The 142583-nt window shown below is 44.8% G+C and overlaps 2 protein-coding genes across 2 annotated transcripts; both read right to left on the reverse strand.

Annotated features, from left to right (window-relative positions):
• Nucleotides 1-5996: 5996 nt before the first annotated feature.
• LOC146036047 (cytochrome P450 2C23-like) lies at nt 5997-57112 on the reverse strand. The gene is made up of 9 exons (XM_083159817.1): nt 56879-57112; nt 55540-55702; nt 53605-53754; nt 29426-29586; nt 17588-17764; nt 17118-17259; nt 12487-12674; nt 8536-8677; nt 5997-6383 (listed from the first exon to the last, which is right to left on the reverse strand). Exons 1-9 carry the CDS (start codon nt 57056-57058, stop codon nt 6202-6204), a joined length of 1485 nt encoding a protein of 494 aa, XP_083015943.1. The 5' UTR covers nt 57059-57112; the 3' UTR covers nt 5997-6201.
• Nucleotides 57113-60316: 3204 nt separating this feature from the next.
• On the reverse strand, nt 60317-95270 carry LOC146036045 (cytochrome P450 2C20-like). The gene is made up of 9 exons (XM_083159815.1): nt 95018-95270; nt 92350-92512; nt 83410-83559; nt 75986-76146; nt 73334-73510; nt 72857-72998; nt 63603-63790; nt 61618-61759; nt 60317-60700 (listed from the first exon to the last, which is right to left on the reverse strand). The coding sequence occupies exons 1-9, from the start codon at nt 95195-95197 to the stop codon at nt 60519-60521; spliced, it is 1485 nt and encodes a 494-aa protein (XP_083015941.1). The 5' UTR covers nt 95198-95270; the 3' UTR covers nt 60317-60518.
• Nucleotides 95271-142583: the final 47313 nt, after the last annotated feature.

Consider the following 142583-nt stretch of genomic DNA (forward strand, 5'->3'; position numbering starts at 1 on the left):
ACCCGAAGGTCAAGGTTTTAAGTTTATCCATGCTTGACCACAGGTGACATAATTAGCACCTCAATCTATTTGATTTAACCACTGATCCATGGATATACCTAAATCCTGCTCCGGTGGGGTGCCTTGAGGACCACTTTTGAGATCCCTTTTAGAGGTAGACTATGTTTTGAAGAACATGGGAAAATTGTCTGCAAAATGGGCCCATTAAAGATACAACACAAGATCAGAGATTGATTAACTCTCTAGCATTCTATGAAAATGGTAGTGTCAAGGGAGTGAAAGGGGAAAATTCTGGTTATAGTACAGTAAGGGAACTGACAGGAGCAGGTACAGTAAGTGACTAAATTTGAGGACAGAATGAGAGGACAAAATAAGGAATGATGTCCAGGCAGCAAAAGTGATGGGCTGTGCTGTTGACATTGAGGGTGAGATGGAGTGTGGTGGAGACGCACAAAGAAGAAATAAATTCTTGGACATATTAGTTGAAAAATTAGTATATTCAAGAGACTGCAGAGAGGCAGTTTGAAATGTGTGTGAGGAGAGCAGGAAAGAGGACTTAAAGGGGTCATAGAGTGGGAAAACCCTTGGTCGGAGAGGTCAAGGGACTGAGAGGAAAAAGAAGAAGAGGTGGATGTTGATTTAGAAAGAGAGGAGAGAGGAGATAATTTGGATGGCAGTCTGGTAGAGAGGTGGGATCTAGAGAATTTATTTTAACAACCAAGACATAAGGGAATGTAGAGGATGGAAAAATGCCAGATCCGAAAATTGAATAGGTGGGTCAAGCTGTAGGTAGTATTAGGGAAGAGAGCAGAGAATGTGTGAGGGAATAAGATTGTGTGGGCATATACTGTAAATGGTCAAGAGTCATAGAGTGAATGTCCTCCTCAGCAGTAGGAACAAAGAGCCTTATTCTAATTCACTCTTTCTGACAAAATCCTTCTTAGATGGACAAAACCATGTGCACTGCAGGTGGGGCAGATGGAAAATGTGCAGAGAGAATTAGATTTGGGTGAGTTATTTTGTTTCTGTGCAGGGTAAATATTGGCTGCTTTATTTTTACACTGCAATATAGATCTCACTTTGAAGTAAAACCTCACCCAAATCTAATTCTCTCTGCAAAAGTAACATCTGCCTCACCTGCAGTGCACATGGTTTTGTCCATCTAAGAAGGATTGTGTCAGAAAGAGTGAACTAGAATAAGGCCCAAAGAGAGGGAGTTTAAAGAAAGGAAATAGCAATTGGGAGTGGGGAGTTGTTGGCAGGAGAAGTTTTTCCTTTCTTTTTTGGAGGTGAAGAAAGAGGTACAAGGAAAGATAGAAGGGAAATTGGGTAGTTTTCAAAGGTGGTAAAGAGCTGCTAGGGGTTGCACAATTGGGAAGAAACAAATGCCTTAAAGAAAGGATGTTTAGCTAATGTGTGAGCAGAACTCCAGGAAAAGACAATGCATTTGAAGTGAACAGCTCAAGCTGGTGTGCTGGGTAGGGTACTTGTGTATTATTATGGCACCCTATTTGCATACGTACGGCACCGTAGGGAAATCGCATTGCATCGCATGGGCCATTTAAGGGTCATGTGATGCAATGCGATGTGATGTTTAATTGTAATTTATTCACTGCTCTGTCAGCCCCGGGCCATCGCATCGCAAGTCCCGCAAAATCACATGCGATCCCATGCGATTTTATAGGGTGTGCGATGCCATTACATTAGCTATACAATCATATGATTGTATGTCCGAAAAATAGGTTTAACGCACCCCCCCACTATCCACGCCACCCCAAAGTGTGGCGAGCGCAGCGGGACACGTTCTCCGACCTTTTCATTCCCCCACCATCCACGTTGCCGTGGAGTTGATTTTATATAGTGTGGCTCGCGCAGCGAGACACCGAGCCCGATGCGCGGTGAGCGGACGCGGATTACTTTACATGTATTCCGCGTCCCCTCGCGGGGCTCGCTGCACTCGCCATGCTTCGGGCTCTGTGGCTTGCTGCGCTCGCCACACTATCTAAAATCAACCCCACGCCGACGGACGTGGATAGTGGGGTAATGAAAACGTCAGAGGATGCATTCCGCTGCCACTCACCACGCTTCGGGGTGGCATGGCTAGTGGGGGGGTGCGTTAAACCTATTTTTGGGACATACAATCATATGATTGTATACCTAATGCCATGGCATCGCACACCCTATAAAATCGCATGCGATCGCATGCGATTTAAAATCACATGGGATCACATACGATTTTGCGGGAGATGCGATGCGATGGCCCCGGGGCTGAGAGAGCAGTGAATAAATTACATAGGAAAAATCGCATCACATCGCACATCGCATGGCAATAAAATGGCCCATGCGATGCGATGCAATGTGATTTTCCTACGCAGAATAGCCCACTAAGCAAATTGCTTAGTGGGTGCCGTGCTAATACACAAGTACCCTGGGTAGTAACAGAAGTAACACAGGCTGATGAATCACTAAATGAAGTGCCACAGTGACACCCATCAGTAACTGTAGTTGGCTATCCACAGGGTTCCCAAGCAACCTTATTGCATGTCAGGTTTAGATGAAGGAGTGTCCAGCACACCACGCATGTATAACCACCAATTCACGCATTCATCATTGAAGATGTCTCATCATCTCCCTCAGACCGGAGGAGACACGAAGCATATTCACATCCTGCTGGTCCTGTCTATAAATTCAGAATACTGATGTCAAATCTTGTTTGACGGAGATAATCCCAACCCTCAAGTGATTCATTATTGTAGTGTATGTCAGGTTGTACCTGCAAATACTGTCATGCCCTCGGTTCCTAGGTTTAACCTTGCTACTGCCATGTTTCTCAATTTAACTCAATGTGCACAGAAGCCTTGCCTTCTAGTCATTGGGGCTTACTTGCTAAGATGGGAGTTCTATTGCAGATGGGCTGTTGCCCATAATAACCAATCAGAATCTACTTCTTATTTATTTAGCATATTCTAGAAGCTGATAGAATCTGATTGGTTGCCCATAGCAAAATCCCATCTTCAATAGAATTCCTATCTTAGTAAATAAAAACCATTGTCTGTATCAGTACCGTCTGACTGCCTCCACATGTTCTAGAGCCTTTCTGTCTAGTCCTTGTCTGTACCTCGCCAGTCTGACTGAATCCACATGTACCAAAGACTTCCTCTTTTGTCCCTTTTTGTTCCTTGCCATTACTTGGTTATAGAGCTTGCACTCAAGTCACATTGGTTCCAGCCTAAGGAGTCTATCTTCATAAACAGGAAAATAATCATACAGGATGCATCAGACTGTGCCTTGATGAGTGTAAAGTTGGCATGTAACAATCCTAGTTATATATCTACAATCAAAAATGATATTTTGGGGGTATTCAATCCCGGCCACTATTTCTTCTGGTGGAATTAGCGGCCCCTGCCTATTCAATGCTGCCATTTCCAACAGCTTTGAAGGCAGTTTCCGACAAAACAGATCCAACTTTAAAACTATTCGGGTCTGTTTTGTCAGAAATGGCCGTCAATCTTCGGACTTTCCGTCACTCGGAACATTGAATTCCGACTGTCGAGTTACAGTCGAGAAAAACAAAAATGTCCTGGGATTCCAACTGTCGGTACATACCGACAGTCGGAATCCCAGACTAAATACCCTTCTTAGTGTCCACTAAAATGGAAAATGATGCTCCTCTCTGTATAGAAACTGGCTTTTGCAAATTGAAATTTGTACAGAAGAATCTCATAAATTTTTGGCTTATTCTCGCATGTAAAATGTATTGGTGGAATGTAGCAGATATTGGGATACCTAATAGAATGTGTCCAAGTATTGCAAGGCATTTTATAAAAAAAACATACTGATCAGTGAAAATTGTTAAAATATACTTTAGAAACATCAATACTGCATGACTAATTTTTAATTTTGGATTTTCATAAAACAGATTTTAGCTTTTTTTATGGTAACCTGTCAAATTAAAGGTAGTCAAATTATTATTCCTTGTCTGCCTCATATTGATGGCTCTGAGTTCTCTGTTAGACTGCCATGGTGGGAGAAGTTCTGAAGAGCAACAGGTACGATCCACACAATAACACACTCACTGACACCCACAAACTTTGTCAACTCTTCAAGTTAGGTGAAGATAACCTCCATTCAAATTGAGTAGGGCTGATACAGTACATCCTTTTTTATCTGGTTTCCCTACATACATACCATGCACCCTCAGGTAAAGACCTCTCTTTAATCAGCCATCCAGTTAGCAATGTGGTATTATATTACATTGTTAACTGCTAAACGGTCTAACTTCTGTGATAATCCCTTCTTAAGGCCCCCATACACTAGCCGGTTTTGGTCAGATTTCGGCCAGATCAGTCGGATCTGGCCGAAATCGGACCAAAAACGGCTAGTTTTGATGTCCCCTCAGATCCGATGCCCGGTCCCGTGCGCATCGGATCTGCGTTGGGTGGTCGGACCTGCTGCACGTCCGACCACCCGACTTGGGGCCTAGTGGGGTGGTGCGGCGGTGGAGGGAGCAGGGGGGGCTGGGGACGCTGCGGGGGACACAGGCGGCATAGAGCCGGGCAGGGGGAGCCGGGAGCTGTCAGTACTGAATAAAAAAAAAAGCCCATACAATGAATGGGCGGCCTGTGATTGGCTGAGCGCTCTCTCAGCCAGTCAGCAATTGGCTGAGAGAGCGCTCAGCCAATCACAGGCTGCCCATTCATTGTATAGGCTTTTTTTTCTAGCACTAACAGCTCCCGGCTCCCTCTGCCCGGCTCTATGCCGCCTGTGTCCCCCGCAGCGTCCCCAGCCCCCCCTGCTCCCACCAGCAGCCCTGCTCTGTAGCCCCCCCCCCCCCTGCTCCCCGGGTTTTTTACATGTGATAAATCGAGACGATTTATCACATGTAAAAAATGGCACATCAAGTGCCAATCTAATCAAGCTCCCCCGGGGAGCAGCCGGGGAAGCTCAGGGGGAAGTCGGGGGCGACTTGTCCTAAGGACAAGTCGCCCTAGTGTATGGGGGCCTTTAGTGTGCTATACTGTTGAAGTGTTATTGGACAATTGGTATGAGATATTCCCATCCTTAGTTGTTTTGTGCATATAAGTGGTTACTATTTCTCTATTCAGTGTTTGTACATGAGTGTGTTTTCTGTTTAACATTATTGTCATGCTACACAACAGAACAAAAACAACAGAAATGGAAAGAAACTAACCCTGTAGTGAAATGTCCTTCATTCTGTACTATAGGTTAAGTATAAATATACTATGCTGCCATACATTACAGATTTATGTTGTTTCACTTGAATTTAATATATTGAACTGGTTTATGATCATCAATCTTGAATCATGCACAATATTGACAGCAGATATAAACTTTAACTACTTTCCATTGTATTTTAAAAGTAATGAAATGCTTTAAAGGGCACCTTCATGGGCTCCAACATTGCCCTCATTTATGCGTAAATATTGGTTATATGTCACGGTATCGTTATTATAAAGCCTTCCTCCATTAAGCCGCAATAGAAGGCTATACATTTTTTTTTAAAGCACACTAAATCATCTAGCCTGATATCCTGCTATTTTCTGCTCTTTGTCTGTTTGACCCAGTGCCCATTCTCATGATCCTGCGACCCACAGAAGTCAATCAAATCCTTATCAGTCATAGAATACATAGAATACATTAATACCACTTTTTTTGCAACAAGACTGGTGATCACGCCAGCAACAGTAGTCTTAGCAAAGACCGATTTCATGAGAACTGCTTTGAACTCTTGACTGATGTATTTTATGGTAATGACATTCTCCATCTGTACACCAAATATATTTCACCATACACAGTGTATTTACATGGAACAGGGAGCAGAACTTACTTTTAAACATAAAAAACAACAGGTGCACATTTTAAGAACACTATAGAAGAGGGAAAGCAGCACAAATATATATATATATGTAGAGAATGGCCAAGTTGTTTGTATTACTGTAAGTGTAACATTCATTAAAAATTAAAGCAACACCACAATAATCTTATTGTGTAGTATATTTTTATTTATAAAGTTATTCATTTTTTTAGGAAATAAATGCTCATAAAAATAGGGAACACAAATGTAATTAAATTGTTAAGAGGAATAGCAAGGCAGTACCAAGTCTTAAAGCATTGCTATTTGGTTCTGGTGTGATGTTTACACCTTTTGTGTAAAGGATCTAATATACTGTCAGTACCCGGTTAGCGGAGGGCGACAAACATCTTATAGGGTCTAGGTCGAGAAGCATTGGTCTTTGGTTCTGGTGTTATGCTTATGTTATTATTGTCCACTGTGGTCTTTAGTGTAAACCTTTGCAGTATTTTAGTGAGGAAGAGGAAGAGTTCCATACGAGCCAGACCCTCCCCCAAACACACGCGTTTCCCTGGGGAGACAGAATGACATAAACGTTATAGTCAAGATTCAGATGTGGTAAATGGTGCTTATGCTGAAACTATTTAAAAGAAGACTTTAGGATTAGTTTTATGAAACATAATAAGAATGGGTTGTTCTGAACAAATGTCTATATTTTCTTTATATCACTTGCTTTTCTAGGGCACACAGTAAAAGTATTGTTACACAATATCGTTCAATGACTTTAACTGGACCCAATTAACATGCAGGTCGTTTGACTATATAGCCATATTGACTTGCATGTTCAGCAGATATAATTGGTTGTTGTCGATGCGCAAGACTGCGCACACTAGATGATATAGTAAAGATATTTCTCAGAAAGCACTTTCTAAATATCTTTTACTACTGTATATCCTCTAGTATGCCACTTATGTGACCAAGAGCATACAGGATAGAGGAGTGTTCACATATATATATGGCCACTAATACGAATTTGTATAGGCAGCCTGCACGTATTAGCGGCCATATATACGGCCACTAATACAAATTTGTGCAGGCAGCCTGCACGGATCAGTCAGATCTGTGCAGGCTGCAGTGTAAATAAAGAGAAAAATAAATAATAAAAAAAAATGGCGTGGGGTACCCCCCCCCCCCCCATTACCGTAACCAGCCCCAGGCTCACAGAGCCGGTGCTGGGTGTTAAATTCAGGGAAAAATTTGGCAACGGCCAGTCCTGGTTCCCAAAATAAGGGGGACAAAATGACATGGGGTCCCCCCCGTATTTTAAGAACCAGCACCAGGCCCAACCAGCCAGCAGGGTAATGTCACAGCTGGGGAACACTTATTATATTAGGTCCCGCGGCGAAAACACATACTTGCCTACCCTCCCGGAATGGCCAGGAGGGTCCCGCAAATCGGATCCCCCTCCCGGCCCCCTGGGAAGGGGGGCAAGTCTCCTGCATTTTCCCCACAGCCCCTGCTCCCCTCTTCCCCGCAGTATAAAAATACGAATTTTGTGGGTCCGCGGGGAGGGTGCGGGGCTAAAATTATGAGATTTGCGGCATTTTGTGTCATTTTAGCCCCTCCCCCATCCAAGGACCCAAAAATTTATGTAGCTGTCTGTCATGGGGGCAGGGCTTGGTGACATCAGCCTCACCCTGCCCCCAAAATTAAGCCTCTTCCCTCCCCCCTTTCACTCCGTTCCGGGCTTCTCCCGGAGAGGAATTTGCAAAATTTGGCAGGTATGTGAAAACATTATCCCCTGGGCAGGGGCCCTGGTTGAGTCCCCCCCTCCAGAATTACCCTACTTAGGTTGAAGCCTGGGGCTGTCCCCAGTGGCCCTGGAGCGGTGGTCACCGGGCTGATTAAAGTGTAAAAAATAGAAAGAACTATAGTATATTGCTAGTGAACTATGAGTCCCAGCAAGCCTCCCCCGTAAGTAGGGAATTGGAGAACCACAAGTCCCAGCATGTGGGGCATCAAAGGGCCTGCTGGAACTTGAAGTTCCACAGCAATACAAATAGTTAAATAAACACACTGACTCCAGAATAATAAAACTTTATTTCACACAGAGTCCACTCATACTGATACTTACCTACCTTAAGCCCGTGGGTAGTCTTCCATCCATCAGTCTGGTGGTCCGGTCCTGAAGAAATCCAGAGGGGTAGCTGAGGAAACAAATGATAACTCACGGGACTCCTCCGGCGTAGACCGGTCCTCTTGGTTCCAGTAGCAACCCGGGGAGAAGAAAAAAAAAAACGCTGAAACCCGATCCAAGCCGGTCTACGGAGGAGACACCGGAGGATGTTTGTTTACCTTCAGCGGCTCCTCCTTCTGAATGCCGATATTGGCCGCCTGGCAGCTAATTAGGAGCTGCTAGGACGCAAGCTGGCCAATAGTGGCATTCGGGATGATTCTACAGTTTTACCTTTACCCATTTTCCCCCTTCAGTCCCTCTTTCCGCCTCCCCATCTACCCACTTCTTCACAAAGATAGTGATAAAATCAATTTGTATTAATTTTGGTAACATTTTTGTAATCATTTTGCATAATATATTATATTTAATATAATATTTTGAACTGTCATGAGATATCATTTCTGAGATAGCCAAGGTACAGTATACTTACACTTTTACTATTTATCAAATTATAACTCAAGTAGTGTAAACTACAACATGTTTGTACCTGCAGAAAATGGCATGAATGCATCACTCTTCTTAAAGCCACCATTCTCATCAAGAAAGTGTCCAGGATCAAACTTTTTGGGATTCTTGAACTGTTTGGGGTCTTTCAGGACGGATGTCAGGACTGGAAACACCAAGGTTCCCTGGAAAAAAAAATAATAATAATATCAAGCTAAGCATGAAAAATGGTACAGGTTGGGTATCCCTTATCCAAATACCTGTTATCCAAATTAGTCTAAAAACCATACATTCAAGTCTACTAAGCTCTACTAGGGACATCTGAAACAGCACTACTGAGGACATGATATGAACAGTAACTGGCACTACTGGGGACATCTGTAACAGCACTACTGAGGACATGATATGTACAGTAACTGGTACTACTGGGGACATCTGTACCAGCACTACTGAGGACATCTGTAACAGCACTACTAAGGACACGATATGTACAGTAACTGGTACTACTGGGGACATCTGTACCAGCACTACTGAGGACATCTGTAACAGCACTACTAAGGACATGATATGTACAGTAACTGGCACTACTGGGGACATCTGTACCAGCACTACTGAGGACATGATATGTACAGTAACTGGCACTACTGGGGACATCTGTACCAGCACTACTGAGGACATGATATGTACAGTAACTGGCACTACTGGGGACATCTGTACCAGCACTACTGAGGACATGCTATGTACAGTAACTGGCACTACTGGGGACATCTGTAACAGCACTACTGAGGACATGATATGTACAGTAACTGGTACTACTAGGGGCATCTGTACCAGCACTACTGAGGACATGATATGTACAGTAACTGGCACTACTGGGGACATCTGTAACAGCAGTACTGAGGACATGATATGTACAGTAACTGGTACTACTGGGGACATCTGTACCAGCACTACTGAGGACATGATATGTACAGTAACTGGTACTACTGGGGACATCTCTAACAGCACTACTGAGGACATGATATGTACAGTAACTGGTACTACTGGGGGCATCTGTACCAGCACTACTGAGGACATGATATGTACAGTAACTGGTACTACTGGTGACATCTGTACCAGCACTACTGAGGACATGATATGTACAGTAACTGGTATTACTGGGGACATCTGTAACAGCACTACTGAGGACATGATATGTACAGTAACTGGCACTACTGGGGACATCTGTACCAGCACTACTGAGGACATGATATGTACAGTAACTGGCACTACTGAGGACATGATATGTAACTGGCACTACTGAGGACATCTGTAACAGCACTACTAAGGACATGATATGTACAGTAACTGGTACTACTGAGGACATGATATGTACAGTAACTGGTACTACTGGGGACATCTGTACCAGCACAACTGAGGACATGATATGGAACTGGCACTAAATATCTGCAAGAAAAGGATTACTGGGCATTTAAATTCAGTATCAAATTCATGTTTTGAAAACTTGTTTTATGCACAAATAAAATATATTTGTGTGTATTGCATGTGTTTGATGTATTTATACACTATAAAAAGATACCTCAATATAAATCATTGAAATATATAAATATTCTAAAATACGGAATAATCTGTTGTATAAAGGATACTCAACCTGTATTAGTAGTAATAATAATCATCATCATCCTCATCATACTTACCTACTTTGTAAGTCTCTTCTCTGGGATAAGCACCAAAATAGGAGGCAGTTCAGGGGGCTGGACTGAATGGTATTGTCATTAGGGGGTGGACCTAAATGACACAGTCCATTTATATACCTCCATTGCTGCAAAGTAACATTCAATCAATACACTGGCCGCCCACTACTCTTATGGGGCTACAGGGGACTAGTCCACAGCTTCCAGGAGGATAGGTAAGTATGAATAATAATAATAATAATAATAATAATAATAATAATAATAATAATAATAATAATAATGTTATTTATGTAGCACTTTTTCAATAGGATTGAAGGTACTTAATACAGAGGTTTACATTTGTAAAGAAAATACAGAAACCATGAACGTACAGTAATTCAAAAGTGTGACAGCCATTTTAGGGTCAACAATTCCAAGAACTTTTTATTCTACCCATGAAGGATCCAAGTGAGGCAGATATTTTAGGTGCACTACAAAAACTTACATTGGGCAGATGAGACATTCCTGGAATTGAGCCACATAATGGGGAGATACAAATACTAAGTGAGATCCTTGCAAAAACTTCAGTACCATGCATGTTCGTTCTTTACAACAGACAAGGCGATAAGCAATACATAGAAGATAATACAGTACAGGGATACAATGAAAAGTCACTAACAAGATACCCACTGCATAAAAAGTTCAAAGGGATGTTCATCTCGACCTTGTAAATACCGGTTATTACCGGTAGAGGCAGCCATCTTGGGTGCACAACATAGGTTACAGTGGGCGGGATGAGCAATTCATAGACGTGTAACATGCAGTGGAAAATTACAGAAAACTGGAAAAGAACAGCAGTTTGAAGTGGGCAGAGTTCCTGGGCAAGTGGGATTGGGAAGAAGTGGGGCAGGGAATGGATGGTAGAGTCAGAAATGCATGATGAGACAGTGTGAACAGACAAGCAAATCAGCCAAGGTACTGCACACAGAGGAGGTTATTCTGATCGGAGCGGCCAAACGTGCGTACGTTCACTAATAACGTACGCTAGCCGTACGCGGCTGTTAGGGTTAGGTCCACCCACAAATCAGCCGCTTACTTACGGGCAGAAATACCGTAGAAGGGGAGTGGCGTACAAATGAGCGTACTGCAACGTACGCAGACGGCCCAGCCCCTGCACTCCGACAACAGGCGTACAACTGAGCGTACGGCGCCGTTTACGGACGTCTTTCGTCCGTCTCCCCACCGACTTCTTGCGGAGATCTGAGCGTACGCCAGTTTGCACGGACGGGTCCCTATTGTTTTCAATAGAAAAGTCAGCTTATGTCACCGCTCGTGAGAGTGAGCGTACGTCCGTGTACGCTGACATACCCTTTATATATGGACCTGCAAATCTTGGCTTTCAACTCTAATTATGAAAATTAATTAATTGATTGAATTAATTAATGTGCAAAATAGTGGGCATGGGCTTAAAACATTGCTGAAACATCCTTTGTAGGTGTTAGATGTGGTTTATGTTATTGTATCATAAATACAAAACCTATGTTTGTATTAGAGTGAACACGTTGACACATGTCGACTTGTGTCGATTGAGTGTGCTACTGTGTAAAGTCGATGAAAGCACGTAGTGAATGTGTCGACCTGTTTAACAAATACCTACCTTAGCATATATAAGCAGGTCTTACAAAGATTCTTACCTTAAATTAAACAAACCTTTAAATGTAGAGAAGTATAGAAAGATAAGCTTCCAATGTGTTTGAGTGCTGTATGTGTGGCTTGCAGGTAGTGAATTCATGGTTTTGACTTAATAGACTGCAGCATTGCTTATTACATTCAGGTGTATGTGTTTGAGTAGTAATCCGCGTAAATTAGTTAACCCAGGCGCACGCTGGCATGCGGTATCTGTAGGGGTGGTTTGAGATGTCGGTTGGCGGCCGCCTGTTTTGTGTCCGAAATGAGCGGTGCTTTAGTCGATCGTGCGGTAGTAGCACCGCTCATTTTTGGTGCACACCCCCGTGTACGCCCATATTTACGCCCATTTTCCCTCATTATTTCGGCCGCACCCATCAACACGCCCCTATGCCGCCCCCATTACCCGTACACTCGCGTACAGGTTTTTTCGCACGTTGAGACCCGGCCGTAAGCGTTGTGCAGTGTTCGCGCCGGCGCATTAGCGTATCTGCACATGCGCAGATCATGAAAAACACCGGGACGTACGCGTACGGCCCGGCCGCTCCAACCAGAATAAGGGCAAGAATGTAATTAATAACAGAGATGCCATTTAATTTTCCAACCATTTCTTCACACGGTTTGTGGCAAAATACCTTTGGAATATGATATCCCCTGAAGGTGGTGTCTTTACTGGCTGCATGAGCCACTCCCAGAGGAACAATATCAGCAAACCTCTGGATCTCATGTATAACAGCGTCTGTGTATGGCATCTTACTCCTGTCCTCCACTGACGGGCAGCGATCTCGGCCTATTACATTGTCTATCTCATCATGGATCTTCTCTGAAATATACATTCACATTTATGAAACAGTGATAATTAGAGTTGGACTGTTAGATTTTTTTATTTTGTGTCATTGTGTTTTCTTTCCTGCAGCATTTCGTCTTTAACCCTTTGAGTGCCAAGTGAATTTGGCAAAATAGGTGTGGAAATTGGCAAGCATTTTAATTCATCATAATGACCTGTAATGTTTACCTCATATATAAAATATAATCTTTTTTTTTTTTTACACAACATTTTTAATTTGACTTTATATAACAAATGTGAGCGACGCTGGCATTTTTAACAAATATTTTCCACATCTCTCACAGAGATGTTGGCACTCAAAGGGTTAAAACCATTTATTCTTTTCTACATTGCACTTGAAACAGTGAACGAAAGTGAGCAAACGTACTACAGATTGAATATCCTGTATCCGTGCATCCATTATCCGAATTATTCCAAAAACCGTGTTTTTTGGAATCATTCAAATTTTTTTTTTTTTACCCTCCTAACCCTCTTTTCATACTTACCAAGTCCTTGGGCGTCCACAGCAGGCCTCTGGCATCTTCTCAAGGGCCTCCAGCGGTCCCAGGAATGCCTTGCGCGAGTGTGCGCGCGCGCCGGTGACGTCACCGGTGCGCGCGCACACCCGCGCAATGCATTCCTGGGACCGCTGGAGACCCAGAGAAGATGCCGGAGGCCTGCTGTGGACGCCCGGGGACTGCGTGGATGCTGAGGGACCACCGGACACCATCAGGGGACAGGTAAGTATGCCTTAAAAAATTATTCCAAAAACCGAAAAATTCCCCTATCCGGAATGCTCGTGGTCCCGAGCATTTCGGATAGGGGATACTCAACCTGTAATATATGGGGGTCATTTTGGTTGACTCGCAAAGCTGCAAACTTCGCCGCTTTGCGAGCCATTTAAACACTGCCCGCCTCCTGCATGAACACCCGCCCCCTCCCCGCATGCATGCGAAAGGATGTTTCGCATAAACATCCATTAGCAGCCTTGTATGCAGGGGGGGCGAAATTAGATGGTTTTGCAAGTGCCCGCAAGCCTCTGCTGACCATGGAAAGAGGGCGGGCAGCTGACATCCGCTGGTCATCCCCCACATCCGCGTCACGGCCGCATTACCATGGAAACACCCAGCATTTTCATGGGGTTGCCCATGAAATGCTGGCCATTCCCATGGGCTCCACACCATGCCTCCGCCACATGCCCCCCGCCCGCACTGCTCTGTGCGAACGGGCCAGCGAATAATCAATTTGCTGCATCCACTCGCAAACGAAGCTTGCACATGCGCATATATGTGTTTGAACATGTGCAGTCTCTAAACATCGCTCCGCTGTGCAAATGCGCAAGGGAGCGAATGAATTAGAATGACCTCCTATAGACACAATGGTGGCAATAGCGCTGACTTTTCCAAAAACAGTTAAAGTTCATGAGATGGTGAAGACTACTCTGATCCAATCACATCCCCCTCAATACAGAGTGGATGTTTTTTTTTTTCCTCCGATAAGTTTTGTTCAATAAAACTCTATTAGAATCTGTAATAAAAAAGTGAGAAAAGCATCTCCTCATGTGAAATATTAGGGATTATGAATTATCCCATCTCTGATTTCAGAACCCCAAAAAAAGCAGGTGTACCATAGGTAGTTGTTCCCAACCACTTGCTATTTTTCTTATTTTATAATCCATGAGATACACATGTTCACAGAAAATTTTGTATACGCTTCTTAATATCTGAATCAGAGCAAAAGTCTCAACTCGGAATATTTAGCATAATCTGGCCTCAACTGGCAGAAGATGACTGGCGAGACCTACAGTAAACCAAGCTTTGTGTGCAGAGCCTACATTGCAAGCACCTGACTTCTGGAAACAGTTTGTGTTTCAGACTGCCACTTCTAGATCAGGGTTGCGTGCAGCCCTTTCCCAAGCGATTAATGGGGAGGAAAAGCAGATCTTATAATTAAGACAGAAATTATTACCCAGAGAGTTCAAATAAGCAACAGTAGACCAAGAGGGCTTAGCAATTAATTTGGTGGTAGAATCTCTAAGGTACTATTTGTTAGGGCGAGAGAGTGTAGGCTAATTATGGATCATGCACCTTTGTTAAATCCTAATATTTCCCAAATCGATAGACAATAAGTAAGTTTTGCAGTTCACGTAATGTGTCCGTGAACTTTTACCCTTTATTCCTAACTAAGGGCGAACCACTGCGTAGCGCCACATAGTGTACCTTATCAGCGTATATAACGCTACACCGATACCCTTATTGCGGTATCCTAACCAGTACTAAGTACTTATATACACTCTCAATGTACCAGGTATCATTCCTTTAAACAATTCGCTTATTGCAAATAAATTACACGAGACTTGGTATAAATTCGGAAAAAGGGTACGAATTCCTTCACCGTATGTATTAAGTCCCTAATGGGCAAAAAGGGGTAACAGAGTATAATGAGATCATACAGTATACAATTCTTAACAATAACTAACGAAAAGGGGAAAACAAATGTAAGCACAACCAGCTATAATGCAACTACAAACAATACAAAAGGTACAGTTACTGTCTCTCACTTCCAGGTGCCCCTCCCCGAACCAGGGATCTGTATTCAAAGTTCTGAGCACAGTCAAGTAGACTGTCCCTCTTGGCATAGTAAAGATGCACAGCTGGTTCTTTGTTCAAGGCTTCGTCATCATGTCCAGGGGTCCCGGCTGTGCATCTGGTTTCAACTGGATTTCTTCAGTTAGCCCTTCCTCATGGCAATGTATATATTATTTAATGTAATGTCCATAACTTATGAATGGTATATGCTGCACATTTTAAACAAACACCGGAGAACTGTGAGTGAGAGACTGGTCACACCAATACTAAATATGTCCAGGGCAAATCATGTGTTATCCTTAAAAATATGTGTTGCGATAATAAACCATATAACTATATTTTATTATTTGTGATTGTGGGATATGATTCTATGTGTATGGTACTTGTGTATTATCACGGCGCCCATGATCGCAGATCGAATCGTATGCAAATCATATGCAAATCATATGCAAATCACATGTAATATCGCATACGCTTCGATCTGCGATGCGATTTAGCACACCACCACTATCGACGTCAGTCCCGCGATGGGACGCGGTACATGTCCTCCCGACCTGTTCATACCCCCACAATCCACGTCGGCATGTGGCGAGCGCAGCGAGCAACCGAGCCCAAAGTGTGGCGAGCGGACACGTACTATGAGCCTAAAGCTTGGCGAGTACAGTGAGCCCCGCGAGGGGACGCGGAATACATGTCAAGTAATCCGCTGCGCTCGCCACGCTTTGGCCTCGTTTTACGCATCCCCTCGCCATGCTTTGGGCTCGGGGGCTCACTGCGCTCGCCAGACTTTATAAAATCAACTCCACGCCGACGTCAGGTCGCGTCCCCTCGCGGGCCTCGCTGCGCTCGCCTTGTTTCGGGCTGACGTGGATAGTGGTGGTGTGCTAAATTGCATCGCAGATCGAATCATATGCAAATCGTATGCATATCGTATGCAAATCGTATGCAAATCACATACGATTTGCATACGATTTGGTATACGATATGGCATGCGATCCGCGGGTATGGGCGCCGAGATAATACACAAGTACCATGTGTATTAGTATGAGTACCCTTCGCACAATACTCCTACTCGCTCCGGGACACTCTTTACTTAAATATGCGGACAAAAACGGCGGTCATAGTATGCTAGTGCAGTGAGGATGCAACATTGCTCTGTAAGCTCAACCTCAATCAATGCTCAATAAAATTTATGAATCCTGGTCCTACAGTGAAGCCTGTTGTAAAATCCGGAAAGGGGGCTGAGGGTGATGAGGAGGGACTCTGGAAAGAGGTGGAGAAAAAGGAACCTTCCCAGAAGGGAAACAGAAATAAATGTTGGCGAGTTGGTACTTTAGCCTGAAGAACTTGGCTTCACCATGATTGTTGAAGCTAAGGAGTGTGGCAAAGTCATCACCAACGTACCTGGCATGGGTAGAGAACAGCAAGGTGTGGTTGGAAAGAAACCAGTACAGGTATTCAATGTGGTCTAGTTTAAAAAACAGCAAGCCTGAGTGCAGTCACCTGTCAAGCTGCTGTTAAAACAGGTTTCGGAGACAAGAGACTGTGTCACTGACAGTGAACTAGTCCATCAGGTGATAGGACCCGGGGTGGTTACTATTAGGGGTCCTAGAAAAGTACTACACCCAAATAAATGTAAAAATATTAAATTAAAAGTTTTCAAGCTCTGCTTCTCTTTTCCTACCCAAGAGACTGATAAGGATTAGGAGGCCTGAGTAATTAGGACCAGTACAGTCGTTATTTTTTTTTAATACAGTAGAAACTTTATAGTAGTATAATACCCACTATTTATTTGTTTCCCTATTTTGGGTCCATAACAAGAAATTTTTGGCGATACAAAAAGCAATGTTACCTTGTATCTCAGGGTACTTGAGCAGAATCAGGAATCCGTATCTCAATGTCAAGCTTGTAGTTTCTGTCCCAGCAATGAACAGGTCCAAAACTGCCGACTGTAAGTTCTCATCATGAAATTCTGTATTTGGATTATTTTTTTCCTAGAAGATATTTGGATTATTTTGATAGTCTAGTTCAGGGGATCTCATACTCGGTTCTCAGGGACGCCCAACAGTTCACGTTTTCCAGGTCTCCACACAGAATCACAGGTGAAATAATTAGATCCACTTGCGATCTTTTAAAATGTGTCAGTGAATAATTAGTGCACCTGTGTATCTGTATGGTGACCTGGAAAACGTGCACCATTGGGAGTCCCTGAGGACCGAGGTTGAGAACCACTGGTCTAGTTAATCAAAGTAAAAGGTTTCCACTCATTGTAGAAGCAACATGTTATTTTGTTATCCATTTCTATGGCAAACATTATCTCACCTCTTCCATCTTTATGAGGAAGCAGTCTATGTAGTCCCGTGGGCAGTCCTTATCCAGTGTGTTTCGGTGAGTCCTCACCATGTCCTTTATAAAGTCCTTCAAGTTATCGAAAAGTGAGAAAATTTTCTGGTGAGGGCCAGGGACACGTTTCATCAAGTTTGGGAGGATATTAAGAAGCTGAAATGAAAAGTAAAATTGTTGCCAGCGAGTAAAACTACATCTCTTTCTCATTCACACATGCACAAACACAAAGGTAATCACAAGGTAGCAGACCAGCTTTCATAACATTTGCTTTGAGCGGGCTTACTAGTTAATAATATTTGCCCAATATCATAGTTAACTATTGCATTCAGGCAGTGGCGTAACTATTAAATAAGCTCCCCCCGCCGACTTGTATCACGCCCCCCCCCCCCCCTGCTTGTACCGCGCTCCCCCCCCCCCCCCCCGGTCCGTCCGTCAGCTTGTAACTATTAATCAAGCCCCCCCGCCGCCGCCGCCTTGTACCGTATAATCTCCGCATCAGTCTGCGGTCCCGGGGCGGCTCTCCCCGCTCCTGCTAATGCCTGCGCCTCCTCTAGCATCCTCAAAAATGGTCTGCAGTACGGGGGCAGCCATTTTCTAAGTGTCAGTAGTTTACATTAGCAGGAGCAGGGAGAGCAGGGAGAGCCGCACGGGACCGCAGACTAATGGGGAGATTATACGGTAATAATACAGGCGGCGGCATTAAGTGGAGGCAGCGGGTAACAATAGCCCCGCAGCCCCCCCGGCGCCCTCACTTACTAAGCGCCTCCCCGCCACCGCGGGGGCTGTGGGGCTATAGTTACTCTACTGCATTCCGGTACTTATCTAAAAAAGAATTGGATAGATTGGGGTTATTTTGTGACAAATATTAGATTTTTTGGATTCTAGAGAAACCTTTAATACATTTAAGCCTTGACGATGCATTAAACAAAATGAAATACAAAAGTCATGGAGTATTTTTATGACCATAAGGTTTTTCAGAGGCATCCCTAGTGGTTCTGGTAAATATACAGTATCTAGACAGACAGTCAATAGGTTTACCCTAAAAGGTCGACATGTAAAGGCTCAACAGGGACAAAAGGTCGACAGGATCAAAAGGTCAGCATGCAGCAGGTTGACACGTGAAAATGTTGACATTCATTTTTCATGATATTTTTAAAACCGGCTTGTTCTTACTTCATCCATGTTAACATTCATACTGTTGACACCATAGTGTCAACATCATTATGTCGACATAGTTCAATCTGTCAAAAGGCTCAGGGAGTGCTGGTTTAGGGTTATGCTTGCAGTGGGGGAGGGGGAATTTGGTTTTGGAAAAATGGGGAAGGTTAGGGATTAGGGATAGAGTTAGTGTAGAACATCTAACAGGAATGACACACCGTAGTTGCCAGTTTTGTATCTGATGCTCACATGACCACCACCCAAAGAAGATTATAATATTGTTGCAGCCAATGGGACAGGCAATGTTTGTCATTATTTCATAATGTTGACACATACATACATCCTTTACAATACCAGTAGCATATTTACCATGTTTATGTTAGCCATACTAAAGATCATACAGTACTTAACAGAGCGATGGCCTCCGATGCTCAGTTACCAGGTCTGGTGGTTCTGGTCTCTGTTGGCTCCTTTAGGGCACTGGGTGGGAGGTACTTGTCACCCACTGCAAACTCCTGTCTATTCTCCCAGCTGCGCATCCTGTACATGCCACTGTCTACTTTATTTAAAGGGTGTTATGGACTAAAAAGGCAAGATCACTTTGATGCCAAAATTTGAATTACACCTATATAAGGAAGTACCCATCAACCTCCCCAGTGCCAGGGTTTTTGTCACCCCCTTAAAATCTAAAAAATGGATGCCCTACCTCCCATACTTTATAAAGGAACACTCTCAATTCAATTTATTCCACACAGTAGCACATTATGCCGCATGTAATGACCCTGATTTCTATTATACCACTTAGTAGTGCCCCTTATGTATGTTATGACAAACATAACTGCCCCTTATTCAAGTTACACTACACAGTAGTACTCCTTATACGTGTATGCCACACAGTAATGTTACTTACACATAATGCCCACAGCAGTAGTACAACTTAAACAAAATGTACACATTAAGTGCCCTTTATACACATATCTATCTCTGTCCCTCCAGTATCTTTCTCTCCTGTCTTTTTTCCTTCATAAGACATGGCATAACTTACACAGTGCCAGAAAGGAAATCTGCTGGGACAGGCTTTTCTTTTGTGCAGGGCTGTGGTGGAGGTGGAACTAGTTCACCCTAACGTTACAGGTGGTGGAACTCAGTTCCACCACGTTCCCATAGGCAATATGGATGGCAATAATAACAAAAGCTACTATTGCTTTAAGAGGTGCAGCTCTGCTCAGTCTAATCATTACAACTTTGGATACTTCAATATTTTTAATAAAAGTTTCAATAAAATAATTACATAATATCACAATATTCTAAGTGCACTTCCAAACTTAATTTCATAAAGACATTACAAGACGTACAACATATAACATTTAATAACTGGCATTTTCATTTGAAAATATGAGGCTAAGAAATGTCTCAATGGCTGTGAAAGATCTTTGAACAGTTATATACTTGAGGCAGTATTTACCAGTCCTGTATCATGAGGTTATCTTTCCCAGTGACCATATATTTGGCAGGCACTATCCTGGATTTTGGGACAAGCTGATTATAGTCCTCCTTTATAAGGTGCACTCCAGGGACTGAATACCAGTTTTCCTCAGGTCACAAAATATGGGATCAGGGACCACCCGATTAGCTGAGTCCATGTATTATTGGTGCGGTGTGTGGCATGCGGTGACCAGGCTGTATGGGCTCACACTACTGCATATATAATCAGTCTCTGCCTCTGGTTTTTATAGCTGCTCCATCTGCGGCTAATCTTGAGTGCACTTCCGGGTTCTGCGCTCCAAGCCTCACTCTCGCCTCTACTCTTTATGGGTTACCGTGGCCATCTTAGTTTTATTAACCAAGCCACAATCTCACTTGTGTTCATTCCATGGCCATAAAGAGTATATCACCAAGCCTTCTTTTGGTTTACTTGTCAAGCATCAATCTCGTTCATATTGATTCTGCAGCCATTTTCAGGCAACTTGCCAAGATTGTTTTATAATCCAAGCCTCTCTTTCAGATCAAGGTCGCCATTTTTTTTATCTGCCTTGTTTCTGCAATATTGCCAGAATTGAGCCATATCTCTCCTATGCCAGAATACTTTTTAGTACCATCAGTGGTTGAAGTGGGGCGGTATACGGGGGTATGCCATACCGCCACTTTAATCTAAAGATAAAAAAAAACCTTTTTTTCCCCCTCAGGATGCTCTCTGATCACTCAGCAGCGCATATTGTGCTTTTGTAATACCCCTGTACAACGGGGCAGTCTGGCAGGGGACGTTGATGGACAGGGGGGTGTCCGAAGGCGCGCACTATATTCACTCTTTACTTTTCCATACCCCCACTTCAAAATTTCCATACCCCCACTTCAAAATTTCCACTTCGACCACTGAGTACCATAATAATATAACTAGAGATGTGCAGGTTCGGATTTACTCGGATTTAACCAGAACTCAAAATTGGATTTTATGTCTGTCACATAATTTAGAGTCAAAATGTGACACCCGATAGCCGATAAGTAAATCCGGGTAAATCCAAATAATTCCGAGTAAATCCGAACCTGCACAAATATAACAACATACACATACAAAGAAACTATATAAATTAATCACAATACCCTAACAATATAAAAAAAAACAATATTTAATTACAAATTAATATTAATAATATTATTTACAATATATGTTTTTCCATAATAAAACGGTGTATTATGTCCATATTTGTGGATATGTCCCTAATTCTATTAATTGTAATTATTTCCAGCAAACTGTAAAATAATTTAATAACAAGAGCGCCTTTTATTCCCTCCATCTCCCCTATTTTTTTTATTATATACTGTATACACAGACCCAAAAGTAACCTCTAATTTCTACATTTATAAATTATTGAGCTTATTAGTGTCATTAAGACAAATTGGAGTAAGGTTCCTAAGGCATAAAGTCCATTATGTATAGTATATTTAATGAAAGACATATTCCTCCCCCACCCCCACATACATGGAATCCCTCAGGTTTCACTGGTAGCCAGTTTGGTTTAACCAGATTCTTCCCTCTTTCTTTAAAAACTTGGGGCTAATTTCTCCTTTAAATTGTGCGACTTCCAACAGACTACCATATTACTGATGTCTACTTCTTTATTATGGATCTCATCAGACTTGAGAGGTGCATGTTCCTTTTCACATTTTTCATAGGGGGGTGTCTGGTTGCCCGGAACCCCCCTCCTCTTGACAAGTGCCTTAAATTATGACAATAGCAATAGTATATAATTTGATCAACAGAGCTGCCACCACATCATGCAGTGTAAGGGACAGAGCGGAGCTGCTGCACATGCCCAGTGTACCAGCTTCTTCTACCACATTTACTGTATGTGTGGACCAAAGCCCTTAATGGACCAGAGAGCAGCTGCCAGGAGGAAGAGACAGGAGCCTTACTATGAGGTGTGGGAGATTGTGAGCTTAGAAAGTACAGTACTTGTTCTATTATGTTTGTGTTACATTTCCTGCCCCATTCCCGGTATGTCTCTTCATGTTTCCATCCATGTACAGGCTTCCTGCAGTTTGCCCCTCCAGTGTCTGCATGCAATTCAGTGTACTGAAGTGTTTTTGCACCAGTCTACGCCAGCCCCTGTGTCTGGAAAATGAGGTTGAGAGCTATGAACTCCATGTTTTGTGCACTTAGGATCTTATTAAAGTTGACACGCAAAAGCTACAAATTTTGCAGTTTTGCATGGCATTTAAAGACCGCCCACATGAACAGCCGCCCCCCGCCCCTACACGTCGAATATCCCCGCATGAATGCAAATGGATGTTTAGCATAAACATCCTCCGCCACCTTTCTCTCTGCATGTTGCAGCTATCTATTGCCAACCTGGGCTTCCCAAACAACAATTTCTGGAAGATTTTTCTGCCTGGCTCCCACACGTATCTTCTGACATATCCATTTTGCTATTGATAGCCCACTTTATACTCATGTCTCTAAACTCCTCTCTCTAACCGCATCTCTTGGCCTCAACCAATGGTCTGACTCCTCTACTGACAAGGAGGGCCACTGCCGTGATCTTGTGTCCAATTTCCCTCCAATTTCCCGGCAGTCCTTGGTGGTTTTTGGACACACAATCAGACCGGTCTTTCTGGCCACCTTTAGGTCCTCTGCTTTTCTCAATCTAAATCTCCTCTCTTGGTAAACTAATGGACTCTTTCAGATTTCAGTATCATCTATATGCTGATGATACCCAAATCTATCTATCCTCCCCGGAATTCTCACCCTCATTATTGCCCATGTCTCTGAATGCCTTTCTGCCATTTCATCTTGGATGTCATCTCGCCACCTCAAACATTATCAAAACAGAAATAATTATATTACCATCCGCCAAGGAGTAGTTACTAACCTGATATCTCTACCACTGTCAAGAACACAACAATCAATCCTACTCCACAAGCTCACTGCCTAGGGGTCATCCTCTATTCCGAACTGTCCTAAATCATGTTACATACACCTAAAAAACATATCCAAAATGTGTCTGAACCTTACACAAAGCACTGCAAAAACTCCAATCTTTGCACTTATTATATCACGCATTGATTATTACAATAGCATTCTTACCGGTCTTACTAAGAACAGACTCTCACCACTACAATCCATTCTGAATGCAGCTGCAAGGCTGATCTTCCTGTCTAGACGTTCATCGTCTGCTGATCTGCTCTGTCAGTCCCTCCATTGGTTGCCTGTAAATTACCGCATTCAATATAAAATACTTCTACTGTAATTATATACAAAACCATTACTATGACTACAGGCAAGCTTATTATATTTCTGAACCTTCACATAACCTCCAGTATTTCATTTCTAATTGCACCCCATCCAGGGCTGGCGCCACCACTAGGCAGCTCTAGGCATTTGCCTAGGGCGTCGGCCACTGGAGGGTGCTAGTTTGCAGCAGGGAGCAGAGAGGTGAGTAGCACCGGCGGCGACCGACACCCCCCCCCATCACATGGCACATCACCGGCCTACACCCCCTACCAACCCAATCTCCCAACCCCCCCACCTCCCTCCACTATTGGAAGCAATAACTACAACTGATGGTAAAAGTGCACTTACCCATCCACCTAACAATACCTTTCTGCAATGAATGCTCCCTGACAGTGAGGCCATATTTTAATGTTTTATTCATGTTATTGTACATTTAACATTTTTAAGTGGTATATGTCTTTATAACAAGTAAAGTTTTCCCATTTATATAAACTCTGCTTTTCATTTTTATTGTAGTAGTAGCGCTGCTAAAATTTATATTTTCTTTGTTATACCTCTTTTGTAGGGATTGACTACCCCTACTCCCTAGCAGCAGCTCATTGAGATCTAACTCATATCATAGGCGTCTGAATTTATTCTTCATTGAATAAATAATCTCGCCTTGATTCCTGATAACTGTTATCAAATGTCTTTGTTCTAGACCTCATGCACCCGCTCATAATATGGCCACGAACTTGCAGATCTGCTTGCGTCACAATTCGCCAAACTTGCGCTTACAGTACCTGGTCTGAGTTTCAGCCCCTCCTTCCCCTTTTCTGCTACCATAAAGGGTTTGATTCAGGCGTGTTTGCTAGGTTGCGTATGTTTGCAGCAAATAGGTAAATGCTGCCCGCCTGTTGGCCGACCGAACACCCAACCCCCCCTGCCGCGCAAATCCATGAATTTGCATGCGAGTGGATGTGTACACTTAATAATATTTCAGGATTAGTCTGTAATATATGACTGAAAAAATGGATGCCAGCATTTTGTAGAAATTCACAATCTCTCTTTGATAGCATACTGTACCAGTAGTAAACAAACTGGATCACTTGCACCCCGGGTTGCCTCAGTACACTTGCAGGGGTGCCGTGGGTTATTACTCACTACTTATTCTTCTAGATCTTTCTGCTGCATTTGACACTGTTGATCACACTCTTCTCAAACAGCCCTTTCCTGGTTCACATCTTACCTATCTGATCGCTCTTTCAGTGTTCGCTTCTCTGACTCTACTTCCTCTTCATTACCTCTGTCAGTCTGAGTTCTGCAAGGCTCAGTCTTAGGTCCTCTGCTTTTCTCAATCTATACTTCCTTGGGCCAAGTCTCTGAATGTCTGCGATCTCATCTTGGATGTCTTCTCGCCAACTCAAACTCAATATTTCCAAAACGGAATTACTTATATTCCCGCCAACTAAGCACAGTTACCATCCTGATGTCTCAATCGCTGTTGACAACTCAATCTACAGTACCCTACCCCACAAGCTCGTTGTTTAGGGGTCATCCTCGACTCTGAACTGTCCTTTCTTCCCCACATTCAATCTGTCTCCAAATCATGTTACATGCATCTAAAAAACATATCCAAAATACGACCCTATCTCACACAAGACACTACCAAATCTCTTATCCATGCACTCATTATATCCCGCATTGATTATTGCAATAGTCTCCTAACTGGTCTTCCCAAGAACAGACTCTCACCACTGCAATCCATTCTTAATGCTGCTGCTAGGCTGATCTTCCTTGCAAGACGCTCATCATCTTCTGCATGGATTACTAGCTCCCATTCACTATTACAGGACTTTCATCGGGCTGCTCCCATCCTATGGAATGCCCTTCCACGCACAATAGGACTCTCCACTAGCCTCCAAACTTTCAAGTGTTCCCTGAAAACTCACCTCTTAAGGCAAGCCTATTATATTTAAGTTCTACACGCATAACCCTCTGAGGCACTTATGTATTATATAGCTTTTCTTCTGGACCTGCAACTTGGTGGGACTGCTATGCTATTACTGGTGCCTGTCCCTGTGTTTCCCTCCTATGTCCCTATAGATTGTAAGCTTGCAGCAGGGCCTCCTACCTCCAAGTCTGTATGTTGTTACCCAGTTTGTTTTATAACTGTCTACTATTGTAAAGCGCAACACAATCTGCTGCGCTATATAAGAAACTGTAACATAATCTGCTGCGCTATATAAGACACTGTAAATAATTAAATAAATAACTGTGGATAGAAAGAAGTTAATCCTGTCCCTTACCTCATATCTGGCCCTAATGCTAACAGATAAAGACAATAAACGTAACTTTTTTTTCTGAATTTCTCAAAAAGAAACATTTTGCCTAGTAGTACTGATACACCAGAGCACCATGATCAGTGGCGGTTTTTACCTATGGGCTGCAGCCCCCCTTCCCCCCCCCAGGTAAAATCTCCGCCCCTGTCTCTGCCTAAAGTGAAGCCAGATGCAGTCTATGAGACTGCCGTGGCTTCAATGTGACTGGCAGTGACTTCCTATTGGAAGTCCAACCTGCCAGTCACTCAAGGCAGTCCCATTCGGAGGTGTTCCCTCCCTCCGGGATGCCCCTCTGTGCACAAATACGCGGCAGCCCCCAAAACGGGTTCTGAAAGACAATGTCAAGATAATCAGTAGGTCACCCCCAAAAGGTCGAGAGAGTCAAAAGGTTGACATGGGAAAGGTCGACAAGGTCAAAAGTTCAACATGAAAAATGTAGACGCATGAAACATGCGGTTTTCAAATTTTTTGGTGTCAATGTCAACAACAGTCGACATGGACCCCCAATAAGTGTAACGCGTACTATCGCATGGCGCACTTTGTTTGTCATGCTTCAGGCGCTGTGCCTCGCTACCCTCAGCACATTATGATATTCTTCCTCGATGCGGACATGGGTGGTGATTTAAGAACAAGCCGATAAAAAAAAAAAATCATGGAAAAGTCAACCAGTTTGATTTTGCAGTGTAAATGATTGCCGCTTTAAATAAACTGGAGATATCTTACCAAATCTCTCACTTTCTGATTCTCTCACCCACCCTGTATATCTTTCAACCAGAACCACATAGTGGCACCTCATTTGTCATGACATACAACTTCAGGCCCATATCAGCAGCCAACATTTTCATTTTTCAATTCCACAGGATTTGAAACCTTAACTTTGATTAACTACAAATAATGTTTCTTGGAAGAAATTCATGAAATCAGGTCACAAGATTTTGAGCATTTAGGACTAAGGGCCTTATTCTGGTTAGGTCGGTGAAGCGTACGTACGGTCCGTTTCACCGTACAATTCCCGTACGCGGACGGTGAGCGAAAGTCCGCCCACAGAACAGCCGCATACAGACGGTCACAAGCACCGACAATGGGGAGTGGCGTACACTTAAGCGTACGCCAACGTATACGGACGGGTCTCCTCTTAGACACCGTTAACTGGCGTACATCAGAGCGTACGCCACCGTATATGGACGGGTCTCGTCCGTTTTCACACCGACATCTTCCGTATATCTGAGCGTACGCCACAGTGCATGGACGGGTCTCGCCTTTTTTTCAATGGAAAACTCAGCGTGTGTCACCGATCGTGAGAGTGAGCGTACGTCCGTGCACGGTGGAATACCCTTCACATATATGGCACTGCAAATCTTGCCTTTCAACTATAATTAAGACAATTAACTATTCTAACTGTTATTCAATAAGTGTTTTCTATTAACTCAATTGTCTACCTTAATAAACACCCTAATAAAACAACATTTTAACCCTCATTACATGTATATTTATTATGTTCTAATGTGGCATTTTAATCACCATCTATGTGTCCCCACATTGGTTTTACTTTTAAATAAAGTTATATTTGTGCTACATGTCGACTTCTGTGAATTCAGCAGTGGCGGAACTCCCGGAGGCAATGGAGTCATCTGCCGCCGGGCGCCAGCCTTAAAGGGGCACTGGCTCCATTGCCCCCGATTTTCCGATTTTAGAAGTGCTGCCCGACAGTACCCCTTTGTATGCAGCGGCGTCCACCATCGCTCCCCGCTCCTCAAAGAAATATACATTTGTCCCTAAGTGCAGCACACTTGAAGCTTCCGGCAGCACAGGTCCGTGCGGCGTGTGCTCAGTGGCCGGGTGTCAGCCCCGCCTTCCGTCACCAGCAGCGAATGAGGGCCCCCAGGGGGAAGCATCCCAACAGCACCTTACCCTGACACTGCCATCCATATCCGTGATGCTGGACCCCCTCGCTCTCTCCCCTGCAGCTCAAAACCGGCGGAAAAGCGCCACGCTGCAGCACAGGGCAGGGCTGAGAGAGGCCCTGGGGCCGAACCCAGAAACATTTACCACCGTCAGGAGAATCTTGGGGAGCAGCAGTGCAGTGGGCCCAAGGACATGAAAGGTACCTTTACCTGCCCCCCCCATGTGTCTGTCTCTCTCTCTCTCTCTCTCTCCCCCCCCCCAGTCCCTCTCTACCAGACCTCACTGTTACCTATCTGTCTTTGCCTGACCCCCTCTCTCTCTCTGCCTGACCCCACTGTCACCCATCTCTTTTCTTGATTCCCCCCTCTCTGTCTCTCTGCCAAACCCCCCTCCCACCCATCTCTCTTTGCATGAACCCCTCTCTCTCTGCCTGACCCCCCTGTCACCCATCTCTCTTTGCCTGACCCCCCTCTCTCTCTGCCTGAGCCCAATGTCACCCAATCCCTCTCTGCCTGTCCCCAATGTCACTCATCTCTCTTTGCCTGACCCCCCCTCACTCTCTGCGTTACCCCCCTGTCTCTCTCTCTGCCTAACCCCCCTCTCACCCCATCCTTCGCTCTGCTTGACCCCACTCTCACTCTCTCTCTCACACACGTAACCCCCCTCTCTCTTTGTACCTGACCCCTCTCTCACCCTTAAATCCTCTCACCCCCTTCTCTCTATCCCTGACACTCTTTCGCTCTCCCCACTAATTTCCTCACTTTCACTGATACACCCCTCTGTCTCTCGCTCTCAAACCCCCCCCATATTTATCATCCTCCCTCTCTTTAGCTATCTATCTATGGGGGGGGCACCAACTTTTATCCTGCCTCCGGGCAACATGGACAAACTTACGCCACTGGAATTCAGTGTCCTGCTTTTTAAAGTATACAAAAACACTTTCTGAATGGGTGTAGATGGTTATAACCTTGGCATATGTAAGCAGGTCTTTGAATGAATCTTACCTAAAATGAAACCAACCTTTACATGTTGAAGTGTAGAACGATATGCTTCCAATGTGTTTGAGGGCTGTGTGTGGCTTGCAGGTAGTGAAATAATGGTTTGGACTTAATAGCCTGCAGCATTGCTTATTACATTCAGCTGTATGTGTTTGAGTAGTAATCAGCGTTAATTAGCCGACCCAGGCATCCGCTCTCATGCGGTATCTCTAGGGGTGGTCTGGAGCTATCTTTGGGTCCGCCTGTTTTTGGGCCAAAATGCACGGCGCTCGAGCGGTTGTAGCACCGTACATTTTTGGTGCACACCCCCATCTATACCCATGTTTACGCCCAGTTTTCCTCATTATTCGGGCCGCTCCCCTAAAAAACGCCCCCATGCCGCCCACAATGACCGTACTCTTGCGGACAGGTTTTTTTCGCACGGAGAGACCCGTCCGTGAGCGGTGTGAGGTCGCCGCACCTGCGCATTGCGAAAGCTACGCATGCGCAGATGAAAAAAAAAACCTGATCCGCCCGTATACGGTCCCACCGTACCGAGCAGAATAAACCCCTAAGTGTCTTGATTATATGAATTTGATTTGAACTTTGTTGACTTCTGTTGAAATCATCTAGACTAGAGGAATGTAAATCTTAATGTTCGTTATACAGCACACAGAATGCTTTTATCAGATTCTCAGTTCTTTCTTAATATTTACTGTACCTGACCGGAGGCAGTGTTTAATAAGTGGGCAGCTTCCAGAATGAGTGACAATATGACAAATAATCTCTTGTCCTCATAGTCAAATCTCTCGCCAAATACAACGGAGCAAATAACATTGGAAACAGCCTGTCTCAGTAGATATTCTGGGTCAAATGAGGTGCCTGTTATATTGTAAAGAAGAACAGTATTTCATTTCAATATAGAAATTAATAGCAACATAAACATGCGCGCCACATTCCGTGGCGGAGAGTTAAAAATTGTGAAGACAATTGGTTCCAACTAGACAGTACAATGTACAGTATTTCCTAGTAACAGGCTCTTATATACAGTATGGATGGAATACCTTTACTTCTGGTTGTAATATTAGGAGCATTTCAACATTGCTTTCTTCAAATATTTACCCAAATCATATATCTACTTTACAAAGGATATGAGTGTTGGAACGCGTCAAGCCACGTGGTGGGAGTTATGCTGCAGATGGGACTGAACCATACTATGTTCTATTGGGTATGGGTCATTGGGTCGACCAAATTGAGGTCGACATACATCGGCTAGACCACTGAAGCTCAACACAAGCATTATGTCAACAATGGGAAGGTTGACAGTCAAAATGTCAACATGGTTTTTTTTAATTTCCCTAATGTCGACACAGTTGACATGGACACCGAAAAAGTGCACCGCGTCCCCTTGCAGGGCTTGATGCATTCGACTTGCTTCAAGCTCGGTGCCTTGCTGCGCCCAACACACTGTTACTGTACATTCACCCTCCACACCCTAGTGGATGGTAGGGCATGAAAAACTGCATGTGGGCCCATGTTAGCACAAAAGAAAGTGAAAAACCCATGTCAGCCTTTTGACTGTCAACCTTCCCATTGTTGACATAATGCTTGTGTTGACCTTCAACCTTTCAAGGTGAAAAGGCTTGTAAAGTGAAATGTGTTGGTGCCTCCCAACACGGACACTCACCACTTGGATCACTCACCTGCATTCAGTTTATGTGACCGGACCAGCCTACCACCCATCCCAACAGCCAACCTAACATTAAGGCCACAACAAGCCAACTACAAAATGAGACCCTCCACCAACAGGGGTCCCCTTGGCAGGAGAGAGCTGTCTCTCCAAAAAATCCTTATAGTTAGAAAATTGGCATCTGCAACTTGGGAATTACAAGGAAAGCATCAATGGAAACTTAACAGGAACTCCATTTGGACTTCTGGGTGACTATATCCATGTTATCAAATTTTATGGTACCATTGACTCGTATATCACAATCATTCTTATGCAATTGCTTTTTAAATATCTTAATTGTTTTTTTAAATAAACCAAGCTTTCATATTTATATCACACCTGTTGCATGTTTCTATATGTAGTGCAGTTAAACGCCTTTCTTCACACGGGATGTACCAAGCAGTTGCTGTACATCTAGCTGGGTGAAGGAGGCTGTCACTGCAGCAGAAGGAGCCAGCAGTGGATTCAGAGGAGATGGGCCACCGGGCACTTGGCACCATTAGCTGCTACTGCACCGACGAGTAAGTCCATTGTGGTCGGCGGCATGACCTCCAGAACTGCTGAGAGCACAACACTGACAAAATAGGTGTGGCCGGGAGCAGAGACTGGTAAGAAGCCAGGGGAGGGGTGGGGTAAACACAGGCTGGGGCAGGATGCACAGGCCAGGGCAGGAAGCAGACACTACATGGCGGGTGGGAGCAGAGGCTGGTAAGACATGGTGGCAGTGGCTGGCAAGGTGGAGGTTTAAAGACTGGAAAGACGTGGGGGAGGCTTAAGTGACATGGAGCAGAAGGGACACATGGCAAGATGCTGGCATTACACAAGGACAGGAGGCTGAAGAGGACACAGGGACGGGATGCTGAAGTTACGCAGGAGGCTGGAGGGGACACAGGGGCTGAGCGGATACAGGGGCAGGAGGCTGGAGGGGGCACGGGCAGGAGGTAAAATACCCCCCCTCCCCCAACCCTGCCTTACCCCACTGGTGCTGCTTGCCGTTGCTGCCGCCGCAGATGTGTGTCCGGGACTGCAGATCTACTTGTCAAATAGGCACCCTGAAGTGTGAAATAGTCCCCACAATTGTTAACGCCACCCCACGATCAACGTCAACCCGAAGCGTGGCGAGCGCAGCGAGCCCGCGAGGGGCGGCGGTATGCGTCGTACGACCTTTTCATACCCCCACTATCCACGTCGGCGTGGAGTTGAGAATAGAAAGTGTGGCGAGCGCAGCGAGGCGAGCGCAGCGAGGCGAGGGGACGCGGACACCTTCACAGGTATACGCGTCCCCTCGCGGGCTTCACAGCTGTCCGCGTCCCCTCGCGGGGCTCGCTGCGCTCGCCACGCTTCGGGCTCGGTGGCTCGCTGCGCTCGCCACACTTTCTATTCTCAACTCCACGCCGACGTGGATAGTGGGGATATGAAAAGGTCGTAGGACGATTACCGCCGCCCCTCGCGGGCTCGCTGCACTCGCCACGCTTCGGGTTCACGTTGATCGTGGGGTGGCGTTAACAATTGTGGGGGCCATTTCACACTTCAGGGTGCCTATTTGGCCTCTGTGGCCCATTTCACATTGTTTCCTATGGAAAATCGGGTCAATTGAGACATTGAACAGGAAAATCGGGTCAATTGGGACATTTAACATTGTTCCCTATGGGAAATCGCGGGCATCGCGTCGGTCGCATTGCATGCAATTTTTTGGTCGCATGCGATGCGACCGACGCGATTTTTTACTGCGCGATTTTTTTTGATGCCCACGATCAAAATTGTGGGCGCCCTTCTAGGTAAAGAGTACCATTTACCCCCCTGTCTTTCCTTTCTCCAGCTTAGTGTTCCACCACTCTCACCACTATCTCAATGCCTCATTCCAAATTGCCGCTTATATTACCCCTGTCACCCATTCCCTGGCATCACCCACTGCCTCTCCCTGTCACCAATTCCCTGGCATCACTCACTGCCTCTCTCTGTCACCCATTCCCTGGCATCACCCACTGCCTCTCCCTGTCACCCATTCCCTTACATTACCTACTGCCTCTCCAATGAGGGTCTGACCTGTGGGTATGGCATTTCCTTTAAGACCATGCCCTTGATGCAATGCTGCTTCCACTATCCCAAGGGATCCGCCCCTTGTCTTCATGCAATACATTCAAAATGAGTTATGTGTCTCAACTCAGTTCAGCAAACCACTTTGCCCATGACTACTACTGACCTCGCTGTGCTTCAGTGACAGAGGCAGTTCATGGGACAGGGACAATGTCACTGTTTAACTGTCTCTGTGCTGTGGGTAACTGGTTGTGTCCAAAAACTGGAAGGGAGGAGCGACTGCAGGAAGTCAGCATATTGTGAGGGCTGTGTGAAGCCAGGGCCATCAGATTAACTTGCTCCAGGTGCCATGGGCACACACTACACCTCTGGGCTGCCCCAGGTGACAGTGTGGGCTGCAGTGCCATCTCCTACATTGTGGCCACACGTAATATTACAGTGCCAGACCTGGCCATTTGGTGTTAGCCCTCTGCGGCCCGCACCTTCCCTGTGATACCACTGCTATATTATATACACATAGATGTGTCCTCATACATATTTCCCTTTTTGTTTCCTTTGGCACAAGGGGCCCGATTCAGACCTGTTCGCTATGCTGCTTATACTCGCAGCCCAGTGAACAGGTCAGTCCCATCCGTTGCCTCACCAAATGCCAGCCTCCCCGCCGCCCCCCAACACCCTCAATAGCATGCAAAGGGATGTGTACAAGGACAGATCCCCTCGCATGCAGCCCAAGAGGAAAGAAATAACGCGATGGTTGCTAACCATCAAATGATTTTTCTCCTCTTCGGGAATAAAAGTCAGCCTAAATAGGCTTTTATAAATGATGGAGATGGCTAAAAGACATCATGTGACATCAGCTGCCCTCCCCGAGCAGGCGTCGACTTGCACCATCCCCTACCCATGCGAACATGTAAGCGAGCATGATACTCAACAAAGGCATTCGCAAACAGCGGCGTCACTATAGCACTGCAGCCCCCGCCACCGCGGGGGGGGGGGGGGGGGGCGCTGTGCATGTGGGTGCGCCGGGGGCTGCGGTGCTATAGTTACACCCCCCCCCCAATCCCCCGCAGACTTACCTATCTCGCTGGTCCCGGCGGCTCCGTTCTTCTGATGAGGACCACCACAAAATGGGGGGATTGGGGGTGCGCGGCGGGGGGGGGATTGGGGGCGCCCAAAACTTAGTTACGCCACTGTTCGCACAGTGGGTCACATGCTTATATTCATTCATGTACAGACCCCCACCATCCAAAATGGGGCTGAATCTGTACAAAAGGGTCTGAATCTGCCCCAAAATGCTTAATGCAGCTTAGATGTTCCACCACAAGTAGCGACTGGATGAATTCTCAATTAATATATTTACTTTTGCTGCAGAATCATTTGTATAAAGTAGCAGATTAACGTAACATATGCAGTGGCTGCTCGTACCTTATTGGGGGAGGGGGGCTGCCTCTGGCCGCAGCGGGGGTACCGGGATTCAGGCACACCTCTCCCCCTGTTGCTGCCGCTTCCTCCTCTCCCCTCATCCCCGGCGCCTGTGCTGTGATGGCAGGTGCCGGGACTGGCGCATGTGCATTACAAACAGCTGTACTGCACATGTACCCAGCTTCTATGGGCTGCTTGGGCAACAGCTCATAGAAGGAATCTTGGTCCCGACGCCTGTACAATATAAGTTACAGGCACCGGGACCAGCGCGTGCGCAGTACAGATATAGGTACTGCGTATGCGCAATCACTGTTTTTGCACGGCAGCCCGCACAAAGGCATTCCGGAGGGAGAGAACACCTCCCAATGCAGAGGCGGAACTACCATTGGTGCAGCAAGTGCATTGCACCGGGGCCCCTGAAGACTAAGGGGCCCACTTTTGCCACCCACTGCTATGTTGCATATTGTGAACGTTCCGACACTGTCCCAATGGGACTGCCTTGGTTACTGGCAGGTCGGACTTCCAATTGCAAGTCGCTGCCAGTCACAGTGAAGCCAGTGCAGTCTCACTACAGTGGCGGATTTTACCTGGGGGGGGGGGGGGGCTGCAGCCCTGCAGCCCATAGGTAAAAATTGGCACTGAACAAATGTGAAGAAGGCGCAGCTAAGATTCCTCTGCTGGGCTAATTTGGCCTGGAGAAAGGTGTACAGTGTGTGGATGTAGCCTTCCCTATGAGATAGAATGACACATAATAATTACAATGATTTGCATATAGAGTTCAATCCAGTAAGGGTGCGGTTGAAGCAATGACAATATGATTTTATGGAATTATGTAATAAAATGTGGCTATAAAAATAATTGTGGTGTCAGTATAACATTAGCTACATGTGTCACGTATTACTTGGCAAGTTCTATTGACTGACATAATAAGATACATCAGATGTCACATCCGATGATGGGTGGGTGCGCATGTGTAGACACCCACAGCAAGCACCTTTTTGCTAATTTTTCATTTGGAGTTTCATGGATGTACCCACAAAAATGGTGCGCGTTCATATTAAAATGCTGGGTGGATGCCATCAAACGCAGGCGTGCCCCTACCTGCTTGGGGCGGATGGAGGACTTCACATGCCGCCGGCGCCCACCTTCAATTCGGCCATCACTGTCCAACTAAGAAGTAAATCCTGGATTACTTTGTATACTGAACAGAGGAAAAATCATTCGATGGTGAGTAACAACCAAATGATTTTTCCTCTGTGCAGGCGCGTGCGAGCGGATTTGTAAGTGTACACATCCGCTTGCAGCGTACTACCCAAGGGATCCAGCCAGTGGGGGTGCGTCGGAGGAGTGGTGTTTACTAGAGATGTGCGGGCTCGGATATCAGAGATCCGAGCCCCCACGGACGTCATCATTCCGAGCCCGATTCCGAGCAGCGCTCGGAGATTCCCGCCTGACTCGGTCCGTCCGCGTGATTAGAACGTCATCTCCCGGCGTCGGATTTCGCGAGGCTTTATAAGCAGCTGCCGCGCCCCCGCCATCTTCACTCCAGTTAAGTAGTGGGTTGGGAGAGGGTGTGTTGGTGCTGCTGCTGGGGCTTAAACTTGAGCTTGTCCTTGAGCTTTTGCAATCGCTGGTGCTGTCTCTCAGTGCTGCTGTGTAGTAGTCTAACTGTGTACTTGTAGTACTACTGTCTCCTCTGTGCGGTCTACCTCTGGTGTGCTGTGCTGCCTGTAATTGATTATTTTATTTGCTGGGGCTGTCTCCCTCAGTGCTGCTGTGTACTCTGTTCTCAGCTTAGGACAACAGTCTAACTGTGTACTTGTAGTACTACTGTCTCCTCTGTGCGGTCTACCTCTGGTGAACTGTGCTGTAATTAATTATTTTATTTGCTAGGGCTGTCTCCCTCAGTGCTGCTGTGTACTATGTTCTCCTCTGCTTAGGAGAACAGTCTAACTGTGTACCTGCCTGTAGTACTGTCTCCTCTGTGCTGGGGCATACCTCTGGTGCTGTGCTGTGCCATTTATTATATATATAATTATTAATTAATTATATTAAATATAAATATATATATAGTCCACTGGTGCTGCACTGCTGCCTGCACTGAATCTGCCAGTCTGGCGGTCTGTGGTCTGGGGCTCACTGGCTAATAAATAATTAAATACTGCCTGCCTAATAAATAATTAAATACTGCCGTATATCTCTACCTTTGTGGTCTGGGGCTCACTGCCTATACTGCCGTATGTACCGTCTGGTCTGGGGCTCACTGGCTAATAAATAATTAAATACTGCTGTATATCTCTACCTTTGTGGTCTGGGGCTCACTGGCTATACTGCCGTATGTACCGTCTGGTCTGGGGCTCACTGGCTAATAAATAATTAAATACTGCCTGCCTAATAAATAATTAAATACTGCCGTATATCTCTACCTTTGTGGTCTGGGGGTCACTGGCTATACTGCCGTATGTACCGTCTGGTCTGGGGCTCACTGGTTAATAAATAATTAAATACTGCCTGCCTAATAAATAATTAAATACTGCCGTATATCTCTACCTTTGTGGTCTGGGGCTCACTGCCTATACTGCCGTATGTACCGTCTGGTCTGGGGCTCACTGGCTAATAAATAATTAAATACTGCCGTATATCTCTACCTTTGTGGTCTGGGGCTCACTGGCTATACTGCCGTATGTACCGTCTGGTCTGGGGCTCACTGGCTAATAAATAATTAAATACTGCCTGCCTAATAAATAATTAAATACTGCCATATATCTCTACCTTTGTGGTCTGGGGGTCACTGGCTATACTGCCGTATGTACCGTCTGGTCTGGGGCTCACTGGTTAATAAATAATTAAATACTGCCTGCCTAATAAATAATTAAATACTGCCGTATATCTCTACCTTTGTGGTCTGGGGCTCACTGCCTATACTGCCGTATGTACCGTCTGGTCTGGGGCTCACTGGCTAATAAATAATTAAATACTGCCGTATATCTCTACCTTTGTGGTCTGGGGCTCACTGGCTATACTGCCGTATGTACCGTCTGGTCTGGGGCTCACTGGCTAATAAATAATTAAATACTGCCTGCCTAATAAATAATTAAATACTGCCGTATATCTCTACCTTTGTGGTCTGGGGGTCACTGGCTATACTGCCGTATGTACCGTCTGGTCTGGGGCTCACTGGTTAATAAATAATTAAATACTGCCTGCCTAATAAATAATTAAATACTGCCGTATATCTCTACCTTTGTGGTCTGGGGCTCACTGCCTATACTGCCGTATGTACCGTCTGGTCTGGGGCTCACTGGCTAATAAATAATTAAATACTGCCGTATATCTCTACCTTTGTGGTCTGGGGCTCACTGGCTATACTGCCGTATGTACCGTCTGGTCTGGGGCTCACTGGCTAATAAATAATTAAATACTACCGTATATCTCTACCTTTGTGGTCTGGGGCTCACTGGCTATACTGCCGTATGTACCGTCTGGTCTGTGGCTCACCGGCTAATAAATAATTAAATACTGCCTGCCTAATAAATAATTAAATACTGCCGTATATCTCTACCTTTGTGGTCTGGGGCTCACTGGCTATACTGCCGTATGTACCGTCTGGTCTGGGGCTCACTGGCTAATAAATAATTAAATACTGCCATATATCTCTACCTTTGTGGTCTGGGGCTGACTGGCTATACTGCCGTATGTACCGTCTGGTCTGGGGCTCACCGGCTAAAAAATAATTAAATACTGCCTGCCTAATAAATAATTAAATACTGCCATATATCTCTACCTTTGTGGTCTGGGGCTGACTGGCTATACTGCCGTATGTACCGTCTGGTCTGGGGCTCACTGGCTAATAAATAATTAAATACTGCCGTATATCTCTACCTTTGTGGTCTGGGGCTCACTGGCTATACTGCCGTATGTACCGTCTGGTCTGGGGCTCACCGGCTAATAAATAATTAAATACTGCCTGCCTAATAAATAATTAAATACTGCCGTATATCTCTACCTTTGTGGTCTGGGGCTCACTGGCTATACTGCCGTATGTACCGTCTGGTCTGGGGCTCACTGGCTAATAAATAATTAAATACTGCCATATATCTCTACCTTTGTGGTCTGGGGCTCACTGGCTATACTGCCGTATGTACCGTCTGGTCTGGGGCTCACTGGCTAATAAATAATTAAATACTGCCTGCCTAATAAATAATTAAATACTGCCGTATATCTCTACCTTTGTGGTCTGGGGGTCACTGGCTATACTGCCGTATGTACCGTCTGGTCTGGGGCTCACTGGTTAATAAATAATTAAATACTGCCTGCCTAATAAATAATTAAATACTGCCGTATATCTCTACCTTTGTGGTCTGGGGCTCACTGCCTATACTGCCGTATGTACCGTCTGGTCTGGGGCTCACTGGCTAATAAATAATTAAATACTGCCGTATATCTCTACCTTTGTGGTCTGGGGCTCACTGGCTATACTGCCGTATGTACCGTCTGGTCTGGGGCTCACTGGCTAATAAATAATTAAATACTACCGTATATCTCTACCTTTGTGGTCTGGGGCTCACTGGCTATACTGCCGTATGTACCGTCTGGTCTGGGGCTCACCGGCTAATAAATAATTAAATACTGCCTGGCTAATAAATAATTAAATACTGCCGTATATCTCTACCTTTGTGGTCTGGGGCTCACTGGCTATACTGCCGTATGTACCGTCTGGTCTGGGGCTCACTGGCTAATAAATAATTAAATACTGCCATATATCTCTACCTTTGTGGTCTGGGGCTGACTGGCTATACTGCCGTATGTACCGTCTGGTCTGGGGCTCACCGGCTAAAAAATAATTAAATACTGCCTGCCTAATAAATAATTAAATACTGCCATATATCTCTACCTTTGTGGTCTGGGGCTGACTGGCTATACTGCCGTATGTACCGTCTGGTCTGGGGCTCACTGGCTAATAAATAATTAAATACTGCCGTATATCTCTACCTTTGTGGTCTGTGGCTCACTGGCTATACTGCCGTATGTACCGTCTGGTCTGGGGCTCACCGGCTAATAAATAATTAAATACTGCCTGCCTAATAAATAATTAAATACTGCCGTATATCTCTACCTTTGTGGTCTGGGGCTCACTGGCTATACTGCCGTATGTACCGTCTGGTCTGGGGCTCACTGGCTAATAAATAATTAAATACTGCCATATATCTCTACCTTTGTGGTCTGGGGCTCACTGGCTATACTGCCGTATGTACCGTCTGGTCTGGGGCTCACCGGCTAAAAAATAATTAAATACTGCCTGCCTAATAAATAATTAAATACTGCCATATATCTCTACCTTTGTGGTCTGGGGCTGACTGGCTATACTGCCGTATGTACCGTCTGGTCTGGGGCTCACTGGCTAATAAATAATTAAATACTGCCGTATATCTCTACCTTTGTGGTCTGGGGCTCACTGGCTATACTGCCGTATGTACCGTCTGGTCTGGGGCTCAACGGCTAATAAATAATTAAATACTGCCTGCCTAATAAATAATTAAATACTGCCGTATATCTCTACATTTGTGGTCTGGGGCTCACTGCCTAAATACTGCCGTATATCATTATCTACCTGTCTGGTCTGGGGCTCTCTGCCTAATACTGACGTACCTGTCTGGTGTGTGGCTCACTGCCTAATACTGCTGTATCTGTATAACTGCCTGCTGGTGCATACTCACTGACATATATAATTGCACACCAGTGGCGCTGTTCTGTGACATAACTCCACAATAATAATGGAGATCCAAAATATGGAGGTTAACAAACAAAGGAAAGATGAAGATGCACTTCCTCATAGTTCTGAAGCTGCTGCCACTAGTCATGACATAGGCGATGAAATGCCAACAACGTCGTCTGCCACGGCCGATGCCCAGTGTGAAGGCAGAGGGCATGTACAATTGAAACCAAACTTCCGTAAAAGGAATAAAACTATGAAATGTAAATCGTTGGAAGAGAAACTTATACTTGGCAATATGCCATTTACGACACGGAGTGGCAAGGAACGTCTAAGGCCATGGCCTAACTTCATGACTAGTGGTGCAGCTTCAGATGACGAGGAAAGTCCTCCTCCTCCTCTCTCCCCGCCCAATAGGAAATCAAAGAGAGTTAGGCTGACACCGACTCAAAAAAGTCTGACAAAATTTCTGAAAAAGAAACAGAAAAAAATTCAGAAAATAAATCTGGAAATAACTCATCCTTCTAAAGACATATCCCAAATCCCCACAGAGAGTCCGAGGGTGGCGGTGGTTGTGATGCCGGACCTTCCTATCACTGTACGTGAAGAGGTGGCTCCTTCCACCATTTGCAGTATGCCCTCTGCATATGCTGGAAGGATGACCCACAGTCTAGTTCCAGATTTTATTAGTGAAGATGATGTTGTACACCAGGAGGAGGATATTGATGTAGCTGTCACTGAGGAGGAAGTTGTCGAGGAGGATGGAGACTTGGTTTGCTTAAATGACGCACCAGGGGGGAATGAGGCACCTGTGGTGGAAAAAGTTGTTGTCCATGGGATGAAAAAGCCCATCGTCATGCCTGGACAAAGGACCAATAAATCCACCTCTGCGGTCTGGAATTTTTTTTATCCGCATCCGGACAACAAAAGTATTGCCATTTGTAGCTTATGTAAAACTCCAATAAGCAGGGGTAAGGATCTTGCCCACCTAGGGACAACCTCCCTTCAACGTCACCTAAAGAAGCGTCATGGTTCAGTGTTTAGTCCAGAAAGTGCGGCTAGCAGTCCAGCGACACCTAAATCACTTGGTCCTCCTTTTGGAGCCAAATGCCTGAAAAGCACACCACCAACTCCCTCCTCGACAAATTCCTCCTCGATCCGGATAGGGGGGAGTCCTGCAGTCCATCTCACCTGCATGAATGACTCCATAGATTCCTCCGGAGGATCCTGCAGCACTACGCCTACTACTACTACTACTGCCGCTGCTGCTGCTGCTCCTGGAAGTCAGAGGGGAAGTCAGTCATCATCCCAGAGGGGAAGTCGTAAGACCGCTACGTCTTTCACTAAGCAATTGACCGTCCAACAGTCATTTTCCATGAGGATGAAATACGACAGCAGTCATCCTATGGCAAAGCGGATAACTGCGGCCTTGACAGCTATGTTGGTGTTAGACGTACGTCCGGTGTCCGCCATCAATGGAGTGGGATTTAAACGGTTGATGCAGGTATTGTGTCCCCGGTACCAAATCCCGTCTAGATTCCACTTCACTAGGCAGGCGATACCCGCGATGTACAGGGAGGTCAGAAAAAGTGTCCTCAGTGCCCTGAAAAATGCGGCTGTACCCACTGTACACTTAACTACAGACATGTGGACAAGTGGATCAGGGCAAACTAAGGACTATATGACTGTGACAGCCCACTGGGTAGATGCATCGCCTTCCGCAGCAGCAGCATCTCCTGCATGTCAGCTCCTTCTTAGGCAGGCTACGCTGTGTATCACCGGTTTCAAGAAGAGGCACAACGCCGACAACCTCTTAGAGAAACTGAGGGAAATCATCTCCCTGTGGCTTACCCCCCTTAGACTCTCCTGGGGATTTGTGGTGTCGGACAACGCCAGTAACATTGTGCGGGCATTAAACATGGGCAATTTCCAGCACGTGCCATGTTTTGCCCACACAATAAATTTGGTGGTGCAGCATTTCATAAAAAATGAGTGTGCAGGAGATGCTTGCGGTGGCACGCAAAATTTGCGGACACTTTCGGCATTCTGCCACAGCCTGCCGAAGGCTGGAGCGGGAGCAAAAACTCCGCAACCTGCCCTGCCATCAGCTGAAACAAGAGGTGGTGACGCGCTGGAACTCCACCCTCTATATGCTGCAGAGGATGGAGGAGCAGCAAAAGGCCATTCAAGCCTACACAGCCACCTACGACATAGGCAGAGGAGCGGGGCTGCACCTGACTCAAGCGCAGTGGAGGCTGATTTCCGTGTTGTGCAAGGTTCTACAGCCGTTTGAAGTAGCCACACGTGAAGTCAGTTCCGACACTGCCTGCATTAGTCAGGTGATTCCCCTGATCAGGCTGTTACAAAAGCAGCTGGAGAAAGTGAAGGAGGAGCTAAAGCGGAGCGATTCCGCAAAGCATGTCGCTATTGTGGATGAAGCCCTCCATACGCTTTGCCAGGATACGAGGGTGGTCAGTCTGTTAAAGTCAGAGGAATACATTTTGGCCACAGTGCTCGATCCTCGGTTTAAAGCGTATGTTGTGTCTCTGTTTCCGGCGGACACAAGTCTACAAAGGTGCAAAGACCTGCTGGTCAGGAGATTGTCATCTGAAGGGGACCGTGACATGGCCCCAGCTCCTCCTTCATTTTCTCCCCCACCTGTGCCTGTGAGGAAACAGCTGCGATTTCCCACACAACCCGCTGGCGGGGATGCAGGGCAGGCAGGAGGGAGTTTGGACATCTGGTCTGGACTCAAGGACCTGCCAACGATTGCTGACATGTCTACTGTCGGTGCATTGGATGCTGTCAACATTGAAAAAATGGTGGATGATTACTTTGGTGACAGCATCCAAGCAGACATGTCAGACAGTCCTTACCTGTACTGGCAGGAAAAAAAGGCAGTTTGGAAACCCCTGTACAAACTGGCTCTATTTTACCTGAGTTGTCCCCCCTCCAGTGTGTACTCCGAAAGAGTATTCAGTGCAGCGGGGAACCTGGTCAGTGAGCGGCGAAGGAGGTTGCTCCCGAAAAATGTTGAGAAAATGATGTTTATAAAAATGAATTATCACTTATTCAATGAAGAGCAGGAATTGCCTCCAGAGATTATAACGGGACCTGTGATTGTGGAGTCCAGTGGGGACGAATTGATAATCTCTGAGAATGAGGAAGTACACACTGAAGGGGGCGAGGAATCAGAGGAGGAGGAGGAGGAGGATGATGATGATGATGATGATGAGTGACGATGACATCTTGTTACTGTAGAGCCAGTTTATACAGGGAGATATTATGAATTGTTTTATTTTTTTGTGGGGGCCCAAACAAACCAATCATTTCAGCCACAGTTTTGTAGGCCCTGTCGCTGAAATGTTTGGTTTGTTAAAGTGTGCATGTCCTATTTTCGCAACATAAGGGTGGGTGGGAGGGCCCAAGGACAATTCCATCTTGCATCACCATTCATTATTCCTACTGCTGAGAGTCATTCATATGTGGGACTTGTCTTTTCAATGCATACAACTGTTTGCATTCCACTTGATTGCTGCACCTTCATGGGTGAGAATGTGATCTCCCTGACCTGGGGGACTCAGGGCTGGGGCAGGAAGGCTCAATTACACTTCTTTTTTTGGGCGGCTAACCTTTTTTTACCTGTCTGGTCTGGTGCCCACTGCTGAGAGTCATTTTTAATGAGGGTATTGTCTTTCAAATGCATATAGCTGTTTGCATTCCACCTCATTGCTGCACCTTCATGGGTGAGAATGTGATCTCCTTGACCTGGAGGAGTCAGGACTGTTGCCGGAAGGCTCAATTACACTTATTTTTGGCCGGCTACACTTTTTTTTACCTGTCTGGTCTGGTGCCCACTGCTGACAGTCATTTTTAATGAGGGTATTGTCTTTCAAATGCATATAGCTGTTTGCATTCCACCTCATTGCTGCACCTTCATGGGTGAGAATGTGATCTCCTTGACCTGGAGGAGTCAGGACTGTTGCCGGAAGGCTCAATTACACTTATTTTTGGCCGGCTACACTTTTTTTTACCTGTCTGGTCTGGTGCCCACTGCTGACAGTCATTTTTAATGAGGGTATTGTCTTTCAAATGCATATAGCTGTTTGCATTCCACCTCATTGCTGCACCTTCATGGGTGAGAATGTGATCTCCCTGACCTGGGGGACTCAGGGCTGGGGCAGGAAGGCTCAATTACACTTCTTTTTTTGGGCGGCTAACCTTTTTTTACCTGTCTGGTCTGGTGCCCACTGCTGAGAGTCATTTTTAATGCACATCAGGGTCAGGATCAGGCACATCATAATTAATAATCAATCAATCATAATCAATCAATCATAATCAATCAATCTATCATAATCAATCAATCATAATCAGAATCAAGCCTGGGCGGCTGCAATTAAAGTTCTTTGTGGGCGGCTAAAGTTTTTTTTAGTTTTCCAGTTACTGCAGTTTTATACATAGCTTGGTTTTTGTAAGTTGAAGACTTGTCAGTGCAATTTTCTTTTACAATATCCTTTATCTTTGCATGGACTTTGTGTATTTGGTTAGCATTCTGAGGTGTACACTGACTGCCTTCACCTTGAGCATGATCAGTTTCTGAAGCGGCAAAAATCCTTTTGTTTTGAAGATAGTCACTTTCTTTGCCGTTAGTTGTACAGGCTGACCTACTAACAGACACAGTTGCTTCGGAACAAGTTGTTGGAAATTTTTTAGGAGATAAAGCTGTACAAACCTTCTGGCCCCCCTTTTCAATTTTTAATTGATTTGCAAACATTTTGTAGTATTTGTCATATGTGCATAGCCTTTTAGAGAGAACTGCTTTTTCCTCATCAGATAACCTTTGTAATGATTTGACCTTCGCATCTCTCTCCTTTTTATTTAATGACAAGAACGATGAATACTTCTTTAATTTCTTCATCAACTGTTCTTTATTCATGAAATGGTCCGATAAAGCCTTTCCTCAAAACTTAAGTAAAGTTATGTTTCCTTGATAATACTTTCACAGCTCACAAAATTCTCATCACTGGCTTCCTTTTCTTTGCCACTTGATACCTTGTTTTCACAATAAAGATTGATTTATTTTTGATGACCAGTTGGGTACAATTAGTTACACATCTTTTTGGGCGGCTAAACTTTTTTGGGGGAGGCTGCATTTAAACTTCTTTGGGGGCGGCTGCAATTAAACTTCTTTGGGGCACAGGGGCACAGGGGGTATCCTGTAGTGGGCTGCCACACATTTTTTTAAATATGGATCTTTCAGCACAGAGACAAACTGCACATCAGGGTCAGGATCAGCCAGGTTGTTAAACGGGGTTTCGACCACTGTTGGAGCACTCCTCTTAAAGTAATCTTTTCACGAGCGTCCATCACTTTGATAGGCTTGTCTCCTGCCATGATCTGTTGCTTATTCGAATTCAGCATTTCACGGGCGTCCTGCACTTTACCCCTTATGCGGAAGCGAGCATCTTTGGCCACCAACTTTTCACGGGCATCTTTTATCCCTAGTTTTTGGCGTGCATCAGTCACACCAATTTTCTGACGAGCATCAAATGTTCTCTGAAAACTGGTGGCAAGTGGACGATTGTTCACAGATGGTTGGAGTCTGGATCTCACGTTTCCTATACCTCCCCTGTTACTGACCCTGCGGTACATCCCGGTGCCCACGGACATTCCCCGTTTCCTGATCAGTTCATCCAGCGACACGTCGGCAATATTCCTCCAACCACACAGCTGCTATATCTAATTTGATAAAAATAAAAATAATACTTGTGCTGTGTGGGACTGTAAAAAAGAATTCCATGCTGCTTGTGCACTGACGTCTGCCACTGAGTGCCACGGCCGAACAGTACCTAATAAGAAAATTAATTATTATAAATTCTGCTGGTGCACAATACTAGTATTGCTGACGTATCTACCTGTCTTGTGCCTAGTACTACTGTCTTATCTACCTGTCTGGTGCCTAGTACTGCCATATCTACCGTCTGGTCTGGGGCTCACTGCCTAATACTGCCGTATCTACCTGTCTGATCTGGGGCTCACTGCCTAATACTGCTGTACCTGTCTGGTCAGGGGCTCACTGCCTAATTTTTTTTGGAGCCTTGAGACTTTTAGGGATGCTGTACTAGCCGACACCTTTAGGTGGACTCTGGTCTGTCTTGTATCAAGCACAGTGGTCTCATGTGCATGAGATTGTTCTCTGTCCTCTTTTAAAATTGTGTCACCATCTTTATGGGTGAGAATGTGATCTCCCTGACTTGGGGGAGTCAGGGCTGGGGCAGGAAGGGTACAGGCTGAGTGGGGGTAGGGCACCCTTGTACTCTGCTGCTTTTGCCGGCTCCGGCCGGTAGCGTCTCCCTGGTGTCTCCCTGGTGTCCCTGGTGTCTCCTCCGGCACAGTTTCATTTCACCTCTGACCTCTCCTTTTGCGCTCCTGTGCCAGTGCCCCTGTAACTGTGTGGTGCAAAATAGTACCTGAATCTGGAGCTGATTACGGCGGCAGCTTCTGGATTCCTCACGGCTTCCCTCTTGCCTCCCTCATGATGCTGGCTGCTGGCTCTCTCTGTGTGCGCTGCTGTCCATCACCGCCGGGTCTCCTGCACGGAAACGCTGCCCGGCTCTCTCCTCTCTAGCGGGTCTCACTTCTGCACGCTTCCAGGCTGCGCACTCTGCTGCTCTCCTCTCTGTGGATCTTTAGGGTGCCCAGCCTGTCTTCTCTCTCTAAGCACGTGTCATCCTCTCTCACGCTGCTGCAAACCCTCCTCCGGCACAGTTTCATTTCACCTCTGACCTCTCCTTTTGCGCTCCTGTGCCAGTGCCCCTGTAACTGTGTGGTGCAAAATAGTACCTGAATCTGGAGCTGATTACGGCGGCAGCTTCTGGATTCCTCACGGCTTCCCTCTTGCCTCCCTCATGATGCTGGCTGCTGGCTCTCTCTGTGTGCGCTGCTGTCCATCACCGCCGGGTCTCCTGCACGGAAACGCTGCCCGGCTCTCTCCTCTCTAGCGGGTCTCACTTCTGCACGCTTCCAGGCTGCGCACTCTGCTGCTCTCCTCTCTGTGGATCTTTAGGGTGCCCAGCCTGTCTTCTCTCTCTAAGCACGTGTCATCCTCTCTCACGCTGCTGCAAACCCTCCTCCGGCACAGTTTCATTTCACCTCTGACCTCTCCTTTTGCGCTCCTGTGCCAGTGCCCCTGTAACTGTGTGGTGCAAAATAGTACCTGAATCTGGAGCTGATTACGGCGGCAGCTTCTGGATTCCTCACGGCTTCCCTCTTGCCTCCCTCATGATGCTGGCTGCTGGCTCTCTCTGTGTGCGCTGCTGTCCATCACCGCCGGGTCTCCTGCACGGAAACGCTGCCCGGCTCTCTCCTCTCTAGCGGGTCTCACTTCTGCACGCTTCCAGGCTGCGCACTCTGCTGCTCTCCTCTCTGTGGATCTTTAGGGTGCCCAGCCTGTCTTCTCTCTCTAAGCACGTGTCATCCTCTCTCACGCTGCTGCAAACCCTCCTCCGGCACAGTTTCATTTCACCTCTGACCTCTCCTTTTGCGCTCCTGTGCCAGTGCCCCTGTAACGGTGTGGTGCAAAATAGTACCTGAATCTGGAGCTGATTACGGCGGCAGCTTCTGGATTCCTCACGGCTTCCCTCTTGCCTCCCTCATGATGCTGGCTGCTGGCTCTCTCTGTGTGCGCTGCTGTCCATCACCGCCGGGTCTCCTGCACGGAAACGCTGCCCGGCTCTCTCCTCTCTAGCGGGTCTCACTTCTGCACGCTTCCAGGCTGCGCACTCTGCTGCTCTCCTCTCTGTGGATCTTTAGGGTGCCCAGCCTGTCTTCTCTCTCTAAGCACGTGTCATCCTCTCTCACGCTGCTGCAAACCCTCCTCCGGCACAGTTTCATTTCACCTCTGACCTCTCCTTTTGCGCTCCTGTGCCAGTGCCCCTGTAACAGTGTGATGCAAAATAGTACCTGAATCTGGAGCTGATTACGGCGGCAGCTTCTGGATTCCTCACGGCTTCTTCCGGAGAACCTGTGGCAGGGAATGGCACAACCCAAGGAGAACCCACAAAAGACAAGGCTACTACGGCTAGCAGCAACAAATATTTATTTAAAGGAGATATGTAAATGGGTTGCTGCAATACACTCACGTACTTATGCAAAACAGTCACTTTATATCATTCAGTAATTAAAGCTATAACTAATCAATGACCAGATTAAAGAGAGAACGATTACGCAATAAATTACATCACAACAATAACAATATGACAGAATAATATTACGTCACAACATGTCCGCCAAGTGGCGCTATGCACCCTATATACACTGCGCGGTAGTCCCTGGTGCAAAACAACACAGTTCCTGAATTTGAATAACGGTCCCGCGAAGGAAATCCTCACAAGGTGATTAGGCCATAACTTAGTGTGCACACTACTTTTATGTATAACAAAAGTGATCAAAAATCCTCTCTAAGAGGGGCAGGCAGATTCCCATCCCTTAGGGCAATCTCCTGTATCAGAGGCAAACAGGCAGTCCTGTTAGTGGGGGTATCCAACACCCCAGTACCTGAACAATCAGCTGCAGTTGCCAGCTCCTGCTGGTCACGACTCCTGGCTGGCCACTGCCTGTCTTGGGTGCTGTGTGGTCCTCTGGGTGACTCCCAGATGGGCGGCAATGTCCCTCTCTGCCTAGTTCCGTGCTGTAGGTCTCTGCAGTCACTCCTACTGGGCTCTATCTCCCTTCACATGCTGCTCACCCCTTCTTCTGGTCAGCAGTGCTGGCTGTCATTAACTGCTGGGTCCTTGCTCCCAGTGCCTGGTCTCAGATGTGTGCTTCTCTCTGCACAGCATCTCTGTCTGCATGCTTCCTGGCTCAGGATACAAGCTCTTCACCCCTCTGCACACTTTCTCTCTCTCTCACACACTGCTGCTGGGATCACCTCTGACCTCCCAGCTTCCTGTCTCATGTGCAGGGGAGCTGGGACACTAGGACACTAGCTGAGTCTGTTAACCCCTCACAGACCTGCAGCTTCCACAAGCAAAGGAGGTTTTCCTCTGAGCAGCATTGGCTGCAATTAAAATCTCTTTGGGGGCACAAGAGTACACCAGGGGTGGACTGCCACACTCCCTGGGCAGCCAATCAGGGGGGTGTCAGGCTCCCTGCACGTGGACTGAGCTGGGGCTGTTTAACCCCTCACATCCCTGCAGTTTTCCTCTGAGCAGCATTGGCTGCAATTAAACTTCTTTGGGGGCACTCCAGGGGCACAGGGGGTATCCTGTAGTGGGCTGCCACACAAGCCCATTCACATTTTTTGAAATATGGCTATCCACAGGTTGTTCAGTCTGCCATTTGAGATTGGGATCTTTCAGCACAGAGACAAACTGCACATCAGGGTCAGGATCAACCAGGTTGTTAAACGGGGTTTCGACCATGAATCAATCACATCAAAAAATTAATTAATAATCAATCAATCATAATCACAATCAAGCCAGATAGGGGTCTTGTTAAATATTAAACTGACCAAAACAGATACACACACAACTAATACTGCCTCATCTACCTGTCTGGTCTAGTGCCCACTGCCTAGTACTACCGTATCTACCGTCTGGTGCCTAGTACTTCCTAGTACTGCCTTATCTACCGGTCTTGTGCCTAGTACTGCAGTATCTACCGTGTGGTGTCTAGTACTGCTTCATCTACCTGTCTGGTCTGGTGCCTACTGCTGAGAGTCATTCGTATGAGGGACTTGTCTTTTAAATGCATACAACTGATTAAATTCCACTAATGAGAGTAATTGATTGCTGCACCAATCGCCCACTGCTCCTCGGCTGCACTGTGTAAACAGTGCACAATCAAGCCAGATAGGGGTCTTGGTGCTTGTTTTGAGGTTGTAGCAGGGGAGTGCAGCTACGAGTCGTAACACCTTGAGAGAAGATCAGTACTTCTCTTACGGCAAAGGACATCCTCCTCGACAGAGCGCACAGCTTCACAAGGGACGCATGTGAAGCAGTGAGCAAAGGGAACACCCGCCTAGCGAGCCAGATCACCTGAATCCACCCTAGCGATCAATAGAGTTACAGAAGTCGCAGCCAGATAGAACTCTTCCAGCTGCCACCTAGTCATTGATTAGCCCCCTCCACTCCACCCATTAGGCAATGATTGACGAGACGAATGGTAATAATAAATAATAAATGAATCACCAAATTAAAAATCAGATGAAATTAATTATAAAAATAATCATAATCATAATCAAGACAGATAGGGGTCTTATGAAATATTAAACTGACCAAAACAGATACACACTCTGCACCATCGAGCAGGTGATCACTGACATGCCAGGTGCAACGGTCTTTAGCACCCTGAATGCCAAGTGTGGGTTTTGGCAGATCCCTCTGGACAGAGCCTCTTCCATGCTTACTGCCTTCATGACCCCTATTGGGTGCTACGTCTTCCTACGCATGCCCTATGGCATCACCACGGGCAGCGAAGTTTTCCAGCGCTGCATGGAGCAACAGTTCGCTGGCTCTCCCTTTGACATCATCGCTGTCTGCATCCTCCTTATCTGCACAGCCGGGTCCATCAGTTACTGCCACTGCTGCAACCAATGCTAGTGATGGTTACGCATGCCCTATGGCATCACCACGGGCAGCGAAGTTTTCCAGCGCTGCATGGAGCAACAGTTCGCTGGCTCTCCCTTTGACATCATCGCTGTCAGCTTCCTCCTTATCTGCACAGCCGGGTCCGTTAGTTACTGCCACTGCTGCAACCAATGCTAGTGATGGTTTACATTACATTACATCTTCCATCTGCCACCTTAAAATTGATTAGCCCACTCCCCTACACCCATTAGGCAATGATTTAAGAGACGACTGGTAATAATAAATGAATAATAATCACAAAATTAAACAATCAGATTACATTATCACACAATCAAGCCAGATAGGGGTCTTGTTGGATGTTAAAGTGATCGAAACAGTTACACACTTGCAGACAAACTCTGTGCTGTACAAAATGCCCACCGCTCCTTGGCTGCACATGGTAAACAGTGCATGATCAAGCCAGATAGGTATCTTTTATGGGCCTATTTTTTTAAACTGCCATCATGTCTGCCGCTGCAGTGCCACTCTTACATGAGCCACGTGTTTGTGCCGCACACTTGTGTGGCTTAGCATAGTTATCCAGCTACCTCAGTGCAAACTTTGGCAATAAAAACAATATTGTGAGGTGTGAGGTGTTCAGAATACACTGGAAATGAGTGTAAATGAATGTTATTGAGGTCAATATAGTGTAGGAGCAAAAAAAACACAAAATTCTGCAATTTTTGCTGTTTTTAGGCTTTTTTAACAAAAAAATCAGAACCCAAAACCCAAATAAATCCAAACACAAAACACTTAGGAGGTGTTTTGCCAAAACCCATTAGAACCCAAAACCTCAAGGTAATCAGAACCCAAAACCCAAAACCCGAAAAGTGGCCGGTGCACATCTCTAGTGTTTACCTGCTTGCCAGGCAGCAAATATACGCAGCTTAGCAAGCAGGTCTGAATCCGTCCGTATGGGCAGGATGCACTATTACAAAACCTAATTTTTGGTATGCAGGAAAACCTGCACACCGGGTTTCTGCTGCAGGGGGGCTGGGGGGTATCTCCAGAAAAAGCAATATGGGCTTCTAACCACATCCACTGTAACCCCGCATGGACCCCCGCCGCACCGCATGGACCCCCGCCACCCCCGCCTCACCTTTATCCAGGCAGCCTCCTTCTGTGCTGCCTGGACCAGTGACCTCATCCTCCCTAGCCCTGTACTTCCACTTCTGGGTGCAGGGAGGAGAGCACTGCAGCACTGGGCAGGAGGAGGGGGGAGAGCCACCTGGGACTCGCACCCCCCCCCCCCCCCCCCCCCCGGGTGCTTCGCAAAATGCAGCTCTTATCGCAAGAGTCCTTTGCTATACTAATCGCCTATGTTAGTACATATGCAATTAGTATCTATGCGGTCTAAGAAGAAAAAAGTGATCTTGTGTATCCCTGCGCACCCCTTGCTGCCTAGGTTAAACTTCCCGGTGTCTTCCCGTAAGGCACCAAGAGCTAATTTGTAGAGAAATGGGTGGAAGTGAACCTTTGGCGCAATGGCTGTTTTTAGGAATTTTCCTTCTATCCAAAAATTAACCAAAAAATATGGAATAAAGGTTTATTTCATGGACATAGTATAACAACAAGAGAAAACAATTCTGAAAATGGTATTAAGTACTCTCACCCATCTGGGGGGGTGGAGCCAGGACGGTGTAAAACAGAGTGTTCCAATAGTGGGGTACACCCTGTAGGCTCCACGAACTTAATATTGGGTCCACGTGGGATAAAAACACATCAAGAAAAAACACATCAGGAAAAAACACATCAAAAAGGATTACTGGAATGACGGGAATCCTTCTCACCCAGATGGAGAGGTGGAGCCTGGGATGGTAAGTAACAGGGTGTCCAAGGAAAAGCTCACCCTGTTGGCTCCACAAGCTGACAGCTGGGCAGAGGTCCTCTATGGTAGTCTGCAATCCTCCTAGGGCCAACGCGTTTCGAGTCTTAGGAGACTCTTTTTCAAGGCCTTGAAAAAGAGTCTCCTAAGACTCGAAACGCGTTGGCCCTAGGAGGATTGCAGACTACCATAGAGGACCTCTGCCCAGCTGTCAGCTTGTGGAGCCAACAGGGTGAGCTTTTCCTTGGACACCCTGTTACTTACCATCCCAGGCTCCACCTCTCCATCTGGGTGAGAAGGATTCCCGTCATTCCAGTAATCCTTTTTGATGTGTTTTTTCCTGATGTGTTTTTTCTTGATGTGTTTTTATCCCACGTGGACCCAATATTAAGTTCGTGGAGCCTACAGGGTGTGCCCCACTATTGGAACACTCTGTTTTACACCGTCCTGGCTCCACCCCCCCAGATGGGTGAGAGTACTTAATACCATTTTCAGAATTGTTTTCTCTTGTTGTTATACTATGTCCATGAAATAAACCTTTATTCCATATTTTTTGGTTAATTTTTGGATAGAAGGAAAATTCCTAAAAACAGCCATTGCGCCAAAGGTTCACTTCCACCCATTTCTCTACAAAGTATCTATGCGGTAGCTGGTGGATGGGGGCAGTAAGGGGTGGCTGATGTTAGTGCACCCTGCCCTAAATCTGATAAGGATTAAGTTAATACTTTCCATTCACATTTAAATAGTGGATTAGGAAGAGCTGTGATAGATCCATAGACAACCAATATTTTTAGGAATACATCTTAAGGGGATGCGGTCATTTGGTCTACTGCATTATGGTAGAAAGTCATTAGGTCGAATCCATTAGGTCGACATGCTAAAAGGTCGACATGACTCTAGGTCGACATAGGAAAAGGTCGACATGATTCTAGTTCGAAAGGTCATTAGTTCGACAGGTCATTAGTTCGACAAGGTCATTAGTTCGACATTGTCTATATCGACATTCACAAGGTCGACATGGAGTTTTTCACTGTTTTTTGAGCCAACATGTGCCGACAGGCGGTATTTCATGCCCTACCATCCACTAGGGCGTGGTGGGAGAATAAAATAGTGTGCCGAGCGTAGCGAGGCACCGTGCCCGACGCATAGCGAGCGCAGCGAGCAATGCGAGGGGATGCAGTGCACTTTAAACTGTGTCCATGTCGACTGTGTTGACATTCAGGTAAAAAAACAGTGAAAAACCCCATGTCGACCTTGTGAATGTCGACATAGACAATGTCGAACTAATGACCTTGTCGAACTAATGACCTGTCGAACTAATGACCTTTCGACCTAGAATCATGTCGACCTTTTCCCATGTCGACCTAGAATCATGTCGACCTTTTAGCATGTCGACCTAATGGATTCGACCTAATGACTTTCTACCATAATGCAATAGACCAAATGATCCCAACCCCTAGCAGGAGGTTTGAGAATTTAAGAAATATCTATGGATTAAATACTCTTTATGAATCATGTTGTTTTATCATTTGATATCTCCACCCACCTTTGTTCTTCATTAATGTCTCTGTAAGACACCGGGCCTCCTCCTGGATCCTCTCCTCGATGCTCCTCTTCCCCATTCCAAAATTCCTCATAGTCATAAGAGAGAAGCGACGCATTATCTTCCACCTTTCCCCATTGCTCATGATGACACCTAGAAATTCAAGCATTGTGTTCTGTTAATTACAGTGATGATAGTGAAAGTATTTGCCAACATTAACATTATCATAACGATCATGTAATTCCTTTAGATGTATATGAAAGGGAGCACTGTGTATTTATATGTCTCTTTGTATAATAAAGATAAAATAAAGTCATTTGTCAATGGTGAAAAGCATCAGCAATACCAACCTTTGCCAAAACCTCAGGAGAGGATGTGGGTACATTACAAAGTGACCTAATTAATCTGGAAAGGTGGAAAATGTGGTTGAACATTGATAAATGTAAAGTAATTCTTTATGGGAACAAAAATGAGCAAGCATCTTATACAGACGGAGTCCTCCTCATTTATGTGAGTAATATGATTACTCTGTTAATCCCCTACAGTATTGTTCTATGTATTGTATTGCTGAGAACAATAGGATAGCCATGGCTAGCCATGGTGAGCCACGACCTAAGGAACAAAGTTGAGAGGGGCTCCAACTGTACATTGGACTTAACGGAGTTATTATTGGGAATTCTGCTGTGGAGAAGGGCTTAGGGGTCATCACAGATGAAAAATTGGGCAATAGTGCACACTGCTCAAGTGCGGCAGAAAAAGCAATCAAGACACTGTCATGCATTAAAAGGGATATGGATTGAAGGGATGCCAATGTGGTAGTGCCTCTTTGCAAGGCATTGGTTAGACCACACTTGGAATATTGTGTTCAGTTCTGGGCACCGCACCTTAAAAAGGACATAAATGAATTGGAACAGGTACAGAGAAGGGTGACTAAGCAAGTAAAAGGTCTTGAATCACTAGAATACAAAGATGGGTTAACCAAGCTGAATATGTTTTCACTGGAAAAACGATGGTTGAGAGGTGATATGATTAGTATGTTCAAATACAGGATTGGGAATCAGATGGAACTGGGAGATGATTGGTCACTAACAGGCCTATACTTAGGAAACGCGGGCATGTACTGAGGCTCGAGGAAAATAAATTCCGTACTGGATTAAGAAGAGGATTCTTCACCATTAGAGCAGTAACATTCTGGAACTCAGCGCGTAACTATAGCACCGCAGCCCCCGCCACCGTGTGGGGGGGGGGGAGGGGGGCGCTGTGCATGTGGGGGCGGCTGCGGTGCTATAGTTATACCCCCCCAATCCCGGGCAGACTTACCTATCTCGCTGGTCCCGGCAGCTCCGTTCTTCTGCTGAGGACCACCACAAAATGGCCGCCCCCATATAGCATACAGTTCTCCCTAACGGCGGATGGGCGCCCAAAACTTAGCTACGCCACTGCTGGAACTCATTGCCGGTGGGGGTGATTACAGCAACTACTGTTAATGAATTTAAATCAAAACTGGATGCATTTTTGCACTCTTAGGAAATCATATAGATATGACTTACTCAAGTCAGTAGTTACACGTCAAATAGGTTGAACACGATGGTTGAAAACGTCTTTTTTTTAACCTTTATTACTACTGATGGAGCCCCTCTCAGGCAGCCGGTGCTCCATCTGACTTGGACGCATGAGCGTCCCAGTTACTGTGCGTGCTGGGACGTGAACCCTGCCCGTCTTCGCTTCAGGGAGGGGAGCAGGGAGGTGGGGGATGGCGTTAGGAACCGGCGACAAGGCAGCAAGGACTCGGGGGGGGAGCATCTGGCGGTGACTGGCGGCTGGCGATCCGACCACCAGCCCCTGCAAATATTAAAGGCGCTCCATCTGTATGTTACTATGTTAATGTTCTTAGTAATTGTTCAGCTTAAAGTAATATTATGTTTTCAAATATCATACCATAATCTTTAAAGAGCAGATTTAAAAACTCTATTTCCCCTCTGGCACTAAACACATCACTGTGGTCAACAAGCGCCTCCTTCACAGCATCGTAGCCAATGAGAATGACGGCAGGGTTGTTGGCGAGGTAGATGTTATACACAGGTCCATATTTCTCACTCAGCTATAGAGAGACATAATAAGTGCATTATAGCGGTGGCACTGCTTAGAACCCATTCTATAGCTAAACATCTCTACACTGTGTAGAACATTTCTACACTGTATACACTTTTTATTTAGGCTTCCTACAATTCTGTTTTTGCTAAATATGATGTATACAGATATTGTATTCTCTAATATACAGCAATAGGGAATATCGATCAACCAATGCATTATTTGATTTAGATCAGTGGTTGCCAAACTCAGTTCTCAAGGACGCCTAACAGCGCATGTTTTCCAGGTCAGCGAGTAATGAATACACCTGTGCACCAACTGGGAGACCTTCAAAACATGCGCTTCTAGGAGGGGGCGGAGGTAAATTGAAAGGTCTACAGTACCTAGGTAGACAGTCAATAAGTTGATACAAAAGGTCAACATGCACTAGGTCAACACAGGCAAAACTTTGAAGTGCACTAGGCCCACATAAGCAAAAGGATGACATGGAAATGTCGACACATTGAAATGTCGACGTGGGCTTTTCACAGGTTTTTGTGTGTCGAGGTCTATACCTGTCAACCTGGATCCCAAGGCATAAGAGGTGATTCAGTACCATTTGGAATGGGGTGAATTTGACTCAGTTCCGACAGGTAATACATTTTAAAAACTCATATGAACCTTTTCATGTCGACCATTGTTATGTTGGCCTTTTACTTGTGTCAACCCTTTTTCATTGTGACCTATTGCATGTCAACCTTTTGTTTATGTCAACCTAGTGCACTTCTGCATTTTGTCTGTGTCAACCGAGTGCATATCAACCTTATTGGTATCGACCAAGTGACTGTCAGCTGGACACTGTAGACCTTTCTACTGCTGCCTGTTAGGGCTACCTGAGAACTCTGTTCTAGACAATCAGCACACTCCAACACTTTCCTGCAGCATCTATCATTTCTCTCTCTGTCTATCATGGGGTCCATTTACTAAGCCTTGGAGAGAGATAAAGCAGACAACCAGCTCATAACTGTCATTTTTCAAACCTAGTTTCTAACCTGGCAGTTTAGCTATGATCGGCTGGTACTTTCTCCCACCCGTGCTTAGTAAATAGACACCATAGCAATTAAGCCAACGTTGAGAGAGATAACCACTTACAACATTCCAGATATCTGTTGTATTATATTATTGACGGATAAATGCCCCAGCTTACCTTAACCAAAGACTGTGGCAATTCTGTGGTGCTGATCTGCATGATGTTCCCCAGCAGGGGCAGAGGGGTGGGCCCCGGGGGCAGGTTCTTCTGTGATATCTTTCTCCACCATTTAGCCAGGTAGATCAGGAGAGTGACCCCAATAGCCAGGAGAAGGGTCCCCGCTATATTTACTGCCATTCTGAGCACAGCTCAAGTACAGCAAGGTCTCTGCACTATGTCCCTCTGTAAAAGTAAAAGCTTTGGCAATGACTGAGCTACAGTATGTTGCAAACAGCACGTGATCAATAATAACTTGTTGGGCGAGTTGGAGGTTGGTGCCTTTGCTATCAGTTTGCACTAGCAATCGTCATGCTGAGTAATCAGAATAAAGTTGTTAAATACCTTTAGAGCAGGCATTCCCAACCAAGACAAGTTAAACTATAACCCTCCAGCTGTGGGTGAAACTACAAGTCCCATCATGCCTTGCCACAGTTTTGCTATTAGGGAATGCTAAATCTATGGCAGGGCATGCTGGGATGTGTAGTTTCACAACAGCTGGAGGGCCATAGTTTGGACATGCCTGGTTTAAGGCGACCTGTTTTTGGGCACGATTCAGACCTACTCTCTGGGTTGCAACTATTTGCAGCCCAGCGAGAAGCCTTGTCAATCAACTTGCAGATGGCCAGCAAAGGCTGATCGCTGGGCTGCAAATAGTTGCAACCCAGTGAGTAGGTCTGAATCGTGCCCAAAAACAAGTCACCTTAAACCAGGCATGTCCAAACTATGGCCCTCCAGCTGTTGTGAAACTACACATCCCAGCATGCCCTGCCATAGATTTAGCATTCCCTAATAGCAAAACTGTGGCAAGGCATGATGGGACTTGTAGTTTCACCCACAGCTGGAGGGTTAGACATGCCTGCCTGAAACCATGCTCAACTATTGCCTTACTGTTTTGATTCAGGTTGTTAATTAAAGCTTAAAGTAGCTGAAATGGTTCTGGTTTTAGACTGGCTTTTAGGCTACTATGTTCTCCATTTGCATGGGAATGAAATATTACATCTATGAATAAAATCCCATTAATCAGTTTTACTTTAAAATCATTGTCTCATATGTTCTGAACAATTTCACTTGAAGCAAAACCATTGTAAATCTGTATAAATACTAGATACAATTGTCACTGTTGAAAAAAAAAATTGAAATACGGTCAGCAGGGACAGGGGCACAGGGAGGTGGAGAGGTTCTGAATATCCATGACTGTGCCTGTTGAAGGGGTGCCAAGTGATCCCTTTGAAATGTGCAACAATGCAGCACTTAGTGTTTTAGGTCCTTTTTTGGGGGGACTACATAACGCAGTGCCCAGACCCCCTTGATCTCTCTACTACCCCTCTTACGTGTTAACTGTCAGCCTTCCATCATTGAGCTCTTCAGTCAACAAATGTGCTTGCAATGTAATAAATGCATGTGATGGGCACTCAGCCAGACTCCAAACTGTTATCAGGTCAAATTCTCAGTCCAAAAGGCCATTATCTAAAGAAACCATGATATACCAGTCCAGGATGGTCTGTGTTACTTTGTAGACATACTGTATATGGAATTTTCTGTATAGATAGGAAAACCGCTAGTTGTACAGTAACAGTTTAGTATGTGTTTGTTGCTATATAAGATATAGAGAAACAGAATACATATACCCAGGTTGTTTAATAGGATAACAGTATCCCATGGGATACGGTTGTCGTTAGGTTGCCCTATTAAAGTCGACATGCATTGGGTCAAACATTGAAGATCGACAGGGCTTAGGTGGACACCTGAAATAGGTCGACATGGAAGATAGAATTTGACAGCAGATAAGAACCACTTGGCCCATCTAGTCTGCCCCTTTTTTAAACATGTTACCTCAAACATATTTGATCCTTATTTCTTTGTAAGGATATCAATATTCCTATCCCAAGGATGTTTAAATTGTACTACTGTATTTGCCTCTACCACCTCTGTTGGGAGGCGATTCCACTTATCTACTACTCTTTCTGTGAAGTAATTCTTCCTCAAATTTCCCCTGAATCTTCCTCCCTCTAGTTTCAGTGCATGTCCTCGTGTTCTGCTGCTCCTCTTCCTGTGAAGAATGTCTCCCACCTGTACCTTGTTAAAACCCTTGACATATTTGAAAGTTTCTATCATGTCCCCCAGTTCCCTTCTCTCCTCTAAAGTAGGGATGAGTGCCGGGGCCGAAGATTTGAATTTGTATTCGGTGCCGAGATTTGGATTTGGGTTTGGCTTTGTCGAATGGAGGTGAAAAGCTTTGGATTTGGATTTTTTTTTTAATTGGTAAAAAAAAAAACGCCCAAATCATAATTTTTGCGGGTTTTTTTGTCCCTAGAGTAATACTGTATTAACCTCAATAACATTAATAGCCCTTTCCAGACAATTTTGACCACTTTACACCTCACAATATTGTTTTTAGGGCAAAAGGTTGTACCGAGGTAGCTGGATAGCTATGCTAAGACACAAGTGTGCGGCACAAACACGTGGCTCATCTAGGAGTGGCACTGCAGCGGCACACAGGATAACAGATTGAAAAATAGGCCCCAAAAAGACCCCTATCTTGCTTGATTGTGTTTACGATGTGCAGCTGAGGAGCAGTGGGCGTTTCGTGCAGCACTGACTCGCTCAACTCTGTGATTATTACCAGTTGTCTCTCAATACATTGCCTAATGTGTGGAGGTGAGAGGTTTAATTAGGTGGCAGATGGAAAAGAGTTCCCCCACCTCTCTAGGACCACTTTTACCCCTGGGTTGGAGCTGTATACCTTTTCAGAAACAAGGGGCTTCCTTCCTAATTGTGCTTGTCAGTTTAACACCCAATAAGACCCCTTTTCTGGCTTGATCGTGTTTATGATGTGCAGCCGAGGAGCGTTTCGTGCAGCACTGACTTGCTCTGCAAGCGTGTATCTGTCTTTATCAGTTTAACACCCAATAAGCCGCCTAAAAAGAAAAATAAGCTAGGTCCCAAAAAGCACAAAATGGCAAAAGATGTGCAAGATGGAATTGCCACTGGGCCCACCCAAAATAAAAGAAGCAATGATCCCCCAAAAAAAGTGCATCATTCGTATAATAACGAAAAGCAATCCATATAATAATCTCATTGCTCAGCTCTGTGATTAGCAGACAGGATGGCAGTTTAAAAAAGTAGGCCGCAAAAAGCACATAATGGCAAAAAAAAGGTGCAAGATGGAATTGTCCCTGGGCCTGCCCACCCACCCTTAGGTTGTAATAGGACATTGCGCAGAACATTGGGATCACCATATATATGGACTTTATTTATCATTCCTAGGCGCCACACCACAATTGGGTATTCTATTGTATACAGAATATATATAGAATGGCCAAGATGTTTGTATTAAGGGTAACGTTCTTTAGAATATAAAGCAACACCAAATAATCTTATTGTATAGTATATTTTTATTTTTTTCTTTATTAATTTTTTTAGGTAATAAATGCTCATAAAAATAAGGGAAACAATTGTAATTACATTTTTAAGAACTTTTAGACCTTCACCAAAGAGGGACAGCAAGGCAGAGCCAAGTCTTTAAGCATTGCTATTTGGTTCCTGTGTGATGTTTATACCCTTTGTGTAAAAGATCTAATATACTGTCAGTACTCGGTTAGCGGGGGACGACAAACATCTCATAGGAACTAGGTCGAGAGGCATTCGTCTTTGGTTCTGGTGTTATGATTATGTTACTATTGTCCACTGTGGTCTTCAGTGTAAACCTTTGCAGTATAGTGATGAGAAAGAGGAAGAGTTCCATTCGAGCCAGACCCTCCCCCAAACACATGCGTTTCCCTGGGGAGACAGAATGACATAAAGGTTATTGTCCAGATTCAGAAGTGGTAAATGAAACAATTTAAAAGAAGACTTTTAGGATTTATTTTGTACAACTGTCTGTATTTTCTTTATATCACTTGTTTTTCTAGGGTACACAGTAAATGTACACATTGTATAACAATAAATGTAGTATTTGCTTTATTAACCCTTTGAGTGCCAAGTGAGTTTGTCAAAATAGGTGTAAAAATTGCCAAGCAAACATTTTTTGTTAATCAAAATGACCGGTAAAGGTTACGTAATATAGGAAATATAATCTTTTTTTACACAACCTTTTTTATTTTAGTTTATATAACAAATGTGAGCGACGCTGGCATTTTTAGCGGATATTTGGCACATGTCTCACAGAGATGATGGCACTGAAAGGGTTAAGCATTACACCTTTGTAAAAACATCTACAGCCCCATACACACGAGTCAACCCTGGCCACCGCCGATATAGTTAATAATACTGACTTCGGTAAGTGGCTATTTCCGTCACTCAGAGCTTCGTTCTAGCCTAGTTCCTCATCTCTCTCTTCAGCTTTACCTCCAGCTCTCCTCATTATTTTTCTACTTAAAAGAACCACTTAAAAGTTATCCAGTTGTGGTTCTGTCACCTCTGCTACCATTTTGCCTTTGCTCCTTTCCCCTGTCTTTGCCTCTTTCCTCTTCCCCAACTGCCCCCTCTGCCTTCTTCACAAATATAGTGAGAAAATGAATTTGTATTATTTTTGGTAATTTTTTTTAAAATAATTTTGCATAAAATACTATATTTACTATAGTGTAATATGTTTGAACTATCATGAGATGTAATTTTTGAGAGAGCCAAGATATACTTACACTTTCGCTATTTATCTAATTATAATTCAAATCATGTAAACTACAACATGTTTGTACCTGCAGAAAACGGCATGAATGCATCACTCTTCTTAAAGTCACCATTCTCATCAAGAAAGTGTCCAGGATCAAACTTTTTGGGATTCTTGAACAGTTTGGGATCTTTCAGGACAGAGGTCAGGATTGGAAAGATCAAGGTTCCCTGAAAAAAAAAAATCACCTTAAATACAGCACATTAAATATGCAGGCATGCTAGAGCTTGAAGGTTCGAGGCTTTGGGGATGACGAGAAAAACAATAGCAAGCTAAGCATGAAAAATTGTATTCTTATTATTATTATTATTATTAATAATAATAACAAAATAATTATTATAATAATCATATTTACCTACTGAATGGTATTGTCATTAGGGGGTGGACCTAAATTACCCTATCCAATAATTGACCTCCACCCCCTTACATTGGTTCCTGCAATTGCCACTGAGTAACATGTACTGGGCTGCCATCAGAATCTGTGGGGCCCGGGACTGACAAAATAGTCAGGGCCCCCCAGTGTTAAGGGCCATACACACTACAGCGATCCCGCTGTCGGCGGTATCGGCAAGTGAATACACACTCGCCGATGCCGCACACGAGTGGGTAGACAGCGGCAGGGGTATACCAGTGATACATGTATCTAGAATACAAGCCACAAAGCATTTATAATTAGCCTAGTTATCTACGTCTTTATTCATGGTGAATAAAGAACTGCAGTCAGAACTCTGTGACTGGGCCTGCGGCCTGGGGCCTACTACTCCTTTGAGGCTGTGGGGGACTAGCCCACAGCTTCCAGGAGTATTATGAATACTAATAATAATAATAATAATAACATTTTTATTTATGTAGCACTTTTCTCCAATAGGAAGGTGCTTAGCAGATAGGGGGGGGGGGGGGGTTATTCATGTTCCTTCAGTCCTCTGTGCGAATGGACCGATGTTGTGTGTGTGGACATGTGCAGACGTAGGGTGTGTGCACCCACGGTGAACTTTCGGTTTGCTGGGTGCACGCACCCTACCTGGTGTGCGGGGGGGCGGAGAAGGGCGGGGGTGCCAGGCAGTCCCATTACCATATGGGAATGCCCAGCATTTCATGGGCGTTCCCATGAGAACACTGGGCATTCTCATGGTAATGAGGCCATGACGCGGGTCCGGGGGGCAGGCAGCTGACATCACCAGATGTCAGCTGCCCGCCCATATCCGACCCAGCGTGATATGCGTGCACCTTCCACATCTTTCAATGCTAATGGAAGTATATGCTAAACATCCATTCTCAGCCTGTAATGGCGAACCCACGCTGCGAGGGGGTGGGGTGGGCAGACATTCGCAGGGTGGGGTTCGGTGGAATCGCAAGGCTGCACATTTCCAGCTTGCGAATCACCCAGAATAACCCCCAGTGTGTGTGGCATAATACAGAGGTTACAATTTTACAAAAAATACAGAAACCATGAACATAATACAAAAGAGTGAAAGCCAGTATAGGGTCAACAATTCCAAGAATTTTTCATCCTACCCATGAAGGTTCCAGGTGAGGCAACTATTTTAGGTGTACTGTAAAGACTTACATTGGGCATTCCTGGAATTGAGACACATAATACGGAGATACAAATACTAGGTGAGATCCTTGCAAAAACTTCAGTACCATGCGTGTTCGTTCTTTACAACAGACAAGGCGATAAGCAATACATGGAAAATAATACATACAGTACAGGGATATAATGAAAAATCACTAACAAGATACCCACTGCAAAGGGTTGTTCATCTTCACCTTGTAAATACCGGTAGAATATTTACAAGGTCAAGATAAATAAGAAAATAGGAAAATTACAGAAGACTGGAAAAGAACAGTAGTTTGAAGTGGGCAGTTCCTGGGCAAGTGGATGGTAGTCAGGAGTGTTCTACAACATATGGAGAGACAAGCAAATTAGCCAGGGTACTGTACATAGAATTTAATTAATAACAGAGATGCCATTTAATTTTCCAACCATTTCTTCACACTGCGCCAAACTACCTTTGCAATATGATATCCCCTGAAGGTGGTGTCTTTACTGGCTGCATGAGCCACTCCCAGAGGAACAATATCAGCAAACCTCTGGATCTCATGTATAACAGCGTCTGTGTATGGCATCTTACTCCTGTCCTCCACTGACGGGCAGCGATCTCTGCCTATTACATTGTCTATTTCCTGATGGATCTTCTCTGAAATATACATTCACATTTATGAAACAGTGATAATTAAAGTAGGACTGTTATATTTTTTATTTTGTGTAATTTTGTTTTCTTTCCTGTAGCACTTGTTCTTTAAAGTCATGTTATTATTTTGTACATTGCACTTGAAACAATGAACAAATGTGAGCAAACGCAAGAATCTATAAACACAGTGGTGGCAATAGCGTTAACTTTTCCCAAAACAGTATAAATTCATGAGATGGTGAAGACTATTCCGAGCCTCAATTTAGGGTGGCTGTTTTTTCTCCAATAGGTTTTGTTCAATAAACCTCTATTAGAATCTGTAATTCAAAAGTGAGAAAAGCATCTCCTCGTCTAAAATGTTAGGGATTATGAATTACCCTGTCACCAATTTCAGGCCACCCCAAAATTACAGGTGTACCATAAGTAGTTGTTCCCAACCACTTGATATTTTGCTTATTTTATAATCCCTGAGATAGAGGAACGTGTTCACAGTAAATTTTGTAGTCTTCTTAATATCTAAGACAGAACAAAAGTCTCAGCTCAGAACATTTCTCGGTTTAGTGGATAATTACCACTTGTTTATCCTTGAATTTGCATCTAGAGCAGCATCATTGGCTGAGAGTTCAAAAAAACTCACCTGATAGGATAATCTGTCCTCAACTGGCAGAAGATGACTGGCAAGACCTAAGGCAGGGGTGGCCAAACCTGTCCTCAAGATCTACCAACGGTGCATGTTTTCCAGGCAACCTGTGGATCTGTAGTAGGAATGAATGCAGCATGTATGAAAATGTGACAGTTAGTAATGACTACAGCTGTGCACCAGCTAGGTAACCTGGAAAATGTGGACCGTTGGTAGATCTCGAGGACCGGTTTGGCCACCCCTGACCTAAGGCAATCTTTATGTGCAGAGCCTACATTGCAAGCACCTGACTTCTAGAAACTGCTGCTTATAGAACAGTGTTGCGTGCGGTCCTTTCCCAAGAGATAAATGGTGAGGAAAAGAAGATCTTATATTTATGTCAGAAATTATTACCCAGATAAATAAGCAGCAGTAGAACAAGAGGGCTTAGCAATTAATTGGGTGGTAGAATCCCAAAGGTACTATTTGTTAGGGAGAGAGTTCAGGCACCCTTATTGTGGATGTACATGAACAAAGAGGTGAATGCTTGTGTGACACACTGGTTTTTGGATCTACAACCATTCAAATTTGAGATGCAACATTGCCCTGGAAGCTCCACCTCAATGCTGATGCACTGTCAAGGAAATGTATGAATCCAGTCAAAACTGTGGTAAAACTAGGGAAGGGGGATGAAGGTGATGAGGACTGACTGTGAAAAGAGACGGAGAAAAGGCACCTTCCCAAATGGGTAATAGAAATAAAGGTTGTGAAGTTGGTACTTTAGCCTGAAGAACTTGACTTCACCAGGATGTTTGAAGCTAAGGGGTGTGACAAGGTCATCATGAACATACCTGGCGTAGATACAGAACAGCAGGGTGTGGTTGGAAAGAAACCAGGCCAGGTATTCAATGTGTTCAAGTCTAAGAAACACCAAGCCTGAGTGCAGACAATTGTCAATCTGCTGTTAAAAGGGGTTTTAGAGACAAGAGACCATGTCACTTACACAGTGGCGTAAGTTCATCACAGTTGCCCGAAGGCAAGATATATATTGGTGACCCCCCCACTAACACAACCTTAAATTATATGTACACTATATATATATATATATATATATATATATATATATATATATCTTATATATTTGGCTACATCTGTCACTCAAAGTGTGTCTGGAGCTGTAACGCTGGGTTGTGGACTTCCATCTTAATTTATGATTGTCATCACCTGTTTTAAACAGGGTAATTGATAAGAAAGGTGTTTAAGCACAGGTGATGGTAATCCATAAATTAAGAAGAAAGTCCAGAAACAGAGCAATGTGTCCCTCCTGGAGAGGGTCATGTTGGGAGGTATGCACCTCCCTCCCTCCCCCCATTCACGACATCCCCACGATTAAATGGCACATGCAAAACACTGACATGGCTATGGTCGACAATGAAAAAGGTTGACAAGATTTATTTTTCACTTTTTAAATGTTTTCATATTCATTCTCATGTGTCGAAATGGACACCAATGAAGTGCCACACTTATGTCAACATTTACATGTGTTGACCTTTCTGTGTTGATTTTTTCTTGTGGCGATTCGCGGCACCCCCGCGACCCCCCTCCCGCGATTTGCAGCACACCCCCCCCGCAATTCGTGGCACCCCCGGTGACTCCCGTGATTCGCGGCCCCACCCCGTGACACACCCCCCCTCCTGCGATTCGCGGCACCCCGCGACCCCCCCTCCCACAATTCGTGCCAACCCCCCGGGCCCCCCTCCCGCGGTTCACGGTGCCCCCCACGACCCCCCCTACCGCGATTCCCCACCATTGACCCCCCCTCCTGTCATTGCGGCAACCCCCCGCGACCCACCCTCCCGCGATTCACTGCAACCCCCCGCGCCCCCCCCTCCCAAAATTCGCGGCACCCCCCCCCCCCCCGCGACCCCCCCTCCCGCAATTCACGGCATCCACCCATGACCCCTCCTCCCGTGATTCGCGGACACCCCTCACCTCCTCCCCCCCCCACCGCCGCGCGCGATTCACGGCAACCCCAGGATTAAATGGCACATGCAAAACACTGGCACAGCTATGGTCGACAATTAAAAAGGTTGACATGAGTTTTTGAAGATTTATTTTTCTTTTTTTGAATGTTTTCATATTCATTCTCATGTGTCAACATGGACACATTTACATGTGTTGAACTTTCTGTGTTGATTTTTTCTTGTGGCGATTCGCGGCACCCCCCGCGACCCCCCACCCGCGATTTGCAGCACACCTCCCGCAATTCGCGGCACCCCCGGTGACTCCCGCGATTCGCGGCCCCACCCGGTGACACCACTCCCCCTGCGATTCGCGGCACCCCGCGAACCCCCTCCCACGATTCGCGCCGGCCCCCCCTCCCTCCGTTCACGGTGCCCCCCACGACCCCCCCTACCGCGATTCCCCACCCCTGACCCCCCTCCTGTCATTGCGGCAACCACCCACCCCCGCGACCCACCCTCCCGCGATTCACTGCAACCCCCCGCGCCCCCCCTCCCACAATTTGCAGCTCCCACACCCCCCTCGCGACCCCCCCCTCCCGCAATTCACGGCATCCACCCACGACCCCTCCTCCCGTGATTAGCTGACACCCCTCACCCCCTCCCCCCCCACCCCCACGCGCGATTCACGGCAACCCCAGGATTAAATGGCACATGCAAAACACTGGCACGGCTATGGTCGACAATGAAAAAGGTTGACATGAGTTTTTGAAGATTTATTTTTCTTTTTTGGAATGTTTTCATATTCATTCTCATGTGTCGACATGGACACCGATGAAGTGCCACACTTATGTCAACATTTACATGTGTTGAACTTTCTGTGTTGATTTTTTCTTGTATCAATTTTTTTCCAGTGACAACTATGAACTATGTGCACGTCAACCTACACATCATCAACCAATTCTTTGTATAATATATAACACCTGTTCTGTTTTACTGTAGGTGTTTTAAGTCAGACCTTTTACTGCTACTATTACTGTTTATGTAAATGCATTCTGAATGACAGCAACATCCTACCATCCTTCTACAAGAATATATAACCAACTAGGTGATTCATCGCGCCCCGTGCCCCCCCCTCCCGAAATTCACGGACCCCCCGCGCACCCCCCTCCCGCGATTCGCAACCCCCCTCGCGCAATTCACGCCCCCTCCCACGCTTTGCGGACCCTCTCCCGCGATTCGCCGACACCTGCGCCCCCCTCCCTTGATTCACGGCACCCCCGCGCCCCTCCCGCAATTCACGGCACCCCTAAGCCCCTCTTTAGTCCCCCATATACTCACACACCCCTATCACTACCCAGCTTCCTGCTCTCCTGAACCGTAACTTCCACCACTGGGGAGTCGCTGACGCTGTTTTGCCCACATGCCCTTATCATGCCTCATAGCCCAGCCTCCTGCTCTCATGCACCCGAACTCCCACCCAGTAGGAGGAGACACTGACTAAGGGCCACCATCCTGTACTGCCACGCTGGACCCTCACCCACTGGCAGAAGCTGCACAGTATCTCCCACCCTCCTCTTTAGTCCCCCTTATGCCCACACACCCCTATCACTACCCAGCCTCCTGTTTTCCTGTGTCGTGACCTCCGCCAGTGGGGAGCTGCTGACTCAGAAACACCCTACTATACTATTGCACACACACACACCTAAACAACATGCACACACAGCCCCCCCACACCCACAAATGTCACTGTACCATCCACACTATCAATGTACATCTTACTCTGTAACCGCTTTTTAATTAAACAAAACAATACACACCCCCTTCCACATCATATGCTCTCTATTTAACACATTTCACCTATAACTCAAGTTGCAATACAGGCCATCTTTCATACAATTCTAACCATCTTTCTCATATGCAAATGTTCACAAATTAAGGGGGCGCAGCCCCTTACGACGGTGTGAAGAGCGCCCGTAGGGCGCGATGAATCACCTAGTATATATATATATATACTAGCTGACCCGCCCGGCGTTGCCCGGGAAACCATTGGGGTTTCTTTATTTCCAAAATTGCTGAAAAATGTCATCTTACAATATGCTGTGCCAAAGACCTAAGATTGTAATTTGTTATAGATTCCACCATAATGTTAGAATGTGTTTGCATTGATATTCAATGATGGCAATGAAATCAGGTGTGGTGTTGTTGTTTGAAACACAACGCTCCTGAGTTGATAACTTGTATGTGTTGATGAATTCCACATCCACTCCTGAGATTTAGCACCTACTGTATGACATATTCTCCAACATCTGAGGGTCAGAAATCGGTACAAAATCAGAAAGGGACGTGGCCACACCTCAATTTCTATACTTTCAATGGTACAGTTTCTAGGGTGTGTAATTACAGACGCTGAGTGCGCGGGGACTGGGGTGGGCGTTACTTACCGCGCCATAATTAATTAAAAATTCACTGCTCCCTGCCACTGCCACTCCCCTCACCGAACCTGCAGCAGTCTCTGAGGTCTGGGGATCTGTAAAGCACATGCACCGGGCATCTCTACCAAAAAGTGGGGCAGCCCCTGAGTGTGGGAGCAGGTCCACGGGCCTGGCCACATGATGTCATGACGCGACGCACGCTACCCTCACCACTGTAATGCCCCACTGGGAATGGGTGCAATGGGCCAAATTCTTCCCTACACCCGCCAAGCCAATCCACTGATCCAGCCATCACAATCATCAATGGGTGCATTGATAAGGTTTGAGTGTAAGAAGTTGAAGAATAAGACTGAGAAAAATAATTGCCATGTTACAAAGTGTACAATTTACTCAATAAATCGTGAAAAAAATATAAGTGTACATAGAAGTACAATCAAGAAATGAAAGTAGGATTAAAAATAAGTTCTTATTCAAACTGATAATTGTTTGGATGGGGTGGGTTGTGAAACAAATCTATAGGTGGGGGTATGGATATTGTGGGCATAATTGGTGTTTGTTACAAATACATGGGGCCCTCAATTGATGGGATTTTCACTACAGTGTCACGGTCACATTGTCACCATAGGGGGATTCCCAATTGGGGTCCAGGTGGTCTTTTAGGGACCCTTTACAATACTGTAAGTCTCTTCTGCAGCACTCATGCCCATCGACCAAACATTATCTATGAACCAAAAGAGTCTGGGAAACCCTGAAGGCAGAGCAGTGCCTGATATCCAACTGACTAACAGGGTGAGTGCAGTGTACCCACTTTGTATTGATCAATGGGTGCATTGGCCAGGACAAAGATTTCTCAGTGCAACTGGAGGACTGGAGAGACGGATATGGGGAACAAAGTAGAAATGGTACATTAGGTACAGTTTTTATTTGCCGGTACAGACTGTTAAATAAACGGCAAATTATGTTTTATGTGTTCTGTGTGTTTGTGTGTGTTGTACTGTTTTTGTGTGTGTGTGTTGTAATGTATGTGGTTTTGTGTGTTATATTGTATGTATCTGTCCAATGCGTAAGTGTGTGAGGTGTGCTATGTATATACTGTATGTGTGTGTTGTGTCTTTGTGTATCTGTGCAAAGTTTAAATGTGTGTTTTGTGTGTGTGTTGTACTGTTTTTTGGCTGTGTGTGGTGAATGTGGGTGTGTGTTGTGCTGTTAGAGGTATGTTATGTGTGTGTATCTGTGCAATGTTTAAGTGTGTGTTCTGTGTATTGTACTGTTTTTGGGTGTGTGTTGTAGTGAATGTTGGTGTGTGTTGTACTGTGAGTTGTGTGTTATGTGTGTTGTGTTGTGTGTATACCTGCCGAATGTGTAAGTTTGTGAGGTGCGCTACGTATATATGTGTGTGTAGTGTGCTGTGCATATCCTGGCAATGTTTAAGTGTGTGTGTTCTCAGTGGCGTAGCTTGGTTTGGGGCGCCCCCCCGCCGTTAATGGGGGGCGCCTCCCCCCCTCCCCGCCGGCCTCCCCACCCCCACCACTAATGGGGGGGCGCCTCCCCCCCTCCCCACCCCGGCCGCCGGTGCCACCCCCCCCCCCCCTACCCCATCGCCGCAGGCTTACCTGTCTGCGCGTCCCGGCTCCCCTCCTGGCTTTAATTAATAATTCTATGCAGACGGACCACGATAAAATGGCCGCCCCCATACCGCAAACAGTTTCAGAGAACTGTCTGCTTTATGGGGCGGCCATTTTATCGTGGTCCGTCTCCATAGAATTGATTGAAGCCAGGAGTTGTGTGTTTGTTGTACTGTTTTTGGGTGTGTGTTGTAGTGTGTATGGATTTGTATTGTACTGCATGCGGTGTGTTTCCAGCGATTTCAGCCCCTATCTCCCCCGTGTGTACACAGCTTAAGTGTGTGAGGTGCTCTATGTATAAATGTGTGTGTTGTGTGCTATGTGTGCGTATGTGGTGTACTGTGTGTGTGTGCGTGTACAATGTGTACGTGTGTGTGTGTTATGTGTGGTCTATGTATATCCTCAATTATTTCCTAATTGTTTAAAGCCTTCACCATAATGTTAGAATGTGTCTGTCATACTCAATGACAGCAATGAAATCAGGTGTGGAGTTGTTCCTTCGTCCACGGTTTCCCAGATTGTCAATCTTTTCCCCAGATCATCAATGAAGGAAAATTAAAACTTGGTGTTTTTAAAATTCTAAGTGAAATTTCCCAAAAACGGTTTCGAGGTGCACACCACCGGGTCCAGAGGTATCTTGTTGCCGAATTTGGTGTCTCTGAGTGTCACGGTGTGTCCGCAATGCGACGGACACGCACACACACACACACACACACACGCACACAGACTCTTCAACTTATTATATAGATAGATATATAATATATATATATATATGTTCTGAAATGTGTATGTGTTCTATATACGTGTATATATATATATATATATATATATATATATATGAATGAGAGAGAGAGAGAGGGAGAGAGAGAGAACTTAGCTACAGAAGCAATATCAACAGTTTTCAATTAACTGATTTAAACTAGCAGGGGAGGAGAGGTGCCCCCATTGGGGCAGAAGCCCGGCGGCAGATGACTCCATTGCCTCCCAGAGTTCTGCCTATGCACTTATAGTGAACTAATCCATCAGGTGATAGGACCCAGGGTGGTTACTATTAGGGGTCCTAGAAAAGTAATACACTCAAATAAATTAAAAAATATTAATTTAAAAGTTTTTTAGGCTCTGCTTTTCTGTTCCAACCCAAGAGATTGATATTGATTAGGAGGCCTGATTAGAACTATTTTTTTATACAGTAGAAAGTTTGGTACTTGTTTCCTAGCACGGCCACAACGATCATGATCGCGGTCATCGGGGGTAAAATCGGGGCCAACGCGGGCATCGCATGCACTAAAAAATCTGGTGCGATGGGCTAGACGCGATGCCCGCGATTTCCCCATAGAGAACAATGTTAAATGCCTCAATTTACCCACGATGACCCCGATTTCCCATAGGAAACAATGTGAAATGGATCAATTTACCCAAATTATCATAGGGAACAATGGTAAATGGCCCAAAAACACCCCTGAACATTAAAATGTCCCCCCAAAAGTACTATACGCCACCCCGCGATCAACGTGAACCCGAAGCGTGGCGAGCGCAGCGGTACGCGTCCTCCGACCTTTTCATACCCCCACTATCCACGTCGGCGTGGAGTTGAGAATAGAATAGTGTGGCGAGCGCAGCGAGCCACCGCGCCCGAAGCGTGGCGAGCGCAGCGAGCATCGCGAGGGGACGCGGATACCTTCACAGTTATACGCGTCCCCTCGCGGGCTTCCCAGGTGTCCTTGGCGACGCGGACACCTGTGAAGCCCGCGAAGGGACGCGTTTACCTGTGAAGGTATCCGCGTCCCCTCGCCACGCTTCGGGCTCGGTGGCTCGCTGCGCTCGCCACACTATTCTATTCAACTCCACGCCGTCGTGGATAGTGGGGGTATGAAAAGGTCGGAGGACGCGTACCGCCGCCCCTCGCGGGCTCGCTGCGCTCGCCACGCTTCGGGTTCACGTTGATCGCGGGGTGGCGTGAACTACTTTTGGGGGGACATGTCAATGTTCAGGGGTTTTTTGGGGGGTTTCTGGCCCATTTACCATTCTTCCCTATGATGATTTGTGTAAATTGACCCATTTAACATTGTTTCCTATGGGAAATCGCGGTCATCGCGGGTAAATTGAGGCATTTAACATTGTTCCCTATGGGGAAATCGCGGCCATCGCGGGTGGACCATTTAAGCATTTTTGGCCGCATACGACCCGATCGACGCGATTTTCACTGTTTTCAATGCATTTCAATGGAAAAATCGGGGGCATCGCGTCGGTCGCGTCGCAGGCCACTAAAAATTACCCCCGATGGCCGCGATTGTGGCCGTGCTAGGAAACAAGTACCGAAAGTTTATAGTTGTATAATACCCACTATTTATTTGTTTCCCTATTTTGGGTTTATAAGAAGAAAACATTTCTAGAAAATATCTGACTATTTCGGAAACAAGAAGCAATGTTACCTTGTATCTCAGGGTACTTCAGCAGAATCAGGAATCCATATCTCAATGTCAAACTTGTAGTTTCCGTCCCAGCAATGAACAGGTCCATTACTGCCGACTGTAAATTCTCATCATGAAATTCTGTATTTGGATTATTTTTTTCCTAGAAGAAATTTTCATTATTTTATTAGTCTAATTCAGGGTTTCTCATACTCGGTCCTCAGGACCCCACACAGTTCACGTTTTCCAGGTCACCCGGGAGGTGCACAGGTGCACTCATTACTCATTGACACATTTTAAAAGATCCACCGGTGGAGCAAATTATTTATTTCGTGATTCTGTGAGGAGACCTGCAAAGCATCCACTGTGCGTGGTCCCGAGGACGGAGTTTGAAAACCTGTGGTCTGTTAAACAAGAAATAAAAGGATTCCAATCTTTGCAGAAGCAACTTGTTATTTTGTTATCCATTTCTATTGCAAACATTCTCTCCAAACTCACCTCTTCCATCTTTATGAGGAAGCAGTCTGTGTAGTCTCTTGGGCACTCCTTATCCAGTGTGTTTTGGTGGGTCCTCACCATGTCCTTTATAAAGTCCTTCACTTTTTCAAAAGTTGAGAAAATTTTCTGGTGAGGGCCAGGCATATATTTCATCAAGTTTGGGAAGATATTAAGAAGCTAAAATGAAAAGTAAAATAGAGAAAATTAAAACTAAAAAGTATATTTTTCTTAGATCCCATCTTGACACAGTCTATAACTAAAGGTTCCCAAAAGCTCACTAGTTTTCTAACTATTTATAAATAATATTTAGCTTATATCAAAGTTAACTAGTGCTCTCCGACACTTATCTAAGAGAGAATTAGATAAATTAAGCTTATATTGTGACATTTTTTTTTAATTTATTCTAGAGATACCTTTAATATATTTAAGCATTGATGATGGTGCACCAAAAAAATGAATTACAAATATAATGGAGTATTTTTATGACCATAAGCTTCTCATACACATCCCCTCGCATGCTAACGAGGGGATTTGGACAGCGGGGAGGAGGGGCTGGTGGCACTTACCTGTTCACTAGACTGTGAGTATACGCAGTCTATTGAACAGGTCTGAATTAGGATCTAAGTGTACCAAACTCATTATTAGCCTCCCAATGTTTCATTTTTTTAATTCATATTTTTTACTAAAGTATTTACTGTGAGGCAATAAAAAGGGATTTTTAATTCAAATCTGGTTTGTATGTACTCATGTTTGATGTACTCATTGTAAGTTTGTGAACAAAATGTTTATTCTACAGGAATAATAATATTTGGGGATTATTTTTGTAATGTGATTGAAAAAAAAATGGATGCCAGCATTTTTGAGAAATTCACAATTTCTCTTGGTTGGCATAAAGATGATACGAGTAGTTCCCAACTGGATCCCTGGGCACCCCCGGTTGCCTCATTACACTTGCAGGGGTGCCGCAGGTTGGTGGTCCAGTAGCAATTGCAGATATTTATGGTCAATGTATCAGGTGAAAAATAGAGCTTGCAGCTTCCAGTCCAAAAAATGTGGATAAAAAGAAGTTAGATCTGTCTCCTTCCTCATAACTGGCCCTAACGATAACAGAAAAAACACAATAAAATTATCTTATATAACATTTTGCCTAGGAGTGCTGGAAAATATTCTGATACTCAAAAGCAGCGGTTCTCAAGGACCCCCAACAGTGCACATTTTCCAGGTCTCCACACAGAATCACAGATTAAATAATTAGCTCCGCCTGTGATCTTTTAAAATGTGTCAGTGAATAATGTGTGCACCTGTGCACTTGCCAAGTGACCTGGAAACCGTGAACTGTTGGGGGTCCTTGAGGACCCAGGTTAAGAACCCCTGCTCTAAAGCACCATGATTCAAAAATGTTTGAGAACCACTGCACTGTACCCTTTAATCTCCATTTTAAATAAATATCTCCCAAAATTACTGTACACCTTTAGTAATTTTTTTTGCTCTTTGTACTAGAATTCAAAATGTATTTCTATTCTTTTTAGTTCATGGTGGGGGTTAAGATTACTAGATAGGCAGTGTCTACATAGACAGTCAGTAGGCCACCCCCAAAAGGTCAACAGGGTCAAAAGGTCAACATGGGAAAGATTGACAGGGTCAAAGGGTCAACTTGAAAAATGTAGACATGTTTCGGGCTCGGTGCCTCACTACGCTCAGCACATTATTATATTCTTCCTCTATGCCGACATGGATGATGATGTTAGAACAATCCGGTTTAAAAAAAATCATGGAAAACTCATGTCAACCTTGTCACGTGTCTACTGTTTTCATGTTGAACTTTGACCCTGTTGACCTATTGCATGTTGAACTTTTGGGGTAGACTTATTGACTGTCTACCTAGACACTGTAGATCTATCAACCAGAACCACATGGTGGCACCCCATTTGTCATGTCATACAACTTCAGGTCAATGTCAGCAACCAACACTTTCACTTTTCAACTCTACCTGATACAAAACCTTTATTTTGATTGACTACAAATCAAAATTTTTGGGAAGAAATTCATGAAATCAGGTCACAAATTTGGAGCAATTAGAAATAAGTGTTTTCTTGGTTATATGAATTGATTTAACTTTGTTGACTTATTTTAAAATGATCTAGACTGCTGGGTGACCTGGAAAACGTGCACTGTTGGGGGTACTTGAGGAGCAGGGTTGGGAACCACTGATCTAGACTACAGAAATGTAAATCTTAATATTCTATATCTAGCACATACATAGTTATTGCTCCGCCAGCGCCAGAATCTGTCCGCTGGCGATTGCCGGCGGAGAGGTGCCCCATCTGACTGAGACGCGCGTGCATCTCACACGCACGCGCGTCTCAGTTTCCTGTCGGCGGGGGGACGGGAACCCTGTCCGTCTCCGCTTTAGGGAGATGGACAGGGTTGGGGGGGGGGCGGCAAGGCGGCGGGGACCCGGGGCGATCCTCGGCGAGGCGGCAGGGACCCGGGGGAAGCCCCATTGTAAGGCGACGCGCGCGCATCCCCTTACGGCGGCTCGCGGGGGATGGCAGCTGTCGAATCTTCCGCCATCCCCTGCAATAGCGAGAGGTGCTCTATCTGTAGAATGTTTCCACCATCTTCTCAGTTGTTTCTTAATATTTACTGTACCTGACCCGAGGCAGTGCCTAATAGCCGAATAAGCTCCATAAAGTGTGTCAGTAGGGTAATGAATCTCTTGTCCTCATAGTCAAATCTCTCCCCAAATACAACGGAGCAAATAACATTGGAAACAGCCTGTCTCAGTAGATATTCTGGGTCAAATGGGGTGCCTGTTATATTGTAAAGAAGACCAGTAATTAATTTATAGAAATTATTAGCAACGTCATGAATAAGCAATTGACCATAAAAATATCTTTTGAATAGCCTAGAGCAGCGGTTCTCAAACTGTGGGTCCTGACCCCAAAGTGGGTCCCGACCTTCTCATCATGGGGTCATGACACCATGTTGGTGACCATCAGGCTGATGACTTTTCTAATCTCAATCAGTGATTCAAGGAAAAATCTGTTTTAATTTTCTGTTATTTTAGACTCCTCCCATCATTTTGTGCCTCCACAATGCTGCCATGTATGTGCTGTCTGCGGACCACACATGTGAGGTGATGACCTTTTGCAGTAACTTGCTGGGGTCCCGTAATTATTTATATTGTCTGATGGGGTCCCAGAGCAAAATAGTTTGAGGACCCCTGGCCTAGAAGTCATGAGCAGGTCACAGAGAGTGATAGGCAATCTCCTTTGTGATCTCACCAGGCACAGGCAGGAAGTAAAGAGCATAGAGGAGACTTTGATACTCTTTACTTAGCACGGCGCCCATCGCGGGAATTGAATGCACTAAAAAATCGGGTGCGACGCGACCGACGCAATGCCCGCGATTTCCCATAGGGAACAATGTTAAATGTCTCAATTGACCCGATTTTTCTGTTCATTGCCTCAATTGACCCGATTTTTCCTAGGAAACAATGTTAAATGGCCCACAGAGGCCAAATAGGCACCCTAAAGTGTGAAATGGCCCCCACAATTGATAACGCCACCCCACGATCAATGTGAACCCGAAGCGTGGCGAGCGCAGCGAGCCCGCGAGGGGCGGCGGTACGTGTCCTACGACCTTTTCATACCCCCACTTTCCACGTCGGCGTGGAGTTGAGAATAGAATAGTGTGACGAGCGCAGCGAGCCACCGAGCCCGAAGGGTGGCGAGGGGACGCGGATACCTGTGAAGCCCGCGAAGGGACGCGTTTACCTGTGAAGGTATCCGCGTCCCCTCGCGGGGCACGCTGCGCTCGCCACACTTCGGGCTCGGTGGCTGGCTGCGCTCGCCACACTATTCTATTCTCAACTCCACGCCGACGTGGATAGTGGGGGTATGAAAAGGTCGTAGGATGCGTAACGCCGCCCCTCGCGGGCTCGCTGCGCTCGCCACGCTTCGGGTTCACGTTGATCGTGGGGTGGCGTTAACAATTGTGGGGGCCATTTCACACTTCAGGGTGGCTATTTGGCCTCTGTGGGCCATTTAACATTGTTTCCTATGGAAAAATCGGGTCAATTGAGGCATTGAACATGAAAATCGGGTCAATTGAGACATTTAACATTGTTCCCTATGGGAAATCGCAGGCATCGCGTCGGTGGCGTCGCACCCGATTTTTAGTGCATTCAATGCCCGCGATGCCCGCGATTCTTTTACGTGCGATGACACAAAGCTCTCTGTATGTGGCTCATTATCTGAGAGAGTGAAATCTCTCATGCTGAATCTCCCGGTATGAATCTCTGACACAAAGCTCTCTGTATGTGGCTCATTATCTGAGAGAGTGAAATCTCCCATGCTGAATCTCCCATTATGAATCTCTGACACAAAGCTCTCTGTATGTGGCTCATTATCTGAGAGAGTGAAATCTCCCATGCTGAATCTCCCATTATGAATCTCTGACACAAATCTCTATGTATGTGGCTCATTATCTGAGAGAGGGAAATCTCCCATGCTGAATCTCCCATTATGAATCTCTGGCACAAATCTCTCTGTATGTGGCTCATTATCTGAGAGGAGTGAAATCTCTCATGCTGAATCTCCCATTATGAATCTCTGACACAAATTTCTCTGTATGTGGCTCATTATCTGAGAGTGAAATCTCCCATGCTGAATCTCACATTATGAATCTCTGGCACAAATCTCTCTGTATGTGGCTCATTATCTGAGAGTGAAATCTCCCATGCTGAATCTCCCGTTATGAATCTCTGACACAAATCTCTCTGTATGTGGCTCATTATTTGAGAGAGTGAAATCTCTCATGCTGAATCTCCCATTATGAATCTCTGGCACAAATCTCTCTGTATGTGGCTCATTATCTGAGAGAGTGAAATCTCCCATGCTGAATCTCCCGTTATGAATTTCTGACACAAATCTCTCTGTGTGTGGCTCATTATCTGAGAGAGTGAAATCTCCCATGCTGAATCTCCCATTATGAATCTCTGGCACAAATCTCTCTGTATGTGGCTCATTATCTGAGAGTGAAATCTCTCATGCTGAATCTCCCATTATGAATCTCTGGCACAAATCTCTCTGTATGTGGCTCATTATCTGAGAGTGAAATCTCTCATGCTGAATCTCCCATTATGAATCTCTGACACAAATCTCTCTGTATGTGGCTCATTATCTGAGAGTGAAATCTCCCATGCTGAATCTCCCATTATAAATCTCTTGCACAAATCTCTATGTATGTGGCTCATTATCTGAGAGTGAAATCTCTCATGCTGAATCTCCCATTATGAATTTCTGACACAAATCTCTCTGTATGTGGCTCATTATCTGAGAGTGAAATCTCTCATGCTGAATCTCCCGTTATGAATCTCTGGCACAAATCTCTCTGTATGTGGCTCATTATTTGAGAGAGTGAAATCTCTCATGCTGAATCTCCCATTATGAATCTCTGGCACAAATCTCTCTGTATGTGGCTCATTATCTGAGAGAGTGAAATCTCCCATGCTGAATCTCCCGTTATAAATTTCTGACACAAATCTCTCTGTGTGTGGCTCATTATCTGAGAGAGTGAAATCTCCCATGCTGAATCTCCCATTATGAATCTCTGGCACAAATCTCTATGTATGTGGCTCATTATCTGAGAGTGAAATCTCTCATGCTGAATCTCCCATTATGAATCTCTGGCACAAATCTCTCTGTATGTGGCTCATTATCTGAGAGTGAAATCTCTCATGCTGAATCTCCCATTATGAATCTCTGACACAAATCTCTCTGTATGTGGCTCATTATCTGAGAGTGAAATCTCCCATGCTGAATCTCCCATTATAAATCTCTTGCACAAATCTCTATGTATGTGGCTCATTATCTGAAAGTGAAATCTCTCATGCGGAATCTCCCATTATGAATCTCTGACACAAATTTCTCTGTATGTGGCTCATTATCTGAGAGTGAAATCTCCCATGCTGAATCTCCAATTATGAATCTCTGACACAAATCTCTCTGTATGTGGCTCATTATCTGAGAGTGAAATCTCCCATGCTGAATCTCCCATTATGAATTTCTGACACAAATCTCTCTGTATGTGGCTCATTATCTGAGAGTGAAATCTCTCATGCTGAATCTCCCATTATGAATCTCTGGCACAAATCTCTCTGTATGTGGCTCATTATCTGAGAGTGAAATCTCTCATGCTGAATCTCCCATTATGAATCTCTGACACAAATCTCTCTGTATGTGGCTCATTATCTGAGAGTGAAATCTCCCATGCTGAATCTCCCATTATAAATCTCTTGCACAAATCTCTATGTATGTGGCTCATTATCTGAGAGTGAAATCTCTCATGCTGAATCTCCCATTATGAATTTCTGACACAAATCTCTCTGTATGTGGCTCATTATCTGAGAGTGAAATCTCTCATGCTGAATCTCCCGTTATGAATCTCTGGCACAAATCTCTCTGTATGTGGCTCATTATTTGAGAGAGTGAAATCTCTCATGCTGAATCTCCCATTATGAATCTCTGGCACAAATCTCTCTGTATGTGGCTCATTATCTGAGAGAGTGAAATCTCCCATGCTGAATCTCCCGTTATGAATTTCTGACACAAATCTCTCTGTGTGTGGCTCATTATCTGAGAGAGTGAAATCTCCCATGCTGAATCTCCCATTATGAATCTCTGGCACAAATCTCTATGTATGTGGCTCATTATCTGAGAGAGTGAAATCTCCCATGCTGAATCTCCCGTTATGAATTTCTGACACAAATCTCTATGTATGTGGCTCATTATCTGAAAGTGAAATCTCTCATGCGGAATCTCCCATTATGAATCTCTGACACAAATTTCTCTGTATGTGGCTCATTATCTGAGAGTGAAATCTCCCATGCTGAATCTCCCATTATGAATCTCTGACACAAATCTCTCTGTATGTGGCTCATTATCTGAGAGTGAAATCTCCCATGCTGAATCTCCCATTATGAATTTCTGACACAAATCTCTCTGTATGTGGCTCATTATCTGAGAGTGAAATCTCTCATGCGGAATCTCCCATTATGAATCTCTGGCACAAATCTCTCTGTATGTGGCTCATTATCTGAGAGTGAAGTCTCTCATGCTGAATCTCCCGTTATGAATCTCTGGCACAAATCTCTCTGTATGTGGCTCATTATCTGAGAAAGTGAAATCTCCCACGATGAATCTCACATTATGAATCTCTGGCACAAATCTCTCTGTATGTGGCTCATTATCTGAGAGAGTGAAATCTCCCATACTGAATCTCCCATTATGAATCTCTGACACAAATCTCTCTGTGTGTGGCTCATTATCTGAGACAGTGAAATCTCTCATGCTGAATCTCCCGGTATGAATCTCTGACACAAAGCTCTCTGTATGTGGCTCATTATCTGAGAGTGAATTCTCTCATGCTGAATCTCCCATTATGAATCTCTGGCACAAATCTCTCTGTATGTGGCTCATTATCTGAGAGTGAAATCTCTCATGCTGAATCTCCCATTATGAATCTCTGACACAAATCTCTCTGTATGTGGCTCCTTATCTGAGAGTGAAATCTCCCATGCTGAATCTCCCGTTATGAATCTCTGACACAAATCTCTCTGTATGTGGCTCATTATTTGAGAGAGTGAAATCTCTCATGCTGAATCTCCCATTATGAATCTCTGGCACAAATCTCTCTGTATGTGGCTCATTGTCTGAGAGTGAAATCTCTCATGCTGAATCTCCCATTATGAATCTCTGACAGAAATCTCTCTGTATGTGGCTCATTATCTGAGAGTGAATTCTCTCATGCTGAATCTCCCATTATGAATCTCTGGCACAAATCTCTCTGTATGTGGCTCATTATCTGAGAGTGAAATCTCTCATGCTGAATCTCCCATTATGAATCTCTGACACAAATCTCTCTGTATGTGGCTCCTTATCTGAGAGTGAAATCTCCCATGCTGAATCTCCCGTTATGAATCTCTGACACAAATCTCTCTGTATGTGGCTCATTATTTGAGAGAGTGAAATCTCTCATGCTGAATCTCCCATTATGAATCTCTGGCACAAATCTCTCTGTATGTGGCTCATTGTCTGAGAGTGAAATCTCTCATGCTGAATCTCCCATTATGAATCTCTGACAGAAATCTCTCTGTATGTGGCTCATTATCTGAGAGTGAATTCTCTCATGCTGAATCTCCCATTATGAATCTCTGGCACAAATCTCTCTGTATGTGGGGCCCTTTAGACTGGAAATGACAAATCATCCCGATGTTGTTTAGGTGCAGAGGCAGAACTACCACTGGTGCAGCAGGTGCATTGTAGTGGGGCCCACTGCTGCCCCTGTCACCCTCTTAATGTCACCCACTATTTAGGTGTGTACTCAGCCTTACTATGCAGCTACAGTGCTTTAGCTGATATAGTTTGTCCTTGTGAAATGTATTAATTGCTTCTATAAAACTGCTTTATTCAGATAGTGTATCTGTTTAAATGAAGATTTGGCTGATATAGACGTTCGGAGAACTCTGCTCCTCATTACTTTCCTGCTGACCTGGAATAGGTGCAAGTTCAGACATTGGGCCAGATTCTCTAAGCTTCAAAAGTGATAAATTGGAGAGTGATAACCAGCCAGCCAATCAGCTCCTGTCTGACATTTTTCAAACACAGTCTGTGACATGGCAGGTAGGAGCTGATTGGCTGGCTGTTTATCACTCTCCATTTTATCATTTCTGAAGCTTAGAGAATCTGGCCCATTGCCTCCAACTACAAGGGAGTATCTATTAACCTCTATAGGGACTGCTCCTTTTGTGCAATCTGTATTTGCCTGGCACATTATGACCTGTTAAGGATTATTTGTCAGGAATACTGAGTAGATGCTAATCCCGGACTGTGACAGGCTGGTCAGAGCCAGCTACGATACTATTCCACTGACAGATATGAGGAAGAAGATGACTAAACCCTTCTCATTTTCCCTTTTAATGAATGTACTTGCGGAAAGCTTTAGGCAGATACATTAGGTCCCCCTCCTTTAACCTCTTCCCCTTCCATCCTACCATCACACTGCTGTTATGTTGTCCTACTTATGCCTATGATTAACCCTGGCCTCCAACATCTTTTTTTCCCATCTTCAATCACACCCATTGACATTGGCTGGAAATGTTGTATTCAAGGGCGTAACTGCATAGGTGCAAGCAGAGCTGTACCTAGATATTCGTAGCCCCATAGCAAAAGTGTGTAAGGGCCCCCTATTTAGCAACTGATGGTGATAAATGTATGTAAAACATATTCGTTAGACAGCAAAGATGGGCCCCTTTCAGCTCTGGGCCCCATAGCAGCTGAACCCCTTGCACCTATGGTAGTTATGCCCTTGGGTGCAAGGGGTGCAGCTGCTATGGGGCCCTGAGCTGAAGGGGGCCCATGTTTACTGTCCCAAGTAGTGCTGTTAAATATCATGCGCCCAGTAGTGCTGTTACAGATGTCACCAGTAATGCTTTTAGCAAAAAAAAAAAAATGTTCAGGAATGTATGGTTTTCGGAATAATCTGGATAATGGATATTTGGATAAAGGATATTCAACCTGTATAAAGTAGCAGATTAAAGTACAGTAACATATGTGAAGAAAAATCACAAGGCACAGCTACAGGTAAGAAAAAGATTCCTCTGCAGGGCTAATTTGGCCTGGGGAAAGGTGTACAGTATGTGGACACATCTGTATATAGCACTGACTGTCCTGTCTTCCCTATAAAATGGAATAACGCATAATAATTACAGTGATTTGCATATAGAGTTCAATCCAATAAGGCAATGACAATATGATTAAAGCGCGTGGAATTATGTAATAAACTGTGGTTATAAAATAATTGTGGTGTCAGTGTAACATCTGTTACATGTGGCAGGTTCTATTGACTGCAATAATAATAAAATACATCAGATTTCACAAAGAAACATTGCAACATAATATCAGTGAAGTTGCGATACCTATACAAACATATTGCTTAACCCTTTGAGTGCCAAGGTACTGGATTAAATACTCTTTATGAATCATGTTTTATCATTTGACATCTCCACCGACCTTTGTTCTTCATTAATGTCTCTGCAAGACACCGGGCCTCCTCCTGGATCCTCTCCTCGATGCTCCTCTTCCCCATTCCAAAATTCCTCATAGTCATGAGAGAGAAGCGACGCATTATCTTCCACCTTTCCCCATTGCTCATGATGACTCCTAGAAATATAAGCATTGTGTTCTGTTAATTCAAGTGAAAGTATTTGCCAAGATTAAATGCATATCATAAGATCATGGAATTCCTTTAGAGTATATATTCATACAGTATATGAAAAGGGGATACGGTCAATGGGTCACCAGCATGTTGGTCGACAGTCATTAGGTCGACATGAATCTAGGTCGACATGCATTTAGGTCGACATGAGTCTAGGTCGACATGGGATAGTTCCACGTGGTCATTAGGTCGACATGGGTTAGGTCGACAGCCAAAAGGTTGACGTGGGTTTTTTTACATGTGTTTTGAGCAAACGTATTTGTATGTCTCTCTGTAATATATATATATATATATATATATAAAATATATATATATATATATAAACACAGCGTAGAGGTGGCACTCAGGTAAGTAGTATAAAGACACGGACCCCCTTGTTAGGTCAACGGCTTCGAAACGTTGACCTAACAAGGGGGTCCGTGTCTTTATACTACTTACCTGAGTGCCACCTCTACACTGTGTTTATTACTACCCACCTCTGAGTGGGTCGTGGCGTGCACCAGACACAATCGTGTGGATGAGGAGTGCTACTCCATATTGGACTTTATATATATATATATATATATATATATATATATATATATATATATATATATATATATGTAATTTGTCGACGGTGAAACGCGTCAGTCCTACCACCCTTTACCAGATCATGGCTTTGTGAAAGCTACATGTAATACAATCATGGCTGATTATAATACATGAGACATCACACCATGATAAAACAACATCATCGGAGAGCCATCGGAGAGCTGTAACTATCTTTGCAGGAACCCTACTTTATCCAGGACTCTTCCAATTGTAACTACTCTATAGACAAGTTAGCCTGTATAGTTTGGGTAAAGTCCAATTAAGTAGTAGATAATGCACACTTGGACTCTGGACTTTTGCTATGCTAATCTAGGATGTTCACCTGTTACAATATATATTCCTATGTAACTTGGATCTTTGTGTTACTGTATATCTGGTAATTGGAGCCTAATCAGTTTTTTTTATTTACTAAGCCTGCTATCTTACTGTCTGATGATGTTTCATTCTAAATGTGTTTATATTAACATTTAATACAATAAAGCTATTGTGTTCACATGGTACCTTTTTCCATTCAAATATTTATGTTTAAAGACATATAATCAGTGCTACTTTATATATACATCTGGTGTGGGTGGTGATGGTGGTAGTGGTGGGGTGACTGATACCAGGAGCCTATATACCACATAACGCGCTTCTGCTTGCTGAATAGGTTATATTACACTATAAAGGCCTGATTCTGGTTTACTTGCAAAACCAAATTCTTTCTAATGGACAAAACTATGTGAACTGCAGGTGGGGCAGATTTAACATGTGCAGAGAGCGTTAGATTTGGATGGGGTTTGTACATCAAACTGATATCTAATTGCAGCCAGTATTTACCCTGCACAGAAAAAAAATAACTCCCCCAAATCTAACTCTTTCTGCAAGTTACATCTGTCCAGGGCCGGACTGGCCATCTTGCCCTTCTGGCAAATGCCAAAAGGGCCGATGGTCAGGTGGGCAAAATGTCTCCTGTGCTGTGCGAGCGGCCACTTAATTTGCATATTTGCCATGTGCCCCCCGGGCCGCATAATCTGTTTGTGTGCCGTGGACCACCTTTTATCTGATGCTGCTGCAGCCATGGTGGACCAGTCTACAACTGATCTGCAAAAACATGGCCGCCGGCCTCCTGCACTGAGGACATTTCTAGTGTAGGAGGCCGCTACAGTGGGGTTGTGAGCCAGATGTAGGTTAGTGTTCCACCTTACTTCCAGCCTGTGCGTTCCAGCACTTCCCGCTAGTGCTGCAGCCCACCTCGGTGTCCAGCGTCGAGAACTGTTAAGAAAAACTCTACAGGGGGAGGAGCCTGTCTTGTCCTGTGATTATACAGGCGGAGCAGTCTGTGAGGTCCCATTAATTATACAGGGGGAGCAACCTGTGGGGTCCTGTTATACATGGGGCGCTGCCTGTGGGTTCCAGTTATTATTATACAGGAAGAGCAGCCTGTGGGGTATTGTTACACCTTTAATATTGTTATTACAATATTAAAGAAGCAATATATGTGTAACGGCACCATTTGAGTGAATGAGCTAAAAAGCATGTTTCGACACACAAATACTGATACAATACCCAATTTTGGCTACATGCCTAGAAAGTAAATAGACTAATCTGATAAGAAGTAGCAAAATTGTGGGAATACTGTAGAAATACAGAATTCATTAAATTGTAACAACCCCGTTGGGCAATACAATTAAGAAATAATTATCACTTGGCCCCAAAAGGAATGGAGACAAAGGCATTTCCTGAAACGCACTAGTGTACTATCTGAATCACTCTAAAAAATACAAGGACACCGTATTTTAATAATAAAATTGTTTATTGATTATTTTGTACACAACACAGAAATATTTCACACATTTGACAGTTTTTACCGATATCAAATAAAATACAGACATTTTTATAAATTTACAGACACAATCGTCTTACTTATCTCTGTGCGTCAACAAAGAAAGACATTTTTCTCTGTCCCCCTCTTTTTTGTATCAATGAATGTCTTTGGCTGCACCCCCACTGAGATCAACGGATTTTGACTGTCTCACTTGGGGCCCATACGAGTGCTATAGCACCAGCCAGTGCAGATGTACCCCTCTCCCTATAATTGATATACAGGGGGAGCAGCCTGTGGGGTCCTGCTATTATTATTATACAGGGGGAGCAGTCAGTGGGGTCCTGTTATTATACAGAGGAAGCAGCCTGTGGTGTCCTGTTATTGTATAGGGGGAAGCAGCCTGTGGGGTCCTATTATTATAAAATAGAGCCACCTGTGGTGTCCTGTTATTATAATAAGACAGGGGAGAGCAGCCTGTGGGGTCCTGTAATTATACAGGGGTAGCAGCCTGTGGGGTCCTCTTATTATACAGGACCCAACAGACTGCTCCCACCTACTACCGGTGGGCCTGTGTGCTCAAAATGCCAGGGCCGATTTCTGGTCCCAGTCCGGCCCTGCATCTGCCCCACCTGCAGTGCACATGGTTTTGTCCATCAGAGAGATTTTGCTTTTGCGAGTGAACCAGAATCAGGCCCTTAGTTTGTTATCATTTGTTCAAACGGTTCTCACCAGTTCTTTATATATTTCTTTATTTTATTTGGCTCTTGCGTTTATTCAGTCTCGTTTTAAAATTCCCTTATGAAATCTGTGAAACATGATTCATTTCATGGATTTCTGCTCTTCTACTTGGGGGCCGTTCGTCCCCAATGGTCGGGGTTTGCACATGCGCGAATATTCACATGCGCAAAATTGTCGTGTTTCACACTCGCCAAGGTGTTCACTCCATAGTGGGCAGAATGGGGGCGAGCAGGGGAACGCCCAGCATTTTATGGCTGTGCCCATAAAAATGCTGGGCATAACTCTGCACACGCAGGCGTGTTGATACCTGCCTGGGGTGGGCAGCTGATGTCACATGACGGCAGTACCCGCCCAACATTCGACCATCTCCAGCCATTATAAAAGACATTCCAGACTGACTTTTATTTGCAAATGGGGAAAAAAAATATTCGATGGTCAACGACATATCCCCTCGCATGCTAATAAAGGTATTCCCGGGGCAGTGGGGGGGATTCAGCCGGGCAGCAGGTGACGTTTACCTGTTTGCTAGGCTGCGAACATATGTAGCCTAGAAAACAGGTCTGAATCAGGCCCCAAAATTCAAAACACACAGCAGAAAAATCCTACTTTCCTTCCTGGATGCCCAGGAATCTTCTGAATTATGGGGAGTTCTCTCAGACTGCTAGGAGGGTGGTCAACCCTCCGGCTCCCAAACTTTTATCATACTAGGGGACTGTACTTGAGTCACACAGCCGCTTCCATGTCTACTTCTTGAATAAGTGAGGTAACAAGACCCCTCGTGTGTTTACTGTGCTCTTATTCATTGTAAATCACCACCGGGCCAGAGCAGGTAGACCACTGCTTCCCGTCAAAGACATTAGACTGTGACTAATACTGTTCCAACAGCAGTTGTAAGTTAGCAGGCTGGAAGGGATGCGGTTAACACCATGGCAGTTGGTATGCCAGCAGTCCAAATATCGACACCCTCATCCCGACGCACAGCCAGAAGATCAGCACCAGAATGCCAACATCAGTGGAGATATTGATGCTGGAATCCTGACTACCAGCATCCTGATCGTTGATATGTTGGGGTGGGTTAGGGTTAGGCCACAGCGGTGGAGGATGGGGAAGGGTTTGGTTAGACACTAGGTAAGGGACTTATGTTAGGCTGTGGGGAGGGAAGGGTTAAAGTTAGGCTGTAGGTTAGGAAACTTTTGGACACTAACAGGAAGGGATAGGGTTAGGCTGTGGGGAGAAGGATAGTTAGGGTTAAGCTGCAGCCTGCAGGATTCAATCCATATGTATGTAGATTAGCTGGCAGAAACATGGTCCAACATTGAGGTGTGTAGTGTAAAGGGGTGTACACACGTTGCAATGTACTTTCTATTCAAACCCGATTTAATTCGAATTGGCACTGTATAGTCTTGCCTGCACAGTTTAATTTTCTATTCGATTGTGATGCCGCCGGGACGCGCAAAAGGATCTAATCAAAATCGAATGCGTTCGATTTCCATTCAATTTTGATTTGATTTTGATTTGATCTAACAAGCAAAATCGAATAGAAAAATAGATGAAATTGAACCATGTGTACACCATATACAGGGGTGTACTTGTGATGCGATGTACTTTCTATTAAATCCCAATTTGAACCCAATTGAATCAGGATGAATCACATGGCACTGTGTACTCATTTGATTTAGAATATATAGTAAAGATCTGTACTATACAGTATACAGGTTGAGTATCCCTTATCCAAATTATTCTGAAAACCATAGTCTCCAAAAAAAAAAAAAAATTTTTTGCTAAAAACCTACTGCGTACATCTGTAACTGGCACTACTGGGGATATGATCTCTAACTGGCACTACTGGGGACATGATATGTAACTGGCACTACTGGGGACATCTGTAACTGGCACTACTGGGGACATCTGTAACTGGCACTACTGGGGACATGATATGTAACTGGCACTACTGGGGACATGATATGTAACTGGCACTATTGGGTACATCTGTAGCTGCCACTACTGTGGACATGATATGTACCTGGAATTACTAGGGGCATGATATGTAACTGGCACTACTGAGGACATGATATGTAACTGGAACTACTGAGGACATGATATGTAACTGGCACTACTGGGGACATCTGTAACTGGCACTTTTGAGGACATGATAAGTAACTGGCACTACTGGGGACATGATATGTGACAGCACTACTGTGTACATCTGTAGCTGGCATAACTGTGGACATGATATGTAACTGGCACTACTGGGGACATCTATAACTGCCACTACTGGGGATATGATCTGTAACTGGCACTACTGGGGACATGATATGTAACTGGCATTACTGGGAATATCTGTAACTGGCACTTTTGAGGACATGATAAGTAACTGGCACTACTGGGGACATGATATATAACTGGCACTACTGGGTACATCTGTAGCTGGCACTACTGGGGACATGATATGTAGCTGGCACTACTGGGTACATGATATGTAACTGGCATTACTAGGGGCATGATATGTAACTGGCACTACTGAGGACATGATATGTAACTGGCACCACTGGGGACATGATATGTAACTGGCATTACTGGGTAGATCTGTAACTGGCACTTTTGAGGACATAATAAGTAACTGGCACTAAGGGGGTTATTCACATCCATTTGGTCCTCTGTGCATCTGTACAGAGGACCAATGGTGCACATCTGCGCATGCGCAGGCGTGTTTCTGTGCATGTGCAAACATAGGGTGCGTGCACCCACGGCAAACTTTCGGTTCTCCGGGTGCACGCACCCATGGGGGCGTGAGGGGGGGCGAAGAAGGGCAGGGGGCGTCGGGCTGTCCCATTACCATTTGGGAACACCCAGCATTCCATGGGCATTCCCATGAGAACGCTTCACATTTTCATGGTAATGAGCCAGCATGCACGCATATGTAAGTGACTTAAAGGCCACTTTTATATGTGTGCACCGGTCACATCGTTCGATGGTCGCCGACCATCGAAAGATGTGGGCGGTTACCCGAGGCATACCAATGGATGTTTATGCAAAACATCCATTCACAGCCTGTGCGGGCGAACCCGTACTGTAAGGAGGGGAGGGGGGGGGGGGGGGGGCGTTCATTCTCCTGGAGGGATTTGGTGGACTCGCAGGGCTGCGAATTCGCAGCCTTGTGAATCAACTAAAATAACCCCCTAAATACAGTATGTGCAAGAAAATGATTGCTTGATATTATAATTCGGAGATGGTACACAAACCTTGTTTCATGCTTTAAAACCTTATTTCCTGCACACAAAAAATATATATATATATATGTGTGTATTTCATGTGTTTGATGTGTATATACAACATAATTGCAAGATACCTTTAGATAACTTATTCAAATATAAAAACACTAGGTGATTCATCGCGCCCTACGGGCGCTCTTCACACCGTCGTAAGGGGCTGCGCCCCCTTAAATTGTGAACATTTGTATATGAGAAATATGGTTAGAATTGTATGAAAGATGGCCTGTATTGCAACTTGAGTTATAGGTGAAATGTGTTAAATAGAGAGCATATGATGTGGAAGGGGGTGTGTATTGTTTTGTTTAATTAAAAAGCGGTTACAGAGTAAGATGTACATTGATAGTGTGGATGGTACAGTGACATTTGTGGGTGTGGGGGGGGGGGCTGTGTGCATGTTGTTTAGGTGTGTGTGTGCAATAGTATAGTAGGGTGTTTCTGAGTCAGCGGCTCCCCACTGGTGGAGGTCACGACACAGGAAAACAGGAGGCTGGGTAGTGATAGGGGTGTGTGAGCATAAGGGGGACTAAAGAGGAGGGTGGGAGATACTGTGCAGCTTCTGCCAGTGGGTGAGGGTCCAGCGTGGCAGTACAGGATGGTTGCCCTTAGTCAGTTTCTCCTCCTACTGGGTGGGAGTTCGGGTGCATGAGAGCAGGAGGCTGGGCTATGAGGCATGATAGGGGCATGTGGGCAAAACAGCGTCAGCGACTCCCCAGTGATGGAAGTTACGGTTCAGGAGAGCAGGAAGCTGGGTAGTGATAGGGGTGTGTGAGTATACGGGGGACTTAGGGGTGCCGTGAATTGTGGGAGGGGTGCAGTGAATCAAGGGAGGGAGGGGGCGCAGGTGTCGGCGAATCGTGGGAGAGGGGCGTGAATTGCGCGAGGGGGGGTTGCAAATCGCGGGAGGGGGGGTGCGCGGGGAGTCTGTGAATTGCGGGAGGGGGGGGGGGGCAGGGGGCACGATGAATCACCTAGTTGGTTATATATTCTTGTAGAAGGATGGTAGTATGTTGCTGTCATTCAGAATGCATTTACATAAACAGTAATAGTAGCAGTAAAAGGTCTGACTTAAAACACCTACAGTAAAACAGAACAGGTGTTATATATTATACAAAGAATTGGTTGATGATGTGAAGGTTGACATGCACATAGTTCATAGTTGTCACTGGAAAAAAATTGCTACAAGAAAAAATAAACACAGAAAGTTCAACACATGTAAATGTTGACATAAGTGTGGCACTTCATTGGTGTCCATGTCGACACGTGAGAATGAATATGAAAACATTAAAAAAAAAAAAAAATAAATCTTCAAAAACTCATGTCAACCTTTTTCATTGTCGACCATAGCCGTGCCAGTGTTTTGCATGTGCCATTTAATCCTGGGTTTGCCGTGAATCGCGCGCGGGGGTGGGGGGGGAGGGAGGAGGTGAGGGGTGTCCGCGAATCATGGGAGGAGGGGTCATGGGTGGATGCCGTGAATTGCGGGATGGGGGGGGTGTCACTGGGGGTGCCGCGAATTGCAGGGGGTGTGCTGCAAATCGCGGGAGGGGGGTCGCAGGGGGGTGCCGCGAATCGCCACAAGAAAAAATCAACACAGAAAGGTCAACACATGTAAATGTTGACATAAGTGTGGCACTTCATTGGTGTCCATGTCGACACATGAGAATGAATATGAAAACATTGAAAAAGTGAAAAATAAATCTTGTCAACCTTTTTCATTGTCGACCATAGCCATGTCAGTGTTTTGCATGTGCCATTTAATCGTGGGGATGCCGTGAATGGGGGGGGGGGGAGGTGCATACCCAACATAACCCTCTCCAGGAGGGACACATTGCTCTGTTTCTGGACTTTCTTCTTAATTTATGGATTACCATCACCTGTGCTTAAACACCTTTCTTATCAATTACCCTGTTTAATATGACAGGTGATGACAATCATAAATTAAGATAGAAGTCCACAAACAGAGCATTCTGTCCCTCCTGGAGAGGGTCATGTTGGGAGGTATGGAGCGCTCACCTGGTGTGTCTGGTGAGTAGCTGTGTCTTTTGCCAAATATATAAGAGATTCCAAAATACAGATAATCCATTATCCGCACATTAATTTTATATTTGATTTTAATGCCACTGGGCTGTGCAATGGGATCAAATCAAAATGCGTTTGAGCATTTTTCAATCCTGAATCCCGGGATTGAAAAAATGCCCTGGGATTGGCATCCCTAATCTGCTACCATTCAAAACTTTCTGGAGCAGTTTAAAACTCTGAATATAATGTTCAGCCACTTAGCAGTAGTAGTTCAGCTGAAATTAATGTTAAGTTTTTAAATATCATACCATAATCTTTAAAGAGCAATTCCGCTAAATCCATTTCCCCTCTGGCACTAAACGCATCGCTGCGGTCCACAAGCGCCTCCTTCACAGCATCGTAGCCAATGAGCATGACGACAGGGTTATTGGCGAGGTAGATGTTATACACAGGTCCATACTTCTCACTCAGCTATAGAGAGACATATACATTGCATTATAGCGGTTGTACTGCTTAGACACCATTCTATAGCTAAACATTTCTACACTGTAGAACATTTCCACACTGTTTTTATTTAGGCTTCCTACAATTCTGTTTTTATTTACTAAATAACATATACTGTACAGTTATTATATTTCTAATATAAAGCAATAGTTACTATCTATCTACCAGTGGAGTATGTTTGTTTTAGATCAGTGGTTGCCAAACTTGGTCCTTGGGACCCCTAACAGTGCATGTTTTCCAGGTCTCCTTACAGTCACAATTAATATAAAATATCAGCCTGTAAGGAATACACCTGTGCGCCAATTTTGAGATCTGCAAAACATGCGCTGCTAGTGGGGGTGGATTGAAAGGTGTACAGTGCCTAGGTACACAGTCAATAGGTCAAGGCCAAAAGGTGGAAATCCAGTAGGTCTACAAAAGCAAAAGGTCGACATGGAAACATTTTAATGTGGACATGGGCTTTTCACAGGTTGCTTTGTGTGTCAAGGTCGACACCTGTCAAACTGGAGCCCCAGGCATGGTGCCTTCTCTCCGCACACTTTGCTGTTCCCAATTGTAATCCAAGCAGATGGTAAAATATAAAAAAAATTCCCCAAAATTAAATAAATTTGCAAAACTCATGTCGACCTTTTCATGTGTCGATCTTTTTTTCAATGTCTACCTTTTGCATGTCTACCTTTTCTCAATGTCTCACACTAAACAATAGGTGGTACCCGGCGAAGATCCAGATCTGAGAGGAGTCTTATGGTGTGTAGACACTTGTACAGTTATCCTGCGATTCTGACTATATAGTCGGAATCACATCGGTATCGCACGCAGATCGCAAGGGTTTTAGCCCTTGTAATCCCGATGCGATCCCGATGCGCGCTCCCGTATCGCACGGTAGAAAGTCTTGGCTGCCTTGACTATATAGTGCAGATCTTCACTATATAGTCAAAATTGTATGCAGATGGCATGCATGCCGTGCGATCCGATGCAATGCGATCTGATCGCATCGGGGATCGCATTGCACGGCACATCGCAGGTGTGTACACACCATTAGGGAAATGAAATGTCCACTCAGCAGCTATAAATTTCTACAGGGACACACTGGCCTGTGTGTGGAGCCCTATATTCATAGTCAAGGTTTCTTTATACAGTTTTCCACATCAGATAGTCAATGGATGGTGGGCAGAAGGTTCCAAATGGGTACACTGACCTGGATACTGGTACCTATGTGCCCATAAAGGTATCTTTTGCTCCGACATTGTTTTCACACCATACAGTGGCAACCCGTTGTGGGAGTACTGACCTGGGAAATGTTTCCCTGTGGAAATATACAGGTAGGGTAATTGGCTCCCACAAAATAAGTTAACCCTAGAATGACTGTGTGCGCGTGTACATGTGGTAGGGAATATGCTCTGCAAAGCGCTGCGGAATATGCGAGTCCACCAAACCCCGCCTTGCGAATGGTAGCCTGACGCCACCCATTCCAAGGGCCACTCGCTCGCAGGGGTTTTTGCGAATGGATGTTACACAGTAACATCCATTTGCAGGGGAGTGGGAACCTCCCACATCTTTCGATCCATTTCCACCATCGAAAGATGTGGAAGGTGCACGCATAGAAAAGTGACTTTCAAGTCACTTACATATGCGTGCACGCTGGGAAGGAAATGGGTGGGCAGCTGACATACGAAGATGTCAGCTGCCCATCCCTCGCACCCGTGTCATGGCCTCCTTAGCATGGGAACGCCCATGAAACAATGGGCGTTCCCATATGCTAATGCGGCCGCCTGCTGCCCCACGCCCCTCTCCACCACCTGTGTGTCCACCACCATCGGTCCCCGTGTGAAGCATCCAGAATAAGGCCCTTTGTGTGAGCTATATAAATAACTGGGTACTTATGTAGTATCTGGACGCCCGATTATCGCATCGCATCCGACCAAATCGCGATGGACCCGATTTTCCATAGGATTCTATGGGAAAAAGGGTCCTTTTCATTTCCCCACTATCCAACTACGCATGGAGTTGGATATAAACCTGTGGCAAACCAAGCGAGTCACCGAGCCCGAAGCGTGGCGAGCGGACGCGGATTCGTTAAAAAGTATTCCGCATCCCCTCGCGGGGCTCGCTGCGCTCGCCACGCATCGGGCTCGGTGGCTCGCTACGCTCGCCACAGGTTTATATCCAACTCAATGCGTAGTTGGATAGTGGGGAAATGAAAAGGACCCATAGACTCAGTCCATTTTAACATTGAATCCTATGAAAAAATCGGGTCCATCGCATTGCATCGCATGCGATGTGATGCGATGGACCCGATTTTTTAATCGGGCGTCCAGATACTAAATAAATACCAATAACTGTTATTAATAATAATAATAATAATAATAATAATAATAATAATAATAATGACATATATTGGAATGTTCAAAGAGATAAAAACGCCAGATATCTGTTGTATTATATTAATGACACATAAATGCCCCGGCTTACCTTAACCAAAGACTGTGGTAATTCTGTGGTGCTGATCTGCATGATGTTCCCCAGCAGGGGCAGAGGTGTGGGCCCCGGGGGCAGGTTCTTCTTTGATATCTTTCTCCACCATTTAGCCAGGTAGATCAGGAGAGTGACCCCAGTAGCCAGGAGAAGGGTCCCCACTATATTTACTGCCATTCTGAGCAAAGCTCAAGTACAGCAAATTCTCTGCGCTCTGTCCCTCTGTTATAAGTAAAAGCTTTGACACGGAGCTATGTCCCAAACAGCACGTGATCAATAATAACAGGTTGGGCGAGTTGGAGGTTGGTGCCTTTGCTATCAGCTTGCACTAGCAATCGTCATGCTGAGTCATCAGAATAAAGCTGTTAAATGCCTTTAGAGGTACACAGTGTATTTTCAGTTCATAGGATAAATTACAGTAATGCTTTTATGCAGAACATGGGGCAGTCTCCAATGTTTTCTTGGGGTATAATACATTCCTGCTAGGATTCTGAGTAAAAGACAAGGGGCCCAATTCAGACCCATAGGCAGGGCTGTGAATTTGATTATCAAAAAGGCCGCACATGCGCGCGAAATGCTGTGCACACAAGTGGAGTCCCCTTGCGAACTGACTATGTGAAGGATAGCCTTTGCTGGCCGCTCGCAATGTGATTGACTGGCCGAAGAGTCGCAGCCTAGCAAGCAGGTCTGAATCAGGCCCAAAAACAGGCCACCTTAAACCATCCTAAACAATTGTCTTACACTGGTTTGAGCCAGGATGTTGGAACAAAAAGAGGGGGGTGAACAATCGCACTGGCAGTGTTTAAAAGGTAACCCCTTGTTTCAATCAATATTCATAGACTTTATTATGTGGGGTGTGCTGTCACTTCAACAGTAATTTGAGCAATAATAAGGGAAGAGAAGAAAGACTGTTATGTACGTGACGCACTGTTAGGACAAGAAAAATTTATAAAATGTAACCTTTAATTGTTTTTTTTAAGATTTGCGACATATAAAAACAATTGCCAAGGAGGCAAAGAGGAAGAAACAAAGGGTGACATTCTATGCTTTGAGATAAATGCGCATGTTTTTTTAGCGCACCACATCGCCGCTATTCGCCGTTTTTCAAATCGCACTTTTCAGTCATAATTCGCATATTTAATGTGATGCGCTTTGGAGGCTGAAAAGTGCGAAGAGGTGCGATTTGCGGCAAAGTGGTGCGATTTTAAGTAACAAAAAGTGTGAGTTCTTCCGCCGGACATGTGCGAGTTTTGGACCAACCGGAGTGCGATTTACAAAACTGTCTCCGCATGAGTAAGAACCCCCCAACCTATTGGCCCACCTCTGTCCCCTCCATTATGCATCACACCCCCTATATAAAGGGGCATTGGCGCCACTTCACTCTTTGATAGGAAGTAAGGAGCATGGAGAGGAGCAGTGGCAGTGTGAGTACAGGAAGAGGTGTTGGTGGCAGAGGGAGGAGTGGCAGAGGGAGGAGTGGCAGAGGAAGCAGTGGCAGAGGGAGCAGTGGCAGAGGGAGCAGTGGCAGAGGGAGCAGTGGCAGCAGCCAGCCAAGTGGGAGAGGCAGCAGTGTGGCAGGCAGCATGGCCACAGCAAGGGCAGCCCCACAGCAGGCCCTGGGCGTCCAGGCCCAGCAGGAGGAGGTGGAGGATCCGCTGGCATCCCCATCCTACAGCCAAGACCTTGACCATACCCCACACCAGCTGCAGGAGGGCCACATGTCAGAGGTGGAGGAAGATGGTGGTGAGGAGGAGGAAGACACTGGCATGGAGGAGGAGGGGTGCATGGCTGGAGTTGAAAATGAGGAGGAGGAGGTTGAAGCTGGCCGCACAAAAAGTGACCGAAAGGTCCGCTTTTCATATGAGGAAAATGCTGCACTTGTCCGGGCTATCATGCCAGTGTTTGACCGTTTGCTTGGCAAATCTCACCACAAGACCACTGCACAGCGCAAAAGGGCTATGTGGAAGGACATCACCCAGCTGTCAGTCAGCACAAGCGCCTGGTCCGCAATGTAAAAAAGAGATTCAACGAAATCAAAAGGCAGTTGAAAAATAAAATGGCCATGGAGTTGGAGGAGGCCACCAAGACTGGAGGAGTAAGCCCCACCACTGTGTGCTACAATTCGTATGAGGTGAAGCTGAAGCGCATCATACCCCCTGAGGTCCTGCCTGGCATGCACGTAGCGGATACCGATAGGCCGCAAACACCATCCAGAGCTGGTAAGTGTGACCCCATGCAATCTTAAACATACATGCAAATGTTTTATAACTATAATGTTCACTTGAATTGTTATGCTAAGTAAAGTGCTGCTGTGGAACTACATAGCCCAGCAAGGTCATGCACAAGAAATTGCCTGCTCCTACTTTCAAATTGCTCATAATGCTGGGCCCTGTAGTTCCACAACTGCTCATATTGATCAACACTGTAACATTCTTTCTAGCAGCCTAACATGTATGTGGCCACAAACACAGAGCTGTACTGGTGGTTTAGCTGCCATGACTACATACCACAGATTATCCAATAGTTGTCATGTGGCCACTAATTTAATAATAATTTAAACAAATAATAGTGTTGGAAAAAAAAAATATATGGTGAGGAAATAATGCAGTCCTTATCCAAAGGAAGTATTGTCCATTACAGTCATTTCAATGCATGTGTTTTGTAAATGCATATCCATTGTAAGGTCCATAATGGCTGCCCATCTTTCCTTGTACAGATTGTCCATCCCGAAGTGCTGCGGCATCCAAGACAAGAAGGCCCGTTGCTGCAGAATCTGCGGAAGCAGGTAAATGATCCAAAAAAACGCCATTACACATACAGTACACACACCCATGTCACATGAACAATATCTCACACTACATTCATCTCCTGCTGCTACATTGCAACGGAAATGAATGTCATCTGAGCTTGGCATGTGACATATTATTCATGTCAATGTTACATGCTGTATCGGGGTACATGTGTAAGTACATAACACCCCTAGGTATGTGCGTCCAGCATCTCAAGCCCTATGTAAAACAGTATAGACGACAGTGTGGCCTATATATGCATCAGTACTTACCTCTTCATCTGTATCCACAGGTGCTATACAACTAGGGTCCAACCAAACAGATTCTTCAATACTGGTGTTAGACGAAATGGACATCATTCTTGATCCGGTCGAGACCTTTGCGGCAGAGGAAGAAATACAGACCTCGTCACAGAGTGATCTTCCCCCAAGTGGGGTGTCTTCCAACCCATCCCCACCCACAAACACACCCCATACAGCAGCTTCTGCTTCCCAAGTAGCTAACTCCTTGGTTAATTTCAAGGACAAACAGTTAGAATTCATGGCCTCCCAAAGCCTGCAAATAGGTAACATCCAGGGGTACATGCGTGACACCTTTCTTCAGTTACGCAAAATTGCTCGTAGTGTACGGGTAGGTGTAGGCACTCATGTGCGCATTGCTAACAGCATTGACACCCGTTTTGCAGAACAAACTGCTGCTGTAAGGGAACAGAATAGGCATATTGGCAGCCTTGAGCAAAGTATAGCTGCACTAAGCCAACCATGCACAGCGCAGACCAATGCCTTACTAGCTATGCAGGCCCAAATACAGCAGCTGGAAGCCAATGTGGGAGGTGGCGCAGCATCAACCCTCAGCAGTGTATCCAGCACCCCAATAAGTGGCTCCCCCACTTCCCCACCCTGTCGGAGTGTTAGGACCCGTGGTGGGCTTGGTGCAGGTTCTAGAATTGGTGTAGGGGTGCCTGATGCTGGGAGAAGGTAGCTCATATATATGTTTGTTAATTTTGTCAAATCCCAAACATCTTGTAACATGCCCCCACAGTTGTTATGTTTCACCTGCAAAAATGCAGATTGCGTCTGACAAAGTAGGCAGAAGTAAAAATGTCTAACCGCATACCATTGTGTTTGTGTCTTTTTATAAAAACCAATTATTGTGTGAATTATAACATATTGTAATGGTATATGACAATGGGATTGCACTAAAGTAGTGTGGGGTAACTCCATGGCCGGCAAAGGTTGTGGATCTACATATTCCAGCAGGCTCTGACACTCATGGTTTGGACTGTAATGGTTGTAGTGTGTCAGGGCATGCTGGCACATGTAGTTCCACAACACCAGTGAGCCATGTTTGACTGCAAACTTCATTCATACATGTATCAAATGTACTTACAAGCTAGATACCAGCAAGGGATAGGTCAGCACGGATTCAGTATTGAATCCCGGCGGTCGGGATCCCGGCGTTCAGAATTCCGACGCCGGAATCCCGACAACCGAAATGCCGACAAGGGGGGGACGTGGATCGCCCCCCCTTGCGGGCCTGGTGCCTCGCTACGCTCGGCACGCTAATTTATTCTCCCTCCAGGGGTGTCGTGGACACCCCAGGAGGGAGAATGTGTCTGCATTTCGGCGGTCGGGATTCCGGCGTCGGGATTCTGAACGCCGGGATCCCGACCGCCGGGATCGTAACTGCATCCCGGTCAGCACCACCATGTGCATCCGTTGGGCACTGTGTATTAGGCTAAATGTTGGTGGAAACAGATGGTATTGGTCAATAATTTGTTTATGACTACACTTACAGTACAGGTACATTTTGGAGTACAGGCCACATGAGCTTACCAGAAAAGTAACGGCTGATGATGTATGTCTGCCACAACTTCTTTAAAGCAAGTAACACTTGAGTAAAATGCTTAGAGAAAGTGGCCTGTGATACCCCCAAGGCCCATGAGGTCACAGACTGAGTGGAGCCTGTGGCCAAATAGTAGAGGGCACACATTAATTTGTGCTGGCCAGACACTGCATAGTTGGCTCCCCCAAAAGGGTCCAAATCATCTCTCACCTGCTCATATAAGTCCAACAGGTTAATGCGGTTCAGCCTAAACATCCCCACAACCTGTTGATCCGAGAGGGAGTCCAGGTACAGGCGAGCACGATACATACGTGGGGTACGCAGTAGTCGGGGGGCTACCAGGATCTGGTGCGCAGCTTCCTCCCTCCTGCGCAGCTCCTCCAAATGGGCCACATCACAGATAAGCAACTCCAAACCACTGCAAAATCTCCATGTCTGAAACCCTCACAGGTGTCCTTAATGATGTTGGGGTTTATGTAGGGGTGTTTGTGAAAGAAAATGAGGGCACCTGTGGTGAAATTAACCATGTGTGCACTTGACCAAAATGAGTTCTGGGCCAAATCGCCAAACAGAACCTGGTCTGAAATAAGTGCGATTATTAGACACCTAAAAAGTGCGATTTGCGAATGCGCATTGCACTAAATAAGCGAGTTGTATACTTTTCTATACGAAAACATCTGGATGCGATATAAATGCGAATTAATTTCGCACTTTTGGTCCGCATGCGTTAACGCACATAATATGCGATTTCAGTCCCTTAGCGCATCCTATTAAATTGGCGATTTGACGGGAAAATGCGATATCGCCATTTTGTTGCCTAATAAACGCCAAAAAACGCAAATCTCATCCCATAGAATGTCACCCAAAGTGTTTTTAAAAGAGGGGATATAGATCCTCTCAAATTGAACCCCAATGTCCTGTTCCCAGTGTAATTGCTAGATTAGGTGCGTGTTGCTTTATATCTTAAAGTGTGTACCCACTCATGAAATGAACAAATCTGTTACAATTTTCACTTAATTAAGTTACTTTTGTTTAATATTAGTTTATAACACAGATTGCTCCCAAGAACTGTGCAGATAAATTAGGACAGCGAAGTAAATATGTCTGTTTGGTCCTTTTAAACATCAAAAAAGGGTTGCCGCCTAGTATCTGCACAGATATTGCGCAGTGTGTAGCACAGTCTTAAATAATAACAGACTACGGTGCCGGCTGGTAGTACACGTGCCGTATTTCACATCTAAAGTGTACCCGATAGATCTGATATTGGGAACACAAATCGTCTGTTAGTGTTCTCCGCCGTTTGTTTGGTTCCTCTCCGCAGGGAAAGTGGCTTGTACGTATGCCACTGTTCCCGGCTGTGCTGGTAGTGCGTCGGTGTCTGTGGGGAGATCACAGTCAGTGGTGAGGCTGTGATTCTCCAACTCGCAGACCCGCGTCGCGCTCCGTCACTTGACACTGCGCCTAACAGAGGGACGCACCGGCCGGGTGCTGTATCTGCACTGGCGTGCTGTAATCACATCTGAGTCTTGGGAGACCGTGGTCAGGTTCTGACCCCACAGCTCCTATCAGATGCGCCCTCTGTGAGTGGATACTGTAACGCCCTATACATCAATCAAAATACAATTCATGGGGGAAGGGGACATGGGGATATTTCACACACTAAGTGTGTCTGGTCAACACGCGTGTCGCCACCAGCTTCATCAGGACCAACCAGGTGAGTGCCCAGAAGTCCCTTATATACCTACCCCTTCCTGCATACTAATGAGTCAGGGGCGGGTGTGTCCTCAGTTTTGCAGCCCTTAATTGGTCTTTAATTGGTCTCTATTTTTTCTTTCACTTGCAGTCACAGCACTGTACTTATACCCCTTTCACACCAGCCTAAATTCCCGGGTTGAGCCTGGGAACAACCCGGTACTACCTCTGGTATGAAAGGTACCTGGGACAAATTACCGGGCTAATTTGCCGGCAATCCAAACCTGTTAGGTAGCTGGCTGGTGTGAATGGGTTAGGGTATATTTACCCAGGTTGCCGGTCCTCGGTGTCCCATCCGGCTGGGAATTGACGCAGACGACGGGCGCAAATGACGGGACAGCCGGTGGATGATGATGACGCAGCTCTCCGGTGGCAGTGAGGGTGCCGGGGAGCTGCGTCATCTTCATCTGCCGCCTGTCCCATCATTTTTGCCGCCGCCTGTGTGGATCCCAGGCCTGTGCGGAGGACCAGCAACCGGGGTCAGTATTCTCCCCACCTCCTACCCACCTCCGCCGCCATCCCGCCGCCATCCCACCTTCTCCCCACCTCCTGCCGGCCTCCTTCCCGCCCCCTTCACACACCAGAAAATGCAGGGACTTTTCTGGTGTGAATGGGTCCAAACCCCGGAATGTCCTTGCTTGTCCCGGGAACTAAATTCCCGGGTTTGTCCCTGCATTTCTGGTGTGAAAGGGGTATAAGTCCCCAGGGTGAATACATGTCAGCTGCCACAGGTGGCAGTGCTGAGCTCAGGCAAATGCATTGCAATGGAAAACAAAACAGAAAGTAAAAGAAGGACGGTTCTCCTTGTTAGGCTCGGCGGCTCACTCACTCTTTAATGGGATCTGTCCAAAAGATCTGCTTCTTTTGCGAACGACCCATCTCTAGTCCAGAGCAGAGGGGGGCAGTGGAAACTAAGGTACAGCCTGGCTAGCCAGGGGCAATCTAATGACGCTATTTTTAGGTTGTAGCAGGGCCGGGGGCTGCCTGCTGTCTTGCACCACCACGGTGTGTATACATAGGGGTAGACTCTATCAGCACACTGTGGGACGTTATAAGCTTATATCCCGGCTTGCCACAGTGCGGAGACTCTGGGGTTGGAGCAGGGCTTCGTGCTGTATAGGGGGGATATGGTGGCCCTGCGATTCAGTCACTACCCGGAGGCTGCCACGCTTTGAAGTTGTCCTCCTGGCCATGACAGCCAATGACTGGCCGGGATGCAGCCAGAGGGTGGTGACCACAGCGTGTGTGTTTTTCAGTGCTGCTGGCCTGGCTGCAGGGCCGGTGCTTGGGGATTCGGCGCTCTCCTGCAAACTATAAATTTGCGCCCACCCAAGCTTCACAAAGGGACAGTGCACACGGAAAGAAAAACGTGTGATCTCAAAAGGTAGGGGAATGGCCACACTATTACTCCTACTACACAATAGTACTCCTACTCCAAATTACACCACACAGTAGCACAATATTATTCACCTTACACAGTTGTAACTAGCCATTTTGGTGCCATGAGCTAAAAAACAGGGAGAGTTCGCGCCATAGGAGCGCGCAAAAATGTAGGAGCGTGGCTTCACGGGGAAGGGTCGTGGTCACATAAAAGTACCAATTACACCGTAATCACCATAACACATTATGCTTCACATCTCAATGCCCATTACACATTATACCACACACAGTAATGCAAATGATACATTATGCCACACATCATGATGCCCCTTATACAATATGCAACACACCATAATGCCCATTACACATTATGCCACACACCATATTTCCCCTTACAAAATATGCCATGCACCATAATGCCCAAATGACATTGACACACATTATGCTACACATAATGCCCAAAGTACTCCTGCATATGCCCACATTTGTAGCATTGCTTATTCATAATGCCCACACCAGTTGCCAAAAGTATTTGCTCTGCTTATACATAGTGCTCACACCAGTTGCCGACATTAGTAGCACTGTCTAACCATATGCCCACACCAGTTGCCGACAGCAGTAGCGCTGCCTATACACCTTGCCAACAACAGTAGCGCTGCCTATACACGTGCCCACAGAAGTTGCCGACATTAGTATCACTGCCTATACACATACTCACACCAGTTGCCGACATTAGTAGTGCTGCGTAACCATATGCCAACACCAGTTGCCGATATTAGTAGCACTGCCTATACAAATATGCCCACACCAGTTGCCAACAGAAGAAGCACTGCCTATACACGTGCCCACACCAGTTGCTTCCTTTCTTCCTTGGTTATAGACTGAATGTTAGTATATATAAAAATATGGTTACATTTGAGAGCGAAGCTTGGATTACAATATAATTATGGCTGTGCCTGAAAACGAGGCTCGGAATACAATATAAATATGGCTGCGGTTGATAAAGAGGCTTGGAATTCAATACATCGAAAAGATGGCCGCGACAGTCTATTGGGTTAAAATGAGGCTTGGAGTACACGGAACTAACATGGCCGCCGTCATCCATCTATATATATAATAGTAAAACCAAAATGAGGCTTGGCATACAAATGCATATTAATATAAAAAAAAGATGGCCGCGACAGTCTATTGAGTTAAAATGAGGCTTGGAATACCTGGAACTAAAATGGCCGCCGTCATCTATATATAGCAGTGAAACCAAAACGAGGCTTGGCATACAAACCAGGAAGTGCGGGGTCGCGAGACGCGCAAACCGGCACACTATAGAGATGATACCTGTATATCTAACAGCTCAAACTGAGGAAGCCGCCGATAAGCACACAAGGCGGAGAAATGCGTTTTTGAGCTCTATTAGACACCAGTCCTTCTTAGGCAATACCAGCCGGGTCACCTCTACAGTGGACAGCATATTTCCAGTCACATCACTGATAAATGAGGAGAGAAACGTGCCACCTACAGAATTTGCATCTGTACAAGGAGGCTCATCCACCTACAATCACTGTTAGAGACCATTGACTGTGATAAGGACTGGTAACTATAATGGATTACAAATTGCCATTAAGGAACTAACAGTATGTCATATTAATTCCAAGCCTGCTAATTGCCTCAAATCCATAGCCAGCACTATATGTTCTATGTTGTTTGTCGTGTATGTGTTTTTTATTCATTATTGTGAAGTGCACTTCATCCATTTATATGTACAACCTTTTTAAATAAATACATTATAGTATTCAGCTATCACCTGTGTGTAATATTGTGTAACCCCGGCAAGACTGCGCTTCTTAAAGCGACAGCGTCCCATATTGGGACAAAGTCACTGCCTGAAACCATGCTCAACTATTGCCTTACTGTTTTGATTCAGTTTGTTAATTAAAGCTTGAAGTAGCTGAAATGGTTCTGGTTTTAGACTGGCTTTTAGGCTACTATGTTCTCCATTTGCATGGGAATTAATCAGTTTTACTTTAAAATCATTGTCTCATATGTTCTGAACAATATCACTTGAAGCAAAACCATTGTAAATCTGTATAAATACTAGATGCAATTGTCACTGTTGAAAAAAAAATTGAAATACGGTCAGCAGGGACAGGGGCACAGGGAGGTGGAGAGGTTCTGAATATCCATGACTGTGCCTGTTGAAGGGGTGCCAAGTGATCCCTTTGAAATGTGCAACAATGCAGCACTTAGTGTTGTAGGTCCTTTTTTTTGGGGGGGGGGGGGGACTACATAACGCAGTGCCCAGACCCCCTTGATCTCTCTACTACCCCTCTTACGTGTTATCTGTCAGCCTTCCATCATTGAGCTCTTCAGTCAACAAATGTGTTTGCAATGTAATAAATGCATGTGATGGGCACTCAGCCAGACTGCGCACAAGCCTCCAAACTGTTATCAGGTCAAATTCTCAGTCTAAAAGGTCATTATCTAAAGAAACCATGATATACCAGTCCAGGATGGCCTGTGTTACTTTGTAGACATACTGTATATGGAATTTTCTGTATAGATAGTTGTACAGTAACAGTTTAGTATGTATTTGTTGCTATATAAGGTATAGAGCAGTGGTAGCCAACCCTAGCCCTCGAGAGCTACCAACAGTTCACATTTTCCAGACAACCTAGCTTCTGCACAGCTGCACTCATTAATCGCTGACACATTTTAAAAGATCCACAGATGGAGCTAATTAGCTCACTTGTGATTCTGTGAGGAGACCTGCAAAACATGCACTGTTGGTAGCTCTCGAGGACTAGGGTTGGCTACCCCAGGTATAGAGAAACAGAATACATATACCCAGGTTGTTTAATAGGATAACAGTATCCCATGTGATACAGTTGTCGTTAGGTTGCCCTATTAAAGTCGACATGCTTTGGGTAAAACATTGAAGATCGACAGGGCTTAGGTGGACACCTGAAATAGGTCGACGTGGAAGATAGAATTTGACGGCAGATAAGAACCACTTGGCCCATCTAGTCTGCCCCTTTTTTAAACATGTTACCTCAAACATATTTGATCCTTATTTCTTTGTAAGGATATCAATATGCCTATCCCAAGGATGTTTAAATTGTACTACTGTATTTGCCTCTACCACCTCTGATAGTGGGCAATTCCACTTATCTACTACTCTTTCTGTGAAGTAATTCTTCCTCATATTTCCCCTGAATCTTCCCCCCTCTAGTATCAGCGCATGTCCTCGTGTTCTGCTGCTCCTCTTCCTGTGAAGAATGTCTCCCACCTGTACCTTGTTAAAACCCTTGACATATTTGAAAGTTTCTAACATGTCCCCCCCCCCCCCCCCCTTCCCTTCTCTGCTCTAAAGTATGGATGAGTGCCGGGGCCTGAAGATTTGGATTCGGTGCCGAGATTTGGATTTGGGTTTGGCTTTGTCGAACGGAGGTGAAAAGCTTTGGATTTGGATTTTTTTTAAATGGTAAAAAAAAACCTGCCCAAATCATAATTTTTGCGGGTTTTTTTTTGTCCCTAGAGTAATATTAACCTCAATAACATTAATTTCCAGCCCTTTCCAGACAATTTTGACCACTTTTCACCTCACAATATTGTTTTTAGGGCAAAAGGTTGTACCGAGGTAGCTGGATAACTATGCTAAGCCACACAAGTGTGCGGCACAAACACGTGGTTCATCTAGGAGTGGCACTGCAGTGACAGAAAGGACACCAGTTTGAAAAACTAGGCCCCAAAAAGACCCCTATCTGGCTTGATTGTGTTTACGATGTGCAGCTGATGAGCAGTGGGCGTTTCGTGCAGCACTGACTCGCTCAACTCTGTGATTATTACCAGTCGTCTTTCAATACATTGCCTAATGTGTGGAGGTGAGAGGGTTAATTAGGTGGCAGATGGAAAAGAGTTCCCCCACCTCTCTAGGACCACTTTTACCCCTGGGTTGGAGCTGTATACCTTTTCAGAAACAAGGGGCTTCCTTCCTAATTGTACATGTCAGTTTAACTCCCAATAAGACCCCTTTTCTGGCTTGATCATGTTTATGATGTGCAGCCACGGAGCAGTTGGCGTTTCGTGCAGCACTGACTTGCTCAGCAAGTGTGTATCTGTCTTTATCAGTTTAATACCCAATAAGCCGCCTAAAATGAAAAATAAGCTAGGTCCCAAAAAGCACAAAATGGCAAAAGAGGTGCAAGATGGAATTGCCACTGGGCCCACCCAAAATAAAAGAAGCAATGATCCCCCAAAAAATAGTGCATCATTCATATGATAACGAAAAGCGATCCATATAATAAACTCATTGCTCAGCTCTGTGATTAGCAGACAGGATGGCAGTTTGAAAAAGTAGGCCGCAAAAAGCACATAATGGCAAAAAAAGAGGTGCAAGAAGGAATTGTCCCTGGGCCTGCCCACCCACCCTTAGGTTGTAATAGGACATTACGCACTTGACAAACCATTCATTTCAGCCAGAGGGACTGCCAAACCTGTGACTGAAATGACTGGTTAATTTGGGCCCCCACAATAAAAGAAGCAATGCTCAAAATAGTGCAACATTTAATAAGAAGAATCTCAATAAAAAGAAGAGGTGCAAGATGGAATTGTCCCAGGTCCAGCTCACCCTATCTTAGGTTGTAATAGGCAAACCAGTCATTTCAGCCAGAGGGACTGCCAAACCTGTGACTGAAATGACTGGTTCGTTTGGGCCCCCACAATAAGGTACAGATTGACTGATGTCATCATTCACCATCCTTATTTTCACTCTCATCAGTGTGTACATCCTTGGAGTCCTCATCGTCACACAATATCAGTTCATCACTGCTGGAATCTCCATGAGCGATGTCTGTGTTTTGCAATGGAATTGGTGGGAAAGGTCTTCCTTGTGAAATGTGTAGTTAATTTTTATGAACATAATTTTTTCAACATTTTGAGGAAGTAGCCTCCAACGACGATCACTCACAAGGTTCCCAGCAGTGTTGAGCACTCTCTCCGAGTACACACTGGAGGGTGGGCAGCTTAAGTAATACAAAGCCAGCCTGTACAAGGGCCTCCATATCCTCTTTTTTTCTTTTCAGTATGTGAAAGGACACTCTGACATGCCTACAATGACGTTGTCCAAAAAATAGTCCTCCACTAACCTTTGCATGGTGACCGTCTCTGATGGAGTAGTTACGCTAGAGGTGTCACTGATACTGGTCAAATCATTTAGACCCGACCAGATGTCAAAAAAATTTGTTTTTGTGGATTGCTTTTCCCCCCACTAGATGTTTTTGGAAAATGCAGTTTTTTACGGGCAGATTCATGCGAAATTGAAGGAGAAGATGTCACTTCAGCTGCCAACTTGCTCACTAGGAGACATGACGATGGCAGTCTTATCATGCTCACCAGGAGCATGTTGTAAGATCTGTGTCAGGAAAGACACAGTATCGGACTTTAACCTTAGATCAAGCAGGGTTGCCAAAATGTAGTGTTCCGCTCTCAACATATTGGCAACCCGTGTGTCCTGTCGAAGACAAAAAAGGAGTTGATCTACAAGTCCAGCACATTTTGCGCATGGGCCTTGTTTGATATCCTTCAATTTCACAAATTGATTCTCCAAAAGCCTAATAAAGGGAACCACCTGGCTCAAACTAGCAGTCTCGGCACTCACTTCACAGGTGGCTACTTCAAAGGGTTTCAGCACCTTGCACAGCACAGATATGAGTTTCCAATATGCTGGGCTTAGGTACATACCCCCTCCTCTTCCAAAGTCATGGCTTGTTGTATAGCTGTGAATGGCTTTCTGCTGTTCTTCCATCCGATGAAGCATATACAGGTTGGCACCTCCTGCTTCAGCTGATGGAAGGGCAGATTAAATTCATCTTGCAGCTGCGTCAATCTACTGCACGATGTTGTGGAATGCCGGAAATGCCCCAAAATGTTTTGTGCGATCCACAGCATCTCTTGCACGCCCTTGTCATTCATTAAAAATGCTTGAACCACTAAGTTGATCGTGTGAGCAAAACGGGGGATGTAATTGAATTCACCTAGCTGCAGTGCTATTTTTCAGCAGGAACTCAGATCCTGAACCTCTAATGAAATATGACCTCATCAGGAACTGAAAATGTACTTTCCATAAGATACGTTTTATTTTAAAGTCACCTGTGAGTGTCTTTCTTTCTAATATAATATATAAATCTCTCCCTCTCTCTATTATATAAATATTTTTTATTTATTTAATTGATCCACCCCCAGATCTGGAGTTCCTGGACCTATTTTTCCCGAAAAATAGTACTGCCTAGCTGTAATGCTTTCACAATATTACTGGCGTTATCCAATGGCGGATTCAGGGGGGGGGGGGGCACCCTGGCACGTGCCCCCCGGGAACCGGAGATATCGTCTGGCAAAGCTGTAACGTTTTTCCCCCATAGGATAATATGGGTTAATTCCGACCCCCACCCGGTTCCGTCAGCTGCCAGTTCCCCCCTGGCATCACAGAAGTTGTGGTTCATCTCATTCAGTTCCAAATCGCTGGGCCTTCAATATGATACCAGGCTGGTCCATATCGGTCAATCTGTTCCAGAGATATTTTTTAAATGTAATTTCATGCCTATTCATGTTCTTTGAGGGCAAATTACCCTGGAACCAAACGTTCCAGTTTCACTGGACCAAAATCATTCCAAGCTCACTCAAAAGTTCTTCAATATGATACTCGTCTCATGTTAATAGCCAGTTAAATGAGATAACTGGTTAAAGGGGGGGTCTTGTTTTCTCTCCCCCTCACACCAGAAAATGCAGGGACTAGGTTGGTGTAAAAGGGGCCAACCTGGGAATGCATTTTCTGGTGTGAGAGGGGTATTATTTAAAATAGACGGGACCTGCAGTGCTCAGAATACAGCCAGGCTCTGCCACTGTCAGTGGCTATCACTTCTGCTTGGCGGCGGCTGTCCCCCATTTACCGCGAGCATGTATTCTCCTTTTGCAATGAGCATGTAATCCCACATGACAACGAGCATGGAACCTCTGGCAATGAGCATGGAACCCTTGGCAATGAGCATGTAGATAAGCAGCACTTATGTAGCATAATTTTTAATGTCCCTGTTTATGAAGCGTATTGTGAATTTTGGCTTAATCTGTGTGGCATTATGTGAATTCTGGCTCAATCTGTGTGGCATTATGTGAATTTTGGCTCAATCCATGTAGCATTATGTGAATTTTGGCTCAATCCGTGTGGCATGATAACACAGATATTTATCTGATAAGATTAGATATGATTGATAACCCAAACTTGTATATATTTACCTTATTACCTTTAAATATAACGGCAACGCTGAAATGATTGCACACCCACACAACCTTGTTATAAAAGGTATGACAATGCTTTACTTAAAGAATAGCTTCATTACAGGTATTTGCAAATGCAGACTAACACAAGAAACATAAAATTGATTAGCTAATACTTAAACAGTAATTCTAAATCAAATCAAAATGGACACCTTTCAAGGACAGTGATCAGCCATGATTAAACCTCCTTCATAATTACCTCCAGCCCCCCGTGCTTGCTGGTTCTTCCTCAACTGCCTTCTCCCTCCTTCCATCACTCTGATATTTAAACCTTTATCACATTAATTAATTAATTACTCATAAGCATTGAGTCTTATTGGAAAGCTCTGCTTTCAATCATGATGTCATAATTAACCCAACACCCAACTTCAGTGGCCTTGGGGGTCTACGCATGTGTGGCCTTGTTCCCATATTATTCAGTTTGTGGAGTCTAGGTGTCTGTCCTTGCTCCATTATACTGTCAACATCACATTCTTAAGCTTCTAAAACCAAAAACAATTCTCTATAAAAAATCACTTTTACAGCTCTGTTCTGAATGATCAGCCATTTTATAATATTATTATGCAAGTCATGCCATATTATAACTGTTTAGCGCAAATGGAAGGCCTCATACGCAGTGAATAGTACAGTGTGCAACAATCTAAAGTCATCTGCAGCAATAATAGCAGCAGTCAGGAAAACAGAATATAATAAAAGCATAGATTTATTGATTAGTTGATTTTCTGTATTATCAGTCCATCCTCAACTTTTTTCATATCTCAGAAGAAAGTTCATATCTCTCGTACTGTGCATCATTTGTTTCTCTCAATACATCGGAAAACCTGCTTGAAGCATTTCACTAGTATACAGAAAAATCAATAATATTATCTTGGCAAAAACATTAAATTTCTTAAAGCATATATAACATTGACTTATGCGAACCAGTTATTGGGGTTCAACCAAATAAACCAAATGTAGGGAATCACATCACTCACACCTGTTCAATAAACTAATTTTTAACCCAAATAATTTCATTCAACTTTCCTTTTAACGTCATCATCCATTTAGTATTTGTGATGCTTGTACCATATTTTAATTATATTCACAAATTCAAATACAATTTTATAAACTTGGGATAATGTAAATAAGTGTGTTTCTTTAATATACCATGTGTTACTTTCAAATCTTTATGTTGAATCACCACTGTATTAATTAGTAAAAGTAAAATTTTATTACAATAGATCTTGTTTGTAACCATTTAAGCTGGGTACACATATGTACAATTTCATTTTTCTTGCGACCGTTCGATCGACCGAATACACGTTCGACCGTCCAAAACATACGACCGATCTGCGCGTACACATATGTACAATTTTACTTGCGATGTCCGATGTACTCCCGTCCAAACAATCGCAAGAAAAAGATTGTACCACCGTACACACTCTCCCGATCTGGCTATTCGCACGATAAAAATGCACACAAAATTATCATATTGGGCTGGGTTAAGGGCATACCAAAACAAAGAGGCATGATCACAGAACAAAAGAATCGTTCGTGCAGTACAGTGAATAGAGCCGTGACTTTTCAGACCAGTGCTAGCTGTGCATGTATACGGACGTTTGTTCGTGTTTTGTTGCATATTTGGCCTTTTTTTGCCTTTCAATATGAGCTTGAGGAGAAGGCAGGCTCGTGCGTGCATTTTTGCTGCTATGGCCACTAGATTGCAGGCTATTAAAAAAAGAAAAAGGACCAAGAATCGGAGCTGCTGGACCAGAGACTGGCTTCTGAGGAGAGACACCTTCTCCCACATGCCATTGCTACAGGAGATACAGGAGAACAATCCTGATGACTTCAGGAATTATCTCCGTATGGATGACGCTACCTTCATGGAGCTGCTGGCACTCGTTACCCCTTTAATAGAAAGAGAGGACACCTATTTCAGGAGGCCTATTTCGGCAGAGCAGAGACTGGTGGCAACGCTGCGTTACCTGGCAACAGGAAGGACCCTTGCCGACCTGAGATTCAGCACCGCAATATCATCGCAAGCACTGGGGCTGATAATACCAGACACCAGTGATGCCATCGTCCAAGTTCTACGGGACAAATACATGAAGGTAAATATGGAAATTACATACATGTCCCCCATATGTATAGCTGTGCACATACCTGTACCCTATATGTATATCTTTACAATGCCTGTTAATTTAAACTTTTACAAGGACACCAAGATTATATTTTAACAACAAATCTTAATTGAAACTGCACAACTTAAATTTATAAAATTATAAAAGCAATAATAATAAATCAAAAAACTATGTACATTACATTTGGTGGTACCGCGGTGGTTCCATACCAGAGTCCCCTGTGTCCACTGGTGGATGTGAGGGAGGTGGTGTTTCCCCCATACCTTGCATGTGCCCACCAGATGGACCAGGTGCAAATGTTGGAGGTGGGGGCTGGTGCTAACATTGACCAGTGGGTGGGGGGTAATTTTGATAAGGCGGGTAATAGCTTTGAGGCTGCAATGGGGGAGGGCTGATGGGTCTAAAATCAACCCAACAGATTATTAATACGCATATACTTTTATATTGCAGTTTCCATCGTCCAAGGAGGAGTGGCAAATTATTGCACGTGATTTCCGTGATCTTTGGAATTTCCCTAATTGTGGTGGAGCTATCGATGGCAAACACGTCAGAATCATGCCCCCTGCAAAGAGTGGCTCTTTTTATTATAACTTTAAGGGGTTCTTCAGCATTGTTCTAATGGCCATCGCTAATGCCCGATACGAGTTTGTATTTGTGGACATTGGGAAAAATGGTAGAGTTTCAGATGGAGGAGCCCTGGAGAAGACCTTTTTCCATGACAAACTGAAAAAAAATGAACTGAATCTGCCAGAGCGGACTGAAAATGAGCACGGTTTGAACTTTGTTTTTGTGGCGGATGAGGCCTTTGGATTGCACCCTAATGTCCTTAAACCCTACCCACAAAGGGCACTGAACAGGGAACAACGCATTTTTAACTATCGCCTGTCACGTGCCAGGCGAGTGGTTGAAAATGCGTTTGGGATTCTGAGTAATGAATTTTTCACAGTGTCATCAATCTGCGCCTAGATAAGATTGACAAAGTGGTGATGGCCTGTTGTGTGCTGCACAACTACCTGCGCAGAAAACCGGTGCACACACAACATCTGGGGGCTACAGTGGCTGAAAGCCAAGTTGTTGACGAGCCTATTGGTCTGACAGCTTTGGAAAATAATTTAAACACCAGAAATGCATCAATGCATGCAAAGTTGACAAGAGACGAGTACTTGAATTATTTCAATGGTGTTGGGGCTGTGGAGTGGCAGAATGACATGATTGCTTAAAAATGTACGTTTTTGTCATTGTAAATATATTGTTTTTTGGTGTGTACAGTTACAAAACAATATTTTGACAATAAAATTTGTATACTCACAGTGCCGCACAAGTTGTCCTCCGCGTCTTCTTGCAGCAAGGAGGAGGAGGTGGAGGCGGTAGCCTGGTCTTGGGCCAGATTACTGACCGAATCACGGCAAGTGAGTGGTAGTACTCAGGAATCTCCGCCCCACTCACGTGCTTGGCGTCACACAGACACGGGACATCGAGGAGCCATGTCGGAGGGTCTGGCGCCACCGCATATGGCAGAGGAGACGACTACAGCACCTTTGAGCCCCAATTCAGCACCGATAATGACAACAGATAAAGAAATCGCTGAGAGACAGGACAACAAGGAGAAAAAAATGACGCGCACCTCCACCATGTCATCTGCAGAGGTGGAACTGATGGTAAAAATGCTGGATAGAAGGGACTACGATTGTTCGTGGAAAACCTACCCCAAGACGAATTATAGAATTTTTTTTATTATGCAGCGTGTATGCAAGGAGATAAAGGAGAAGTTTGGGAAAAGAAGGTCAAAATACCAGCTACAGAAACGGTGGTCAGACCTGAAGCACAAGGAGCAGGCCAAGCTAAAGAAAATTCGTGGAATTATTAAATGAAGTGAGTACAATGCCCTAGGTAGCTTTATTAATAGACTGTCTTGATCCATTACATTTTGTGTGTTTTGCTGACATGTTGCTTGTTTTTACTCAGAGGAAATCCAATCCAGGAGAAGACATGAGGAAGGCAGAGACAGGGCCTCCAACCTGAAAATAAAGAAGGAGAGTACAACAGGTAAGGTTTTGTACCAGCACACCACCACAACAACACATGTTTTATACACAAAACAAGGGGTAGTAATACGTCACTTACCTTGTCACTGTAGATGATATCCAGGCAGCGCAGCCGATGGAAGGGACCACAGAGGGCCACCAAGTGATTGCGATCACCAGCAGTGTAGATGGTGAGTGTATAGTGCAAATCATCTTTATGGGATAGTGATGTATCATTTGTGGAAAGGTAAACATTTCTTTATCTGTACTTATTATAGATATCATCGAGATTTCAGATGTCAGTGCAGAGGGGGAGAAGAACACACCATCACCTGACACGTCCAGCGACGAAAGCACAATTCAAGAAAACATGACACAAGTCCATAAATGTCTACAAGAACTAAGCGGAAAAGTCCATACCGTAGCCCAAAAAATTTCAAAAATCCAAAAAGGCGTAGCAGTAGTACACTCTTTATACGAAAAAATTTATAACGGTTTGCATTATAAAGTCAAAAAATAGTTTGTGTACTTTATTTAACATTTTTTCACCTTTTTGGTTATTTGGAGGCCAGCAGCATGCACCTTAAAATGGTGTATGTCGTGGAAAGCAGTCTCACGGCAGCAATGCATCACATGTGAGCAGGCCGGGATGTTCCCATGTGATGCGTTGCTGTCGTGGGACCGCTTTCCACTACATACACCACCATGTTCCAATGTGTTTGATGTTTTTTGGGTGGGTGGGCGTTACTGCTACACCTTCACGTGGCACTTTGTCATGGCAAGCAGTCTCACGGCAGCAATGCATCACATGTGAGCAGGCCGGGATGTTCCCATGTGATGCGTTGCTGCCGTGGGACCGCTTTCCACTACATACACCACCATGTTCCAATGTGGTTGATGTTTTCTGGGTGGGTGGGCGTTCCTGCTACACCTTCACGTGGCACTTATGTCATGGCAAGCAGTCTCACGGCAGCAATGCATCACATGTGAGCAGGCCGGGATGTTCCCATGTGATGCGTTGCTGCCGTGGGACCGCTTTCCACTACATACACCACCATGTTCCAATGTGGTTGATGTTTTCTGGGTGGGTGGGCGTTCCTGCTACACCTTCACGTGGCACTTATGTCATGGCAAGCAGTCTCACGGCAGCAATGCATCACACGTGAGCAGGCCGGGATGTTCCCATGTGATGCGTTGCTGCCGTGGGACCGCTTACCACTACGTACACCACCATGTTCGAATGTGGTTGATGTTTTCTGGGTGGGTGGGCGTTCCTGCTACACCTTCACGTGACACTTATGTCATGGCAAGCACCTGTATGTGACACTCTGTTCAGGTCTGACCACCGTTTTACCTCAAATAAACAAAGTGTTCACAGTATTTTTTGTCAGTATTTCTTAATAAATGTTAAGTGTTTATGCAGAACAATGAACATCACATATCTATCTATCTATCTATCTATCTTCTATAACTATATCTGTCAGGAATGCACACACAACGATTATTTATTTCAAAAGGAATGCACACACAACAAATATTCTTTAACAGCATGGCGCGGAAAGTACGAGGGAGAAGACTTCCTGTTGTTTACATGCTGCGCTGATGGAGGGATGACGCAGCTAGTCAACACCCACATGGGCGTGCTGCTTTTGGGAGGAATGATCGCAGGAACGGGCTGCATATCGATCGAACGTGCGTACACGTCACTTTTCTTTCGATATGGAGCCGTCCTGTCGGAAGAATATTAAGCAGCAAAGAACCTTCGACCGACCGACCGTGGACGGCCAAGAGCGTTTTTGGCCGTTTATCGATCGCAACGAAGGGATCGGGACTGCGTACATATATACAATCGAACGGCCGTTCGTCCGCAGAACGGAAGAACGGCCCGACGATTGTACATATGTGTACCCAGCTTTAGAAACCTTATAATCCTTGTGGTAATGTCCATGGCTTAAGAGACAGTATGCTTGAGAAAACATCATAAGAAACAATTCAATGAGTACTCTTTTTTATCTAGATTTTATACTAGCACACCCAACTCTGTCACATAACTACATGTTTTGTTGTACTCCAAAATATCTCCTGTTATTACACTCTTTACCAATTTTAAACCTAGGGAGAGTCAGTAACCTTATAAGATTCACTTGTGTAAATCCTACATAGAAAATGAAGTGTTGTTTGATTTGACTGCAAATATAAGTAGCCATTAACCCAACATTACCAGAGTGATACCGTAGATGACAATCTAACCAACAATCAGTTTACCTTATTGTTCTTTTTATCAGCTCATGATGAGCGTCTAAGGAAGAAATGTTAGTTTGCATATAGATATTATGTTTGCACCATTGTTACCATCCTTACTTAGAATGCCTCTTCTTTACTGATACCTTACTAGATGTATTCTATCAATAATTCTGGTGTGGGCGTTCTCAGTTACTTTTATGTTATTACTCATATATTTATTTTAAACCTTCTAATTAGTTTAACATATTGGCCATCAGTATTTTTTTTTTTTACCATCCTCTGATGCATACCGAAACCTGGGAGCATCAGTAGTATGATGTATATGTGTGTCTGTTATGATTATACTTGTGGGATTAAAATTAAAAGCAGAAGTAGAATACACCACCATGACTCTAGTAATACCTCTTTGATAACTATACACACTGTCCTTGCCAGCAACCAATCCCTGGTAACCCTCATTCACTATAAAAAGATGAAAACTTAAAAAAACAAAAAAATGACTTCTTCAGTTAGTGAGTGTATGGGAAACTTGGTCACTCATGGGGATCATTGTTTTACACCTTGTCCACAACCCGCAGGGAAACCACTAAGGGTATCCCCCGATTCCGTGGACCTCTTCTTGCCCACAACCCGCAGGGACACCACTAAGGATGCCCCCCGATTCCGTGGACCTTGTCTTGGTCTGTGTGGGGGCCCTGGACAGGCCCATCATCAAATAAGTTTATTAAGTTAGAATCACAGTCACAATATTTATCTGCATCAGTTTCTATTTCTTTCAACTAATATCACCACCAGGTCGGAAACCTTCTTGCAGTGAGACGCATTAATTCAATTGGTTTGTTTCACAGGGACGGGTCTTGCCTTTGATCTACGAGACATTTAATTGTAAGAATTTTCTCACCATTGCATAGTCTCCAGGCTGGACCTTATAACAACATCCCTTCATAAGCTTGTTTGCTTTTCTGGTAAAGTATTTAGATGATGTGAGAATTAGAGTGACAAGTCTGCTGCTAGATGTTGAATAGGGTTTGCTGGTCTCCCAAAAATAAAAAAATGTATATATAAATTAAAATAATGATCTTATAAGGGGACAGGTTCAGTGGCTGCTGAGGAGTAGTGTGAATGTTATACAAAACCGAAGACAAAACTTCAAGTCAACTCATAGTAATTTCCACACCCACCCTAAATTATGTGTTCTCAATATGCATTTGTTAACATGTTCAATTTTGTCTAAAACCTTTGAGTCCCAGATCGCATTATCAAACCCGCCGATAAAGGCGGGGGGTGGTACTACTTAGTAAAGAGAAATATATTGCAGAGATTGATCGTCAACTAGAGGATCTAACGACATATAAAAAATTGCGGAGCGATCCGTTACAAAATATGACCAAGGGACTCCATGACCTTACAAAAAAGGCCATGGAAAAGGGCTGCATAACAAAAACTGAAATGGAATATGTAAATATAGAAGCACCTTCCACCCCTACTATTTATATATTACCCAAAATGCACAAGCACCTTACCGCTCCCCCAGGACGACCCATAATTACGGGTACCAATAGTTTGACCTCTAATTTGTCAGAAATGATCGATTCTTACCTTCAACCTTTGGTTGTAAAAACTATGTCTCATTTGAAGGATACAGGAGACGTCTTGAGGAAATTGAACACATGCAAATGGAGTCCAGACTGTTTTTTAGCAACTGCTGATGTCAGTACATTGTATACTGTGATTGAAAACGAAAAAGGATTAACAGCAGTATCATGGTTTCTTGATAGAAGTGAATATTCCCAGAACTTAAAAGATTTTTTATTGGAGGGTATAAAATTCATTTTAACCAATAATTATTTTTATTTTAATGGAACCTTTTATCTTCAAATCAGGGGGACCGCCATGGGCACCAGGTTCGCCCCTAGCTATGCCAACTTGTTCATGGCTCATTGGGAATTAAGTACCATTGATGCACATAGAACAGAAGGGGCGAGCCTGGTGTGCTGGTGGCGGTTCATAGATGATATCTTTTTTATCTGGAGTGGTAACCAATATGATCTTAAAGAATTCTGTGAAAGCCTTAATTCTAATGATTTTAACATAAACCTGACTTTTACAACCAGTCAGGAAGAAATCTGTTTTTTAGATCTCACGATTTACATAAAAGATAACCACATCTGCACCAAAACTTTTAAAAAGCCCACTGATTCTAACTCTTATATTGACATACAAAGTGAACACCATAAAAGGTGTTTAGAAAACATTCCTTTGGGTCAATTTAAGAGGTTAAAGAGAAATTGTGCGGACCCAGTCATTCTCCAAAAAGAAATTGGAGATATGAAAGATCGTTTTAAACAGAAAGGTTACCAAGAGCAAACCCTAGATAGAGCCCTGGTTGAATTAGAAAAAGTTGACCGAAGCACTCTGTTAATAGAAAAGAATAAAGTGGCTCAAGATAATAAAACAGAATGGTCTTTCATCAGCCAGTATGGGAGCCATCACAAAAAAATTAGAAAATATCATACAGAGGAATTGGAGAATCTTACAAGATGACCCTGTGATTGGCGAAAAAATACCCAAGAGACCATCCTTTATCTATAGGAGAGCCAAATCCCTAAAAAATCAGTTAGTACGGAGCGCTCTCATAGAGAAACCTCTGAGTACCAGAAATGTAGGTTTTCATAGATGTGGCGAGTGCACAATGTGCAAAACTACCACCAGGCCTAACATTGAAAGGAAATATACTGAATTTAAGATCAATGATAAAACCTACAAAATAAAAGATTTCATCACCTGTCATACACGAAACGTGATTTATTTTTTAGAGTGCACCTGTGGCCTTATATATGTCGGCAAGACCTCCAGAAATTTAAAAGTGAGGCTTGCCGAACACATATATAATATTCAAAAAGGTCTTATGAGCCACTCAGTTTCTGAGCACTTTAAAATGAAACACGGGAGCAATGAGAAGCATATAAAAAGGTTTTTAGGAATCCAAGTAGCAAAAAACACCTGGAAAGAGAAAAATGTGGAGAAACTTCTCGCCCAGAGTGAAATGCGCTGGATTTTTAATTTAAATACCCTCACACCACATGGACTCAATATTGATTTCGAGTTGAAGTGGTTTTTAGATTAACTTGTTTTAATGTGTAATATTACCTATATTATCTGTATTTTAATCCTCTTTTTTATCTATTTATTTATTCTATATGGCACCTGGCGGATCCATACACAAAATATGGCCACATCAGGGATGGACTCAGCCTGAATGAAGTAGGGCTTAGATTACAGATGTGGCCATATAGGATTTTTTGCCCAATCTGATGACCTGCCAGCTTCCAAAATGGAGATTTGGGAACATTAGAAATATCAAAGGATTGCAAAAGATTCCTCATAAGAATGAACTACATTGAATGATGAAAGGTCCCCGTCGTCAATATAAACATGAATCGCTAGATGTAATCCTGCAAATCTTGTAAATTGGATCCGGAGATGAATAAGTCGCATTGGAACGCAAACAGGAAGCGTTCTGAAACGCAAGCGTCACATCTGGTGATGCAACTTCCGGTCTGGATGACACGAGATTCTGCGCATTCAACCTAGTTCCAAGTGCCCATGCCTGCAGTGTCCGCATCTGAGCGGAACTACACTGCGGGGGACTTTTTTATCTCATGTGCACAAACAGGAGAAAAGTCTGAAGTGCACAAAAAAAAAAAAAAAAACGTCACTTCCGGTAAAACGGAGGTGTGCAATGCAGGTGATTTTGTTTAGCTAATCACCTAGGGTATAAAAACCCTTACCTTCAGTGTGCTGGCATCCACATCTGAAGAAGGAACTTGATTCCGAAACATGTTATGAGGATGCCAACGCTCTGACGGGAGGACTCTGCTGCTATACCTGTGTATCCCCATCCAAAGCCTGTGCGGTAGTGCTTCCATTCCTGCTACCCGGGACCTACCATCCATAGCACCTAGCCCACCGCACCTCCCTGGAATGGTGAGATAAAAGCATCAGATTTCCCCGTCGTGTCCATTGTACATGCACTTTGAAATATTTATGCATTGTCACTTTGGAATTGTATATATTGTATTGCTGCTGCACTTGCACTTTGCACATCCTGTTTTTGCATTTGCACTTTTAATTGTGAATTTCCTGTGTAATAAATCTTTGTTCTGGTAAAAATTCCCCACTGTGGGTCCAGATTATTCACATATCCACTTTAGAATATTTGCGCCTAGCCTGTTGACCTGAACCCCCCTTTTTTCTGCATCCATTTAAGAGTCGGTGTTACTCTCTATTTTTGGCAACAGAGGGCTGCAGATATTTCTGGAGTAAAATAGTGCGCACGGATACCACCCTACCCTTCTATATCTAAAACCTTTAAGTGTATGGTGAGTGCAACCAACCTTCAATAACCATACATTGATTTATTCCTTAGAATACCTTTCCTGTCAAATACCTCTATAATTTTTTTTTAATACCATATACCTTATGGGATAACATATCTGAACACAAATTTCTCAATAAATTTATTTGCTGTAAAGGATGCTGTACATGGGACAGCTGGGATGTTCCTTATAATCAAGATAACATATCAGATACCATTTAAATATAATGACAATTTTATATGCATGTAAATTCAATAAATTTATTTTTAACCTTGGGAATGGACCAGTGGTAGGAGAAATGTTAGATGGTTCTATAGGAATAATTTTCCTGAGTTCATTCTCTTGCAGATGAATTTGGGACTTTTCTGCATAAGATGAAATCAAAATACATGCCCTCTCTCTCCTTACATGGGTCATCCCATGGGCCGCTTCTGTATACGCCAGGAGGAGGGGTTTGGGGAGCTACTGGTCTGCTCCCACCATCTTTACATAGGCCATTAGCCTTTTGACTGCATCCATTCATAATCCATTGGCACATTCCTTTTAAATACACAACTCTTGATGTTTTATGAGCTTCTGCTGGTCAATTGTAAAAACATTAAATTGTATAGTGGTGTGATTCACAACAGTGGCCATCTTATTTTTGTTACCAAGTGCAACAAGATCACTTTATAACATGTGAGCTTGACACTTAACAACTACTGCCTTTGCAGGGAGTTGCACAGCCTCAATGAGCTCCTTTACTTGCTGTGATATTAGCGTATTATATCATAGCAAAATCACGATGGAAAATGAGGATCTCTAAATCCAATACTACCGCATATCCCGTATATGGCCATCCTGAGTCTCCTTGTTGGTGACAACTACAATCTTTGTAGATGGTAGTGGCGTGTCAGAGATATCAGGTCTAATTGGAGAAATTTTGCTTTAAATATTCCTCACAATCATGTTCTAAATCCTGCCTCTCATCCATCCTCTGGGACTCCCGGGTCCCACCAGGTAGCAGAGTAGCAGGATTTAGCGTACCACACCTGACAATAGTCAGGTCATGTGGCGCTGGGAGCAAAAGTTCCCAACGAGAGAACCATGCACTGGAAATGTGTCTTGTCCGTAAAGAGTTCATTAGAAAAGATGTAGCATTAGAGACACATAATGTGCGGTGTTCTGTAATTTCTATACAAAGGCTGCAGCAGCCGCCACAGTCCTTAAACATGTTGGTAAAGCAGATGCCACTCGGTCAAGTGTGCAACTGTAGCACCTGATGGGTCTATGTGAACCCCCATGTATATGTGTTCAAACTCCCAAGGCCGCTGCTTGTTGTTCATTACAGTAAAGACAGGTATATGATAAATCTGATATATCCAGTGCTGTGGTTTCTGTAAGTGCGTGTATCAGAGCCTCAAATGAAGCAATTATGTCAGTATATTGTACTTTGTCAGCTCTGTGTCAGTTAGATTTAGTAGTAGTAATAGAAAAGGTGTCAGTAAAAGAATCCTGTAAAGAATTTAAACACATCATTAGATCATAAGCATATTGAATCAGCATTGTGGTAGCAATCATGCAACTCATTGTGGGACATAGTGGGGCTGACCATAAAACTTTGGCTTAATTGAGTCCACGTATATTGGACTGTGCTGTAAATAAATGTAGTAAGTCCTGACTATCTGCTATGTGATAGTAAGAGATATGCAGATCATAAACCAATGACTAGATGACTGTAATACTTCCATAACTGTAAAGTGAATTGATTTACACTAAAAAAATAATAAGAGTAATCACATTGGGCAGATAACCTGCAATAACGGAGTGTTGCAACTACTATGGGTATTAGATAATATGCTTTGTTGTAAAATCGGAAAAAAATCTATTTCTTGTGGTCCATAGATGTTCAGAAACTTGTAACATGATTAGTAATGAAAAACTCATCAAAATACTAATTGCTTAATGCCCTATGAGCATCACTCATATCCTCTAACCCCGTGAGGGTCCTCATATTGGTTAGTGCCTTCTGACAGCAGTGTCTCATGGATTCCTGTTAATAATACACAATTTCTTCCAAACCACTCTGAGAAAAAAACAATCATTAAATCATTACAAATATTTGAGAGAATATCATGATTAGTTGTGCAGCAAATGCGATTACTAGTAGCAGTACCCAGTTGTGCTGCACCTAATTGTGACCTTCATTCCTTATTTGTGGGCTCATATGCATGACCAATGGATCTAGTAAAGTGGCAACATGCAATCAGATAAATCAGTAAGCATAAAAATGCAACTCAATATGCATCTTATAATAATCACTATAAGATCTGTATTTTCCAATAAGGGCTTTGATAAGGATTCTGCAGAGGTACCTGCAGACTCAATATTATTTTCTAAAGAATTTCTAGTGGCTTAGTAATAATAATAATAATAATAATAATATTTTTTTAAAACACTTGCTTTTTCTGTGCAAAATGAAATGCATCAATTTGTAAATTAATCTTTTCTCTGGAATGGTCACACCTCTATTGACTGGGTTTTTATTTAAATAAAACAAGCAAAAGCAATAGCATTATTAAGCTTAGACATCATATTAGCATTTGTCATTTGGAAGAAAAAAAAATGGCAGTTTTTAAACAGATTTTGACAAAACAACATTATCACATGAGGGAAGCAGAGGGGAGGGGGCTGGAGGTCATCCTTGGGTATGGCTGATCACTGTCCCATACAAACATCGCAATAACTTTAATCTATTCATTGTGCCTTTTCAAAAGGGTAAACAATATCTTCAATTCTAAGATCTTTCAACACATAATTGTTTAAATGTCCTTGTTATGGAAAACAGTTCTTTAACACTCCTTGGATATTTCACATAATTTAGGAATAAAACTTTACTCTCTTATCAATCTCATTAACCATTTGCTGCCTTTAATCTCCTACAGAGTTATTTCTGATGTTACTCTCACCTCATCACTGAAAACAACTTCTTCCCTTCTGCTTTTTCAAAAAAATAAACAAAAATTTCAAAATTATTCTTTTGTTTTCCCCATTTTTATTTTCTCCCTAAGGCTCTAAAAGACATATCACCTCTCCTCACTTCTCACTAAACAGAATTAACCCCTCAGTGGGACAGTACAATCTTTCCAAACATATGTGGGTTAGTGGGATATACTATCTCAATTCTTGAAGCTTTCACCACCTGTCACCAGACCATTGCGCGTTCACTTTCATCAAATAACCATTACCTCACAGGTGCATCATCATCGCCAATTCCAACTAACTATGACCAGCATAGTATTTCCTATTCCTTCTCACTTGCTCACACTATTCACATACTCAGAACTTTCTGTGATCCCATACAAATGCTTAAAAAGGTGTTACCTCTTTCAAAGACAAAAAATTAAATAAAATAAATGAAAAATTTCCCAAAAAACCTAACCATGCGTTATGTGTCATTCACTGTTAGCACACCTACGCCTTCCACATCCTGTCATTCCTTGTTACCAGTCTTGTGGGTCTCTACTGTCATTCTTTGTTACCAGTAGTCACGTGTCCCATCCCCACCCTTTTTTCTCTTTCCATATATACTACCTTGCACGTAGGTGGCAGATACCCCCTGTGAATCTCGCTACCGGTCAGCACTCTCACAGGAAAAAATCAACTCATCAAATCAGAAAAAAAATTATATGCAATATGTCATTCTTTGTTACCATATCTACACGCTTAGATCACTATCTCCCCTGGTTATCTATCTAACTGTGGCCACAGTATTAACCCCTTAAGATACTCTATCAATTTAGTACCCTCCCCCTTTCAAAACAAACAAAATTAAATTAACACAAATCAAAAACAAAACAAAAATAGGCTTAAAGAAAACCCCACAGCCTTGAGTCAGTTATCAATGATTCCCTTCCATTCATGAGAATAAAAATAGGGGGCATTTTGTAATATCAAATAATCATATGTCAGCTTAAATCCACAGGACATAAAATGATAATATGCGGGGAACAAACCTCAATATTGCGTCAATCCTCTAAAGAGCTTAGCGCTCTTATTACATATCTCAATATGGTTTAAATTATGTTTTTTTTTTTGCACGGTTATAAACCATCCAGATTAAGGGGTTAGGGCTAGGTAGACATTAGTTCCGGATTTCTCAATTCAGAAGCGTGATTGGTTCATAGGAGTCACGTGACCTCGCGCGCGTCATCGCGCGAGACCACGTGACATGCGTGATGACGTGAGTAAGGGCGGACGCCCGATTACACGCATTGAGAGGGCGGAAATGAGCCCTTAGTACAGGCACTCATCATTGGTAGACACAGGTCACCTGACACCCCATCTGCTCCCGATAGGACACCTTCCCCAATATAATGAGAACACTGGAAACGATCTGGTGGTCAGCTAGAAGAAGCGTTCCAGCGAAACACGTGTTCTGTGTTTGTTTATGATAGTGTGAGTTAGGGACCTGCAGCATGTTAATATAATATATTGAATTCCAGTCAGTTACTGTTTATATTAGGATCATATGAAGGATTAGACGGTGGCAACTGATAGTGCAGGCACCAGAGCAATGGTGACATACAATAGTTACTATTGACTATGTATGTTACTCCTGGATGCCTCCTAGTATCTCATCATTATTATGATTGATCTATCAAAGTAACATAGGGTTGTTGCTGATTTCAGGAGGCAACAATACTATGAATCTCCAGTAGATGTCAGCATTGTCTCAAGAATAATCACACTGACTTATATCCTGCCTGGGAATCCTGCCAAGTTTTAAATAAAGGCCACATTGTATCCATACCTATACACTGTTGCTCCATATGAATATTAAGGAAATTAATCCTAGATATTTTCTGATTTATTAGTCTGTGGGGAAACAACAGTGTGTATTCTAAAGATCAATAATCCCCCAAAAATTGGGGAACAGTACTGTAAAATTATTACTGGTACCATAAAATAAATACCTCTGCTGCAGGCCGCTACGACCTATCTTTTAAATCTTTTTCACCCATTTTCTTACTTTTTGGTCCACACAATATATGTCTTGTCTGTGATTTTAACCTCATTTCGCTGAAGATATTTGTCTCCTTATTCAATTAAAGATTTAATAAAGATAGATGGAGCACATATCTTTTTAATCATTTACTGCATCAGTGTTTGATTGGGATTGTTAATTGCTATATCTTTCTCGGTGTGCGTCTCCTATGAACTCCTTGGCCCTTGGGCCCCCCCCGCCCTAACTCTACATTTTTGAGTTCATGACAGCACCCCCACTGGTATAAACTCGAAACCAGTGGCTCTCTGTTGAAGAGACTTGTGTATAGAGTGTGTGCAGACTTCCACCCACCTTTTCTACGAATAAAAATAAAACCCAGGACTTTTCTGCGCATTACTCAATGTATATCTGATTCAATATATGTATCCAGATCAAGCAAATAGGCAACAGAAATTGCCAACAGAAAACATGGTCTAATATATCAATATGAACCTTTAAGAATAGATGTTATATTGGACTTATGTCTCATCGATATATATATATATATCACTTTTCTTATCCAAAATGTATTACTCATTAAATAAAGAAAAAAACATTGGATTCACATGATCATTTCCTGTTTCTTCACCTAACATGGACAACTCCTTATCTCGCATTACATCAACTGAATCCATCACTTTAGAGTTTCCAACTCACAGCTGCTTTGTTTAATAAACCAAAAAAATTAAATCAAAAACCCATAGCAGAAAAACATCAGTCCTACATTACGGACTTCATCTCCGCAAGACAAGAGATCAAAAAAACTTTACAATGAGATAAACTCTATCTTACTTTCTTTGTTATAAACAATATTCCAATTAACTTTATTTATTCTGGTGGTAAAAATGAACTGTTACTTGGCTTACAATATTAGCGTCTACTCCTTTAAACTCTGTATTTTAACGGACCTCTGTCTATGGATATAAAGAAATTAGCTCAAACTGTTATTGTAATCCGACTGCTTGGTAGCTCTAACAATGCAACGTATACTTAATTATTTATTAACATTTTCTTATATAAACCATATACAGTAGACAATCCGGGGGTTTCCAAACAATACAGATTATGGATAAATCATGCATTCCATTTCTTCCACATGTTGCTGGCCAGTCAACCAGAAAAAAATGTAAATGCACAACCTCCTATCTCTAATCACCAAATTATAAGCACGGGAAAACCTACAACAAATATATGCAACTTCTTTAAAATTTATAGATTGGACAAACAAAGAAACTCTAATTATCAAAACAACCGCTACAGATTAGTTGGTACTTGTTTCCTAGCACGGCCACAATCGTAACTAATCGTGTCCCTTAATTAAGGGACACGATTAGCCCGATGGACCCGATTTCCTTTGAAATCAGGTCCATTTTGCCGGCTAGGAAACAAAAATCGGGGGCATCGCGTCGGTCGGGACCATTAACATTGGTCCCGACGCGACCGACGCGATGCCCCCGATATTTGCATTGACTTCAATGTTAAAAAAAATTTTAACATTGAAATCTTGTCGGGAACTGTAAAATATCGGGGGCATCGCGTCGGTCGGGACCATTAACATTGGTCCCGACGCGATGCGACGCGATGCACCCGATTTTTACATAGGATTCAATGTTAAAAAAAATTTTAACATTGAAATGGTGTAAAAATGTTAAAAAATGTGAAATGGGTCAATATGACCCATTTCACATTAAAAATGTCCCCGTCGTCGCCCCACGATAGACGGCAACCCGAAGCGTGGCGAGCGCAGCGAGCCCGCGAGGGGCGGCGGTACGCGTCCTCCGACCTTTTCATGCCCTACTATCCACTAGGGCGTGGAGTGAGAATAGAATAGTGTGGCGAGCGCAGCGAGCCACCGAGCCCGAAGCGTGGCGAGCGCAGCGAGCCCCGCGAGGGGACGCGGATACCTTCACAGGTAAACGCGTCCCTTCGCGGGCTTCACAGGTGTCCGTGGCGACGCCGACAACTGTGAAGCCCGCGAAGGGACGCGATTACCTGTGAAGGTATCCGCGTCCCCTCGCGGGGCTCGCTGCGCTCGCCACGCTTCGGGCTCGGTGGCTCGCTGCGCTCGCCACACTATTCTATTCTCACTCCACGCCCTAGTGGATAGTAGGGCATGAAAAGGTCGGAGGACGCGTACCGCCGCCCCTCGCGGGCTCGCTGCGCTCGCCACGCTTCGGGTTGCCGTCTATCGTGGGGCGCTGTGTACACGCTTCAATTTGGGGGGGTTTGGAATTTTTTTCATTAAATCCAATGTAAAATTGGGTCCCAGGGACCCAATTTACATTGGATTTAATGAAAAAATCGGGTCAAAAATCGGTCGGATCGGTCGGTCGCATCGCATGCGACCAAATCGCATGCGATGCGACCGACCGATTTTTTTCAGCACGACCACCCCGATCTTAATCGGTGTGGCCGTGCTAGGAAACAAGTACCGATTAGTTACTTCAGCAATATCCTCAGCAGACAATATACATCAAACAATCCAACCGTGGTCAAAAAATAAAAACAAACAAAAAAATACTGTCATTTAAAGAATATTTTTTTTAAAAAAAGTAGAAAATCATTGCCAGCATAACCTTTATATCAATATGCTTGCTATAGTCTGTACGCTTTGCAAATAAACTAAAGAAATATTCTTCCTGACTCAAGTAAGGTTGTTTACAACTTCTTGCCAAGTTTCTCGCTGCTCTCCTTATCTATTCTCTGACACAGAGAAGAAATGGGCGATGCGGGGGGGGGGTTTAGCAAGCTGACAGTCTGCAAAATGCAGCGTTGTCTTTCCATGCCTTAAATTACGATCTATTTGTTTTATAATTAAAGAGCAAAGTTGCTTCAAGTGATTTTGGATTAGCACACTTTAACAGATGTTGAGAAAGATAAGGGTACAAAAAATGCACCGACTTTACAATTTTTTCTACACTTTTTTTTTTTTTTTTTTTTTAAATAGATAATTTTTTTTTTCAAACTTTGATTTTCTCAATAACTGATAAAATGTAAAATCCAACATCATTGGATCTCGCTGGGGCCTCCAACTGATAACACAGATATTTATCTGATAAGATTAGATATGATTGATAACCCAAACTTGTATATATTTACCTTATTACCTTTAAATATAACGGCAACGCTGAAATGATTGCACACCCACACAACCTTGTTATAAAAGGTATGACAATGCTTTACTTAAAGAATAGCTTCATTACAGGTATTTGCAAATGCAGACTAACACAAGAAACATAAAACTGACTAGCTAATACTTAAACAGTAATTCTAAATCAAATCAAAATGGACACCTTTCAAGGACAGTGATCAGCCATGATTAAACCTCCTTCATAATTACCTCCAGCCCCCCGTGCTTGCTGGTTCTTCCTCAACTGCCTTCTCCCTCCTTCTATCACTCTGATATTTAAACCTTTATCACATTAATTAATTAATTACTCATAAGCATTGAGTCTTATTGGAAAGCTCTGCTTTCAATCATGATGTCATAATTAACCCAACACCCAACTTCAGTGGCCTTGGGGGTCTATGCATGTGTGGCCTTGTTCCCATATTATTCAGTTTGTGGAGTCTAGGTGTCTGTCCTTGCTCCATTATACTGTCAACATCACATTCTTAAGCTTCTAAAACCAAAAACAATTCTCTATAAGAAATCACTTTTACAGCTCTGTTCTGAATGATCAGCCATTTTATAATATTATTATGCAAGTCATGCCTAACAAAATGGCCGCCGTTTCTGACATATTATAACTGTTTAGCGCAAAGGGAAGGCCTCATACGCAGTGAATAGTACAGTGTGCAACAAGCTCAAGTCATCTGCAGCAATAATAGCAGCAGTCAGGAAAACAGAATATAATAAAAGCATAGATTTATTGATTAGTTGATTTTCTGTATTATCAGGCATTATGTGAATTTTGGCTCAATCCGTGTGGCATTATGTGAATTTGGGCTCAATACTTGTGGCATTATGTGAATTTGGGCTCAATCCGTGTGGCATTAGGTGAATTCTAAAATATCTGCCTTTATCCCATGGGTCAATAAGTACACTCCAGCCGGCCATACAATTAGCCGCACGGTAAAAAAAAAAAATATGGCTGATAGTTCAGTCAGATAAAGAACTGAAACTTACTGATACACGGTTGATGGCATACAATACCCGTAGGCGCAATTTACGGGACCATCTGCTGAAGAGGATTCAGTATGAAATCCCGGCGGTCGGGATCCTGGCGTTCAAAATCCCGACGCCGGAATCCCGACCGCCGAAATCCCGACGCTAATTTATTCTCCCTCCAGGGGTGTCGTGGACACCCACGGAGGGAGAAACTGTCGGGATTTTGGCGGTCAGGATTCCAGCGTCGGGATTCTGAACGCCGGGATCCCGACCGCCGGGATTTAAACTGTATCCCGCTGAAGATATATGTGTCAAAACTAAAAAGTGCCCATCAGTCCACCTAAAAAGGTTGTTTTAGGTGCACATGCACCACATGCCAATTTTTGATGCCGGGGATGTATTTTTTCATCTCTTATCGGGTAGTTTTTTTTTTATCAGACATTGCCTTTCGTGCAACTCTCGTTTTGTGGTTTACGAAATCATATGCCCCTGTGGGTTATCCTACATTGGCAAAACTGAGACATTTAAAACCCGTATGACAGTGATCAGGGCAGCCCTTAATTCAGGATCTAGTGAACATCCTGTAACCGGGCATTTTGCACAATTTGCCCATCCACTTAGCGCTTTAAAATACCGTATGATTTCTCACCTTGTTGAAAATATCCGAGGTGGTAATAGATCACTACAATTGCTTCAATGTGAAGCCAAGTGGATTTATCGGCTTGGTACAGTAGCGCCTGCAGGGTCAGATGGCCAACTAAACTTTAATCTATTCTAATTGGGTTGGTAATTTGCATTTATTCGTGCTGTGTTTATCTCTTTTTTTATTACATGCTGTTACCCATATGTTTATGACTAAGCATCTGGTTTATGTGTGCAGTTACCTTGGTGATGTCTATGTTTGTTTGTTACACACCTTGATAAAGAGATGAGTGCGTCTCGAAACATTTGTATCTGTGTATCCATGTTTCATATAAAGATTTGACTATTCATAAGACCTTGGGGTGTCTTTTTTCTTATCAGTTTGGATTTAAAACATTGGGGTGGGTGCCTTGAGGATCGCATTTGGGAACCTCTGCCTGAGAGGAAGGTTGGTCAGTTATAGTTGCGGATTAGATTTGATTCATATTAGAGTTGTGTGGACTCAGATTCCGGAGATCCGAGCCCCCACAAATGTCATCAATCCGAGCCCGTTTCTGAGCAATGCTCAGAGATTCCCGCCTGACTTGGGTCTGGCCGCGCAGGCAAAACGTCATCGCCCGGCGCCAGATTTCACGAGGCTTTAAATAGTGGCTCCCGCTCCTGCCATCTTCACTCCAGTCTAGTAGAGGGTTGGGAGAGTGTGTGTTGGTGCTGCTGCTGGGGCTTAAACTTGAGCTTGACCTTGAACGCAATATTTTATTCGCTGGGGCTGTCTCCCTCAGTGCTGCTGTGTAGTGTACTCTGTTCTCCTCTCTGCTTAGGGTGGGATCACCCTAGCAAGGAAGACAGTCTAACTATGTACTTTTAGTACTACTGTCTCCTCTGTGCTGGGGCCTACCTCTGGTGTTGTGCTGTAATTATTATTATATATTATATTAATAATTATATATATATATATATATATATATATATATATATATATATATATATAAATATAGTCCACTGGTGCTGCCTGCACTGAATGGAGGCTGCCAGTATTATTTACTCAGTCCACTGTTGCCACTGGCAGTGCTACTGCCTAAAGCTGGTTTCACACACTCCGGCTCCTGCCGGACGTTGAAATCCCGCACGGCCAGGGAGCCGTGCCGCACACATTAGTTGTGAATGGACACTATTGTGTCCATTCACACGGGACGGCCATGGCCCGGCCGCACGGCTGCAGCCGGATCCCGCCACTGGAAGGGATGGCTGCCGGGCTGTGACCATCCCCTCCATGTTAAACTACTGTGTGCTGCATGGCTCCCTGACCATGTGGGATTTCGCCGTCCGGCAGGAGCCGGAGTGTGTGAAACCGGCCTAAGTGTACCTACCTAGTATTAACTAGGCTGCTATATATAATTTAATTAAAAAATTATACCTTTCCTGCAGTGCTGTGTGGAACTGTAATAAATAATTCCATGCTGGTGCACTGACGTGTGCCACTGAGTGCCAAGCAGTACCTAATAAAATTAATTATTATAAATTCTGCTGGTGCATATAGTAGTCTGCTACTGCTGTAACTACCTTTTGTGGTGGCCACAGGCAGTGCTACTGCCTACCTACCTAGTAGTTTAGTTTCTCTACCTACTAGGCTTCTATATTATTAATATTTAATTAATTTAATTATATATAGTCCACTGGTGCTGCCTGCACTGAATAGAGGCTTCCAGTATTATTTACTCAGTCCACTGTTGCCACTGGCAGTGCTACTGCCTAAGTGTACCAACCTAGTACCTACTAGGCTGCTATATATAATTTAATTAAAAAATAATACCTGTCCTCCTGCAGTGCTGCATGGAACTGTAAAGAAATAATTCCATGCTGCTGGTGCACTGACGTGTGCCGCTGAGTGCCAAGCAGTACCTAATAAAATTAATTATTATAAATTCTGCTGGTTCATATAGTAGTCTGCTACTGCTGTAACTACCTTTTGTGGTGGCCACAGGCAGTGCTACTGCCTACCTACCTAGTAGGCTGCTATATTAATATTTAATTAATTTAAATTATACTGTATATAGTCCACTGGTGCTGCCTGCACTGAATAGAGGCTGCCAGTATTATTTGTTCAGTCCACTGTTGCCACTAAAGTAGTACCTATCTAGTACCTACTAGGCTGCTATACCTGTATATAATTTAATTAAAAAATAATACCTGTCCTGCAGTGCTGCGTGGAACTGTAAAAAATAATTCCATGCTGCTGGTGCACTGACGTGTGCCACTAACAACCAGTACCTAATAAAATTAATTATTATAAATTCTGCTGGTGCACATATACTAGTATTGCTGACGTATCTACCTGTCTTGTGCCTATTACTGCCGTATCTACCTGTCTGGTGCCCACTTCCTAATACTGCCGTATCTACCGTCTGGTGCCTATTACTGCCGTCTCTACCTGTCTGGTCTGGTGCCCACTGCCTAATACTGCCATATCTACCTGTCTTGTGCCTAGTAATGCTGTATCAACCTGTCTGGTGTCTAGTACTGCCGTATCTACTGCTGCAGTGCCACTCTTACATGAGCCACGTGTTTGTGGCTTAGCATAGTCATCCAGCTACCTCGGTGCAACCTTTTGCCCTAAAAACAATATTGTGAGTTGTAAAGTGGTCAAAATTGTCTGGAAAGGGCTATTAATGTTATTGAGGTTAATATAGCGTAGGAGCAAAAAAATAAATCAAAGTTCTGCGATTTTAGCAGTTTTTATGCCTTTTTTTTTTTTTTTTTTAAATCAGAACCCGAAACCCAAAAATTCAAACACAAAACGTTTAGGGGGTGTTTTGGCAAAACCCATTAGAACCGAAAACCTGAAGGTAATCAGAACCCAAAACACGAAAAGTGGCCGGTGCACATCCCTAATTGTGAGGAATCTTGGTGATTGGGCTGCTATATAGGTAAGCTACTGTCTATGTTTGTTACACACCTTGATAAAGAGACAAGAGCATCTATAAACTCCCCATCAGGTATCCCCCAGGTCTACACCTTTCAACTCACCATAAACTTAACCTAAACCTTAATAACTAAACTTATCTAATAAAAAAGACACAGACACAAGTGCTGGCGTTTCAAAATGAATGTCAATTTATTTTGACAATTAAACTAAACTATATATATAATGGTGGCGGCACCAAAGAACGGTCACTATAGGAAAGTGGGGTTAAAGATGTTTACCATACACACCATCGCTGGTGATCACTCGCCCCGGTCATCCACTCGTGCTAGTGGTGACCACCCCCCGGGCGGAAGCATGGCCGATGACCATAGATGCCAGGGGAGAGCGACACCCCACTATCTGCACACACACCTCACGATCTTACAAGGATGACCGTTCTTTACCGCCAAAGCTAGGCCCTAAGCCGCAGCACCGCCACCGAGTAGGAAACGCTCAGCACTGTGTATCTAACCAGCTAAAAACATCGCCCAAAAACAGAGCCACGCCCTCCAGGCTCAGATGAACACCATCGCTTCTATACAGCGCACTCCGCTGAAAGCTGATGGCGTCATGGCGAATAACACCCCCGCCATTGGTCAGCAGGTACTTCTCAACTGCAGCGTTCACCGTCTTCCGTGAACGCTCCAGGCGGGGGCAGGACACTGCATTTCTCCACACAATCCTCGATATAATGGAGGACCACACCAACTTACATGCTGGCAAATACAGCGAAATAAAATAGAGGTCCCGCACAATCACAGAGCGTAGCTCAAGAGCGGTCACTGGCCCTAAGTCATTGCCACCCAGGTGGAATATAATGACTCTCGGGACCCCAAAATTTCACAGGGCTCGAATCAGCCCAGCCTGCAGTCCTTTCCACAACATACCTCTCTCACCCAGCCACCTAACCTCCCCAGCCCGACGGAACACACGTACATCAGAAGCGATGTTCGCCCTAGAAGCCCAAAAGACAAAGAAATGTCCCATCATCCATATGGACTTAACGCCCTGTCGACCTGAAATATTTATAGAGAGGTTAGAAGGATGTCGACAAGCTTGCATACCACACACTCACCACACTTGTTAGGAGAGAGGAATGAGAAAAACCGTGGCCGACCAGCTCTTGAGGCACAAAACACACCGTCTGGAGTAAACTAACAAGTACGCCATGCCAGATTGTAATTATAGCCGAATTGTGCCCCCAGACGGATGTGAAAACACACCTCAAGGCCCCCACTGGAAGTTGACGACCGCTTATGCGTCCAGTCGACCATGGTGAAAAGTGACAGATAAGGCTGGCCGAATGTACCTTCGGAATGCTGCCGAGCGCCATCGACCCAAAGATTGAATCTCTGCGTCGGAGCGGCCCTCCGCAGCCGCCGAGGTAGCAGCCCCAATCCGAAAGGAATGCGACCCAAATTCCTTTGGATCGAGACCCGTGGCCTCCTCCTGTCCCAATCCGTGGCAAAACTGATACTTGGTGAGCGGTGACCATCATCATGCATCAGCCATGCACCAGGTAGGTCTGGGTGCACCTGCGCGAAGGCCGTAACCAATGCCACGGGGCACACCCCTTCCACCGCACATGGGAGCAAAGACAGCCACCGCCCCCTACCAGCCTGGCTAGTCTTGGAACGGCGCAGGTGACATAGCACCGAATCCACATGGACCACCAGGTCATCCACGGTCAGTGGTGTGGGCATTCGCTTTGACGGCGCCACCAGCTCCCCAAACCTGAAGGCACCATGATAAGCCATTGCATACGCCATTCGGAACAACAGGACCTCATAGTCAGGCCAGCAAATGTCCCTCAGGGCACCCAGCAAGGCTGGGAGCAATGTCAAATCAATTGGTCGCCTGCAGTCTGGGAGTGCCGGCGAGGCGCGCAGCCATCCACGCAACGCACTGGACACCAGAAAGGACCGGGACGGGTCCGCCCTACCATGCAGAGAAAAAAAAAGACACCCCTGCCAGCATCCTGCGTACTGAGGCAACAACACCCCAAGGAGTACAAACTCCAGACAAAGGCCACCATAGCCGCACCAGGTGTCTTACCTGCATGAGGGGCAGACAGCCTAAACTGTTCCCCCTCGTGCCATCCTTCCTGATAGCACCACAGTGTCCTGGGCATGATAGCCCGCATAGCTAACCCCTCCATTCCAGGCTAATCACCTGAAGTGTCTGCCACCGGCATGAGGCTCACCTCTGTGGACATGCCAGGGGTCCCGACAGCCGAGGTTCCAGGAACAACCGCCAGAGGAGGAGCTGGCCCGCCCTGCGAGGCCTAAGTGGCAAACGGCCTGAGCTCCCGCGCCACGGCACATGTTGGGGACACAATTACGGGCGCCACCTGTGAAGAGGCTGTAACCCCAGGCAGCTCAGCAGGGGCAGGCAAAATAACAGGGTAGGGAGCTGGCAGAGCCCCAGTAGGGGAAAGCCCAGAAATGTGGTCCATGAAGGAATTCAGAAGGGCCATAAACTGCTGTACTCCCTTACAGGAAGTAGGTGGCAGGGGCCCTACACCGCGTCAGCCAACAGAGGGGAAGTATTTTCGGGAACTACCCTAGACCCCCCTTTATCGCTGCACTGAGGGACCAGCCTGGTCCTCCACAGCCATTGTCGCCTGGCCGGTCCTGCAGGAGGCATGTCCCCGGGGATGGACAGGAGTGACTGGGGGTCCCACAATAGGGGGGGGTGGCCGTCCCCAGTAGCCTGCACTACCAGCCCTACATCCCTGTCACACGTCACCCCGCAGGCCAGTCTGGGAATGCCAGAGGGGTGTGCAGTGCTCGTGGCAGGAGTACCCCGCCCCCTGCCTCTAACGGCCTCACTATATAATATGGTGGTGCCCCTTATGGGGGTCGAAGCCTGCCTCATGGCGTTGACCATCACGCCAAGATGCTGCACCTCCCGCACACCCGGTGTCTGCAATGGCGGGAACTGGGCAGTGGTATCATCCAGGCGGCCCTGCCGCACCCCGGGGTAGTTGCGCCATGGGCACTAGCTCTGCCCGACCCCCCAGGCTGCCAGGAGGTCCTGGCGCCATTGCCGCGGCCTACCCCTTAGTGATGGGAAATCTAGTTAATTTTGTGACTATTTCCTTATGATCTAGTTCACCCAAAAGATGAGCTCAGAAGTCTACCATATATATATACTCGAGTATAAGCTCACTTTTTGAGAACATTTTTTTATGCTGAAAATGCCCGTCTCGGCTTATACTCAAGTGAGGGTCCCACTCGAGTCAATAAGCTTTCCCAGTTTTTGATGTAGACTTAGGTGCTTAGGCTTATATTCGGGACGACCTACACTCGAGCATACATACGGCAGTCTGTCCGGCTCATTATTCCATCAGAGACTGAGAGGAGTGATTAGAACTAGATGAACCAGACTACATTATTACACGCAGAGCAGGGATTTCTAATACTAGCTCATTGGAGGAGTAATATTCTTGTTAGAATGATCAGATGGGAAATAATCTGATTTATTAAACCTATTTTAGAAGCAGTAAATTATACAGCACCCTTATACCCCCTTCACACTGCACTTGTAAAACGGTATATTGCCGTTGTTTCACAATTTAAACACGTTTAAGGCAAACAGAAAGTGCCAGAGTTGATTTACCGGTGAAAGATAACCGATATTTCAAAACGGTCCTACACGTTTTAGGGCCATTTTTTATGCAGTGAGAATGGCTCGAAACGGTATTTAGCAAAAAAACAAACATCAGACTACAGACCCGTCCCCTGCCTTCTGCCTTAAAATGTGTTGAGGGGATCAAACGGGTTGATTGATGTGAATGGTATTCAAATGGCATTCAAAGCGGCAATCTACTGCAATGTCAAGGCTCAGACCCGTCTTGAATACCGCCTTAAAATACAGCTTTGTAAAAACGTTTTGGCAGTGCGAAAGCAGCACTATAGGGACCTATTCATTGTTTAGCTCTGCAATATTTATCCCATTTTGGTTATTATTTTAACTTCCATAATATGCAAGTAAAATACCCAAATTCAGAGTAATATACTGTCACTATTTTGCTTTTAAAATACAGTATTTAACATGTCCCTTTCCCCAATGTAACTGACTTTAGAGAGAGATAAAGTAAAGAGTTTGCAAAATATCCAGTCAGTTTCTGTCATTTATCTTCCACAGTCTAAAATGTGACCTAAGCCGATCGGCTGCTAGGGGAAACTGCTTCACTTTATGTATTATGAAGGTTCATACATATCCCTCTTTGTCCTGTGGAGTAAACAGAGCTACAGTATATAACATACTATACATGATTGGGAGTGTAGCTCGTGACCTAATATGAAGGCAGCATGGCAGTGCATACTATAGTTCTGCTCCATACACACAATACATGTGCCTGGGCGGAAGCATGGCCGATGACCATAGATGCCAGGGGAGAGCGACACCCCACTATCTGCACACACACCTCACGATCTTACAAGGATGACCGTTCTTTACCGCCAAAGCTAGGCCCTAAGCCGCAGCACCGCCACCGAGTAGGAAACGCTCAGCACTGTGTATCTAACCAGCTAAAAACATCGCCCAAAAACAGAGCCACGCCCTCCAGGCTCAGATGAACACCATCGCTTCTATACAGCGCACTCCGCTGAAAGCTGATGGCGTCATGGCGAATAACACCCCCGCCATTGGTCAGCAGGTACTTCTCAACTGCAGCGTTCACCGTCTTCCGTGAACGCTCCAGGCGGGGGCAGGACACTGCATTTCTCCACACAATCCTCGATATAATGGAGGACCACACCAACTTACATGCTGGCAAATACAGCGAAATAAAATAGAGGTCCCGCACAATCACAGAGCGTAGCTCAAGAGCGGTCACTGGCCCTAAGTCATTGCCACCCAGGTGGAATATAATGACTCTCGGGACCCCAAAATTTCACAGGGCTCGAATCAGCCCAGCCTGCAGTCCTTTCCACAACATACCTCTCTCACCCAGCCACCTAACCTCCCCAGCCCGACGGAACACACGTACATCAGAAGCGATGTTCGCCCTAGAAGCCCAAAAGACAAAGAAATGTCCCATCATCCATATGGACTTAACGCCCTGTCGACCTGAAATATTTATAGAGAGGTTAGAAGGATGTCGACAAGCTTGCATACCACACACTCACCACACTTGTTAGGAGAGAGGAATGAGAAAAACCGTGGCCGACCAGCTCTTGAGGCACAAAACACACCGTCTGGAGTAAACTAACAAGTACGCCATGCCAGATTGTAATTATAGCCGAATTGTGCCCCCAGACGGATGTGAAAACACACCTCAAGGCCCCCACTGGAAGTTGACGACCGCTTATGCGTCCAGTCGACCATGGTGAAAAGTGACAGATAAGGCTGGCCGAATGTACCTTCGGAATGCTGCCGAGCGCCATCGACCCAAAGATTGAATCTCTGCGTCGGAGCGGCCCTCCGCAGCCGCCGAGGTAGCAGCCCCAATCCGAAAGGAATGCGACCCAAATTCCTTTGGATCGAGACCCGTGGCCTCCTCCTGTCCCAATCCGTGGCAAAACTGATACTTGGTGAGCGGTGACCATCATCATGCATCAGCCATGCACCAGGTAGGTCTGGGTGCACCTGCGCGAAGGCCGTAACCAATGCCACGGGGCACACCCCTTCCACCGCACATGGGAGCAAAGACAGCCACCGCCCCCTACCAGCCTGGCTAGTCTTGGAACGGCGCAGGTGACATAGCACCGAATCCACATGGACCACCAGGTCATCCACGGTCAGTGGTGTGGGCATTCGCTTTGACGGCGCCACCAGCTCCCCAAACCTGAAGGCACCATGATAAGCCATTGCATACGCCATTCGGAACAACAGGACCTCATAGTCAGGCCAGCAAATGTCCCTCAGGGCACCCAGCAAGGCTGGGAGCAATGTCAAATCAATTGGTCGCCTGCAGTCTGGGAGTGCCGGCGAGGCGCGCAGCCATCCACGCAACGCACTGGACACCAGAAAGGACCGGGACGGGTCCGCCCTACCATGCAGAGAAAAAAAAAGACACCCCTGCCAGCATCCTGCGTACTGAGGCAACAACACCCCAAGGAGTACAAACTCCAGACAAAGGCCACCATAGCCGCACCAGGTGTCTTACCTGCATGAGGGGCAGACAGCCTAAACTGTTCCCCCTCGTGCCATCCTTCCTGATAGCACCACAGTGTCCTGGGCATGATAGCCCGCATAGCTAACCCCTCCATTCCAGGCTAATCACCTGAAGTGTCTGCCACCGGCATGAGGCTCACCTCTGTGGACATGCCAGGGGTCCCGACAGCCGAGGTTCCAGGAACAACCGCCAGAGGAGGAGCTGGCCCGCCCTGCGAGGCCTAAGTGGCAAACGGCCTGAGCTCCCGCGCCACGGCACATGTTGGGGACACAATTACGGGCGCCACCTGTGAAGAGGCTGTAACCCCAGGCAGCTCAGCAGGGGCAGGCAAAATAACAGGGTTGGGAGCTGGCAGAGCCCCAGTAGGGGAAAGCCCAGAAATGTGGTCCATGAAGGAATTCAGAAGGGCCATAAACTGCTGTACTCCCTTACAGGAAGTAGGTGGCAGGGGCCCTACACCGCGTCAGCCAACAGAGGGGAAGTATTTTCGGGAACTACCCTAGACCCCCCTTTATCGCTGCACTGAGGGACCAGCCTGGTCCTCCGCAGCCATTGTCGCCTGGCCGGTCCTGCAGGAGGCATGTCCCCGGGGATGGACAGGAGTGACTGGGGGTCCCACAATAGGGGGGGGTGGCCGTCCCCAGTAGCCTGCACTACCAGCCCTACATCCCTGTCACACGTCACCCCGCAGGCCAGTCTGGGAATGCCAGAGGGGTGTGCAGTGCTCGTGGCAGGAGTACCCCGCCCCCTGCCTCTAACGGCCTCACTATATAATATGGTGGTGCCCCTTATGGGGGTCGAAGCCTGCCTCATGGCGTTGACCATCACGCCAAGATGCTGCACCTCCCGCACACCCGGTGTCTGCAATGGCGGGAACTGGGCAGTGGTATCATCCAGGCGGCCCTGCCGCACCCCGGGGTAGTTGCGCCATGGGCACTAGCTCTGCCCGACCCCCCAGGCTGCCAGGAGGTCCTGGCGCCATTGCCGCGGCCTACCCCTTAGTGATGGGAAATCTAGTTAATTTTGTGACTATTTCCTTATGATCTAGTTCACCCAAAAGATGAGCTCAGAAGTCTACCATATATATATACTCGAGTATAAGCTCACTTTTTGAGAACATTTTTTTATGCTGAAAATGCCCGTCTCGGCTTATACTCAAGTGAGGGTCCCACTCGAGTCAATAAGCTTTCCCAGTTTTTGATGTAGACTTAGGTGCTTAGGCTTATATTCGGGACGACCTACACTCGAGCATACATACGGCAGTCTGTCCGGCTCATTATTCCATCAGAGACTGAGAGGAGTGATTAGAACTAGATGAACCAGACTACATTATTACACGCAGAGCAGGGATTTCTAATACTAGCTCATTGGAGGAGTAATATTCTTGTTAGAATGATCAGATGGGAAATAATCTGATTTATTAAACCTATTTTAGAAGCAGTAAATTATACAGCACCCTTATACCCCCTTCACACTGCACTTGTAAAACGGTATATTGCCGTTGTTTCACAATTTAAACACGTTTAAGGCAAACAGAAAGTGCCAGAGTTGATTTACCGGTGAAAGATAACCGATATTTCAAAACGGTCCTACACGTTTTAGGGCCATTTTTTATGCAGTGAGAATGGCTCGAAACGGTATTTAGCAAAAAAACAAACATCAGACTACAGACCCGTCCCCTGCCTTCTGCCTTAAAATGTGTTGAGGGGATCAAACGGGTTGATTGATGTGAATGGTATTCAAATGGCATTCAAAGCGGCAATCTACTGCAATGTCAAGGCTCAGACCCGTCTTGAATACCGCCTTAAAATACAGCTTTGTAAAAACGTTTTGGCAGTGCGAAAGCAGCACTATAGGGACCTATTCATTGTTTAGCTCTGCAATATTTATCCCATTTTGGTTATTATTTTAACTTCCATAATATGCAAGTAAAATACCCAAATTCAGAGTAATATACTGTCACTATTTTGCTTTTAAAATACAGTATTTAACATGTCCCTTTCCCCAATGTAACTGACTTTAGAGAGAGATAAAGTAAAGAGTTTGCAAAATATCCAGTCAGTTTCTGTCATTTATCTTCCACAGTCTAAAATGTGACCTAAGCCGATCGGCTGCTAGGGGAAACTGCTTCACTTTATGTATTATGAAGGTTCATACATATCCCTCTTTGTCCTGTGGAGTAAACAGAGCTACAGTATATAACATACTATACATGATTGGGAGTGTAGCTCGTGACCTAATATGAAGGCAGCATGGCAGTGCATACTATAGTTCTGCTCCATACACACAATACATGTGCCTGAGCACGGCAGTACAGTCTCATTATGGCTGTATGCCAGGGGTTCCCAATCTTTTTTGATTCACGGCACCCTAGAGAATCAGATTTTTTTTCACGGCACCCCTAGGTCCCAAAAAAATTAAGTAGATTGGGTTTATATGCGATTCTTAGCGTCAGTTATGTGGTAAAGGGCAGGATTTGCTTCTGTTTGTACACATTTTATGATTGGCAGCCACCAGCACTGGTTTTGCTCATAAATAATTAACCATTAATAATTTGAGTTGGTCCTGGACCACCAACCCGCGGCACCCCTGCATGTGTCTCAAGGCACCCCAGGGAGCCGCGGCACACAGTTTGGGAACCACTGCTGTATGCGTCAGAGATTAGTTTAGGGATCTGTAGGAAGTGAACTAACTGAACTACTGAACTATTTGCAGGACTCATGAGTCATCAGCACAATGTAGATACGCAGAGTCCAGACCATGTCTGAGCTCAGCACTGCCACCTGTGGCAGCAATCATGTACTGTCTCCTGTGTACTGCATGAGAGCTGAAT

The sequence above is a fragment of the Crinia signifera genome, chromosome 9 (assembly GCF_055691185.1).
Source record: "Crinia signifera chromosome 9, ASM5569118v1, whole genome shotgun sequence".
Classification (NCBI taxonomy): Eukaryota; Metazoa; Chordata; class Amphibia; order Anura; family Myobatrachidae; genus Crinia; species Crinia signifera.

Excerpts from the sequence above, each read along its gene's own strand:
- LOC146036045 (XM_083159815.1), bottom strand. The coding sequence starts at position 95,197 with ATGGCAGTAAATATAGTGGGGACCCTTCTCCTGGCTACTGGGGTCACT. Across the intron at positions 92,513-95,017 it reads TACCACAGTCTTTGGTTAAG|CTGAGTGAGAAGTATGGACC; the intron begins GTAAGCCGGGGC and ends GTCTCTCTATAG. Across the intron at positions 60,701-61,617 it reads ATTCATGCCGTTTTCTGCAG|GGAAACGCATGTGTTTGGGG; the intron begins GTACAAACATGT and ends CTGTCTCCCCAG.
- LOC146036047 (XM_083159817.1), bottom strand. The coding sequence starts at position 57,058 with ATGGCAGTAAATATAGCGGGGACCCTTCTCCTGGCTATTGGGGTCACT. Across the intron at positions 53,755-55,539 it reads TCTGCTCTTTAAAGATTATG|GTGTCATCATGAGCAATGGG; the intron begins GTATGATATTTG and ends TTGAATTTCTAG. Across the intron at positions 29,587-53,604 it reads GACATTAATGAAGAACAAAG|GCACCTCATTTGACCCAGAA; the intron begins GTGGGTGGAGAT and ends ACAATATAACAG.